Genomic DNA, 136,035 nt, shown 5'->3' with positions numbered 1-136,035 from the left:
GGAGGCAAAGGCTGAGGTCCTGAACACCTTCTGTGCCTCAATGTTTAACAGCAAGGCAGGAGGAGTTCAGGGCGAGTGGCCTCCGGAGCTGGGCGATGGGGTCAGGGAGCAGTGTCATGGAGACTCCAGGCCTGGCAGCCTGAGCTCAGTGCCAGGGAAAGTGATGGAGCAGATTGTCCTGGCGGCAATAACTGCGCACCTGAAGGACGGCCAAGGGCTCAGGTCCAGCCAGCATGGATTTAGGAGGGGCAGGTCCTGCCTCTCCAACCTGATCTCCTTCTATGACCAGGTGACTGCCTGGTGGGTGTGGGGCAGGCTGTGGATGTGCTCTGCCTGGACTTCAGCAAGGCCTTTGACACCGTCCCCCACAGCAAACTGCTGGCCAAGCTGTCAGCCCCTGGCTGGGACAGCAGCACTCTGAGCTGGGTTAGGAAGTGGCTGGAGGCTGAGCCCAGAGAGTGGTGGTGAATGGTGCCACAGCCAGCTGGCAGCCAGGCACCAGTGGTGCCCCACAGGGGTCAGTGCTGGGCCCCATCCTCTTTAACATCTTCATTGATGATCTGGATGAGGGCATTGAGTCAGGCATCAGCACATTTGCAGATGACACCAAGCTGGGGCAGATGTTGGTCAGTTAGAGGACAGAAGGGCTCTGCAGAGGGACCTCGACCGACTGGACAGATGGGCAGAGTCCAACAGGATGGCATTCAACAAGTCCAAGTGCCAGGGGCTGCACTTTGGCCACAGCAACCCCAGGCAGAGCTACAGGCTGGGGTCTGAGTGGCTGAGAGCTGCCAAAGAGAGAGGGAGCTGGGGGTGCTGATTGACAGCCGCCTGAACATGAGCCAGCAGTGTGCCCAGGTGGCCAAGAAGGCCAAGGGCATCCTGGCCTGCATCAGGAATAGTGTGGCCAGTGGGAGCAGGGAAGTCATTGTTCCCCTGGACTCTGCTTTGGTTAGGCCACACCTTGAGTCCTGTGTCCAGTTCTGGGCCCCTCAGTTTAGGAAGGAGGTTGACTTGCTGGAAGGGGTCCAGAGAAGGGCAACAAAGTTGGTGAGGGGCTTGGAACACAGCCCTGTGAGGAGAGACTGAGGGAGCTGGGGTTGCTTAGCCTGGAGAGGAGGAGGCTCAGGGGTGACCTTATTGCTCTCCACAAATACCTGAAGGGAGGTTGTGGACAGGCAGAGGCTGGTCTCTTCTCTCTAGCAACCAGCCCCAGAACAAGAGGGCACAGTCTCAGGCTGTGCCAGGGGAGGTTTAGGCTGGAGGTTAGGAGGAAGTTCTACACACAGAGAGTGATTGCCCATTGGTGTAGGAAAGCAGAAAGTATCTATGGAAGGTTTCAGGACGAGAAAGAACAACAGGCCACTGATACTGGAAGGATGGCTTGATGATAAAGAAGAGCTGACCGTGGTAAACAACCTGACGTGCCAGACAAGAGGATGCTTGCCTCCATACTGGAGAAGACCAACCTGATATGGGATGAAGATAACAATGGACAGCTGCATATCAAATGAGAAAACCCAATTAGCAGCAGTGGTGCAAGAATGTCAGGGAATTGCTTACCCTGCCCGATTTTTCCTATATAAGCTGCTTGTTCTGTACCAATAAACGATTCCTGCCTCACCAACATGGGAGTCCGTCCATGCTTTCCGAAAGAGAAGGACAGCTAGAACAGGGGGGAGATAAGGAAGCTGCCTGAGCAGCAAGAGTCCTGGTTAGGAAAGCCAAAGCAGAGTTTGAATTGAATCTAGCCAGGGAGGTTAAAGGGAACACTAAGAACTTCTACAGGCATATGAATGGGAAGAAGAAGCCTAGGGAAGGTGTGGGCCCCCTCAGAAAGGAAACTGGTGACATGGCCACAAGTGATGAGGAAAAGGCTGAGGTACTCAATAACTTCTTTACCTCAGTCTTCACTGCAAGGGCCTCTAGCCACACTCCTGATGTTATGGAAGACAATGCCAGGGACGGGGAGGAAGAACTGCCCATGGGAAGTGAAGATCAGGTTGGTGATCGCCTGAAGAACCTGGAAGTGTTCAAGTCCATGGGACCCCACGGGATACACCCACAGGTACCGAGAGAACTGGCAGAGGAGGTTGCTAAACCCCTCTCCATTCTATTTCAAAAGTGATGGCAGTCTGGGGCAGTCCCCACAGACTGGAAAAGGGGAAACATTGCTCCCATCTGCAAAAAGGGTAAGAAGGAGGAACCAGGGAACTCCAGGCCAGTCAGTCTCACCTCTGTGCCCGGAAAGATCATGGAGCAGATCCTCCTGGAGGCACTGCTGGCTCAGAAGAATAGTCCCTGACAAGTTGGCCTGAAGGTACCAACTGTGCTAAACCTCCAGAGGAGAAAGTAACTCGTGCTGAGGAAGCTCCTCCTTACAATGACCTTTCTGATGATGAAAAGAAAGATGCTTTGTTCACAGACGGTTCCTGTCGTCTTGTCGGGAACAAGCGAAGGTGGAAGTCTGCAGTGTGGAGTCCAACACGCCGAGTTGCAGAGGCGAAGGATGGAGAAGGAGAATGCAGTCAGTTCGCAGAGGTAAAAGCTGTCCAGCTAGCTCTCGACGTGGCTGAACGTGAGAGATGGCCAAAGCTTTATCTCTACACCGACTCATGGATGGTAGCCAATGCTCTATGGGGTTGGCTAAAGAACTGGAAGAAGAGTGGTTGGCAGAGGAAAGGAAAACCCATTTGGGCAGCCGACCTGTGGCAGGACATTGCTGATCGAATCGAGAGAATTCCAGTGAAGGTGAGACGCATCGATGCTCACATTCCTAAGAGCAAAGCTACTGAGGAACAGCAACACAACCATCAGGCAGATCTAGCTGCAAGAGTGTCTCAAGCAGCCATGGACTCTAATCTTGGTCTCGACTGGGCACACCGAGGTGAGATGTTCTTAGCTCGGTGGGCTCACGATTCGTCAGGACATGAAGGCAGAGATGCAACATACCAATGGGCTCGTGACAGATCCATAGACATTTCCATGGATGCTATCACAGCTGGGTTAGGAAGTGGCTGGAGGCTGAGCCCAGAGAGTGGTGGTGAATGGTGCCACAGCCAGCTGGCAGCCAGGCACCAGCGGTGTGCCCCAGGGATCAGTGCTGGGCCCCATCCTGTTCAATATCTTCACTGATGATCTGGATGAGGGCATTGAGTCCATCATCAGTAAATTTGCAGGTGACACCAAGCTGGGGGCAGGAGTTGATCTGCTGGAGGGTGGAGAGGCTCTGCAGAGGGGCCTCAACAGGCTGGACAGATGGGCAGAGTCCAAGGGCAGGAGATTGAACACATCCAAGTGCCAGGTGCTGCACATTGGCCACAACAACCCCAGGCAGTGCTACAGGCTGGGGTCAGAGTGGCTGAGAGCAGCCAGGCAGAGAGGGACCTGGGGTGCTGGTTGATGGCAGGCTGAACATGAGCCTGCAGTGTGCCCAGGCAGCCAGGAGGGCCAATGGCATCCTGGCCTGCATCAGGAAGAGTGTGGCCAGCAGGAGCAGGGAGGTCATTCTGCCCCTGTACACTGCACTGGTTAGGCCACACCTTGAGTCCTGTGTCCAGTTCTGGGCTCCTCAGTTTAGGAAGGAGGTTGACTTGCTGGAAGGTGTCCAGAGAAGGGCAACAAAGTTGGGGAGGGGTTTGGAGCACAGCCCTGTGAGGAGAGGCTGAGGGAGCTGGGGTTGCTTAGCCTGGAGAAGAGGAGGCTCAGGAGAGACCTCATTGCCCTCTCCAACTCCCTGAAGGGAGGTTGTAGACAGGCAGAGGTTGGTCTCTTCTCCCAGGCAGCCAGCACCAGAACAAGAGGACACAGTCTCAGGCTGTGCCAGGGGAGGTTTAGTTTGGAGGTTAGGAAGAAATTCTTCCCAACTAGAGTGATTGCCCATTGGGATGTGCTGCCCAGGGAGGTGGTGGAGTCACCATCACTGGAGGTGTTCAGGAGGAGACTTGATAGGGTGCTTGGTGTCATGGGTTACTTGATTAGGTGGTGTTGGATGATGGGTTGGACGTGATGATCATGAAGGTCTCTTCCAACCTGGTCTATTCTATTCTATTCTATTCTATTCTATTCTATTCTATTCTATTCTATTCTATTCTATTCTATTCTAATCTATTCTATTCTATTCTATTCTATTCCCCTTCACAAGGGGAGGATTAGGTTGGACTCTAGAAGAAATTGCTCCACCAAAATGGTTCTCAGCTCCTGGTACAGGCTGCTCATGGAGGTGCTTGAAGCCCCATCCCTGGAAGGGTTTTGAAGAGGCAGAGTTGTGGTGCTGAGGGTCAGGCTTTAACACCAGCCTTGGTAGAGTTAGACTCCATCATCTCAGAGGTCTTTTCCACCTGAGATGATTCTCCCTTGTCTCTGTCCAGTTGATCTCTGGTGTGTTCATATTACCAAAGGGCAGGAGCAATGTGCACAAACTCCCTCCTCCCAGAAAATCTTTGTCAGTTGTGCCTGATGCTGCCAAGAGTTTCAGCTTCTCTGTTGTTGGCATTGGTATTAGAAACAAAAGCATTCACAGAATCACAGAAAGCATCTGGTTGGAAGAGACCTCCAAGCTCCTCCACCCAGCACTGCAGGCTCAACACCAAACCCTGTCCCTAAGCTCCAGCTCCACAGCTGTTGGAACACCCCCAGGGATGGGGACTCCAGCACTGCCCTGGGCAGACCATTCCAATGGCTGAGAGCCCTCTCTGGCAAGAAATAGTTCCTAGCATCCAGCCTGAGCCTCCCCTGCTGCACCTTGGGACCATTGCCTCTGCTCCTTTCCCTTGCCACCAAGGAGCAGAGGCTGTCCCCTCCTGGCTCCAAACTCCCTTCATGGAGCTGCAGAGAGCAAAGAGGTCTCCCTCACCTTCCTCTTCTCCAGCCTGAACACCCCCAGCTCCCTCAGCCCCTCCTCTAGCCCAGGGGCTCCAGGCCCTTCCACACAGTGGAGCTGCAGCTCTTCCTTAAGAACTTCTGGTTCCTGCTTTAAGGATTGATTGAAATGTGTAGCTGTGGCACTCTGTGGCATGGTTGAATGGCCACAGTGGTGTTGGCTTGACAGCTTGAGCTGATGGCCTCAGAGGTCTTTCCTAACTGAAGAGATTCTCTGATGTTTATGATCCTAATGCAAAGGCTGGGGCACCTTCCCCTGGGGACAGGCTGAAGAGTTGGGGCTGTTCAGCCTGGAGAAGGGAAGGCTCCAAGGAGACCTTAGAGCAGCCTTCCAGTACCTGAAGGAGGCTACAGAAGAGCTGGGGAGGGACCTCTGACAAGGGCTGGGAGTGCCAGGATGAGAGACAATAGCTTTGAGCTGGGTGATGGAACAGCCACTGAACACTGGCAAGACACATACACAGTCAGAGGCAAGACACTGGAACAGGTTGCCCAGGGGGGCTGTGGATGTCTGCAGCCTGGAGGGGCTCAAGGTCAGTTGGATGAGGCTGTGAGCAACCTGGGCTAGCAACAGGTGTCCCTGCTCTGAAAGGTCCCTTTCAAGCCAAACCATTCTGTGGTTTGTGACATGAAACACCTCACTAAAAATCTGCAGGCTGCCAAATACTCTTCCTTCCTTTACAGGCTCACAGGATGTCAGGGGTTGGAAGGGACCTCTGGACATCTTCCAGTCCAAGCCAGAGCAGGAGCAGAGAATCCAGCACAGGTCACCCAGGAACACATCCAGACAGGGATGGAAAGGCTCCACAGAAGGAGACTCCACAACCTCTCTGGGCAGCCTGCTCCAGGCCTCTGAGATGCTTAGAGTATGGAAGTTCCTCCTCATGTTGAGGTGGAACCTCCTGTGCTGCAGTTTCCATCCATTGCCCCTTGGCCTATCCCAGGGCACAGTGAGCAGAGGCTGTCCCTGTCCCTTCCTTCCTGACCCCCTGCCCTCAGCTCTGGATAGACATTATTCCTTTACTTTGACTTAGCAGTGCCCAAGACCATTGGTTGCTCCTAGTGGGATGTGGGGTTTTTTAACCATGGGTTGTTACCTAATTAGCACTAATTAGACTTTGCAAACATACAAATGTTGTGCTGCAGAGGATGAGAGCTCAGTACTATTTTTACATCTTGACAAAAAAGCTTCCTAGTGACAAACAAAATCCAGAACAATTACATTGTTCATGTTCTTGCCTACAGCTAAGAGGCACTCAGCAGTGCCCCCCAGCACCCACCTCACTCCAGCCTCCCTTCAGGGACTTGTAGAGAGCAAGAAGGCCTCCCCTATGCCACCTCCTTTCCAGACTGAATACCCCCAGCTCCCTCAGCTGCTCCTCCCCAGACTGAATTCCCCCAGCTCCCTCAGCTGCTCCTCCCCAGCCCTCTTCTCCAGACTCTTCCCCAGCTTTGTTGCCCTCCTCTGGGCATGCTCCAGCCCTCAGTGTCCTTCTGGGAGTGAGGACTCCAAAAGCAACCCCAGTATTTAGGAGGTGGCCTCACCAGTGCTGGGCACAGGGCAGAATGACTTCCCTGCTCCTGCTGGCCACACTAGTGCTGACCCAGGCCAGGATGCACTTGGCCTTCTTGAGCCCCTGGGCACACTGCTGGCTCATGTTCAGGCAGCTGTCAATCAACACACCAGGTCCTGTTTCTGTTCCTGAGGCCTTATCTGCAGCCACTCTGCCTCAAGCCTGGAGTTTTGCAGGGGGTTGTTGTGACTCAAGTGCAGGACCTGGCACTTGGCCTTGTTGAACCTCAACCTGAGCTGCAGCAAGAGAAGTGTGGGCAGCAGGGCCAGGGAGGGGATTCTGCCCCTCTGCTCCACTCTGCTGAGACCACAGCTGCAGCTCTGGGGCCAGTGCTGGAGCCTCTGTGCCAGGAAGGCTCTGGAGGGGCTGGAAGGTGTCCAGAGAAGGGCCACGAGGAGGAGCAGAGGGCTGGAGCTGCTCTGCTGTGAGGACAGACTGAGAGAGTTGGGGTTGTGCAGGCTGGAGAGGAGAAGGCTCCCAGGAGACCTCATTGTGGCCTTGCAGGATCTGCAGGGGGCTCCAAGAAAGCTGGGGAGGGACTTGTGAGGGTGTCAGGGAGGGATAGGACTGGGGGGGATGGAGCAGAACTAGAAATGGGGAGATTGAGATTGGCTGTGAGGAAGAAGTTGTTGCCCATGAGAGTGGTGAGAGCCTGGCACAGGCTGCCCAGGGAGGTGGTGGAAGCCTCCTGCCTGGAGGTGTTTGCAGCCAGGCTGGAGGTGGCTGTGAGCAACCTGCTGTAGTGTGAGGTGTCCCTGGCCATGGCAGGGGGGTTGGCACTGGCTGAGCCTTGAGGTCCCTTCCAGCCCTGACAATTCTATGATGCTGTGATCCTGTTGGTCTCAGCTCAGTCTTTCCAGCTCCTTCTGTAGAGCCTCCCTCCCCTCAAAGAGGTCCACACCACCTCCTTCTGTATGGTTTGCAGTGATCATAGAGCAAAAGGCAGGCATGAATCTTCAGCAGCATTAATCACAGGAGCTGAAAGCCTTCCTCAAGAGGGACAGACCTCCTCTTCAGTCTACCCCTGTGCACCACTGAAAGGAGGTGCTGCCTAGCAACCCTGAGCATTAATATCCATGGTGTGCTCTTTGGGGATGTCATTTGTCCTAAACTTAGTGAGACTGTTGTGTTATGGTGGGCTGGGATCCATGCTGTTCCAGTTCAGAGCAGTTACATGACTTGCTAGCATAGCAGCAGGTAGAAGTGTAGGGGCTGCATGGGTGAGGCCTTTCTCCACATGGCTCTAAGAGAATCAAACATCTCTCTGCTGGCAATTCATTGGGAGAGGAAGAGAAGGGGAACAGAGGAAGTGAATTTACTTCCTCCACTACTGCTTCACAGAAGGCATACAAGTGAAATGGGAGCTCCTGTTGCACAAAGACATTCCAGGGCTACAGGCCAACTAACTTCAATGAGTTGATTACTCAAACCAAGTGGCCTGTTTGCAGCTGCTGGACCACATCACTTGAAGGCTCAGGCTGCCCAGAGGGGTTCCCAGCTCTTCCCAGGCAGAGTGGCTGCCCAAGGGGAGGTGCTGGGGTCATAATGCCTGGGGGTGCATAAGAAGGGAGTGGATGAGGGACTTGGTGCCATGGTCTGGTTGGTTAGTTAGGGTTGGGTGATTGGTTGGGTTTAATAATCTTGAAGTGCTCTTGTTTGGATTCTGGACAGAAGGGTGGAGTCCAACAGGATGGCATTTAACAGGTCTGAGTGCCAGGTTCTACACATTGGCTACAGCAACCCCAGGCAGTGCTGTAGGCTGGGGACAGAGTGGCTGAGAGGGACCTGGGGGTGCTGGTGGACAGCAGCTGAACATGAGCCAGCAGTGTGCCCAGGGGGCCAAGAAGGCCAATGGCATCCTGGCCTGAATCAGGAAGAGTGTGGCCAGCAGGAGCAGGGAGGTCATTGTGCCCTGTGCTCAGCACTGCTTAGGCCACACCTTGAGTCCTGTGTCCAGTTCTGGGCTCCTCAGTTTCAGAAGGACATTGAGAGACTTGAAGGTGTCCAGAGAAGGGCAACGATGCTGGGGAGGGGTCTGGAGCACAGCCCTGTGAGGAGAGGCTGAGGGAGCTGGGGTTGCTTAGCCTGGAGAAGAGGAGGCTCAGGGGAGACCTCATTGCCCTCTCCAGCTCCCTGAAGGGAGGTTGTAGCCAGGTGGGGGTTGGTCTCTTCTCCCAGGCAAGCAGCACCAGAAGAAGAGGACACAGTCTCAAGCTGTGCCAGGGGAAGTTTAGGCTGGAGGTGAGGAGAAAGTTCTTCATAGAAAGAGAGATTGGCCCCTGGGATGTGCTGCCCAGGGAGGTGGTGGAGTCCCCATCCCTGGAGGTGTTCAGGAGGGGATTGGATGTGGCACTTGGAGCCATGGTTTAGCAGTCAGGAGGTGTTGGGTGACAGGTTGGCCTTGATGATCTCTGAGGTCTTTTCCAACCTGATGGATTCTCTGATTCTCTGCCCACGTGAGCTAAATGCCTGATGCCTAGGAGAAGGCAGGAGTCTAGGTGTCGACAGCTCCTTTTGATCCCTGGCTCTCAACTGCTGTGTTTAGGGAGAAGCAGCCAGGTTGCTCCTGGGAGGGGGCACTCAATTTTGCAGCAGGCAAAGTGAGGCAGCAAATTAGCAGTGTTTCTAGAAATCCTTTGCCCCTGCTTGCTGGGTGGCATTGAATCTCACAGGTGGTGAGTGGATGAGGTAAAGAAAACCAACAAAACAACAAAGCCCCCAGGCTCTGGCTGAGTGAGGAGGTGTGAGTGCAATCAGGAATGCACAGCAACTTGAGAGGCTTGAAGCCTTTCACTACCTAAATGAAGGTTTCACCTGCAGGAGTGTCCCAGGTGAGGCAGACTCTCTAAGAGCTCTGCACACTGACATAACAAAATGATAACCTTTGGGTTTTAAGAGTGGTGGTGTTAAAGGTAAAAGCTTGGATGCAGAAGTTAACTGACAGGAATCTTTTCTGTCTCCTCCAAGAGCTTTTTCTCTTGTCTGAGACAGTTCACAGGCTCACAGGATGTCAGGGGTTGGAAGGGACCACTGCAGATCTTCCAGTCCAAACCCCCTGCCAGAGCAGGAGCATAGAACCCAGCACAGGTCACACAGGAACACATCCAGACAGGGATGGAAAGGCTCCACAGAAGGAGACTCCACAACCTCTCTGGGCAGCCTGCTCCAGGGCTCTGGGACCCTCACAGTCAAGAAGTTCCTCCTCATGTTGAGCTGGAACCTCCTGTGCTGCAATTTCCATCCACTGATATCCAGGATATGGATATCCAGATATGGATAAACATTTATTAAATCCTCTCTCAGCCTTCTTCTCTCCAGACTCAACAGCCCCAGGGCTCTCAGCCTCTCCTCCCCAGGCAGTGCTGCAGTCCCTTCAGCAGCCTTGCAGCCCTCCCTTGGACTCTCTCTAGCAGTCCCTGTCCCTCCTGAATTGGGGAGCCCAGAGCTGGATGCAATATTCCAGGTGAGGTCTCAGCAGGGCAGAGCAGAGGGGGAGGAGAACCTCCCTGGCTCTGCTGGACACACTCCCCTGAATGCCCCCCAGGACCCCCTTGGCCTTCTTGGCCCCCAGGGCACATTGCTGTGCCATGCAGAGCTTGCTGCCCACCAGCACTCCCAGGTCCTTCTCCCCAGGACTGCTCTCCAGCAGATCCCCTAATTAATCACCCAGTTAATTTTATACTGGAAGTCAATTTTGGTATAGGCAGCAACAAGAATTCTTTTTCATTATCTCAAAGCAGTTTGTTAGGGATCATGTCCATGACTGAGGCTTAACATAAAACAGAATCATAGAGTCACTCCAGCTGGAAAAGTTCTCTAAGATCATCAAGTTCAATCATGAACCTTACTGCACCCTGCCCAGGAAGCCACATCCCAAAGTGCCATATTCACTCCTTCCTGGAACACCTACAGGCATGGGGACTCCACCACCTCCCTGGGCAGCCTGTGCCAATCCCTGACCACTCTGGCAGGAAAGACTTTTCCTGATCTCCAGACTAAACCTCCCTTGGTGCAACTTGAGGTTGTTTTCTCTTGTCCTGTGACTTGCATCTAGGGAGAAGAGCCCAACCCCACTCCACTCCAATCTCCTTTCATGGAGACTCCCATGAGTCTCTTCCCCATGAGTCTCTCTTCTCCAGGCTGAACAGCCCTACTTTGCTCAGCTGCTCCTCTGCAGCCCTGTCCTCCAGACCCTTCCTCAGCTGTATTGCCCTTCCCTGTACCAGCTGCAGGACTCCAATGGCCTCCTTGTAGTGAGGAGCCCAAAATTCCTCAAGGTGTGGCCTCACCAGTGCCCAGCACAGGGGCACAATCATAGAATCAACAAGGTTGGGAAAGACCTCAGAGATCATCGAGTCCAACCTAGCACCCAACACCCCCAGACAACCAAACCATGGCTCCAAGTGCCTCATCCAATCCCCTTTTGAACACCTCCAGGGATGGTGGCTCCACCACCTCCCTGGGCAGCACATTCAAATGGCAAATTACTCTACCAGTGAAGAACTTTCTCCTCACCTCCAGCCTAAACTTCCCCTGGCACACCTTCAGACTGTGTCCTCTTGTTCTGGTGCTGGCTGCCTGGGAGAAAAGACCAACCCCCACCTCCCTTCAGGGAGTTGTAGAGAGCAATGAGGTCTCCCCTGAGCCTCCTCTTCTCCAGGCTAAGCAACCCCAGCTCCCTCAGCCTCTCCTCACAGGGCTGTGCTCCAGACCCCTCCCCAGCTTTCTTGCCCTTCTCTGGACACCTTCCAGCAGCTCAACATCTTTCCTAACCTGAGGGGCCCAGAACTGGACAGGAGGAGTTAGGTATTGGGTGAGAGGTTGGACTTGATGATCTCTGAGGTCTTTTCCAACCTGATTGATTCTGAGATTCTGTGATTCTATGACTCCAATCACTTCCAAACCCACCTGGGACAGTTTCTACCTCCTCAGAGGTCACAAGTTCAGGATAATGCTGGGAAGTGCTTCCCCAGGCTCTCATTTGGTTTCAGTGTCATTTTTATTCCAGGCCTTTTGTCTCCTTAGCACCAGAACAAGCTGAACACAAGCAAGTGATGCCAAACACTGCCCCACAGCCTCCTCAGTTAACAGCAGGAAGGACTTGTTGTGGTTTAGGGAGCTCAGTAAGCAGAATGTCCTCACCAACAAATCAATGATTTGGTTAATCAGTTCCTAGTTAGTCAGCAACACAGAGAGAATAAATGCTGCAGACCACCCAGACTGTGAGACAGCAAAACCTCTCATGAAAGCCACTGTTGTGCTCATAGTAAAGAACTTCTTCCTCATCCAATCCAAACCTACCCTGCTCCAGTTTCAAGCCACTGCCCCTGGTCCTCTGGCTGCATACCTTTGGAAACAGCTCCTCCTCAGCCCCCTTCAGCCACTGGAAGGCTACTGTAAGGTCTCCTTGGAGCCTTTGCTCCCCAAGCTGAACTCCTTCAACTCTCCCAGACTGTCTTTAGAGGAGAGATGCTCCACGCTGCTGCTCTCAGCTTTGTGGCCTTCCTTGGGGCCTCTTGGTAGAGAATCATTGAATCACTAAGGGTGGAAAAGACCTCAGAGATCATCAAGTCCAACCTGCCACCCAACAGCTCCTGACAACTAAACCATGGCTCCAAATGCCAAGGTTGAACACCTCCAGGGATGGGGACTCCACCACCTCCCTGGGCAGCACATCCCAATGGCCAATTCTCCTCAGCTCCAGCCTGAATCTCCCCTGGCACAGCTCCCCTGAGCCTCCTCTTCTCCAGGCTAAGCAACCCCAGCTCCCTCAGCCTCTCCTCACAGGGCTGTGCTCCAGACCCCTCCCTGGCTTCATTGCCCTTCTCTGGACACCTTCAAGTCTCTCAATGTCCTTCTGAAACTGAGGGGCCCAGAACTGGACACAGGACTCAAGGTGTGGCCTAAGCAGTGCTGAGCACAGGGCACAATGACTTCCCTGCTCCTCCTGGCCACACTGCTCCTGATGCAGGCCAGGATGCCCTTGGCCCTCTTGGCCCTGTGGGCACACTGCAGGCTCATGTTCAGCTGCTGTGCACCAGCACCCCCAGGTCCCTCTCTGCCTGGCTGCTCTCAGCCACTCTGACCCCAGCCTGTAGCACTGCCTGGGGTTGCTGTGTCCAAGGTGCAGAACCTGGCACTTGGATGTGGTCAATCTCCTGCAGGAATCCTCTAGCTACTAAATTCTTCAGGACATAGCTTCCTCCTCCTTGCTGCTGCAAGACTTATTGTTGGAAACCACCAGTAACTAATTACAGACCAGGTCCTTGTGTCAGGAGCTCCAAAAGAAAGGAAATATTCATTAGAGATGTCTGCTTCCCCTCCAAATGAAATAGCACCCACAAGCAACTCCTTATGGGCCATAACTGAGGGAGTGGAGCCTGCAATGAGCAAGGGCAGGTGTCATGCCAGGGCTGTGGTCACTGAAACTCCTCCTAAGATGTAATCTGGCAGAGAGAGTGCACAGCAAGCCCTTGAATCATAGAATCATAGGAAAGGCTGCCTGGGGAGGTGGTAGAGTCACATCCCTGGAAGTATCTCAGAGAGCTGTGGATGTGAGTCATGGTCCAGACAGGGGACTGGTGGTGCTTTGTGAGAGTGATCTCAAATGCAACAACTCAGGAGACTACACCAGGGGTTCACTTCCATCAACAGTGAACCTTCACTGTGTCATCACAGAATGCCAGGGGGGGAAGGGACCCCCAGAGCTCATCCAGGCCAACCCCCCTGCCAGAGCAGGAGCACCCAGAGCAGGTCACACAGCAACACAGCCAGGCAGGTCTTGAATAGCTCCACAGAGGGAGACTCCACAACCCCCCTGGGCAGCCTGCTCCAGGCTTCTCTCACCCTCACAGGGGAAAAATTCTTCCTCCTCTTTCCATGGCACTTCCTCTGCCTCAGCTTCCACCAATGCCCCTTGTGCTGCCATTGGGCATCCCCCAGCAGAGCCTGGCTCCAGCCTCTGGGCACTCCCCCTGCACAGCTTTAGCCACAGCAAGGAGCTCACCCTCAGGTTCCTCCTCTGCAAGCTCCAGAGCCCTCAGCTGCCTCAGGCTCTCCTCCTAAGGAAGATCTTCCACTGCCTGCAGCATCTTTGTGGCTCTGTGCTGGACTCTCTCAAGCAGCTCCCTGTCCCTCTTGACCTGAGGGGCCCAGAACTGGACACAAGATTCCAGATGTGGCCTCAGCAGGGCAGAGCAGAGGGGGAGGAGAACCTCTCTTGACCTACTCACCACAGCCCTTCTAACCCACCCCAGGATGCCCTTGGCCTTCTTGGCCACCAGAGCACATTGCTGGCTGATGCTCAACCTCCCATCCAGCAGCACCCCCAGGTCCCTTTCCCCTTCCCGGCTCTCCAGCAGCTCAGTCCCCAGCCTGTACTGCTGCATGGAGTTGTTCCTTCCCAGGTGCAAGACTCTCCCCTGGCTCTTGTTGAACTTCATCAAATTTCTCCCTGCCCAGCTCTCAGCCTGTCCAGGTCTTGCTGCATGGCAGCACAACCTTCTGGTGTGTCAGCCACTCCTCCCAGCTTGGTGCCAGCAGCAGACTTGCTGGCAGTGCCCTCTGGCACTGTTTGCCCATAAGCTGGTGTGCAATAGGTAGGGAAAAGTGAGAGGAGAAAGGTGGAAAGGTAAAGTGAAGAGAGGAAGAAGTTTATGGCTACCACCACTGTGAGGGTCCAAAGCTGTCTCTCTGGTGCAGTCCTGCTGCTCCTTCTGATCTTCTCTGGATCCTGGTGGGGAAAGCTTTCCTCCTGGGTATTCTTTGCCTTCTTGTGGCAGCCTCTTCTTCTTCTTCTTCTTCTTCTTGTAACCTGTCCCATTGAAAAGGAGACCTCTGTTATAACCAGCTTCACACCTGCCTGTGTCCAAACTCCTCCTCTTTCTGCCCCTCCTGCCCCCAAGAGTAAGGCTTCCACTCATGCCCAAGGAGGAGTGCCTGGTGGGGTCTGGGCCCAAGGCATGGTCTGCCTTGGAGCTGGGCAGCTGTGGGCCAGGAGCTGTGTTTGTGTATTCTAATGACATCAGAAGGAGCAGAGCTGCTTCCACCCTCAACAGACCTGGGATGCTGTGGTTCCACACTGCCAGTCACAGAGTCACAGAAACACTCAGGTTGCAAAAGAGCCTCAGGGTCACCAAGGCCAACCCAGAACCCTGCTCTGCAAGGGTCACCCCTCAACCATAGCCCCAAGCACCACAGCCAAACCACAGGAACACATCCAGACAGGGATGGAAAGGCTCCAGAGAAGGAGACTCCACACTTTCTGTGCTTGGATCCTGGCTGGGGAGGAGCTGGGCAAAGAGGAATCCCTGGGGAGCTGCTTGGCAGCTCAGGGGCAGCCCGAAGCCCCCACACTGTCCCCTACCCTGTGAGGGCTGTGCCCCCTGGGGGCCTTCAGGGAGTCTGTGGGGCTGGAGGTGCCCTGACCCCAGGGGCTGGCACAGCCACTGTCCCTGGGGCTGTCCCTGGGGGGCAGGGTGGGGATGCCAAGTGCCACTTGTGGGGTACCTCGGTGCCCCAGAGCAGGTGTCTGTGTGGGCAGAAGCCCTGCCTGGCACTGCTGCCAGCGGCCCAGGACAGCCCCCAGGGCACAGAGCTGGCTGGGCACGAAAGGCAATCCAGCAGCCTCAGTGCCACCAGCCCTCTGCTCCCCAGAGCCTCTGGGTCCCCAGAGCTGGCACCCAGGGGACATGGGGCTGCAGGGAGGCCTCTGCCCCGGGCCTGGCTGGGTGCCAATGGCCTCTTTGCCTTCCTCAGAGCCCTTTGCCCCCCGGGGGCGGGCAGCAGGCACAGAGCTGATGCAGGCAGCAGGGCAGGCAGAGCAATCTATGCCTCAGGCTGGGAGTGAGGATGGGGACCAGGTGCCTGCAGCAGAGCCAGGGCAGCAGGTCAGTGCCTGCAGGGCAGGATTCAAGAGCAGAACCTCTCAGCACTGCCCTGCAGCTCTCTGGTTCCCTACTGCAACTCCTGCCCCACGAGCAGCAGCTGGGCAAGGAGCTCGGTGCCAGCGTGGGGCTGGGTTAAGCAGCTGATTGCCAGCTGCCCTCTGAAGCAAAGCCTCTGCTCGGGACAGGGACTGCGGCAGCCGGCAGGAGCGGAGCTGCGTTTGCTGCTTGTGCCCAGCGCTGCCTCCTGCCCTTCTCTGCTCTCTCGGCAGCCCCGCAGCATCCTTCAGGCCCTCTGAGCGGCAGCGCAGCGACAGGAGCCCCAGAGTGCTCCGTGCCCCGGCTCGGAGAGCAGAGCCCTTGGCGATGTGTGGGCAGCGCTGGGGCTGGGGCCGGGGCCGGGGTGGGGGACCCCTTGCAGGCCCTGAGGGGTGCCCGGGGCTGGCTCCTCAGGGCAAAGATGGCGGCCAGGCCCCGGCGGCCTACAGCTCCCATGGTGCACTGCGCGGAGCGGCCGCGGCTCGCGGGCGGAGCGGCCGGCAGCGGGCGGGGCTCGTGGGCCGGAGCGGGCGGGGCTCGTGTTGCTGAAGAGCCAATGGGAGGCTCTGCTCGACGATTGACCAATGAGCGCAGGGGGCGTGGTCGGCGGGACTGTTTGAGCCCTCATCGGTGGAAGCAGCGGTAGGAGGAGCTCCGGGGCCCAAAGGGCTAAGGGAGAGGGATGGGGACGGCTGCGGGGGCCGGGGGCAGCCTGGAAAGGCAGGGGAGGACTGCGGGGCTGAGGCAGGATTGCGGGTTCCGCGGGGCTGAGGCGGGCTGCGGGGCTGAGGCAGGATTGCGGTATCCGGGACAGCCTGCAAGGTCAGGGGCAGCCTGTGGGGGCTGCGGCGGGCTGCGGGAGGCGGCGGTGGAAGCGCCCTGGGCAGTGCTGGGTGCGGGGGCCGGGGGAGCGTTGCGGGGCCGGGGCTGTGGAGCGTTGCGGGGCCGGGGCCGGGGGAGCGTTGCGTTGCAGGGCCGGGGCCGGGGGGAGCGTTGCGGGGGCCGGGGCCGGGGGAGCGTTGCGGGGCCGGGGCCGGGGGAGCGTTGCGTTGCGGGGCCGGGGCCGGGGGGAGCGTTGCGGGGCCGGGGCCGGGGGAGCGTGGCGGGGCCGGGGCCCGGGGGAGCGTTGCGGGGCCGGGGGCCGGGGGGAGCGTGGCGGGGCCGGGGCCGGTGGATCGCGGCCGAGGCTGTGGAGGGGCTCTGGGGACCCGCGGTGGGGTCGGAGCGTTGGGGCGGTTGTGAGGACCCGCAGGGGATGCAGGCTCCTTCCGGACGGGGAGAAGGCGCAGGGCTGGGGGGGTGTAACGGCAGCCCCGGCGGCAGCGGCGGCGGTTAGGGCAGGCAGGGCTCGGGAGCAGGCTCCGGGCTCGAGAGGTAAAGGCTTTCTCCAGCCTCAGGCTCCCCCTCCGCCGCTTCCCCTCCCCGCCTGACCCTTGTTGTCTCTTCTCAGAGTGCACTCTCAGGACTTTCGAGCCCAGAGCTGTGTTCTTCGGTGTTCTTCAGCCGGCGCTTTCCTTCGAGCGGTGCTTTTCTTGTGGCGGTGCTGTGCGAACCCTGAGGGGAGTGCCCTGAGCCTTGTGTCACCTTCGTCGCCGCCGCCGCCATGGCGGCGGCCCCTGCCCCCCAGGAGGGCACCGTGACCGTCATGGTGCGAGTGCGACCCCCGGCCAGGGAGCCGCGCAGCACCCGCTGCTGAGGGTGGTCGACCATCACACCCTCCTGTTCGACCCTGAGGGGACTGCTGGTGCCTCCGGCGGTGTGCTGCCTGCTGGCCGCGGCAAGAACCCAGGCAAACATCAGAAGTTCCTCTTCGACCGGGTTTTTGCTGAGCAGGCCACCCAGGAGGAGGTGTTCCAGCACACCACCCGCCAGATGGTCGATACTCTCCTCGACGGCTACAACTGCTCTGGTGAGCCCTAGCAGCCTGCTCTGGCCCTTGCAGGAGCTCCTGCCCATCTGCCCCTGCTCTGGGTGGGCTCAGCAGAGCTGGGGGTTGGTTCCAGAAGCCCTGAGCGGCTGTGGCAGCAGTGGGGACGCAGCGGCTCTGCAGAAAGAGAAAGCCTTGACCTTGTTGTTGGCACCAAGCTGGGGCCGTGACAAGTGTGGCCGGGACAGGGCCAGTGCTGGCCTGGAGATGTCATCCGAGGGCTCTGGGGGCAGGCAGGGCCCAGGCCAGCAAGAGGAGAGCAGAGACAAGCCCAGATGAGTGTGGAGTCCTGCCTGTGGGGTGGCATCAGCTGGGAGCCCTGTGCAGGCTGGGCAGCAGGCTGGTGCAGAGGGCCCCGGGGGCCCTGCTGGACAGGATGTGAGTGGGAGGCAGCAGTGCCCCACAGCAGGAGCTGGGTTTGGGGCTGTGTCCCCAGCTGAGGCAGAGCTGGCAGCATCCCCCCAGTGCTGCTGTCGATGGAGGCTGCTCTCAGGGCTCCTCCCTTTCTCCTCCCAGTGTTTGCCTACGGAGCAACCGGAGCAGGGAAAACCTACACCATGCTGGGCTCGGAGAACAGCCCTGGCATCATCTACCTCACCATGGAGGAGCTGTTCAGGAGGCTGGAGGCCAGGCAGGAGCAGAAGAGCTGCGAGGTCCTGGTCTCCTACCTGGAGGTAGGCTGTGCCCAGCTGTGCCCCTCCTGCTGCCAGGCCACCACCTCCAAGGTCTGGGCTTGTAGTGCCAGGGCTACCCCTGTGCTGCCAGCTGTGCCCAGGGCAGCCCCAGACTGGAAGCAGGCTGCCCCTGGCCAGGCTGCTGGGCTGGTGCTGCTGGCCTGCCCCCTCTGGAGCTGGGGGCCACAGGGCAATGAGGGCTTCCTGGCTGCAAGGCCTTTGGAGGAGCAGTGGCTCAGTGCCTGGCTGCTGAAGCCTCCTGAGCTGTCCCCTGCCTTAGGGCACCTTCAGCTGCTCCTGCTGGCGGCAGGTGCCAGAGGTGCTGTTGGGTGGGCAGCAGGCCCTGGGGTCCCAAGCTCCTCTGCCTGCTGCCCTCTGGGGCCCCAAGCCTCATCCTGAGCTGGAGCTGCCTGCTGCAGGTCTACAACGAGCAGATCCGTGACCTGCTGGAGCCCAAGGGCCCTCTGCCCATCCGGGAGGATCCTGAGAGAGGAGCTGTGGTTCAGGGCCTCTCCATCCAGCAGGTGGGGGTGGAAGCAGGCACAAGGTGTGGGCAGCGCTGTGCCCGCCCCAGGGGTGCCAGCTGGGACCGGGGGAGCTGGAGGGGGAGGGGAGGGCTGCGGGGCCCCGGGGCAGGGGCTGCGGGGCCCCGGGGGTGCCGGCTGGGTGGGTGCCGGCTGGCAGCAGCGCTGAGCCCGAGGCCAGAGGAGCCCTGCAGGGGCGCAGGAGGCCTCAGCCTGTGGGCGCTCGGTGCCCGTGCCGGGGCTGCGCTGATCCCTGCCCTCTGCCTGCTCCCCGCCAGCCCAGCTCGGCAGAGCAGCTCCTGCAGATGCTGCTCGGGGGCAGCAGGAACCGCACGCAGCATGCCACCGATGCCAACGCCTCCTCCTCCCGCTCCCACGCCGTGCTGCAGGTGAGGGGTGGTGCTTGGGGCAGCCCTTGGCACCGCTGCCCGGAGGGGGGCAGGCGGCGATGCTGTGCCAGGGCCGGCGTGCCAGGGCTGCTGCCGCGGCTGCGAGCGGCGAGCCCGAGCGCCCTGCGGAGCTGCAGCCTGCCCTCTGTGTGCCCTGCCAGGTCTACGTGAAGCAGCAGGACCGCGCCGAGGGCCTCGCTGGGGCCGTGCGGGTGGCCAAGATGAGCTTGGTCGACCTGGCCGGCTCGGAGCGAGCCGCGGTGGCCAAGACCAGCGGCGAGCGGCTGCGGGAGGGAGCCAGCATCAACCGCTCGCTGCTGGCCCTGCTCGGCGTCATCCAGGCGCTGGCTGGGGCCAAGGTGAGGCTGCCGCTGAGGGGCCCTGAGCGCCGTCCCCACGGCAGAGCTGCCGTGGGCTGGGCCTGGCCGGGGCTGGGAGCCGAGGGCCAGCCCCTGAGCGGAGCCTCGCTGTGCCGGGCAGGGCAAGCAGAGCCACGTCCCGTACCGGGACAGCAAGCTGACGCGGCTGCTGAAGGACTCCATCGGCGGCAACTGCCGCACCCTGATGCTGGCTGCCCTCAGCCCCTCGCCGCTCTGCTGCCAGGACACCCTCAACACCCTCAAGTATGCCAGCAGGGCCAAGGAGATCCAGGTCTCGGTGAGCACCTCGCCCCGCGGCCGGCAGCTGCTGGGGCTGGCTGGGAAGGAGCCTGGGGCAGGCTGCTGCGGGCTGCTGCCTCCCTGCCGCCTCCCTGCTGCAGCCGGGCTGCCTCTGGAGCCCCTCTCAGAGTCAGCTGCAGCCCCTCGGGCCCCACCAGCCCAGGGCAGGCTGAGGAGCTGCCCCGCTGCCGCCTCAGCGGAGGGGAAGGAGCTGTCCCGGTGCTGCTCTCAGCTCCGCTCCTCCCTCTCCCCGCAGCTCAAGAGCAACCTGCCGAGCCCGGACTCCCACGTCTGTCCGTACGTTGTGCTGTGTGCGCAGCTGAGAGCGGAGGTGAGCTGCCGGGGGCAGGGCTGGGCTCTGTCTGCGGCTCTGCTTTGCCTGGCACCCAGCCTGCTGAGCTGCTGGGGCTCAGGGCATGCTCTGAGCCAGGGCTGCCCCTTGCTCACAGGTGGCAGAGCTGCAGGCCAAGCTCCGTGCCTATGAGGATGCTGCCCGCGGGGCACAGAGCCAGGCGCCAGAGCCGCTGCCTGCCCTCGGCTCCAGCCCCTTGGAGCTGCCCAGGTGAGGCTGCTGGGCAGGAGGGAGGGAGCCTGGGCTGGCACCTTGGGGTCCCCCAGGGCCAGGCAGAGTTTGGCTGCTGGCTGCAGCCCAAGTGGCTGCCAGGATGCAGCTGAGCTGCTCTGCTGCTGTGCCACAGCCTCTCCGCTGCCCAGCTGGAGTGAGGAGCCTGGCAGCCCCCAGAGCTGGGGGACAAAGGCCAAAGCTGCCCTTGGCTCCATCCCAAACCTTGGTAGGCCAAGGGATGGCTTCCCCAGAGGCTCTTCCCTGGCTCAGGGGCTGCTGCTGTGACTTGTGTAGGGTGGAGGAGGCTGTGCCCGAGGCGTGCCTGGAGCTCCCTGGTGGGGAGAGTGCTGGAGAGCAGCAGGAGCTGGCAGCTGGGTGTCCTGCTGCCTTGCAGCTGGCCTTGGAGGAGGTGAGAGGAGGGCTTGGCCTGGTGATGGGACCCAGCTCAGGTACCTTGCTGAGCTGCACTGGGCAGGCTGGGAGAGGGCAGGAGCTGAGCTGCTCTGGGAGGTCTGGGCTCAGCAGGTGCTGGGCTGTGGAGTGCTGGAGAAAGCTCTGAGCCTGGCAGGGAAGGGGCAGCTGGGGGCCCAGGCTCAGATCAGCTCTGGCCTGATGCTGCTCTGGGGGCTTGCTGCAGGCTGCAGAGGAAAGGTCTGCCCCAGCCATCCAGCAGGCAGATGTGCAGCAGGAAGCAAAGGAAGCAGCCCCCCTCCTGCAGGGCTTGACTGCCAGCCAGCCAGAGGGGTGAGTGTCCTTGTGCCCCCTCCCTGTGCCACTTGCTCCTGGCTGCTCAGAGAGTTTCAACCTTCCTGTGGTGTGCAGCCCCCTGAGGGTGCTGGAGGTGGGGGAGGGCCCAGGCCTTGGCTTACAGAGCAGTGCCTGCCCTCTGAGGTGGGATTTGGCTCCTAGAGAGCCAGTCCCAGGGGAGAAGCTCCCCTGGAAGGGTCAGCAGGGAAGGTTTCCAGGCCCAGCAGCTGAGAGCCTTCAGTGCCTCTTGCCAGGCCTGGAGCTGCCTCCCCCAGGGCTCTGCTGCTGCCTCTGCTCCCCGAGGTGCTGCCCTGGCACCACCTGCTGCTGTCTGTGCCCCAATGTCCTGGCAGGGGGAAGGTCTCCCGAGGGAGGCTGCCTGTGCTGTGTGCCTGAGGCCCAGCACAGCTCTGGGGCTGCTGTTGGGTGCCCTGCAGCCCACAGGTGATCTCCCAGCTCAGGTCCTGCAGTGCCAGCCTGGGCACCCCTCAGTCTGAAAGCTTGCCTGGCCCAGAGCTCCCCCCAGGCTGTGCCCCAGCTGAGGAGGGGGCTCAGAGGTGCTGCTGGTGGTGCTGAGCCTGTCTTGGGTGCCAGGGGCTGAGGTTCAGCCCCTGACTGCTCCTTGGCTCTGTCTCTCTCTGCCCCAGGGCTGCAGCTGCTGCCAGGAGCTCCTCCCCAGAGCAGCAGTCCCTGCCCCAGGCTGGCAGCTTCCTTGCTGCTGCTGTGGCCTCTGAGGCACTGCAGCCCCTGGCCCCTCAGGAGGCTGCTGCCAGCCAGGAGCAGGCCTCCTCCCCAGGGAGGGCTGCAGAGGCCAGCAGGGCCAGCCCAGCCCAGAGGAGCCAGCAGGGCAGTGCTGCTGAGGATCCAGGTTGGTGCCCTCTCTCTCCTCTGTCCCAGGCTCTGCTGCAGGGCTGGGGGGTGGTGGGGGGCAGCTGCCAGCTGTGGGCACAGGGCAGGGGCAGAAGTTTCTCCTGCCCTGGCACCCAGTGGGGGCTGAGCCTGCCTTTATCTCCTGTGGGTGACCGCTCTGGGCTGCATCTGCCCCGCTCAGCCCAGCTGTGGCCTGGCTGCTGGCAGCCTGTGTCTGGGCAGGGCTGACCTCTTCCTCCTCATCCTCGGTGCCCATGCATGAGGCCAGCAGCAGAGCCTGGCTCTGCAGAGGCTGCTGCTGGGCACAGGCCAGGCCCTGCCACGGGGCACTTGCTCTGGGCCCAGGATGGTTGGTGCTGGCTCTTGGGCTTGGTGTGGTTTGGGGCAGTCCCAGCAAAGAGCTGAGGGGGGTGGGGGGCAGGGGGGGAGGGCCTGGGAGCTGCAGCCAGGGAGCTGACTCGGTCTCTGCTCTGCTCCTCCAGCCGAGAGCTGCGTGGCTGTGCCTGGCGCCCCCGTGACCAGCTCTCCCCTGCCAGGCTGGCAGCACCTGGCTGCGCTCAGCAGTGCCAGGCTGCTGGCCCTCAGCCCCATCGGGAAGAGGAGGAGGTCCCCTGAGATGCCAACTCCTGCCCAGCCGGCCTCTGCCTGCAGCCTCTCCCCGCGGCCCAAACGCCGGCGGCCGAGTGGGCAGCCGGCAGAGGCTGCCAGGGCGGCACAGAGCCCCCCCAGCCCCTGCCCCCCGGCTGCAGCCCCCCCAGCCCCTGTGGCGCTGCCAGCCTGGCCCTGCGGCTCCAGCCTGTGCCCGGAGAGGCTCTCCCGGAGCCGCCTGCCCCTGGCGCCGCTGGCAGCTCCCCAGGGCTGTGCCCTGCCCCCAGGCCCTGACCTGGATGGCACCTACCAGGTGTGCAGGCTGCCAGCCTCAGCCAGCCCTGGGCCCCCGGGCTGCAGGGGCCTGGAGCCCCCCAGCCAGGACCTCCTCCGGCAGCAGGATGCCCTCTCGGTGCCCAAGTGAGTGCCGCCCTGGGGCCCTCCCTGCGGGGTTGGGGACCCCCTGGGTGCCTCCTGGGGGGGTGGCTGCGGCTCTGTGGGGAGGGAGGGTGGGCAGGGGGCACAGGGCTGGGGGGTGGGCAGCAGTGGGCTGAGCTCACCTGGGCAGGGGTTGCTGAAGAGAAAAAGCCAAGCAGAAGGCCCCCCTGTGTGCCACTTGCCCTGGCACAGTGTGTGCCCCCTCCTCCTGCACGTAGCTGCCCCAGGGATGAGCTCTGCCTCAAAGCTTGCCTGGCCCAGAGCTCCCCCCAGGCTGTGCCCCAGCTGAGGAGGGGGCTCAGAGGTGCTGCTGGTGGTGCTGAGCCTGTCTTGGGTGCCAGGGGCTGAGGTTCAGCCCCTGACTGCTCCTTGGCTCTGTCTCTCTCTGCCCCAGGGCTGCAGCTGCTGCCAGGAGCCATGACCTCAATGTCACCTACCGGGTCTGCAGGCTGCCAGCCTCAGGCAGCAGCCCTGAGCCCTTGGGCTGCAGGGGCCTGGAGCCCCCAGGCTGGCAGCACAAGCAGGATGCCCTCTCGGTGCCCAAGTGAGTGCTGCCCTGGGGCCTTCCCTGTGGCTTTGGGGATCCTGCCCTCCATGGCTGGGTGCCTCCTGTGGGGATGGCTGCAGCTCTGTGGAGGGCAGAGGGTGGGCAGGAGGCACTTGGCCAGCAGGCACAGGCTGAGCTCACCTGGGCATGGCTGCACAGGGCAGAGAGCATTCCAAGGGAAGCTTTTCCTGCTCCTGCTCCTCCCTTTGGCCCTGGAGCATCCTCCAGATTGCTTCAGGAGTGCTGGCTGGGAGCAGGTTGGGCATCTGCTCTGCTGGCACTGGGGGTCAGGGCTGTGCCCTTGGGGGCCTGGGCATCTTTGGGGTGGCTTTTGGCTGGTGCAGCAAAGAGGCTCTGGCTCTTCTGGAGCCCTGTGGCTGTGCAGAGGCTGAGCCCCACCTGGCCCTGGTGGTGCAGGACACCCCCAGGGAGACCTCCTTGCTTCTGGGGCTCTGCAAATAGCTCAGAGTGAGGAGAGCTGGAAATGGGGACAGGGCAGGGCCCAGCCCCGTGCCAGGGGCAGTCAGGATCCCCCCTGGCACTAACCATCTCTGCCCTGCCTGCAGGCCCTGCAAGCTGGCCTGTGCCCCACGGACACCCTCTGTGCCCAGGCTGCCTGTGGGCTGCAGAGCCTCTGCCCTGAAGCAGAAGGCAGCTGAGAGGTGAGAGAGCTGCCAGCAGCTGCCTGTGCTCCCCAGTGTGGGCCCTGCCCCATGGCTGCAGCTGCACCTTGCCAGTGCCCTCTGCCCCGAGCCTGCCTGGGTGCCAATGGCCTCTTTGCCTCCCTCAGAGCCCTTTGCCCCCCCGGGGGTGGACAGCGGAGCCGCATCCCCCAGCTGCGCAGCAGGCAGCGAGCTGCCAAGGCCTCTGCAGCCCAGGTGAGGCTGCCCTGGGAGTGAGCCCTGCTGCTGTGCCAGCCCCGTGCCAGCTGGAGGCACAGCCCTGCCATGGGGATGGTTGGTGCTGGGGGGTGGCTGCAGCCTGCTGCTGTGCCAGCCCCGTGCCAGCTGGAGGCACAGCCCTGCCATGGGGATGGTTGGTGCTGGGGGGTGGCTGCAGCCTGCTGCTGTGCCAGCCCCGTGCCAGCTGGAGCAGAGCCCTGCCATGGGGATGGTTGGTGCTGGGGGGTGGCTGCAGCCTGCTGCTGTGCCAGCCCCGTGCCAGCTGGAGCAGAGCCCTGCCATGGGGATGGGTGGTGCTGGGGGGTGGCTGCAGCCTGCTGCTGTGCCAGCCCCGTGCCAGCTGGAGCAGAGCCCTGCCATGGGGATGGTTGGTGCTGGGGGAGGGCAATAGAGCAGGTATCTGCCAGGGCCTGGGTGTGCCCGGCGCTGCCTGCTGCCCTTCTCTCCTCTCTCTGCAGCCCCAGAGCATCCTTCAGGCCCTCTGAGCAGCAGCGCAGCAGGAGCAGCCCCAGAGTGCCTCCAGCCCCGGGTGAGAGAGCAGAGCCCCTGGGGAGGTGTGGACAGCCCTGGGCGTGCCCCGTGCGGGCCCTGGTGGGTGCCCGGTGCTGGCTTCTCAGCGCTGCTGAGGGGCAGGCGGCGCTGGGCTGGCCGCGGGGGCTGGTCGGGGCCGGAGCTGCCGGCAGGGAGCTGGGAGGAGAAGCTGCCAGGGCAGGGCTGGGGCTGAGGGCAAAGATGGCGGCCGGGCCCCGGCGGCCTACGGCTCCCATGGTGCTCTGCGCGGGCGGGAGGGGGCGGGGCTATCGGCGTTCGAGAGCCAATGGGGGGCTGCGTTCGGGCACCGGCCAGTGAGCGCAGGGGGCGTGTCCGGCGGCAGCGTTTGAAGCCCTGCGGCGCAGGCGGCGGTGAGTAGCGCTGGGGCCCCGGGAGCGGCGAGGCAGAGGGATGGGGACGGCTGCGGGGAGCGGGGGCTGGGGGAGGCAGGGAGTGCTGGAGGCGGCGGTGGCAGCGCTGGGGGGAAGCTGGGGAGGGCGCCGGGGAGGGCTAGAGGCCGGGGATGTGGGCGTGGGGAGGGGGTTGGGGATCAGGGATCAGGGCTCTGGATGTGGGGGCGTCCCGGGGCGGTTGTAGGAGCGTTAGGGTGGCTGTGGGGACCCCAGGGTGATGTAGGATCCTTGCAGACGCTGGGAACCTGTAGGGCTGGAGGGTATTGGAAGGGCAGCTCTCGGGGTACCGGTGGGAGTTACCACAGGGGGGGTGTGGGAGCAGGGTCCCGGGTGGGGGGCTGGGGGTGTCCAGGCTTTCTCCAGCCTGCGGCTCCCCCTCCGCCGCTTCCCCTCCCTGCCTGACCTTTTTTTCTCCCGAGAGTGCGCCCTCAGGACGTTGGAGCCCGGAGCTGTGTTCTTCAGCCAGTGCTGTCCTTGGAGCGGTGCTGTGCGGACCCCAGGGGCAGTGCCCTCAGCCCTGCGTCGTCGTCGCCGCCATGGTGCTGGTCCCTCCCCCCAGGAGGGCGCCGTGGCCGTCACGGTGCGAGTGCGACTCCTGGCCCCCAGGGAGGGAGCCACGCAGCACCCAGGTGCCTCCCAGCCCCGTGCCAGGGGCAGTCAGGATCCCCCCTGGCACTAACCATCTCTGCCCTGCCTTCAGGCCCTGCAAGCTGGCCTGTGCCCCACGGACACCCTCTGTGCCCAGGCTCCCTGTGGACTGCAGAGCCTCTGCCCTGAAGCAGGAGGCAGCTGAGAGGTGAGAGAGCTGCCAGCAGCTGCCTGTGCTCCCCAGTGTGGGCCCTGCCCCATGGCTGCAGCTGCACCTTGCCTGTGGCCTCTGCCCTGAGCCTGGCTGGGTGCCAATGGCCTCTTTGCCTTTCCCAGAGCCCTTTGCCCCCCGGAGAGTGGGCAGTGGAACTCCAGAGCAGGAACAGAGCTGCCCTGTCCTCTGCAGCCCAGGTGAGGCTGCCCTGGGAACCACTCAGCCAGGAGTGAGCCCTGCCCCGCGGCAGCCTGCAGCCTGCTGCTGTGCCAGCCCTGTGCCAGCTGCGAGGCAAAGCCCTGGCAGGGGCATGGTTGGTGCTGGGGGGAGGGCGGGAGAGCAGGGAGGTGCCAGTGCCTGGGTGTGCCTCAGGAGGGGAGCTGCGTTTGCTGCTTGTGCCCCAGAGCTGCCTGATGCCCTTCTCTCCTCTCTCTGCAGCCCCGGAGCATCCTTCAGGCCCTGTGAACGGCAGTGCAGCAAGAGGAGCCCCAGAGTGCTCCCAGGCTTCGGCAGCAACCTCTCTCCTTCCAGTCCCCATCCAGTGAAAACTCCCAAGCTCGAGGCCCCGTCGGCGGCGTCCCTGCCCCCGGTCCCGGTCCCCATCCCGTCCCTGTCCCTGGTCCCGTCGCGTCCGCGCCGTCCCTGCCCCGGTCCCTGGTCCCGTCGCGTCCGTCGTGTCCCTGCCCCGGTCCCTGGTCCCGTCGCGTCCGTCGTGTCCCTGCCCCGGTCCCTGGTCCCGTCGCGTCCGTCGTGTCCCTGCCCCGGTCCCTGGTCCCGTCCCGTCCGCCGTGTCCCTGCCCCGGTCCCTGGTCCCGTCCCGTCCGCCGTGTCCCTGCCCCGGTCCCTGGTCCCGTCCCGTCCGCGCCGCCCCTGCCCCGGTCCCTGGTCCCGTCCCGTCCGCGCCGCCCCTGCCCCGGTCCCTGGTCCCGTCCCGTCCGCGCCGCCCCTGCCCCGGTCCCTGGTCCCGTCCCGTCCGCGCCGCCCCTGCCCCGGTCCCTGGTCCCGTCCCGTCCGCGCCGCCCCTGCCCCGGTCCCTGGTCCCGTCCCGTCCGCGCCGCCCCTGCCCCGGTCCCTGGTCCCGTCCCGTCCGCGCCGCCCCTGCCCCGGTCCCTGGTCCCGTCCCGTCCGCGCCGCCCCTGCCCCGGTCCCTGGTCCCGTCCCGTCCGCGCCGCCCCTGCCCCGGTCCCTGGTCCCGTCCCGTCCGCGCCGCCCCTGCCCCGGTCCCTGGTCCCGTCCCGTCCGCGCCGCCCCTGCCCCGGTCCCTGGTCCCGTCCCGTCCGCGCCGCCCCTGCCCCGGTCCCTGGTCCCGTCCCGTCCGCGCCGCCCCTGCCCCGGTCCCTGGTCCCGTCCCGTCCGCGCCGCCCCTGCCCCCTGTTCCTGCCCCCGTCTCGTCCGCCGCGCCCCTGCCCCCGGTCCCCGTCCGCGCCGTCCCTGCCCCGGTCCCCGTCCGCGGCTTCCCTGGCCCCGGCCCCGTCCCGTCCGCAGCGTCCCGGCCCCGTCCCTTTTTGCAGCTCGGTTCCCCCTACCCCACTTCGCGGTTCCCGGCCCTGTCCCCTCCCCTCTGCGGCGCGGTTCCCCCCTCTGTTTGTGTTGTTCACTAAAGGTTTGGTTTTTGGTTCTTCAGACCTTTTCTGGCTGCTTTTTCCCTCCCCTTGGGGGACCCTGGGGCTGGGGCTTCCTCGGGGGTTGCCTGGGCCAGGCCATTCCTCCTGGCCTGGGCTCTAGTCTGGCTTCCCCCTCTCTACCATCATCGCAGGGGCTCTGGGGCTTTTCTTCTTAGCCTCTGTGGATCAGGCAGCCCCACTCATCTTCACAGGGGGAAGTTGAAACCAAAGGGCTCTCTTCTTTCATCCCCAACCTCCTGTGCTGCAGTTTCCATCCATTGCCCCTTGGCCTATCCCAGGGCACAGTGAGCAGAGGCTGTCCCTGTCCCTTCCTTCCTGACCCCCAGCCCTCAGCTCTTGATAGCCATTGATCAGATCCCTCTCAGCCTTCTCCTCTCCAGACTCAACAGCCCCAGGGCTCTCAGCCTCTCCTCCCCAGGCAGTGCTGCAGTCCCTTCAGCAGCCTTGCAGCCCTCCCTTGGACTCTCTCTAGCAGTCCCTGTCCCTCCTGACCTGGGGAGCCCAGAGCTGGATGCAATATTCCAGGTGGGGTCTCAGCAGGGGAGAGTAGAGGGGGAGGAGAACCTCCCTGGCTCTGCTGGACACACTCCCCTGAATGCCCCCCAGGACCCCCTTGGCCTTCTTGGCCCCCAGGGCACATTGCTGTCCCATGCAGAGCTTGCTGCCCCCCAGCACTCCCAGGTCCTGTTTCAACCTCTTCAAGGATGTGCTGCCTGTGGGAGCCTGGATGCTGCTCAGGACTCCTGTGAGGAGCTCCAGACAATGAAATACTCTCTTCACTTCTTTTGATCCCCTGTTCCAAACCATTTCCCCTTGTGCCTCACAGCCAGCAATTTGATAACCTCTCCCACTGCCAGCCACACAAGGTGAGTTTCTCACATCAATCTTCATGCTACCTGTGCTTGCAGACAGGGCAAGATCAGCTAGGAGTCCTCAGGGAAAGGGCAAAACAAACCAAGGTTCTTTTGAGACCTTCAGAATGCCAAATCATTTGTTGCTCAGGTGTCAACCACCTGAGTTTCACCAATCATCTTTAATTCTTGTGAGGTGCTGAAGTCAGAACTGGGGGGTGGGGGTGGCTGACACCCCTCAGGCTGTGCTGTCATCCAGGGAACTCTGGAAGAGCTGAGAGCTGGCTGCAGGCAAACCTCATGGAGGTCAGCCAGGACAAGAGCAGGGTCTTGCATCTGGGGAGGAGTAACAGCAGGCACCAGGACAGGTTAGGAGCTGTCCTGCTGGAGAGCAGCTCCATGGAGTCCTTGTGGACAAGTTCTGCATGGGACAGCAATGTGCCCTGGGGGCCAAGAGAGCAAATGGGGACCTGGGGTGCAGCAAGGAAAGTGTGGCCAGCAGGGCTGGGGAGGTTCTGCTCCCCCTCTGCTCTGCCCTGCTCAGACCACAGCTGCAATCCTGTGTCCAGCTCTGGGCTCCCCAGGTCAAGAGAGACAGAGACCTGCTGGAGAGAGTCCAAGGGAGAGCCAGGAGGATGCTTAGGGGACTTGAGGATCTCCCATGTGAAGAGAGACTGAGAGCCCTGGGGCTGTTTAGTCTGGAGAAGAGGAGGCTCAGGGGAGACCTTCTTGCTCTCTCCAACTCCCTGAAGGGTGGTTGTAGCCAGGTGGGGGTTGGTTTCTTCTCCCAGGCACCCAGCAGCAGAACAAGAGGCCACAGTCTCAAGCTGTGCCAGGGGAGATTCAGGCTGGAGCTGAGGAGAAATTGGCCATTGGGATGTGCTGCCCAGGGAGGTGGTGGAGTCACCATCCCTGGAGGTGTTCAACCTTGGCATTTGGAGCCATGGTTTAGTTGTCAGGAGCTGTTGGGTGGCAGGTTGGACTTGATGATCTCTGAGGTCTTTTCCACCCTTAGTGATTCAATGATTCTATACCAAGAGGCCCCAAGGAAGGCCACAAAGCTGAGAGCAGCAGCGTGGAGCATCTCTCCTCTAAAGACAGTCTGGGAGAGTTGAAGGAGTTCAGCTTGGGGAGCAAAGGCTCCAAGGAGACCTTACAGTAGCCTTCCAGTGGCTGAAGGGGGCTGAGGAGGAGCTGTTTCCAAAGGTATGCAGCCAGAGGACCAGGGGCAGTGGCTTGAAACTGGAGCAGGGTAGGTTTGGATTGGATGAGGAAGAAGTTCTTTACTATGAGCACAACAGTGGCTTTCATGAGAGGTTTTGCTGTCTCACAGTCTGGGTGGTCTGCAGCATTTATTCTCTCTGTGTTGCTGACTAACTAGGAACTGATTAATCAAATCATTGATTTGTTGGTGAGGACATTCTGCTTACTGAACTCCCTAAACCACAACAAGTCCTTCCTGCTGTTAACTGAGGAGGCTGTGGGGCAGTGTTTGGCATCACTTGCTTGTGTTCAGCTTGTTCTGGTGCTAAGGAGACAAAAGGCCTGGAATAAAAATGACACTGAAACCAAATGAGAGCCTGGGGAAGCACTTCCCAGCATTATCCTGAACTTGTGACCTCTGAGGAGGTAGAAACTGTCCCAGGTGGGTTTGGAAGTGATTGGAGTCATAGAATCACAGAATCTCAGAATCAATCAGGTTGGAAAAGACCTCAGAGATCATCAAGTCCAACCTCTCACCCAATACCTAACTCCTCCTGTCCAGTTCTGGGCCCCTCAGGTTAGGAAAGATGTTGAGCTGCTGGAAGGTGTCCAGAGAAGGGCAAGAAAGCTGGGGAGGGGTCTGGAGCACAGCCCTGTGAGGAGAGGCTGAGGGAGCTGGGGTTGCTTAGCCTGGAGAAGAGGAGGCTCAGGGGAGACCTCATTGCTCTCTACAACTCCCTGAAGGGAGGTGGGGGTTGGTCTTTTCTCCCAGGCAGCCAGCAGCAGAACAAGAGGACACAGTCTTAAGGTGTGCCAGGGGAAGTTTAGGCTGGAGGTGAGGAGAAAGTTCTTCACTGGTAGAGTAATTTGCCATTTGAATGTGCTGCCCAGGGAGGTGGTGGAGCCACCATCCCTGGAGGTGTTCAAAAGGGGATTGGATGAGGCACTTGGAGCCATGGTTTAGTTGTCTGGGGGTGTTGGGTGCTAGGTTGGACTCGATGATCTCTGAGGTCTTTCCCAACCTTGTTGATTCTATGATTGTGCCCCTGTGCTGGGCACTGGTGAGGCCACACCTTGAGGAATTTTGGGCTCCTCACTACAAGGAGGCCATTGGAGTCCTGCAGCTGGTACAGGGAAGGGCAATACAGCTGAGGAAGGGTCTGGAGGACAGGGCTGCAGAGGAGCAGCTGAGCAAAGTAGGGCTGTTCAGCCTGGAGAAGAGAGACTCATGGGGAAGAGACTCATGGGAGTCTCCATGAAAGGAGAGTGGAGTGGAGTGGGGTTGGGCTCTTCTCCCTAGATGCAAGTCACAGGACAAGAGAAAACAACCTCAAGTTGCACCAAGGGAGGTTTAGTCTGGAGATCAGGAAAAGTCTTTCCTGCCAGAGTGGTCAGGGATTGGCACAGGCTGCCCAGGGAGGTGGTGGAGTCCCCATGCCTGTAGGTGTTCCAGGAATGAGTGAATATGGCACTCTGGGATGTGGCTTCCTGGGCAGGGTGCAGTAAGGTTCATGATTGAACTTGATGATCTTAGAGAACTTTTCCAGCTGGAGTGACTCTCTGATTCTATTTTATGTTAAGCCTCAGTCATGGACATGATCCCTAACAAACTGCTTTGAGATAAGAAAAAAGAATTCCTGTTGCTGCCTATACCAAAATTGACTTCCAGTATAAAATTAACTGGGTGATTAATTAGGGGATCTGCTGGAGAGCAGTCCTGGGGAGAAGGACCTGGGAGTGCTGGGGGGCAGCAAGCTCTGCATGGGACAGCAATGTGCCCTGGGGGCCAAGAAGGCCAAGGGGGTCCTGGGGGGCATTCAGAGGAGGTGTCCAGCAGAGCCAGGGAGGTTCTCCTCCCCCTCTGCTCTGCCCTGCTGAGACCTCACCTGGAATATTGCATCCAGCTCTGGGCTCCCCAATTCAGGAGGGACAGGGACTGCTAGAGAGAGTCCAAGGGAGGGCTGCAAGGCTGCTGAAGGGACTGCAGCACTGCCTGGGGAGGAGAGGCTGAGAGCCCTGGGGCTGTTGAGTCTGGAGAGAAGAAGGCTGAGAGAGGATTTAATAAATGTTTATCCATATCTGGATATCCATATCCTGGATATCAGTGGATGGAAATTGCAGCACAGGAGGTTCCAGCTCAACATGAGGAGGAACTTCTTGACTGTGAGGGTCCCAGAGCCCTGGAGCAGGCTGCCCAGAGAGGTTGTGGAGTCTCCTTCTGTGGAGCCTTTCCATCCCTGTCTGGATGTGTTCCTGTGTGACCTGTGCTGGGTTCTATGCTCCTGCTCTGGCAGGGGGTTTGGACTGGAAGATCTGCAGTGGTCCCTTCCAACCCCTGACATCCTGTGAGCCTGTGAACTGTCTCAGACAAGAGAAAAAGCTCTTGGAGGAGACAGAAAAGATTCCTGTCAGTTAACTTCTGCATCCAAGCTTTTACCTTTAACACCACCACTCTTAAAACCCAAAGGTTATCATTTTGTTATGTCAGTGTGCAGAGCTCTTAGAGAGTCTGCCTCACCTGGGACACTCCTGCAGGTGAAACCTTCATTTAGGTAGTGAAAGGCTTCAAGCCTCTCAAGTTGCTGTGCATTCCTGATTGCACTCACACCTCCTCACTCAGCCAGAGCCTGGGGGCTTTGTTGTTTTGTTGGTTTTCTTTACCTCATCCACTCACCACCTGTGAGATTCAATGCCACCCAGCAAGCAGGGGCAAAGGATTTCTAGAAACACTGCTAATTTGCTGCCTCACTTTGCCTGCTGCAAAATTGAGTGCCCCCTCCCAGGAGCAACCTGGCTGCTTCTCCCTAAACACAGCAGTTGAGAGCCAGGGATCAAAAGGAGCTGTCGACACCTAGACTCCTGCCTTCTCCTAGGCATCAGGCATTTAGCTCACGTGGGCAGAGAATCAGAGAATCAATCAGGTTGGAAAAGACCTCAGAGATCATCAAGGCCAACCTGTCACCCAACACCTCCTGACTGCTAAACCATGGCTCCAAGTGCCACATCCAATCCCCTCCTGAACACCTCCAGGGATGGGGACTCCACCACCTCCCTGGGCAGCACATCCCAAGGGCCAATCTCTCTTTCTATGAAGAACTTCTTCCTAACCTCCAGCCTAAACTTCCCCTGGCACAGCTTGAGACTGTGTCCTCTTGTTCTGGTGCTGCTTGCCTGGGAGAAGAGACCAACCCCCACCTGGCTACAACCTCCCTTCAGGGAGCTGGAGAGGGCAATGAGGTCTCCCCTGAGCCTCCTCTTCTCCAGGCTAAGCAACCCCAGCTCCCTCAGCCTCTCCTCACAGGGCTGTGCTCCAGACCCCTCCCCAGCATCGTTGCCCTTCTCTGGACACCTTCAAGTCTCTCAATGTCCTTCTGAAACTGAGGAGCCCAGAACTGGACACAGGACTCAAGGTGTGGCCTAAGCAGTGCTGAGCACAGGGCACAATGACCTCCCTGCTCCTGCTGGCCACACTCTTCCTGATTCAGGCCAGGATGCCATTGGCCTTCTTGGCCCCCTGGGCACACTGCAGGCTCATGTTCAGCTGCTGTCCACCAGCACCCCCAGGTCCCTCTCAGCCACTCTGTCCCCAGCCTACAGCACTGCCTGGGGTTGCTGTGGCCAATGTGTAGAACCTGGCACTCAGACCTGTTAAATGCCATCCTGTTGGACTCCACCCTTCTGTCCAGAATCCAAACAAGAGCACTTCAAGATTATTAAACCCAACCAATCACCCAACCCTAACTAACTAACCAGACCATGGCACCAAGTCCCTCATCCACTCCCTTCTTATGCACCCCCAGGCATTATGACCCCAGCACCTCCCCTTGGGCAGCCACTCTGCCTGGGAAGAGCTGGGAACCCCTCTGGGCAGCCTGAGCCTTCAAGTGATGTGGTCCAGCAGCTGCAAACAGGCCACTTGGTTTGAGTAATCAACTCATTGAAGTTAATTGGCCTGTAGCCCTGGAATGTCTTTGTGCAACAGGAGCTCCCATTTCACTTGTATGCCTTCTGTGAAGCAGTAGTGGAGGAAGTAAATTCACTTCCTCTGTTCCCCTTCTCTTCCTCTCCCAATGAATTGCCAGCAGAGAGATGTTTGATTCTCTCAGAGCCATGTGGAGAAAGGCCTCACCCATGCAGCCCCTACACTTCTACCTGCTGCTATGCTAGCAAGTCATGTAACTGCTCTGAACTGGAACAGCATGGATCCCAGCCCACCATAACACAACAGTCTCACTAAGTTTAGGACAAATTACATCCCCAAAGAGCACACCATGGATATTAATGCTCAGGGTTGCTAGGCAGCACCTCCTTTCAGTGGTGCACAGGGGTAGACTGAAGAGGAGGTCTGTCCCTCTTGAGGAAGGCTTTCAGCTCCTGTGATTAATGCTGCTGAAGATTCATGCCTGCCTTTTGCTCTATGATCACTGCAAACCATACAGAAGGAGGTGGTGTGGACCTCTTTGAGGGGAGGGAGGCTCTACAGAAGGAGCTGGAAAGACTGAGCTGAGACCAACAGGATCACAGCATCATAGAATTGTCAGGGCTGGAAGGGACCTCAAGGCTCAGCCAGTGCCAACCCCCCTGCCATGGCCAGGGACACCTCACACTACAGCAGGTTGCTCACAGCCACCTCCAGCCTGGCTGCAAACACCTCCAGGCAGGAGGCTTCCACCACCTCCCTGGGCAGCCTGTGCCAGGCTCTCACCACTCTCATGGGCAACAACTTCTTCCTCACAGCCAATCTCAATCTCCCCATTTCTAGTTCTGCTCCATCCCCCCCAGTCCTATCCCTCCCTGACACCCTCAAAAGTCCCTCCCCAGCTTTCTTGGAGCCCCCTGCAGATCCTGCAAGGCCACAATGAGGTCTCCTGGGAGCCTTCTCCTCTCCAGCCTGCACAACCCCAACTCCCTCAGGCTGTGCTCACAGCAGAGCAGCTCCAGCCCTCTGCTCCTCCTCGTGGCCCTTCTCTGGACACCTTCCAGCACCTCCAGAGCCTTCCTGGCACAGAGGCTCCAGCACTGGCCCCAGAGCTGCAGCTGTGGTCTCAGCAGAGTGGAGCAGAGGGGCAGAATCCCCTCCCTGGCCCTGCTGCCCACACTTCTCTTGCTGCAGCTCAGGTTGAGGTTCAACAAGGCCAAGTGCCAGGTCCTGCACTTGAGTCACAACAACCCCCTGCAAAACTCCAGGCTTGAGGCAGAGTGGCTGCAGATAAGGCCTCAGGAACAGAAACAGGACCTGGTGTGTTGATTGACAGCTGCCTGAACATGAGCCAGCAGTGTGCCCAGGGGCTCAAGAAGGCCAAGTGCATCCTGGCCTGGGTCAGCACTAGTGTGGCCAGCAGGAGCAGGGAAGTCATTCTGCCCTGTGCCCAGCACTGGTGAGGCCACCTCCTAAATACTGGGGTTGCTTTTGGAGTCCTCACTCCCAGAAGGACACTGAGGGCTGGAGCATGCCCAGAGGAGGGCAACGAAGCTGGGGAAGAGTCTGGAGAAGAGGGCTGGGGAGGAGCAGCTGAGGGAGCTGGGGGAATTCAGTCTGGGGAGGAGCAGCTGAGGGAGCTGGGGGAATTCAGTCTGGGGAGGAGCAGCTGAGGGAGCTGGGGGAATTCAGTCTGGGGAGGAGCAGCTGAGGGAGCTGGGGGAATTCAGTCTGGGGAGGAGCAGCTGAGGGAGCTGGGGGAATTCAGTCTGGGGAGGAGCAGCTGAGGGAGCTGGGGGAATTCAGTCTGGGGAGGAGCAGCTGAGGGAGCTGGGGGAATTCAGTCTGGGGAGGAGCAGCTGAGGGAGCTGGGGGAATTCAGTCTGGGGAGGAGCAGCTGAGGGAGCTGGGGGTATTCAGTCTGGAAAGGAGGTGGCATAGGGGAGGCCTTCTTGCTCTCTACAAGTCCCTGAAGGGAGGCTGGAGTGAGGTGGGTGCTGGGGGGCACTGCTGAGTGCCTCTTAGCTGTAGGCAAGAACATGAACAATGTAATTGTTCTGGATTTTGTTTGTCACTAGGAAGCTTTTTTGTCAAGATGTAAAAATAGTACTGAGCTCTCATCCTCTGCAGCACAACATTTGTATGTTTGCAAAGTCTAATTAGTGCTAATTAGGTAACAACCCATGGTTAAAAAACCCCACATCCCACTAGGAGCAACCAATGGTCTTGGGCACTGCTAAGTCAAAGTAAAGGAATAATGTCTATCCAGAGCTGAGGGCAGGGGGTCAGGAAGGAAGGGACAGGGACAGCCTCTGCTCACTGTGCCCTGGGATAGGCCAAGGGGCAATGGATGGAAACTGCAGCACAGGAGGTTCCACCTCAACATGAGGAGGAACTTCCATACTCTAAGCATCTCAGAGGCCTGGAGCAGGCTGCCCAGAGAGGTTGTGGAGTCTCCTTCTGTGGAGCCTTTCCATCCCTGTCTGGATGTGTTCCTGGGTGACCTGTGCTGGATTCTCTGCTCCTGCTCTGGCTTGGACTGGAAGATGTCCAGAGGTCCCTTCCAACCCCTGACATCCTGTGAGCCTGTAAAGGAAGGAAGAGTATTTGGCAGCCTGCAGATTTTTAGTGAGGTGTTTCATGTCACAAACCACAGAATGGTTTGGCTTGAAAGGGACCTTTCAGAGCAGGGACACCTGTTGCTAGCCCAGGTTGCTCACAGCCTCATCCAACTGACCTTGAGCCCCTCCAGGCTGCAGACATCCACAGCCCCCCTGGGCAACCTGTTCCAGTGTCTTGCCTCTGACTGTGTATGTGTCTTGCCAGTGTTCAGTGGCTGTTCCATCACCCAGCTCAAAGCTATTGTCTCTCATCCTGGCACTCCCAGCCCTTGTCAGAGGTCCCTCCCCAGCTCTTCTGTAGCCTCCTTCAGGTACTGGAAGGCTGCTCTAAGGTCTCCTTGGAGCCTTCCCTTCTCCAGGCTGAACAGCCCCAACTCTTCAGCCTGTCCCCAGGGGAAGGTGCCCCAGCCTTTGCATTAGGATCATAAACATCAGAGAATCTCTTCAGTTAGGAAAGACCTCTGAGGCCATCAGCTCAAGCTGTCAAGCCAACACCACTGTGGCCATTCAACCATGCCACAGAGTGCCACAGCTACACATTTCAATCAATCCTTAAAGCAGGAACCAGAAGTTCTTAAGGAAGAGCTGCAGCTCCACTGTGTGGAAGGGCCTGGAGCCCCTGGGCTAGAGGAGGGGCTGAGGGAGCTGGGGGTGTTCAGGCTGGAGAAGAGGAAGGTGAGGGAGACCTCTTTGCTCTCTGCAGCTCCATGAAGGGAGTTTGGAGCCAGGAGGGGACAGCCTCTGCTCCTTGGTGGCAAGGGAAAGGAGCAGAGGCAATGGTCCCAAGGTGCAGCAGGGGAGGCTCAGGCTGGATGCTAGGAACTATTTCTTGCCAGAGAGGGCTCTCAGCCATTGGAATGGTCTGCCCAGGGCAGTGCTGGAGTCCCCATCCCTGGGGGTGTTCCAACAGCTGTGGAGCTGGAGCTTAGGGACAGGGTTTGGTGTTGAGCCTGCAGTGCTGGGTGGAGGAGCTTGGAGGTCTCTTCCAACCAGATGCTTTCTGTGATTCTGTGAATGCTTTTGTTTCTAATACCAATGCCAACAACAGAGAAGCTGAAACTCTTGGCAGCATCAGGCACAACTGACAAAGATTTTCTGGGAGGAGGGAGTTTGTGCACATTGCTCCTGCCCTTTGGTAATATGAACACACCAGAGATCAACTGGACAGAGACAAGGGAGAATCATCTCAGGTGGAAAAGACCTCTGAGATGATGGAGTCTAACTCTACCAAGGCTGGTGTTAAAGCCTGACCCTCAGCACCACAACTCTGCCTCTTCAAAACCCTTCCAGGGATGGGGCTTCAAGCACCTCCATGAGCAGCCTGTACCAGGAGCTGAGAACCATTTTGGTGGAGCAATTTCTTCTAGAGTCCAACCTAATCCTCCCCTTGTGAAGGGGAATAGAATAGAATAGAATAGAATAGAATAGAATAGAATAGAATAGAATAGAATAGATTAGAATAGAATAGAATAGACCAGGTTGGAAGAGACCTTCATGATCATCACGTCCAACCCATCATCCAACACCACCTAATCAAGTAACCCATGACACCAAGCACCCTATCAAGTCTCCTCCTGAACGCCTCCAGTGATGGTGACTCCACCACCTCCCTGGGCAGCACATCCCAATGGGCAATCACTCTAGTTGGGAAGAATTTCTTCCTAACCTCCAAACTAAACCTCCCCTGGCACAGCCTGAGACTGTGTCCTCTTGTTCTGGTGCTGGCTGCCTGGGAGAAGAGACCAACCTCTGCCTGGCTACAACCTCCCTTCAGGGAGTTGGAGAGGGCAATGAGGTCTCCCCTGAGCCTCCTCTTCTCCAGGCTAAGCAACCCCAGCTCCCTCAGCCTCTCCTCACAGGGCTGTGCTCCAGACCCCTCCCCAACTTTGTTGCCCTTCTCTGGACACCTTCCAGCAACTCAACCTCCTTCCTAAACTGAGGAGCCCAGAACTGGACACAGGACTCAAGGTGTGGCCTAACCAGTGCAGTGTCCAGGGGCACAATGACCTCCCTGCTCCTGCTGGCCACACTCTTCCTGATGCAGGCCAGGATGCCATTGGCCCTCCTGGCTGCCTGGGCACACTGCAGGCTCATGTTCAGCCTGCCATCAACCAGCACCCCAGGTCCCTCTCTGCCTGGCTGCTCTCAGCCACTCTGACCCCAGCCTCTAGCACTGCCTGGGGTTGCTGTGGCCAATGTGCAGCACCTGGCACTTGGATGTGTTCAATCTCCTGCCCTTGGACTCTGCCCATCTGTCCAGCCTGTTGAGGCCCCTCTGCAGAGCCTCTCTGCCCTCCAGCAGATCAACTCCTGCCCCCAGCTTGGTGTCACCTGCAAATTTACTGATGATGGACTCAATGCCCTCATCCAGATCATCAGTGAAGATATTGAACAGGATGGGGCCCAGCACTGATCCCTGGGGCACACCGCTGGTGCCTGGCTGCCAGCTGGCTGTGGCACCATTCACCACCACTCTCTGGGCTCAGCCTCCAGCCACTTCCTAACCCAGCTGTGATAGCATCCATGGAAATGTCTATGGATCTGTCACGAGCCCATTGGTATGTTGCATCTCTGCCTTCATGTCCTGACGAATCGTGAGCCCACCGAGCTAAGAACATCTCACCTCGGTGTGTCCAGTCGAGACCAAGATTAGAGTCCATGGCTGCTTGAGACACTCTTGCAGCCAGATCTGCCTGATGGTTGTGTTGCTGTTCCTCAGTAGCTTTGCTCTTAGGAATGTGAGCATCGATGTGTCTCACCTTCACTGGAATTCTCTCGATTCGATCAGCAATGTCCTGCCACAGGTCGGCTGCCCAAATGGGTTTTCCTTTCCTCTGCCAACCACTCTTCTTCCAGTTCTTTAGCCAACCCCATAGAGCATTGGCTACCATCCATGAGTCGGTGTAGAGATAAAGTTTTGGCCATCTCTCACGTTCAGCCACGTCGAGAGCTAGCTGGACAGCTTTTACCTCTGCGAACTGACTGCATTCTCCTTCTCCATCCTTCGCCTCTGCAACTCGGCGTGTTGGACTCCACACTGCAGACTTCCACCTTCGCTTGTTCCCGACAAGGCGACAGGAACCGTCTGTGAACAAAGCATCTTTCTTTTCATCATCAGAAAGGTCATTGTAAGGAGGAGCTTCCTCAGCACGAGTTACTTTCTCCTCTGGAGGTTTAGCGCAGTTGATACCTTCAGGCCAACTTGTCAGGGACTATTCTTCTGAGCCAGTAGTGCCTCCAGGAGGATCTGCTCCATGATCTTTCCAGGCACAGAGGTGAGACTGACTGGCCTGGAGTTCCCTGGTTCCTCCTTCTTACCCTTTTTGCAGATGGGGGCAATGTTTCCCCTTTTCCAGTCTGTGGGGACTGCCCCAGACTGCCATGACTTTTGAAATAGAATAGAGAGGGGTTTAGCAACCTCCTCTGCCAGTTCTCTCGGTACCTGTGGGTGTATCCCGTGGGGTCCCATGGACTTGAACACTTCCAGGTTCTTCAGGCGATCACCAACCTGATCTTCACTTCCCATGGGCAGTTCTTCCTCCCCGTCCCTGGCATTGTCTTCCATAACATCAGGAGTGTGGCTGGAGGCCCTTGCAGTGAAGACTGAGGTAAAGAAGTTATTAAGTACCTCAGCCTTTTCCTCATCACTTGTGACCATGTCACCAGTTTCCTTTCTGAGGGGGCCCACACCTTCCCTAGGCTTCTTCTTCCCATTCATATGCCTGTAGAAGTTCTTAGTGTTCCCTTTAACCTCCCTGGCTAGATTCAATTCAAACTCTGCTTTGGCTTTCCTAACCAGGACTCTTGCTGCTGGGGCAGCTTCCTTATCTCCCCCCTGTTCTAGCTGTCCTTCTCTTTCGGAAAGCATGGACGGACTCCCATGTTGGTGAGGCAGGAATCGTTTATTGGCACAGAACAAGCAGCTTATATAGGAAAAATCGGGCAGGGTAAGCAATTCCCTGACATTCTTGCACCACTGCTGCTAATTGGGTTTTCTCATTTGATATGCAGCTGTCCATTGTTATCTTCATCCCATATCAGGTTGGTCTTCTCCAGTATGGAGGCAAGCATCCTCTTGTCTGGCACGTCAGGTTGTTTACCACGGTCAGCTCTTCTTTATCATCAAGCCATCCTTCCAGTATCAGTGGCCTGTTGTTCTTTCTCGTCCTGAAACCTTCCATAGATACTTTCTGCTTTCCTACACCAATGGGCAATCACTCTCTGTGTGTAGAACTTCCTCCTAACCTCCAGCCTAAACCTCCCCTGGCACAGCCTGAGACTGTGTCCTCTTGTTCTGGGGCTGGTTGCTAGAGAGAAGAGACCAGCCTCTGCCTGTCCACAACCTCCCTTCAGGTATTTGTGGAGAGCAATAAGGTCACCCCTGAGCCTCCTCCTCTCCAGGCTAATCAACCCCAGCTCCCTCAGTCTCTCCTCATAGGGCTGTGTTCCAAGCCCCTCACCAACTTTGTTGCCCTTCTCTGGACCCCTTCCAGCAAGTCAACCTCCTTCCTAAACTGAGGGGCCCAGAACTGGACACAGGACTCAAGGTGTGGCCTAACTAATGCAGAGTCCAGGGGAACAATGACTTCCCTGCTCCCACTGGCCACACTATTCCTGATGCAGGCCAGGATGCCCTTGGCCTTCTTGGCCACCTGGGCACACTGCTGGCTCATGTTCAGGCAGCCGTCAATCAGCACCCCCAGGTCCCTCTCTGTTTGGCAGCTCTCAGCCACTCAGACCCCAGCCTGTAGCTCTGCCTGGGGTTGCTGTGGCCAAAGTGCAGCCCCTGGCACTTGGACTTGTTGAATGCCATCCTGTTGGACTCTGCCCATCTGTCCAGTCGGTCGAGGTCCCTCTGCAGAGCCCTTCTGTCCTCTAACTGACCAACAGCTGCTCCCAGCTTGGTGTCATCTGCAAATGTGCTGATGCCTGACTCAATGCCCTCATCCAGATCATCAATGAAGATGTTAAAGAGGATGGGGCCCAGCACTGACCCCTGGGGGGCACCACTGGTGCCTGGCTGCCAGCTGGCTGTGGCACCATTCACCACCACTCTCTGGGCTCAGCCTCCAGCCACTTCCTAACCCAGCTCAGAGTGCTGCTGTCCCAGCCAGGGGCTGACAGCTTGGCCAGCAGTTTGCTGTGGGGGACGGTGTCAAAGGCCTTGCTGAAGTCCAGGCAGAGCACATCCACAGCCTGCCCCACACCCACCAGGCAGTCACCTGGTCATAGAAGGAGATCAGGTTGGAGAGGCAGGACCTGCCCCTCCTAAATCCATGCTGGCTGGACCTGAGCCCTTGGCCGTCCTTCAGGTGCGCAGTTATTGCCGCCAGGACAATCTGCTCCATCACTTTCCCTGGCACTGAGCTCAGGCTGCCAGGCCTGGAGTCTCCATGACACTGCTCCCTGACCCCATCGCCCAGCTCCGGAGGCCACTCGCCCTGAACTCCTCCTGCCTTGCTGTTAAACATTGAGGCACAGAAGGTGTTCAGGACCTGAGGCTTTGCCTCCTCTTCAGTCACAGTGTTCCCCTCCAGGTCCCAGAAGGAGTGCAGGTTCTTCTTGCCCTCTTTTTACCATTCATGTATTTAGAAAGCTGCTTTTTGTTCTCCTTCCCAGCAGAGTTCAGCTTGAGTAACAGCTGGGCCTTTGCCTCTCTCATTTGTCTCCTGCACGTTCCAGCAACATCCTTAAATGTATCTCCAGTTGCCTCCCCCCTTCCCAAAGGGGATACAGCCTCTTGTTTCCCTTCATGCCTTCAGGAGCTGCTTGCCCACCCAGGCCCAGAGCCTTCCCCTCGGCTCATCTTTCAGCCCATGGGAACTGCCAGTTCCTGTGCCTTCAAGAGCTCCTGTTTGAAGTAGGGCCAACCAGCCTGGACCCCTTGGTTCTTGAGGGCTGCTGCCCAGGGAACTTTCCGAGTCAGCTGCTTGAACAAGCTGAAGTTTGCCCTCCGGCAGTCCAGAGAGAGGCTTCTGTTCCTGCTCCTCCCTATCTCCCTGCATATTGAAACCTTCCCTCTCTCATGATCACTGCACCCTAGGCAGCCTCCCACCATCACATCTCACACCAGCCCTTCTCTGTTGGAGACCAGCAGGTCGAGCAGAGCCTGACCCCTGCTAGGCTCACTTAACAGCTGCCTCAGGAAGCTGTCCTCCATGCGCTCCAGGAACCTTCTGCACTGCCTCCTCTCTGCTGAGTTAAGTTCCCAGCAGATAGCTGGCAGGTTAAAGGCACCCACAAGGACAAGAGCTGATGATCTTGAGACAGCCTCCAGTTGCTTAGAGAGTATTTCATCAGCCTCCTCATCCTGGCTGGGTGGTCTGCAACAGACTCCAACCAGGATGTCAGATTTGTTAGGCCTCCCTCTGATCTTAACCCACAGGCACTCAACCCTTTCATCCTCCTCCTCAAGCTCTGCGACATCGAGCCATTCCCTAACGCACAGAGCCACCCCTCCTCCTCTTCTCCCTCCCCTGTCTCTCCTGAAGAGCCTGGAACCCCCCAGTGCAGTGCCCCACTTGTGTGAATCATCCCACCATGCTTCTGTACTAGCAGCTATATCCTAGTCCTCCTGGTGGACCAGGATTCCCAGCTCCTCTTGCTTGTTGCCCATGCTGGGTGCATTGGTGGAGCTGCACTGCAGCTGGGCTCTCAACTTCTCAATCCACCCTCATTTGTGTCCCACTCTCTCCTCTCCAGAGAGACTGCTTTCCTCACCCACCCCCTTCAGACCTAGTTTAAAGCCCTCCCAATGAGCCCTGCCAGCTCCAGTGCTAGTACCCTCCTGCCCTTTCTGGATACCTGCACCCCATCAGGACCCAGCAGGTTGGGTGCAGGAGAAGTTGCCCCATGATCAAAGAACCCAAAATTCCACTGCTGGCACCATCCCCTGAGCCAATTGTTGATGGTGTGGGCTCTCCTGTTCCTCTCAGTGTACTCCCCTGCCACTGAGGGGACTGAGCAGAGCACCACTTGAGCTCCTGCCCCATCAATCAATTGTGCCAGGGCCTTGAGTTCCTTTTTGATTGTCCTGCTGCCCTTCTTATCAATCTCATCACTTCCAGCTTGGATTCCCAGCAATGGGTAACAGTCAGAGGGCTGGATCAGCTTAGGGAGTCTCCTGCTGATGTCCCTTCTCTGGGCCCCAGGCAGGCAGCACACTTCCCTATGGGATGGCTCAGGATGACACAGGGCTCCCTCAGTCCCCCTCAGGAGAGAGTCCCCAACAACTATAACCCTTCTCTTTGTCTGGACAGTGCTGGTCCTTACACTTGGTGGGGACTGCTTGGCCTTAGGCATCTCCTTCAATGGTTCCCCTTCAGCCCTCTCCTCCCCGTTGCCCTCGGCCTGCAGGGCCTCATACTGATTGTGCAAGGGCAACTGGGGGGGGAGAGGGCCGGGATGGATTCCCCTTGCTTCCCCTGACAGGGACCTGTACCCATCCCTCCCTGTCTCCAGGGATGCCTCCCGCAACAGGGGAGGGCTGCAGAGCCTGCTCCCACATCTCTAACTGCCTTTGACATTCCCCTGCAGTCCTGAGCCTAGATCCTTCATCCTGCAGCTTGGCCACTTCATCCTTAAGCTCAGCCACCAGGTTGAGGAGAAAGTTCACCTGGTCACACCTGACAGAGGTGTTGTCTCCTTCCCCCTCCATTCCAAGTGCCAGGCTCCAGCACTCTCTGCAGCCAGCAGCCTGGACTCCTGTGTGTTTGTGCACCAGCTCTGTCTGGGCACCAAGTGATTTTCTGATCGCCTTTGGCTGAGTTGTTGCCATGGCTCAGGGCTCTGTTGTTAGCTGTTAAAACAAACTAATCAATACATAGATCTGTTCCACCTCGATACTATCATGTATTTATTTCAGTGCTATAGTTATAAATACAATCAATTGTATTTCCCCTAAATACTATAAACCAACAGAGGAAGCTCTCAGCTCAAGCACGCCGGTGCCGGTGCCGGTGCCGGTGCCGGTGCCGGTGCCGGTCAGCTCTGGAGCCACAATGGCTGCAGAGTGCAATGGCTGCAGGGTGGCAACTTTGCCTGAGCAGGGGCTCTTGGAGTCTCTGGCTGTGGTCAATGTCTGCTCTCCCTCAGCTGCTGTTGCTGCTGGGAGATGCTCTGCAGGCATCCCCAGGGCCTTGTCCCCCAGGGCTGCACCAGGGACCCTGATGGCTTCTCCAATCTGTCCCTCCTCCAGCTGGACCCAGAAGCCAGAGAGAGCCTCAAGGGCCTGCAGGTGAAACTCAACCATGTCCTGGAGGAGCTGAGCAGAATCTTTGCCAGCAGGTACACCTGGCTGAGAGGAGGTGGGTTTGGGGGTCAAGGAACTGCAGCTGGGGCCTGGCTGGGGCCTCTGCTTGGCCAAGCAGGTCCTGGGCATGGCTGTGGGAGATGCTGAGCTGACTGAGCACTGTGCTCCCCGGTCTCCAGCCACGCCTGGAGGAGTGCTGAAGCAGCTGGGTGACATCCTGGGCCAGCTGAAGGAAGGGCACTGGCAGTGTCCCTGCCAGCACCTGCAGCAGTGCTGCACAGCATGCTGACCGTGTCCTGCAGCCCACCATGGGCCTCCTGGGCAGCAAGGGAGTGTGGGGCCAAGAGGAACACAGACATCTCTCAGCGACCCTGACCCCCCCTGGGAGTGTGGGGGACCTGCAGGCTCTGTAGTTCCTTTGAGCAGTTTGACAGAGTCAGGTTGCTGCTGAAACCAAGCAGACCTTTAGCTGCCAGGGGCAATGCTGCCTGAGCAGGGGCTCTGGGAGCCACTCTGGGCTGTGCATCCTGCAGTGCTCTTCCCTCTCTGAGGTGAGTGAAAAGCAAGACTGCTTCGTAGGGTGAGTTGTGTTTGAAAGAGCACAGAAGGGCTGAGGTTGGAAGGGGCCTCAGAGATCAACCTTCCCAGCCTGGGCAGGGACAGCTCTCAACTGGACTCAGCTGCTGGAGGCCTCATCCCAGCTGGCCTTGGACACCCCCAGGGAAGAGGCAGCCACAGCCTCCCTGGGAAGCCTGGGAGCAGCCTGCAGCCTCGGGGTGCCGGTGGGTGAGAGACTGGAGGGGAGGCAGCAAGGGGCACTTGCAGCACAGGAGGCCAGTGGCAGCCTGGGCTCAGCCAGGGCAGCAGGGCCAGAGGGGCAGGCAGCCGGTTTGTGTCTCCTGGGGCAGCAGGAGCTGTGTGGGGGCTCCCCGCAGGAGCAGCTTGGCAGCCCTGGGGCCCGAGAGGCTTTCTGGGCCTGCCCTGGGGGAGCTGGAGCAGGGCTCCACAGGCAGCTCCCCTGTGGGCTCTGGGCAGCCCTGTGCCCGCTGGCTGCCGTCTGGTCCCAGCGCTGGGCACTCCTCTCTTTGTGCCGCGGTTGCCAGGGGGCCGCTGGGTGGCCTCAGGCTCTGTCGCTGTGGCAACCAGGCACAGCCCGGCCGCGACTGTGTGGCAGTGGGATCGCTGCTGGGTGCTGGTGGGTCCTGGTGGGTGCTGCTGGGTCCCGTTGGAGACTGGTGCCGGCCCCGGGCCGAGGTGACGATGGCTGTGTCCCCTCCCCAGCCCCAGCCCGGGGGGACTTTGGCTGCTGAGCTCAGGAGGGAGGGCTGGGAGCAGGGCCGGGCAGGGAGGGTGGAAGCCTGAGCGCCGCTGTCCCGCACAGCAGTGCTGAGGCCATTGCCGGCACCCAGCTGCTGCTCGGGGCAGGATGGGAGGCAGGAGGTTGCCCCTTAGCCAAGGGGAGGTTCTTGTGCTGGGGGAGAGCCCCCTGGAGCTGCAGCACTTGCCATGCTGGGCACCCCCGGAGGAGCTGGAGCCCCTTCTCCCTGCCCCCACAGCTGGACAAACTGCTCCCTGAAACACAAAATCCCTCTGGGTCTTCTTTGTTGCCATGGGATGCTGCTGTGTCTGCCTCCAGGCTGGGACTAAACGCGGAGGGGAGAGAGGCTGCCTGTCTCCCTGCTGCCAGTCTGATCCTCCTTCCCTTGCACCTGGGCTTTGGGATGTTTTTGCCTTCAGTTTTCACCTGTGCTGCCCCATCTGCAAGTGAGGGGTGAGAGGATTTCTCCTCTGCCTAGCAAACGCTGTGCAGGCTGAGGATGAAAGATGCAGCAGCTGCCTAGGTAGCAGAGACTGCAAAGCTCCCCCAGCCCAACTCTCCTTTCCTTGCATTTTAAAACCCTAGGGGATTTCCTGAGAAGCAGCAATTCCTGCATCTCTCTCTTGAAAATCCAGAGGCTGGACGGCTTCAGGAGGCTGCAGGTAACTCAGGACAGGTTGTCCAGCCTTGCCTCTGAACTGAGGGATGGGAAACAACTCCGTGAAGTCCAAGCTTCACCAGCACGGGGTCCCAGGCAGTGCTGCAGCAGGGCAGCCGCTGGTAATGTTCCCTGTCCTGGCAGCCAGCAGTGTGTGTGCGTGCTGGGGAGCCGGCACCAGGCTGAGCCTGCCAAGGTCAGGCTGGAGGCTGCATTCCTCCTTCTGCTTTTGGTCACTTCCCCTTCTGCAGCTGGATGTCTCTGAGCTGAGTGTTTCTGTTCTTCCAGAGACTGGGCCCCAGTGTGGGGGTGGGGCAGGCACACTGAGAATTATTTGCCCAAGAAGGTTTGGAGGATTGAGATGAGAGCAGCTTGGTTGGGACTGAGGTTTCCTGAGCGTTTCAGACCTCTCAGGGAGGCTCCAGGAAGGCAGCTGCTCAGGATGTGACCATGAACAGCCTGTGCTGGACACTGGGAAGTGCTGCTGCAGAATCTGCAGCTGGCTCAGCAAGGGGGAGAGGATGTTGCTTAGGGCTGCTGGCAGTGCCTCTTGTGCCAGCTTGGCTGTGGATCACTGGTGCCCCTCAGCAGAGTGGAGCTCACTGTTGATAGCTTTGTGTCGATGAAGAGAGGTGGTGGCCATGCTGCTGAGTGGAAGAAGTTAACCTGGACCTGCTTCACTCAGGGGGACCTGTTAAGCCATGCTACTTGTAGGCTAAGGAGGCTGGAGAGCCTCTGCTGCTGTTAGGATGAAGCCTTAAGTGGCCCTGCTCTCACCCCTGCAGCATTCCTTGCTGAGCTGCTTCCTCGAGTGGTTTCCTGCTTTTCTTTCTGCTGCTACAGCCTCTGGAGTGCCTGTAGGGAGCCTGGAGTTTGGGTGTCAGGGAGTGAAGAGCAGGGCCCCCATTCTCCATGGAGAAATGCTCCTGGGCACTGTGGTAGTTGTGTGTCTGGAAGGAGTCATCTTTGCTGGCTCATTTCTGTCCCTGAAGCCAAGCAGAGCAGCCCTGAGCAACTCTGCTGAGCAGCTCTGCTTCTTGCCCAGGGAATGGAGCTCTGTGCTCCCCGAGTCAGAAACAGCAGCAGGGCAGCCCAGGTGCTCTCCCCTGGGGAAGGATGCCCCAGCCTGGAGACACTGTGGAGCCTTTGGCTTTGCTGGGAGTGGGGTTCTGGCTTTTCAAAGGTCTGCTGCTGCTCCTTGCAGGTGAGCTGAGCCATGGCCACTGAGCAGAACCAGCGCTCCAGGAGGCCCTCCAAAATGCCTGAGGGGCTCCAGGGCACAGTGGCAGCACCTGGCCACCTGAAGCCAGCCAGAGAGGCAAAGCAGCCTGGAACTGTAAGTAGCTGCTGTGGTCAAGAAGGAGCCCTGGGGCAGGCTGGCCAGAGAGGTTGTGGAGTCTCCTTCTCTGGAGAGATTCCAAACCCACCTAGATGTGATCCTGGGCAAGCTGCTCTGGGTTTCTGCAAGAGGGTTGGACTGGCTGATCCCCAGAGGTGCCTTCCAACCCCCACCCTGCTGGGATAGCCTACATGGAGCACAGAGCCACCCCTCTGGAGCCAGGGCAATTCTTCCTTCCTCTCCATAACTGTCCCCTTTGCTGACTGGAGCTCACCTGACTGGAGATGCCCTGGTGCTGATGGTCTCTCAAGGAGATGTCTCTGTAGGCTTCTGAGGAGGGCTCTGTGAGGCCAGGACAGAGAGAAAAGTGCTAATGAAGGAGAACTCAGACTTGGAGACACTCCTCTGCACCTCAGCCCTGGCACAGGGCTGCTTTTCTGCTCTCCTCTGCCTCCCCCAGCAGTGCCATCTCCCCAGGGCAGGCTGGGGAGCCTGGGGCAAGGGCAGAGCTGGGGCAGTTCTGAGCACTCTTGCCCTGCTCTCTTCAGAGCTCCCTGGCTCTATCCAGCAGCACTACAGAGGGAACAAGTGCCCAGAGAGCAGCAAGCCCCAGGCATGCCCCAGCAAATCAGGCAGCAGCTCATGGGACAGAGCCCCTTGGTTAGAGCTTGTCCCTTCTGCTCTGGCTCAGGAATGCTCTGATCTGAAACACTGCAGCAGGTCCCTCAGGAGGCTCCCAGGACTGGCCTGGTAGCTCTGACCACAAATTACTCCTCAGTGGCACTCGGACAAGAGGAGCAGAGGGGTTGCTGTGGCTTGTGCTGGTGGTGTGTGTTTCAGCTGACTCCCTCCTCCTTCCTGCAGGAGATGCCTGAGCTCATGGAGCAGAGCCTGGGTGGCACTCAGGAGGGGAGCCTGCCCCAGATCATCCAGAGGGGTGGCAAGGCTGAGGAGAGGAGGCTGCCCCAGCTCAAGCAGAGGCTGGGCAGCATTCAGGAGATGTGGCTGCCCCCAGTCTCCACCCAGAGGGGCAGCAGCCTGGAGGGGAAGCTGCCCCCAATCTGCACCCAGAGGGGCAGCAGCCTGGAGGGGAAGCTGCCCCCAATCTGCACCCAGAGGGGCAGCAGCCTGGAGGGGAAGCTGCCCCCAGTCTCCACCCAGAGGGGCAGCAGCCAGGTGGGGAAGCTGCCCCCTGTTCCCAGGAGGGGCAAGCCTGAGGCCAGGACCCTGCCCCTGATTGCCCAGCCTGCAGACTCCAGTGAGGCCTCCTGTCCAAAGGTAAACTTTTCCTGCCCTGTTCCTTGCTGTTTGGGGAGGCATTTGGAGAGGAGCCTGCTGGTGGCAGGCCTGCCTCCAGCTTCTCTCTAGAGCTGGCTGGCCAGGGCCTGCTGTGCTGTGCAGCTGCTGGCAGTGCTGAGTTCCTCCTGCCAGGAGAAAGCTCAGCCCTTGCTCCCTGCTGAGCTGTTCAAGTCCTGAGCTGTGCTGCAGAAGCTCTGCTGCAGCTGGGGGGGGTTCCTGGAGCTGAGCCCCTGGCACTCAAGCCCCATGCAGGGGGCAGGCTGGGGCAGGACACAAGGGCAGGAGCTTGCCATTTGCCATCCTCCTGCTGCCACAGGCAGCTGCTGCTTGGGGTGGTCGCTGCCAAGGGCCTGGGGCTGGGACTCCTTCGCTGCTGCCAGCCTTGGCCTTGGGGGGCTGAAGGCCTGCAGGAGTTGCTCAGCACTGAGCACACTCAGCTGCAGTGGTGCTTTGGGGTGGAGCAGCAGGTTGGGGCCCTCCCAGGGGGCTGGGTTTGCAGGCTGCAGGCTCCTGCCAGCTGCAGAGGGGCCTCAGCCCCTGGCTGTGCCTTGTCTGGCTCAGTGTTTGCTGCAGCTGTGCCTCAAGCTGCTTTGCTGCAGAGCTGCTGGCCAGAGCACACAGCCCCGAGGGCAGAGCAGGGAGGGAGGCTGCGGAGCAGCAATGGCCAGCAGCACACCTGTGACATACTGCTTGAGGGTTGCCCTGGCCAGCCCAGGAGGTTGGGAAGCCCTCAGCTGGGCACACAGAGAACTGGCAGCATGCTGCAGCTGCTGGCTTCAGCCTGGCCATGGCTTGTGTGGAGCAGCAGGAGAGCTGCCTGGGGCTGTGGAGTGGCAGCAGCACAGCTGGGAGAGGGCAGGCAAAGCAGGGAGGAACTTTCTCCTAGCAGTGCCTCTGCTCTGCCAGCATTTGCTGCTTGTGTGCATTACCAGGCTGCTGCTGCAGTGGAGTGGAACAAAAGCAGCAGCACCAGAGCAGGACCAAAGAGCCACTGAAAGCTCCTGGCAGAAGGAGCTGCCAAGTCCAGTCCTCCTCCAGCTGCCCAGTGCTGCAGAGAAGGGAGCTGAACCTCGCCAGCACTCAGCTCTCCTTGTCCTGCCTTCCCTCCTCTGCTGCTGTTCTCTCCTTAGCAGCTCCCAGGTTTAGATTGGCAAAGCTCTTTGGGGCTGTGTGGGCCTCGGCCTCCCTGCCTCAGAGCAAAGATCATCCCCAGAGTGTTTCCCCTGCAGCCTCCTGTCCATTGCTGGCCCTCAGCTGCTCCATGAGTGCTGCCAGCACTGTCAGGGAGTGCTCTGGTGCTGTGTGACCACAGCAGCACAGGGCTGTGCCCCGTGTTTGGGAGAGGGAACCTGGAGAGGCAGCCCAGGAGCTGCTTAGCCTGAGCCTGCTCAGCACAGCCCAGCTCCTCTTGAGCCACCCAGGAGCCAGGTGGGAGAGCTTCTGCTTGCCCAGGCTGAGCTGGGCAGAGGGACTCGCCAAGAGGCTGGGCTGGGCTGGAGAGCAGTGTAGGCTTCTTGCTCAGGAGTCCTGCTGCCAGCAGCTGAACCTCTGCCTGCTCTCTGTGCACCCCCAGCTGCCAGCTGCCCTGCAGCAGAGCTGCTTTGAGCCTCTCCCAGCAGAGGTGCTCTTCCAGAACTACCTCCCCCACCAGGTCTACGAAGAGACACTGGTGCTGCGCAACAAGGGCAGGGTAAGTGCTGGGGGGTGGGAGGAACCTGCCCTCTCTGGGCATGCTGTCTCTGACACTGCCATGTGCTGCTGGGATCTAGCCCAGAGGAGCTTGCCTAGAGAGCAGCCTTGCCTCTGAAAGCCCTGGCTTGCTGAGAATGTGGGGGGCTCTCCAGTTGTTCTCTCTTCTCGTGCTGCAGCTCAAGTGTGCACCGCAGCCTGAGGGCTCCTTGGTTAGTCTTGGCTTTGGGGAGGGCATCTCCACCTCTCACAGCCTGCTTAGCTGCTTCTGCAATTCACTGGCAGAGCTCAGGGGCTGTCTTCTCCACTTGATGCTGGGATAAGGCCTAGGGAGGGGCTCCAGGAGAGGTGTTTGGAAAGAGCAGTGGAACAGGCTGATGGAGCAGCAGCAAGGGGAGGCCTTGAGCTGCCACTTGGGGTCCTGCTGAGCTTCATTCAGCCCTGCTGGGGCTTTTCTGGAGCTCTGCTTTCCCTTTGGAACACCACAGCACATCCAGAGCCATCTCCTCCTGAAGGTCTCCACCTGTGCTTGGAAAGAATTGGTGGTGCTGAGGAGATTCCCCAGAGAAGTGGAGCAGGGAAATGCTGCCAAATGCCAGCAGTTTTGTTCCTGTGGCAAGGGGAACGTTTGAGACTCTCTGGATTTCAGCTGGGGAAACATTTGCTGGAGTGGGGCAGGTGCCCAGGGCAAGCTGGTGGGAAGAGGCAGGAGGGAGGAGAGGAGCTGGGTGCAAAAGGGCTCCAGGAGAGAAGCCTGTGCACACAGGGGGTTCTCTTGCCAGGCAGCAGGCAGGGTGCTGGAGGCAGAGAGGGCTCAGCAACAGCAAAGCCTCCTGGAAGCTGCTGCTCTGCAATGGAGAGCAAGATGGGAAGGGGAGAGGAGGGCAGCTGGGAAGGCAGAAGCAGCCTGCATGAGAGCAGGGGAAGGAGCTCCTCCCCACACCTGCCTCTTGGGGGAAACAAAGGGAGAACAAAAGCTGTGGGGGAAGAGCAAGAGCAGGCCAAGTGTGTCCTGAGAGAAGAGGCTTTGCCAGGGCTGTGGCTGGAAAGAGAAGGCCCTTTGGCAAGGAAGGCTGCAAAGTGTGGTCCCTCTCAGTTACTGCTGGGGAGAACAGAGCCATTCCTGCTCTGGTGCCTGGCTTGGGAGTGTTGGCAAGAGGCCCCTGGGACACTGGTGTGCTCCACACTGACCCCAGACACTGTGCTGCTCTTTCCCCTTTCCTCATTAAAATGGGCCTCAGTTTCTCCTTTCCTCTGGCTCTGCTTCACAGCAGGGCTTGGGCCTGCAGCCCTTGTCCCAGAGCTCCTTTGCCCAGGCAGCAGGCACTTGGCTCCAGCCTGGTGCTCTGTGCTGGAAGTGCCTTGGGAAGGAAGGATGCAGCTGGCCATGGCCAGGTTTCTCCTCACAGTGCCACAGGTGGCAAAATCCCAGTTGTGTCTTCCCTGCAGGTTCCTCAGTGGGTGAAGGTCATCATGGAGACCTCTCCTTACTTCAAGTTGCTTGGCCCCATGGGTGTGAGGCAGAAGGTAGCACCTGGCATGGCTTCTACTTACCGCATCCTTTTCACCCCCGAGGAGCACAAGGTGAGGCTGCAGGTCTCAAGAGGTTGCTGCCTTCAGTGGAAGGTGCAGCTGCAGGGCTGGCTGCAGAGCAGGGCAGCTGGGCTGGCCTTTGAGGAGCTCTCCTGCTTTCAGGAGGCTTGCACCGGCTCTCAGACCGGGAGAAAGCCTTTGCCATGCTGGAGATGCTGCTCTCCTGGGCAGGAGGCACTTGGGTGCTGCAGGGCTCTTTCTCCTTGCTGGGGCTCCTCGGGTGACCTTCCTTGGCTTCAGGGTGAGGCTTGGGTGCAGCCTCTCAAGGTGCTGCTTTCTAGGCTGTGTCCACTGCTGCCTCCTCATGGCTTTACTGCCTGGCTGAATACAAAAGTCTGTTCAAGAGTGACCTGTGGCTTGGAGGAAGCAAAGTGGGCCTGAGCAGAGTGTGGAGCAGCACCTTGGCAAACTGCTTTCACCTCCTGGCTGTCCTGCTGGCCACAGCAGGCAGACAACAGAAGCTGAGCTCTGGAGCCAGCATTTTTCATGCCTGCTGCTTCTCAGAGTCATGGAATGGTGGGGGCTGGGAGGCAGCTCTGCAGCTCACCCAGCCCAACCCCCCTGCTGGAGCAGGGACACCCACAGCAGCTTGCCCAGGATGGCAATGTCCAGGAGGGTTAGGAAGCTCTCCAGAGGAGGAGACTCCACAACAGAGGCACAGCCTCATTAGCAGGGGGGGTGGACTGGATGCTCTCCAGAGGAGCCTTCCAAGCCCCACTGGTCTGTGGCTCTGGGCAGCTCTCTGGGCAGCTTGGCCCAGTGCTCCAGCACCCTCCCAGCCATGCTGTGGGTGCTGGGCACACAGAGCTCCTTGTTTCTGTAGCTGCTCCAAGCCATGCCCGTGTTCCCCTGCAAAATGGGGGCAGGGGGTGCTCCCACAAGGCTCAGCACAGAGCATGGGGTGCTTCTAGAAGCATGGAATTGCTTTGGTTTGGTTGGCAGAGTTCTTGAAGATGCCACAGCTGGCAGGCAGCCAGAGCCCAGCAGCTTCCCTTCTGCCCCGGGGCCGGCACTGCCTGCAGCCTGCTGAGGCTCTTCCTTTCCCTGCAGGACTACTGCCACCAGCTGCTGTGTGTCACCCAGAGGGAGGAGTTCCCTGTGCCCATCCGGGCTGTAGGTGCCCAGGCTGTGCTGGACTTCCCCCAGCAGCTGCACTTCTCCCTCTGCCCGGTCAGGCACAGCACCCAGAGGACTCTGCTGCTGCGCAACCTGGGCCAGCGGGAGGCTCACTACAGCCTCAGCACTCAGAGGTGAGGAGCTCAGCATCCTGCTCTGCTCTGCAGGCCAGGCTTGGCCCGGCCCTGGCTGCTTCCTAGGCTGGGATCTCCTGGGCCAGGAGCTGCCTTGCCCTTTGCAGCTCTGCAGGCCAGGTTTCTGGCTGGCAGGAAGCCAGGGGGAAGCTCTGAGTGCCAGCAGCTCTTCCAGCCCTGTGCTCTCCAGCAGCCCTGCTCTGGTGGCATTGCCAGCAGCTGGGCTCTGCAGCCTCACTGCAGGGAGCTGAGTGCAGTGTGGTGTGGGGGGGACCTGATGTCATTTTCTCCTCTAGGCCCTTCTGAGGGCTGAATCTCCTCAGCACTGAGCCAGGAGCTCTCTTTCTGATCCCGGGGGGTTGCTTTTCCTTCTGCTGTCTGCAGTGAAGGGAGCTAACTCCACTGGGTGTCTGGTCCCCAGTGGTGTTCCCCAAGGCTCAGTGCTGGGGCCAGTTCTCCTGGACATTCTCTCAATGCCCTGGGTGAGGACATTGAGGCTGCCTCAGTCAGTTTGCAGACAGGCCCAAGCTGGGCAGCAGTGCTCAGCTGCTTGTTAACCTACAGAGGCACCTGGCCAGGCTGGGTCAAAGGCCAAGCCAATGGCATGAGGTTCATCAAGGCCAAGTGGCAGGTCCCGTACCTGGCTCACAGCAACCCCCTGCCACACTCCAGTCTGGGGGAAGAGTGGCTGGAAAGATGCCCAGCAAAGACCTGGGGTGCTGCTCAACAGAGGCTGCAGCTGAGCCAGCCTGTGCCCAGGTGGCTGAGCAGGCCAACAGCATCCTGGCCTGGGTCAGCCGTGGTGTGGCCAACAGGAGCAGGGCAGTGTACCCCTGCACTGGGTACTGGATGCACAGCCTGAGTACTGCAAGGACTTTTGGCCCCCTCACTACAGGGAGGACATTGAGGTGCTGGGCTGGCTCCAGGAAGGACAACAGAGCTGGGGAAGGCTCTAGAGCAAAAGTCTTGTGAGGAGCAGCTGAGGGATCTGGGGTTGATTTAGCCTGGAGCAGGCTGAGGGCAGATCTTCTGGGATCCTTCAGCTCCCTGACAGGAGGCTGGAGCCAGGCAGGCCTTGGGCTCTGCTCCCAAGGAACAAGTGATAGGCCACGAGGAAATGACCTCAGTTGTGCCAGGGCAGGTTTGGGCTGGGCCATGAGGAACCATTTCTGCCCCTTGGGGGTTGTCAAGGCCTGGCCCAGGCTGCCCAGGGCAGTGGTGGAGTCCCCATCCCTGGGGGGTTGGTGCGGTGCTGAGGGCCAGGGTTTGGTGGTGACCTAGCAATGGGAGCATGGTTGGACTGGAGCTGAAAGGTCTCTTGCAGGCTCCCTGCAGCAGCCCTGCTGTCTCTCTCTTGCAGCCCATTCTCTGCTGAGCCCTGTGTGGGAGCTCTGGGGGTCGGGGACGCCGTGCAGGTGGCTGTGGAGTTCCTGCCGCTGCGGAGCGGGGAGCACCGCGGGGTCCTGAGCCTGCACTGTGACTCAGGTCAGTGCTGGGCACTGCCTGCCTGCACTCTGTGTCCTTGGCTGCCCCCTGCAGAGGCTCAGCTTTGGTTCCCAGCCAGTGCTGGGCCTGAGGGGTGACAGGAGGAGGGCAGGGCTCAGCCAGACTCTGTGGTGCCCAGGGCCTCTGGCACTCCTCTGTCCCCTGCTCTGCTTCTCCCTGGGCTGGCCTCAGACCCTTTTGCTGCCCTCTCCTCTCCCCATCTCCATCCCACACCTCACAGCTCCAGGACTAAAAGGCTCTTGGGCTTGGGCAGGAAGTGCTCCCTGCCTCCTTGGAGAGCTGTCAGATTTATCCTGGGGCAGGAGAAGCCCAGCTCAGGCCCCAGGAGAAGTGTCAGCCTCCCCAGGCCCTTGAGGAGTAAGTGGGGAGCCAAGGTGTGACCTCCACAGCCTTGGCTCAGCAGAGCTGATGCAGAAGCAGAGCCTTGCTCACAGATGCCCTGGGGGTGTGTTTCCTCTGCCTGCAGCAGAGCTTTGCTTTGTGCCTGTTGCTGCCCTTGGCTCCTGGGCAGCCTGCTGTGCTCCCTGGGTGCTGCTGTGGTGCTGCAGCCCTGCAGCGAGCACTGGAGCTGTCTGGGGCTGGTAGGAAGGATCCAAATGCTCCTGTAGCTTGCAAGTGAGACGAGCAGAGACTCCCCTCTGCTTTCTTCCAGGAGAAGACATTCACAGCAGCCTCAGTGGCACAGCTGTGGATGTGAACATCAGGCTGGACAGGAGCTCCTTGGCCATGCAGAAGACCTACCTGTCGCTGAGCAGCCGCAGCACCCTGCTCATCCACAATGGCAGTGATGTGAGAGCTCACTTCCAGTGGAAGGCTGCTGCTAGTCAGGAGGAGGAGGAGCAGCAGCAGCAGAGGTGGGTTGGAAAGCTGCACTGCAGGCAGATCCCTCTCCAAGGGTGACACTCAAGGCTGGCCTCCAGGGCTCTGGGTGCTTTGCAGTGGTGGAGGCCAGGAAAGCCCCCACAGCACCAAGGCCTGGACCCCTGGGCTTTGGGGTACTGGAGCTCAGCACTTCCCTTCCCAGCTGCATCCACACTCCAGCTGAGGATGGTGTCTTGGGGAGGAACTGCAGGGCCTGGATTTCCCCAGAGAGCAAATTGCCTTTGTGGGGGCACAAAGCACTGAGGTGCAGAGATCTCTGGGCTCCAGAGGGTCCACGAGGCTGAGGCAAGGCTCAGTGCTGGGCTGCACTGAGTAGCAGCACTGAGCACAGCTGCAGGCAGCACAACTCTGCTGCTACTCACTGCAGCTTCTCCTGCTGCAGCTGGCACAAGCTGGCAGGCTCCTTTCCCAGCCCTGTGCAGGGCAGAGTCCTTCAGGGGCCCGGAAGGTTGAGGCCATCCTGCTGCAGGCTGTTAACTGCCTCCTGCTGTCCCAGTTTCCAGCACCAGGAGCTATTTCCAGCCTTCCTTAGAGGCTGAGCAGAGTTGGGAGGTGGAGGGCTCTGCAGGGAGGGTGGAGCAAGGCAGCCCTTGGAAGCCCCCTTGGCTTCCAGCACCTGTGTCTTTGTGGTGGTGGGAGATGGGGCAGGCTCTCCAAAGGCTCCTGTGGGGAAGCTGGGAAATTGCCACATCAGGCAGCAGAGGAACAGCTGGAGCCCAGGGGCTGAGCTGGAAAGCACACTGCAAAGCCTGGGGGAGCTGGGGAAGCCTTGGGTGTCCTTCCAGCCCCGGGGGCATGGAGGGAGCTGCAGTTAGTCTGAAGCCACAGCTGGGGAGGAAAGTGCCTTCAGCTGGAGGGCTCTTCAGGGGCTTCTGAGCAAGGCAGCTTCAGTGGGGCTGGGCCAGCCCCGGGTTGCTCTCTGGTTTGCCTTGCCCAGTGTGTGGCTGCTGTGCAAGCTCAGGCTGTGCCAAGAGCAGCCCTGGGCAGCTCTAGGGGAGGAAAAGCCACTGGAGGCTGCTGCTGCTGGAGCCTCCATCAGCTGTGGCAGTGGCTGTGAGGCAGGAAGGCTCTGGGGGGGCTGCTGGCTTGCACAGAGCTCTTCAGAGCTTGCAAGCATGGAGTGCAAGTGGGCTGGGAAGAGGCAGGGGTGCTGGGCTGGGGCTGGGAGCCGGGGGCTCGGGGGCAGCCCCTTGCTGTGCCGCTGCTGTGCCTCCCCGAGGCCTTCTGGCAGAGCCTCTGCAGGGCTGCTGCCGCTGCCCTTGCCTGATGGGCTGCTGGGCTTTGGCTCTGGGCTGCAGGCTGCAGGGGCAGTTCAAGCCACATCCCCCCGAGGAGCCCAGGAAGCAGCCTGCTCTCCAAGGACGCCGTTCCCGGCTCTCCCACATCTGCCAGCAGCAGAGGGCGAAGGCGCAAGCAGAGGCCCTGCTGCGCTCCCAGATCTTCAGCATCGAGCCGCTGGTAAGCCCCAGCCCAGAGCCCCCATTCCTCCTCCTGCCTGGGGGAGGTCCCTTGGCAGAGCCTGCCCCCGGCTCGCTGTGCCCAGAGAGAAGAGCTCAGGGCTGGAGCCCCGGGGGCGCAGCGCGGTGCCCAAAGCCTTGGGGAGCTGCAGGCTGCCGGCAGAGGGCGAGAGCCTGCTGGCAGCTGAGCTCTGCTGCCAGGGCTCCAACAGAAGGGCACTGCCTCAGCGTCCTGCCAGCCTTCAGAGGGCTCTGCAGGCTCAGCTGCAAGGCCATCCCCTCCCTGGGGGCTCTGGGGCTTCCCAGAGGCTGTCACAGCACTGCCAGGTCCCAACCCAGCTGAAGAAGGGAAGGAGAGGAGGCAAAGTTCAGCTGAGTCGTGGCAGGAGCAATCCCCTCCTGGAACCTGGGATGGCACCGGCTGGGAACCTCCCTCCCAGGGTCACCTCTGAGCCTGGGCCCAAGGCTGGCAGCTTGCAAGGGGCTTTGGGAGCTGAGGTGCCCCTGGGGCCAGAGAGCAGTTTGCTGCTCTGTCTCTGGCAGCCAAAGCCCAAGATCCTTGCCCCAAGCCCAGCCCTGCTGGCAGCCTTTGTGTGCTCTGAGGTGGAGAATGCTGCTGCCTGAGCAGGGCAAGATCCCTTCTCCTCGGGCAGGAAACCCTGCAGCCATCCCAACCTCTTCCTTCCTTTCTTTCTTCCCAAAGAGCTGAAATGAGTTTGCTGGGAAGGAAGGGCTCAGCTGCTCTTGCTGGTTCCTCCTGGAGCCCAGGGAAGGCTGAGAGCCAGCAGCAGCAGCACCACTGCACTGTCCCAGCACAGCAGCTGGCAGCAGCAGGATGGGAGCAGGAGGTTGTGGCAGAGCAGTAGGGCTGCTGGAGAGAGTGGGAGCTGAGCAGCACTGGGAGCATCCTGTGGTGTGTCAGAGCTGCTTTGGGAGTGTGTGCCAGGGCTCCTGCTTGGTGGCAGCTGCACTGCCTCTCCACAACCAGCTGAACCTGCTCTTGAGCTGGTGAGGGGCAGGCAGGTGAGGGGCAGGAGTCTGGCTGCCCCCAGTGCAGGCTCCTGGGGCTCCAGGTAAGGATGGAGGGACACCAAGTGTAGCCTGGCCTCAAGCCCCGGGAGTGGAAATCTTTCCTCACTGGCTCTGGGGATGTTCCACACTGGGCTCTGGGGCTGGCTAGAAGTGGGCTGCTCCATGGCTCTCTCCCCTTCTGCCTTGCCCAGCCTTCTCAGGCTCCTGCTTTCCCAGGCTTCCCTCCCTTCTGGAGCAGGTTCCCATGCAGAGCTGTGCCTGTGTCTGCCTCTCCTCCCCCAGCCCAGCACATGTGGTGTTTGCTCCTCGCTCTGCCTTGCTGCTCTGAAGGGAGGCTGCAGGGCTGTGGCTGCAAACCTGAGCTGGAAGCTTTGGAGATCAATGGTTTGCTGCCATCTTCTCTTCCAGGAGGGAGAGGTGTGGCCAAACTCCTCAGCTGAGATCCAGGTGACCTTCAGGCCCCAGGCAGCCAGAGTCTATGAAGCAAGGCTCTACTGTGCCATCTCAGGTACAGCTTCTTCCTGCTGCTCTCTGCCCCAGGCTGCAGGCCAGGCCCCAGCAACCTTCCAGCCCCCTGGCTCCTGCTCTAGCTGCTGGGAAGGGTCAGTGGCCAACAGGACCCGTGCCTGCTGTCCCTGTGGCTCCCAGCTGCTCTCCTGGCCAAGGCCAGGGCTCAGGACACTGCCTCTGGATCCCAGATCCCACGGGAGGCAGGGAAGGGCTCAGGGTTCCTGCCCTGGCTTTGCCCTGCTGGGAGGAGGCTGTGAAGGCTGAGGAGCTACAGACCTCAGCAGCTTCAGTGGCCCCTAAGCCCCTCCAGCCCCTTTCCCTCCCAGAGGAGTCCTCCTTGCCTGCAGGCATCCTGGGGCTCCTGAGGTGGTAGGAGCTGAGTTCCAGAGTGCTCCCAGCCCCTGGATCTCCTCCCCCTGAGTGCGGGGTGCCCTCCCCAGGAGCATCTCTGGCCAGCAGCTGCTTCTCCCTGCCTGGGCATCGTCCTCTGGCAGCTCTGAGGCTGTGCTTCCCCTGGGTGGCATTGCTCAGGGCTGGCTCTGCTCAGCAGGAGAAGGCTCTCCCTGGCAAGCTGAGCCCCAGCAGCCTGCTGGCTGAGCTCTGTGCTGCTGCTGTCTCCCTGCAGTGTGCTCAGGCTGTGGGTGGCAGCAGCCATCCCTGCCCCCAGCTCTGCCCTTCCAGAGGTGGTGGCTTTGCTGTGCTGGCCCAGGGCAGGGAGTGCTTGCAGCCAGGTTCAGGCTTCCTTGTCCTTCCTCTCCACCTCTGCAGGGTGCTGCTCAGGCTGTGTCTCAAGGGTGGGAGCTTGCTGCAGGCTTCCTCCAGGGAGCCTGATGCTTTGCCTCAGCTCCAGAGCCCGTGGAGGTCCAGCAGCCCAGCTCCCATTCCTGGAGGGTGCTGAAAGCACCAACCCTGCTCTGCTGCTTTGTTGCTCTCCTTCCTGCCCCAAGCCAACAGACACCCATGCCAGGGATCAGCTTTTGACTTGCCCAGCAATTGGGCCTGCTTCCCTTGGCCAGTGCCACCTCCAGTGCCAGCCCAGGGCTTGTGTTCCCCAAATGGCTTCCTGCCCCAGCTGCACTTGTCAGAGCTGGGCAAGGGAAGGCTTGCTTGCAAACCTTGCCAGGGCTGAGCTGCTGCCTCTGGGCCTTCTGCTCTGCTGAGGGAGATGTCCATCCCTGGCAGCAGGGCTGGATCTCCAGGAGAGGTTTGGCATTGCAGAGCAGTAGGAGAGCTGCTTGCACACAGCCCTTGAGCTGCTCTGGGGCTCTGGGAGGCAGAGCTGGGCAAATGCTCTGTGTTGGCAGAGGGGAGCCTGCTCCTGCCAGGCCCTGCTGGCCCTTCCTCTCCTGGGGCTGTGCAAGAGGAGCATTGCAAAGCAGCTGCTCCCCTGTGCTCTCAGGCTGGAGTCTGTCCCAGAGGCAAGGTGCCTGAAAGAGGAGCCCCAGGAGGTTTCAGTGGGGAGTCAGTTCCTGTTGCTCCTTGATTCCTCCAAGCCCCTTGGCTGCCCTCCTCATCCCCCTAGAATGTTTGACCCTGAGGGTGCTGAGAGCCTGGCCCAAAGTGCCCCGGGAGGGGGCAGGTTTCCCCTGCCTGGAACCACTGCAGCTCAGGTTGTTTGGGGCTCAGAGCCACCTGCTCTGCTTGCAGCTGCTCCTGCTGAGGGCAGGGGGCTTGGGCTGGCTGCCCTTGGAAGGTCCCTGCCCCCCTCAAGGCCTCATCCAATGGAACTCTCTCCCCAGGCCGGGAGGCCAGGCTGCCTCTGCACATCCAAGGGGAAGGCCGAGGGCCCTGGCTCTGCTTCAGCCTGGAGCAGCTGGACCTTGGGCAGGTGTTGCTTGGCTCCACCAACAGCTATGTGGTGAGCAGCAGGGGCTGGCAGGGCTTGGGGGGAAGTCCCACTGTGGGCACAGGCTGGGAGAGTTGGGGCTCTTCAGCCTGGAGAAGAGAAGGCTCCAGGGAGACCTTAGAGCAGCTGCCAGCAGCTGGGGAGGGACTTTGGAGAAGGGCTGGGAGTGCCAGGGTGAGAGGGAATGGGGTGAAGCTGGAGGAGGGCAGCCTGGCCCTGGAGAGAAGGAAGAAATCCTTTGCAGTGTGTTGGGGGGGAGGCACTGGCACAGGTTGCCCAGGGAGGTCATGGGTGCCCCCTCCCTGGAGGTGTTCAAGGCCAGGCTGGATGAGGCCTTGAGCAGCCTGGGCTGGTGGGAGGGGTCCCTGCCCATGGCAGGGGGCTGGAACTGGATGAGCTTGAAGGTTCCTTCCAGCCCAACCCCTTCTAGGATTCATTCTCTCCAGTTCTGGCTGCTTTGCATGAACCCCCCACAGGCAGAACTGTCCTTTGGTTTCTGCCAAGCAGCAGCAGGCAGCAGCTTCTGCCTCTTCCAGCTGTGAGGTGTTTGACCAGGACACACATCAGCCTGCTGGGAGGGAGAGAGGGAAGGAGGGAGAGAGGGAAGGGAGGGAGGGAGGGAGGAAGGCTCCTCAGGTGTTCCCATTGGATGTCTTGCAGGTGACTCTGCACAACAAAGGAGCCATCGATGCCTCCTTCAGCTTGGTCCCTCCAAGTACAGCTCTGGGCTCCTGCTTCAGCTTCTCCCCCTGTCAGGGCCTGGTTTTGCCAGGTGGGTCCCAGGGTGTCCAGGTCTGCTTCTGTCCCAGCAGCCTGGGGCACTTCAGAGAAGAGTTCAGCTTCCGTGTGGAAGGATCCCCTGAGCCTGTGACCCTGACTGTCAGGTGAGAGGCTGCTTGAAGCCCCCTGTGCTGTGAGAGCAGCTTTGCTGCATGCCAGCAGCAGTGCAAGCTGCAGGCTCTGCAGTGCTCTGCAGCCAAGCCAAGGCCTCCTCTGCTGTGTCCCCACAGGGGCTGTGTCTCTGCACCTTCTCTGCACTTCGATGTCCCTTGCCTGCGCTTCGGGGACGTCTCCTATGGTGAGTGTGGCCTGGCCTTGGAGCACAGCCTGAGGGCTCTGCAGCCCCAGAGTGCAGCCTCAGAGCCTCCAGCACCTGTGGCCCTCCGGAGCAGCCTTCAGGATGTTGAAGCAGGGCTGCAGGTTGCTCAGGCAGTGTTTTGCCATCATGAGATCCAAGAGGCCCCAGGGACTAGCAGCCGGTGTCTTGTGGTGTCCCTCATCAGCCCCAGGCTGCCAGTCCTTGGCAGCAGGATGGCTGTGACAGTCCCAGGAGGGCCCAGGGGCTGGGATTGCAGGAGAAGGGAGCTGAAGCTGTGGACTAGCCTGTGCCTGCTGTGGCTCAATGTTGTTGTCAGGCCTGGACACCATTTCCACCCCCACCCCCCCGAGCTGTAGTGTCAGATGTTCATTGGGGCTGGGAGGGCCACTGGGTTTCCCCTGCCAGGCAATGTGGCCAAGGAATAGCTCTGCCTCAGGCCCTGGTGTGCTCAGAGCCCTGGGCTCCTTCTCCTTGCCCAGCAGAAGCCCAGCTCTGCTGCCTGAGATGCAGATTCTGGTGCTGCAGTTCAGTCTGACAGAAGGCTTTGTCCTGAGGGGGTCTCAGGTGTGCATGGGAAGCCAGTTCTGGGCTGCTTGAAGAGCCAGGAGCAGCCTGGCCAGGATCCCTCTCTGTTTTCCTCCTGCTGCTGGACTTGTGAGAGAACTGCTGGCCTTTGCTGAGCTGCATCCTCCCCTCCCTCCATCCCTGCTCTGCCTCTTGGTTTCCTTGTGAAGAGCCAAAGCAAGAGGAATGCCAGCAGGCAGAACCAGGGGATCCAAGAGGAGAAGTGTCCTCATTAGCTGCTGGCATGGCTGAGGCCTTGGCAGCTGAAGGCTTCCCCCATGCCCTGCTGGCCACACTCTCCTGAATGCAGCCCAGGAGAGCCTTGGCCTTCCTGGCCAGGAGGGCAGCTGGCTGCCTGATGGGGAATGAGTTGTCCCCCAGCAGTGCCAGCACAGAGCTGCTTGGCTTCCCCAGCAGCTGTAGCTCCGAGTGAGGAGAGCCCAAGCCCCAGTGCAGTCTGAGCATGCCAGGCTCTGGGCAGCAGGAGGCAGAGGAGCTGTGTGCAGAGGTGCAGAGCTGTGTCCTCTCCCCTAGGCTTCCCTCACAGCCTGTCCTGTCGCCTCACCAACGCCTCCCCGCTGCCCCTGGCCTTCGCCCTCCGCCTGCCCGGGGATGGCACAGCAGAGCCCAGCGTGCCCAGCGCTGCCCAGCTGCTGGACAACTCTCTCCCCTCCTGGAGGAGGGCAGCCACGGGGCTCCTCAGGCCCTGTGAGTTCACCATCAGCCCTTGCAGAGGCACCATCTGTGCCAAGAGCTTCGTGGACATCCAGGTAGGGAGCGGTGGGGCCAGAGGGGCTTCGGCAGCTGGGGCTGAGGCTTCCCTGCTCTGGGAGAGGGCTTCAGTGCTGCTGGCTGGGAGGGTGAGGCCAGGCAGAGCCCTGCAGCAGGGCTGGCCTCTGGGACCTTCCTGAAGGAGCAGCCTTTGGATTCTGCAGGCAGAAGCTGCAGCTCCTGCCCCACACTTGGATTCCCTGCAGTCATCTCAGTGGCACTGCAAAAGCTCTGGCAGCTGAGCAGCTTCTGCTGGGCCAAGCTTCTGCAGCAGCTTCCCACTGCACAGCTGGAGTGCTTCTGCTGGAGTCAGCAGCTCTGCCCTGCACTTCTGCTGCTCAGTGAAGAGCAGAGCCTGGGCCCTTAGCTGCCAGGCAGTGCTGAGCACAAGATGGCTCTGCTGGTGCCTGCATTCCTCTCACACAGGGCCTGGCAGCTGCCAAGGACATTTCTCCAAGCAGCTCTTGCCAGCAGCCTTGTGGTGCTGCCAGAGCCTGTGCTCTGCACATGGAGCAGCAGACCTAGGGCAAAGCCCTCCCTTTGCTTCCCAGGGCATGGCAATGGCAGGAGAGCAGCTGTGGGAAGTGTTTGGTGCTTTGCTCTCCCCCCAGGTCACCCTGTGCTCCAACACCCTGGGCACCTACAAGCTGGCACTGGTGGTGGATGTGGATGGTGTGGGCCAGGAGCTGCTCTCACTGCCCCTCACAGCCAGGTACCAGCACTTTCCTTGCAGCCCTTTGGCTCTCCTGGTGCACCCAGCCCCTGCCATGGGGTCTGCAGGCTCCAGCTGCACAGGAGAAGGCTGGCTCCAGGAGCTGCTTCTGGGCAGCCAGAGATGGGAAGAGCAGGCTTTGACAGCAGCCACCTTGAGGAGCATCTGCCCAGAATGGACAGGCCTGGCCCTGAGCCCTTGCCTAAAGGGCACAGCAATCCTGTGAATGATTGGCACTGCCCCTCCCTGGCACAGCTTGGAGCCATTTCTCTTGTCCTCTCCCTTCTTCCTTGGGAGCAGAGCCCAAGCCCCAGCTGGCTCCAGCCTCCTTTCAGGGACTTGTGGAGAGCCAGGAGGGCTCTGCTCTGCCTCCTCCTCTCTGGGCCAAACCCCCCCAGCTCCCTCAGCTGCTCCTCCCCAGCCCTGTCCTCCAGCCCCTTCCCCAGCTCTGTTGCCCTTCTCTGGCCCCACTGCAGCCCCTCAGTGCCCTTCTTGGGGTGAGGAGCCCAGAGCTGCTGCCAGGATGTGAGGTGTGGCCTCAGCAGTGCTGAGCCCAGGGGGCCAATCCCTGCCCCGCTCCTGCTGGCCACAGCACCGCAGGTCCAGGCCAGGCTGCTGGGGGCACTTTGCAGCCTCTCTGCCCCAGGCAGCTGTGTTCTGCTCCCTGCCAGGCCGTCTCAGGAGTCAGGAAGCCTCTCCTCTGCCAGTGTCTCCATTGCCTTTGGCCCTCTCTCTGCCCAGGTGTGTGGCTCCTGCTCTGCGAGTGCCCAAGCCCGTGGTGACCTTCGGCCGCTGCTACCTGCAGCTCCCTGCCCAGCAGCTGCTGACCCTGGTGAACGACAGCGACCTGCCAGGCTGCTATGCACTGCTGCCTCAGGTTGGCATCACCCCCACCTCCTGCCCCCAGGGCTCAGCCAGGCTGTGCTGGGGAGAAAAGGCCTTTGGGAGAGAGAGACCTTGATGCTTTCCAGTGCGCTGAGAACAGGACCCAACCCGAATGGGACCTTAGGGAGCAGGGCAATGGGAACCCTCCTGCAGAGCAACCTTGGGCAGCCCTTTGGGAAGCACTTTGTGCTCTGGGCTCTGGGCTGCTGTCATGCAGGAGAGCTCAGAGGGTGGGAAAAAGCTGCTCTGCCAGCCCAAACGTGGCTGCTGGGGAGTACAGCAGCTTTGGGAGCCCCTGAGGATGCTGAGACTGTCCAAGGCTCCCTGCTTGTTTTGTGCCTTCCTGCCAGGCCGGGCTGTGGGGGGCTCTGAGCTGCCTGGGGCCCTGCCAGGCCGGGCTGTGGGGGGCTCTGAGCTGCCTGGGGCCCTGCCAGGCCGGGCTGTGGGGGGCTCTGAGCTGCCTGCTCTAGGTGCAGATGTCCCTGCTCAGTGCAGGGGCTTGGAGTGGAGGAGCTTGAAAGGTGCCTTCCAGCCCATGCCATGCTGTGCTCCTCCCCCTTCCAGGAGCAGCAGGAGGAGGCTGCTGTGCTGTACTCCAGCCCTGTGCCCTGTGGCATCATTCAGCCTCACAGCTCCGTGGAGATGCCCCTGACCCTGGTGGCCCAGGCACTAGGGAGCCAGGACACTCCTGCCTCTGTGGCTGTCTTGGGCTGTGCAGGACACCCCCTGGTGAGTCTGCTCTGTGCCCCAGGGCTTGCTGGGGCCTGAAGGGTAGAGGGCTGCTGGCAGGGCCGAGGGAACTTGTGCCAGAGGGATCCCTGGCAGCGGGTGGCGGCGAGAGGAGAGGCAGGGTGGTGCCCTCTGGGCTGGTGACCAGCGTGTGCCACAGCAGGGCACTGGGGACAGGGCAGGTGGGCTCATGAGCCAGCAGCCTCCCTGGCTCTCCTCCTCTGCTGTGAGGAGAGCAGCAGCAGCTGCTGCTCCCGTGGGGCTCCTGGGGAGGAGCACCCAGGGACAGCCCAGAGTGCTGCTGAGGCAAAGGCTGCCTTGGGAATGAGCTGAGAAGGCTCTGCAGCAAAGGGATGGCTTGGGGCAAGCCTGAGCAGCAGCAGGGCTGGAAGCAGGCACAGGGCACAGGCAGGAGAGCTGCTGCTGGCACAGCAGGCTGGGCAGGCTGGTTTCTTTCCCCCTGACAACAGCAGCTTGTGGCTTTCAGCTGGGGTCCCTCCAGAGCCCACCCTTGCTGCAGGCCTCCTGGGTCAGGCTTCCAACACTGCTAACTGCCAGCAGGCAGAGCTCTCTCCTGTCCAGGAGCAGCCTCAGAGCTGTCTAACCCTTGCCAGCTTTCCCTAGAGTGTGGTTTTTTTCTCTCTCTCCCCGCTCCCTGCTTGCTGGAGCAGGAAATCCACCTGGTGAGCATTGGGCAGGGCCCAGTTGTCTCTGTGCAGCCCCAAGAGATCAACTTTGGCAGCATCCCAGTTCTGCAGGACGTCTCCCGCAGTCTGCAGCTCTGCAATCAGAGCCCCATCCCTGCAGCCTTCCAGGCAGAGGTGGTGAGTATCTGGAGAGGCTTCCAAGGGAAATGGCTGCTCTGTGGCCACCTGGGGCTTGGTTTGCATCTGCAGCTTTCCCAGCTGGCTGCCTGAGAGAGCAAGCAAGAGGTTCCACCCCCAGGTGGCCAGAGGAGCCTGGCTCTGGGGGCAGGTTCAGCTGGGGCAGCCCTCAGGAGAACAGAGCTTGAGGAGATCTTGGAGCAGCAGTGAGCCTGGAGCCTGTTTCCAAGCTCTCCCTTTCCTTTGTGGAAGCTCCCTGGCTGTGGGAGTCATGGTTTTGGAGCTCTGGGATCACAGAATGCCTTGGGTTGGAAAAGACCTTTCAGATCCTGCAGGCCAAGCCTGAACCCAGCACTGCCAGCTCAGCACTGAACCGTGGCCCTCAGCACCACAGCTCCAAGGCTTTGAAATGCCTCCAGGGATGGGGACTCCACCCCTGCCTTGGGCAGCCTGGGCCAGGCCTTGAGAGCCCTCCAGAGGAAGAACTTGTTCCTCATGCCCAACCTAAAGCTCCTCTGATGCAACTTGAGGCCATTTCCTCTTGTCCTATTGCCTGGGAGGAGATGCTGAACCCCCCCTGGCTCCAGCCTCCTCTCAGGGAGGTGCAGGGAGCCAGAAGGTCTCCCCTCAGCCTCCTTCTCTCCAGGCTGAACAAGCCTGGGTCTCAGCTTTGAACTGAGGATGGGGTTTTGAGCAACCTGCTCGACTTGGAGATGTCCCTGCCCAGGGCAGGGGCTTGGAACTAGAAGATCCTGCAGGTGCCTTCCACCCCAAACCATTCTGTGATTCTCTGATCTTCTCCCTGGGACTGGCTGGAGAAAAGTCAACTTCTTGCAGCCCCTCAGTACTTCAAGAGGCCTCTGAGCAAAAGGCCTCCAAGGAGACTGGAGGAGGAACCAACCTTCTCTTGAGGCCGGGTGTCCTTTGGGCTGGGGAAGTTTAGACTCGAGGTGAGGAGAAAGCTTCACTGAGAGAGTCATTGCTCATGGGAATGTGCTGCCCAGGGAGGTGGTGGAGTCCCCATGCCTGGAGGTGTTCAGGAGGGGATTGGAGGTGGCACTTGGTGCCATGCTCTAGTCATGAGGTCTGTGGTGACAGGTTGGACTGGATGATCCCTGAGGTCTCTTCCAGCCTTGGTGATACTGTGCCATGGGGGGCACTGAGGAGAGTCTGTGAGAGGAGGGTGGCACAGGGGGGTGTAAGCTCCTGCAGAGGTGCTGTTTGCAGCCCCCCTGGCTCAGCTGCAGGCAGGTGAAGCCTTTCTGCTCTGTTCCCCTCACCTCCTCGCCCCGAGGGCCCCGGTTTCCAGCCTCAGCTGGGCTCTGCCTTGTCTTGCAGGCTGGCAGAGGCTGCTGCTGGAGGGTCGAGCCCAGCCGAGGAGTGATCCCCGCCGAGGGCCAGGTGTCTGTGTCTGTCACAGCCCAGCTGGACGACACAGGGCAGTTCCAGGCCGAGGTGCAGCTGCTGGTGGAGCACAGCCGTGGCTACGGCATCCCCGTGCGGGCCCTCGGCGTCGGCAGCACCATCGTCCTGGACAGGCCCTTGGCTCCGCAGCTCAGCCTGGGCACTCGCTTCAGGTAGGTGTCCCTCAGCTCCTGCTGCTGCCAGGGGCTCAGCCAGGGCAGCTCTCTGCAGTGCCCAAGGGATGCTGCCCTGCCCGCAGCAGCTGAGAGGATGTGCTGGGGAGGGTTGGGAGCCTTCCTCAGGGGCAGGACCGTGAAGAATGCTATTGATGACTTGGCTCAGCCAAAAGGCCCCCAGGGAAGGCCAGCACAACTTTGGTACAGCTTGTCCAGGCTCCTGGGCCCGGCTGGGAAGGATCCCCATCCCAGGCACCTTCAGCAGCAGCTGAACGATTTGGGCAGAGGAAGGGAAAAGACAACTCTAAACCTGAGCTCCCCTCCAGAGCCAGAGCCCAGGAGCTGCAGTTTCTGCTTCGGGCACAAGATGGACTGCCTTGAGCTGCTGCCTGCAGCAAAGGCAGAGCAAAGGGGGGGCGGGGGGGAACCCCAAACTCCGGAGGCTTTGCCTGAGCTCCAGAGGCAGGTTCCTCACACAGCAGTGTTCAGGTGGGGAACTTCTGCTCAGGGCAAGAGGCTGTGCCGGGAGCTGCAGGCAGGCAATGTCCTGAGCCCCAGCCGCGCTCTGGGTGCAATGGCAGAGGCAAAGCGAAAGCAGGAGCTAAGCTTCCCCCTTGTCCGCAGCGAGAGGGAAAGTGGAGCCGCTGGGCAGCGGCGGAGGGGAGGCTCCAGCAGCACTCCCCCAGCCGGCCGGCACCGGGCAGAAGCAAGGGGGGAAAGGGAAGGGTTTCCCACCCCCCCCCTCTGGAACTGCCGCTGGAAACAAAGCGGAGCAGCGGCAGAGCAGCGAGCTGAGACGGAGCCGAGGAGCTCCTGAGCAGCAGCAGCAGCAGCAGCAGCACAGCGGGGAGCGGCCAGGGCCCTGCCCAGCAGCTCTGCTGCTGCCTTGGTGCCGCCGGCGAGGCCGGAGCCAGCTCCGTGCGGAGCCTCTGTCCTCTCCCTGCCGCTGCCGCTCCGGGCCTGCGGCAAGGAGGAAGGGCTCTGGGGCAGCCGGGGCTGGGCTCGGCTGTGCCCCGTCGGGACAGCTCTGCAGGAAGCTCTTCCTGGCTGGCTGCAAACAGGGCAGCTGCTGGGAGGGGAGAAGCTCGGGGCCAGGCAAGGGCTGGCTCCTGCTGAAGCTTTGAGCCGGCTCAGCCTTTTCGAGGGGGTTGCACTGCCAGCTGTGTGGTCAGACGGCAGCGGCACCAGCCGGGGGAGCGCTGGGCAGCAGCAGCTCTGCTCACCTTGTCCATCTCTGCTCCTCTTGCAGCCTGGCTCCCTGCTGCTACAGCTTCCAGGTCACCAACCGAGGCCGCCGCTCCCAGCGCCTCTACTGGAGCCTAGGAGGCTGCTCCCTGCCTGCCCAGCGCGGACAGCTCCCTGCCCTCAGCAGCACCGAGGCCAGAGCTCCCCCCCAGAGCCTCGCAGCTGCCTGCCCTGTGTTTCAGCTCCGGCCCGAGGTTATGGAGCTGAGGCCAGGCCAGACGATGGAGGTGATGCTGGAAGCCTTCTCCAGCACTCCCCAGGTGAGGTTCCTCCCGAGGGCTGAGCCTTCCCCATCAGATCACCTCCCCTGGGACTTGTCCTGCAGTCACAGCATCAACCAGCCTGGCAGAGACCCCCAGGATCACCCAGTCCAACCTATCACCCAGCCCTGTCCAATCCACCAGAGCCTGGCACTGAGTGCCTCCTCCAGGCTTTCCCTGGAGATCTCCAGGGGCGGTGACTCCACCACCTCCCCGGGCAGCACATTCCAGAGGCCAATTCTCTCTCTGGGAAGAACTTCTTCCTACCAGCCAGCCTGACCCTCCCCTGGCACAGCTTGAGACTAGCTCCAGTTCCATCCCAGCAGCTCCTCCAGCTTTCTGCAGCGCTGTGCACAGCCAGGGCAGAATCCTTTGGGGCAGGGCTTGTCCCAGGCAGCACAGACCTGCCCAGAGCTTTGTGTGGCTGTTGGCTGCAGCAGGATGGCCTCTGGAGCTCAGCAGAGCTGCAGCAGAGGCTGTGGAGGGCAGGGGCAAAGAGGGAGCAGGGAGTGTCACTTGAGGGCAGTGGCAGGGCCGTGGCTGGCAGCTGCAGGCTGTCTCCTGGCCCCCTGCTGGCAGCCCCCCTGTGCCCTGTGGCTTCTCCCTGCAGGCGGTGAGGGAGCAGCTGCTGTGCCAGGCCGCGGTGGGCGGCGAGGCCAGGAGGAGACAGATCCTGCAGGTGGAGCTCAGCTGCCAGTTCGTTGCTCCTGCCCTGCAGATGTCCTCCACAGCAATCTCTTTCCACGTGGAGAAGGTGAGCCTCTGGCTGGCATCCTGGCACTGAAGCCCTGGCTGCTGGCTGGAAGCTGTGGGCTGCCTGTGCTGGGCTTGCAAGCAGGAGGGGACAGAGCTGCTCCCAGTCCCCAGGGCTTTGGCTGAAGACTGCAGCAGGACCAAGCTTTGGCCATTAGCACTGAGGTCCTTCCTGGCTCCCCTGGGGCTGGGAACAGCCTCAGCAGCTCGACTCTGCCCTCCTTGGTGTAGCACCACTGAGAAGAGTCTGGCCCCACCCCCTGCTCCCTTTGGCTCCTGCTGAGCATTGCTCAGATGCCCTCTGGGGCTGCTCTTCTCCAGGCTCAGCAGCCCCAGGCCTCTCAGCCTTTGCTCCTCAGGCAGATGCCCCTCAGCATCTTGTAGCAGGGGCAGCAGGTGCCTGGAGGCTGCTGGCTGGCTGTGCCTGGTCAAAGCCAACCTTAGGCTGCTGCAGGCCCTCCCCTGCCTCCTGCCCTGCAGCCCTGCTTTGAGGAGGCTCCTGGAGCTGGAAAGGTTGCAAGGGGTGCAAGCTAGGTGACTGGAACTCCTCTTGTGCTGCTGTCCCCAAGAGAGGACACACCACTGGAGTCAGATGCTCTGGGCTCACACTCTGGGCTTGATCTTTTGGCAGCAGCTGCCTCCTCTCGGGGTCCCCTTCCCTGCCTGGCCCATGAGGCTGTGCCCCTGGCCCCTGGGCAGTGCTGTGGTTTGCAGCCAGCAGCAGCTGTGCTGTGCTTAGAGAAAGCCCTTCCAGAAGGGCAGAAACAAACCCAAAGAGTCCAGAGGAGCTGTGCTGAGCTGTGGGGGCTGAAGGCTTGGAAAGGCATCAGAAGGGGAAGGAGGTGCCTGGGCACTTGAGGTTGGTTGATGCTTCTCTCCTGTGGCTGCAGCAAGCAGGGGATGTCCTAACTCCCCTGGCCCAGCCTCTTGCTCTGAAGAACATCTGCCCCCTGCCACTCAGCATGGTCCTGGCCTTAGGGCAGCCCTTCTCCATCTGCGACGTGGAGCAGCAGCCCCTGCCTGCAGATGCTCAGGTGAGCAGCCCTGGGCCTTGCTGCTGCTGGAGTGGGAAGAGGGAGGGCTGTGCTGCTGTGCTGCTCTTGGGAGGGCCTCCAGGAGAGACTTGGCTGCTGTGGAGTCAGCAGAGGGCTGGCCTGAGCTAAATCAGGTTGGAAATGAGCTGCTGGAGGGAAGAAGATACCCTCTGAATGGGGAAGAGAGCCATGGGATGCTTTGGGTGGGAAGAGACCTTTCAGCTCAAGAAGGCCAACTGGGAACTCCTCACTGCCAGCTCACCACTAAAGCATGGCCCTCAGCACCAGATCCCCAGGACTCTGCCATGGGATGGGGACTCCACCACTGCCCTGGGCAGCCTGGGCCGGGCCTTGACAGCCTTTGAGGAAGAACTTGTTCCTCATGGCCGAACTGAAGCTCCCCTGGTGCGACTTGAGGCCCTTTCCTCTTGCCCTGTGGCTTGCTTGGCTCCTTGCTGCAGCTTCCTTTCAGAGTCCTGGCTCTAAGAGATGCAGGGAAGGGCTCCAGCCCCTTCTGGGCAAGCCAGCGAGTCAAGCTGCCTCCTGGCAGCCATCCCAGCAGCCAGCCTCAGCTGTCTGCCTGCTCCTCAGGAGCAGCTTGCTCCCTTCAAGGGCAGCCCTGCCTCTGAGAGGGCTGAGGATGCTCCTCCAGCCCCTGCCTGCCCTCTGTGTCAGTGGCAGGGGTTGGGCACAGGCCCTGCCAGACAGGTGGTGATGTGGGCATGGGCACCACTCCTGTGCCCTGCCGGTGCCAGCCCTGCCAGGGCCAGGCTGCAGTGCTGGGAGGAGCAGGGCAAACAGCCTTGGTGCCAGGGTGCTGCTCTGGGGGGGGCTTTGGTGCCTCTGCTGCAGCCTGAGGGGGGCTGGGCCAGCAGTGGCGTGGGGCTGGCACAGGCAGGCCCTGCTGGAGCCACACTTGGGCACTGCCATGGTTCATGCCCTGAGCCCTGGGGACGGCATCCCACGGCTGCTGGATGCTCTTCCTCTCCTTGCAGCCCATGAAGCTGGAGGCAGGGCAGGAGCTTCAGCTCTGCATCAGCTTTAACCCTGCTCATGAAGAGGGTTTGCACTCCTGGCAAGTGGAGCAGGCTCTGAGGATCCAGTTCCTGGAGCACCCTCACCAGGAGCAGGTCCTGCTGCGGGGAGAAGTCTGCTGCCCCAACCTGCACTTCCAGAGCATGGCTGTGGACTTTGGCTGCATCCTCAATGGCACTGGAGCTGTGCAGAGCCTGGAGATGAGCAACTGCAGCCAGCTGCCTGTCTCCTACTGCTGGCAGCTGCTGCCAGACAGCCAGGGCAGCCAGCTGAGGTATGGCCACCTCTGCCCTCTCCTTGCAGCTCTTCTCCTTCCTGCTGTCCTGCTTGTGCTTTGCAGAGACCAAGGTGCTTTCCCTGGGCTCTGACCAATTGCTTTCCCCTTGCCCTGGTGGGAACAGGACCAAGCCCTCCAGCTGAGCTCAGGCTGGCTGCTCAGGGCACAGGAGTCCTGCAGCACTGTGATGCTGGGCAGGAGACACTGTTCTGCAAGCCAGCCTCTGAGACGCTGGCAGCACTTCTCCTGGAGCCCATGCCCCCCAGTCCTGCTTTGTCTCTGGAGCTCCAAAGCCCTGCTTGGGCCCTGGGACAAGCAGATACAAACTGGGAGCTCTCTGCCTTCCCTGCCAGCCCCACCTCTTCTCATTCCAGTCCTAAGAACCGACACAGGAACTGCCCCCAGGACGCTGTCCAGTGCTGGCTCCCCAGCTCGGGAGAGCCAGGGACCTCCTGGAGAGAGTCCCAGGGAGGCTGCAAAGCTGCTGAGGGGCCTGGAGCAGCTCTGGGAGGAGCACAGGCTGAGAGCCCTGGGGCTGAGAGCCTGGAGAAGAGCAGCCCCAGAGGGCAGCTGAGCAATGCTCAGCAGGAGCTGAAGGATGGGGGCAGGAGGCTGGGGCCAGTGCCTGGTGCCCAGTGCCAGGGCACGGAGCCTGCTGCCCCCTGGGGCTTCCATCTGAGCAGGAGGAGAAACTTTGGCTGTGTGGGGGCTGGATTGGCTGCTCAGAGGTGAAGCCTGCCTGGCACCCAGCCCCTGCTCCAAGAGCCTCCACCTTCAGGCAAGCAGAGGCCACTCCTCTGTCCCCCCAAGCACAGCTGCTCTGCTGCTGCCAAACCACAGGCATCCTCTTGCCCCCTGCCCTTGAGCTCTTGCCCAGCACTCAGAAGATCCCTTCTGGGCTTGCTATTCTGCAGGCTGCACAGCCCCAGGGCCCTCAGCCCCTGCTCTCACCTTGTCTCTTTAGAGACAAAGCCTCAGCTCCTGGGGCTGCTGCAGGGACAGGACAGAGGCTGAGGGCTCCATCGCTTCCTGGCTGCAACCTGGCTGGTAGCTTCTTTTCCTTCCACCTTCACCTGCCCTGGAATGGTGCCAGGGATGGGGCATCTCCCCCCTCCTCAGGCACCCTGGGCCAGTGTCTCCCTCTCCTCAGCATCCCAAATGTCTGCCTTGTGTCTGCTCTGAATCTCTGAGCTCAAGCCTCCCCCCACCCTGGGCCTGGCACACCAAGCCCTGCTCCCAAGGCTGTCCCCAGCTTCCTTGTAGGGCACTGGGAGTGCTGCAAGGCCACCAGAAGGTCTCTGCTGGGCTCTGCCCCTTTGCTTCTCAGTCTCCCTTTTTGCACAGTGTGTGTCTGGTTGCCCTTCCTGGTGCCCTTCCTGGCCCCCAGCCCTGGCCTCTGCCCTGTCTGCCAGCAGCCAGGTGCCTGCACTGCCCCTGTGCCAAGCTGGGCAGCCCAGAGCCTGGCCCTGCTCCATCCTGGGCTGGAGCTGCTGGGCCAGAGCCAGTGCTGAGCTCAGAGCAGCAGTGGCCAGCGAGGAGCTGCTGGGGCAGTCTCCCCTGCCTGCCCCTGCAGTCCCTGCTCACAGGGAGCTTCTGTTCCAGGTGCAGCCTCCCGGCCCCAGCAGCGCAGGAGGAGAGAGCCTGCGGGCAGCGCTCAGCCTCTGCAGGGAGCAGCTCCGGGCATGGGGGTGTGGAGGAGCCAGCCCAAGCCCTGGGGGCAGTGGGGGACCCTGCCCAGGAGCCAGCAGATGCCCAGGACTGCCTGGAAGCAGAGGTAGCTTTCCTGGGACACCTCCCAGTTTGCCCCCAGAGCCCTGCTGCTGCCAACCTCCCTTCTCATGGCCCCGCGGCCACCTGAGAGCAGGAAGGGCAGCAGGGCCAGCAGCTGGACACAGGGCTGCTGGGGAGGGACAAACAGGACAGTCTGGCTGGGGGAGGCCTCCCTCAGCTCCTCCTGGCCTCTGGAGAGTTTGGGCTGGGTTGTTTCCCAGTGTCAAATGAGGCTTTTACCTGCATGCTGCTGGGAAGGCTTTGAGCTTCCTTCTGTGCCAAGCCCAGCACCGATCCCCAGGGGCCACCTGCTCAGCCCCAGCCATTGGCACATCCTGGCCTTAGCCAAGGGCTGGGGCCACCTGCTCAGCCCCAGCCATTGGCACATCCTGGCCTTAGCCAAGGGCTGGGATGGCAGAGACAGCCCCAGAGCTGTCAGGGCTCAGGAAGGGACCTGACCCAAGGGGAGACTCAGCCCTGCCCAGGGCTTTGTCTGCCAGGGAGATGTAGCTCTGCTTAGGCCCAAGGATGCCCCAGCAGCGTTCCTGCAGAGCCTGCTGGTGGCCAGGCCCCAGCACAAAGCACTTCTCAGCTTCCTGAAGCAGCAGAGCCTCTGGAGCTGGAGGAGCAAGCCCAGAAGCCTCTCTCAGAAACAGGGCTCAGAAGGCCAGAGCCAAGGCTCCCTTTGCAAGCTGGCACCTCTGAGGTTAAAGACAAGCTGCCAGCTGCTGCAGGGCAGGAAAACATCTCAGCTGCCTTCTTCAGGAGGGTGTCTGGAGAATAATGACCTGGTGGAGCTCCTCAGCTCTCCAGCAGCCATCAGGGCATGGAATGAAACCAAAGCACATCTGAAACTGGAGAGCTGGGCCAAGCCCTCCCTCAGTCCTCCTTTGCCTGTGCTGGGGAGTCTCAGGGGCAGCTGTGTCCCTGCTTTGGTCCTGGAGAACCTAAGCTGTCCAGGCAGGAGCTTCTCAACATGTTCTTTGGGCAGGAGGGAGCAGAGCTGGACTGGCACCAGGGTGCCAGCTGCCCCCTTGGGCTCTCTGCCAGGCTCCTGCAAGCTTGTGTGTAGGAGGTGAGGATGGAGCCCAGGCCTGACCTGGGGCTGGCCTTGGAGCCACACTCAGCAGATGCCATGGCCATAGCCAGACTTGATTTGCTCCCAGCACCCATCTCAGCTGCCCCTGGCTTGATGAGGTGCTGGAGCCTGCAGCAGAGTGCTCTCACCCAGAGCAGCCACTTGCTCACTGCAGCCCTTGGTGCTTGCTTTGCAGCTGCTGTCCGGTGCCACGGAGCAGGAGGGGGCCCTGGAAGGTGCCCTGGAAGGTGCTGTGCAGCAGGAGGGGGCCCTGGAAGGTGCTGTGCAGCAGGAGGGGGCCCTGGAAGGTGCTGTGGAAGCTCCCAGCCCAGCTGGGATGAGGCAGCTGATGAAGCTGAAGGAGACAGAGCCCCACAGGCTGGGATTGGAGGAGGCAAGTGGGAAGCTGCCTGGCTTCCAGCTTTGCAGTGGGAGAAGCAGTTCCACAGCTGGGACTGCCACTGCTGGCCCTCAGCACTGCTCACAGAGTGGCCTCACATCCCTCCAGGCAGCTGGGCATGGAGAGGCCATGCAGGACATGGTGTAGGGCTGAGCCAAAACACTCCTTGTGCAGCAGCTCTGGGGGCATTCACAGCACCCCAGCATGGAGGGGTTGGAAGGGACCTCTGGGCATCATCAGTCCAAGCCCCTGCTCCAGCAGGGCACCCACAGCAGCTTGCCCAGCAGCACAGTGCCCAGGGGGGGTTGGAAGCTCTCCACATCAGGAGACTCCACAACCTCTCTGGGCAGCCTGCTCCAGGCCTCCAGCACCCTCACACCAAACAACTTTCTCCTCCTCTTCACATGCAACCTCCTGGCACTTTGTGCCCACTGCCCCTTGTCCTGTCCCAGGGCACCACTGAGCAGAGCCTGGCCCCAGCCTCTTGCCCCCCACAGCTCCTTTGTCTCTTGCTGAGCATTGCTCAGCTCCCCTCTGGGGCTGCTCTTCTCCAGGCTCAACAGCCCCAGGGCTCCTCCCAGAGCTGCTCCAGGCCCCTCAGCAGCTCTGCAGCCTCCACTGGACCCTCTCCAGCAGTTCCCTGTCTCTCTGGAAGTGGGGAGCCCAGCACTGGAGCCAGGACTCCAGAGGTAGCCTCCCCAGGACAGGGGAGAGGGGCAGGAGAATGTCCCCTGGCCTGCTGGCCACAAGCTGCACATCTTCACCTTGTCACTAAGCAAGTGCTGGAGAGGACATTTGCCAGTGGCTTCTGCTGTAGCATCTGGAGAGACAGCAGAGTGCAGATCAGAGAGTGAGGAGCAGCAGGAGTCAGGGGAGCTGGGCTGGAGGCCCCCCTGGCTGCAAGGCCTCTCAGCTTAGCACCTGGTGTGATCCTCCAGCCAGTGAGGAAGGTTGGAAAGCCAAGTTGTGCAGCAGAGAGAATTTCTTGCTGCCAGGATCCCTCCCAGATGACTTTAGAGTGGTGCATTGATTAAGTTCTTCCCAATCCAAGTGCTCAGCCTCTCCCCTGCTCAGCCTCTGCCCCCACTCAGCCCCTCCCCTGCTCAGCCTCTGCCCCCACTCAGCCCCTCCCCTGCTCAGCCTCTGCCCCCACTCAGCCCCTCCCCTGCTCAGCCTCTGCCCCCACTCAGCCCCTCCCCTGCTCAGCCTCTGCCCCCACTCAGCCCCTCCCCTGCTCAGCCTCTGCCCCCACTCAGCCCCTCCCCTGCTCAGCCTCTGCCCCCACTCAGCCCCTCCCCTGCTCAGCCTCTCCCCCTCTCCTCCCCAGGTGTTCGATGTGCTGCCACTCTACGGGCTGCTGCAGCCAGGCCAGAGCCAGCAGGTCACCTTCAGCTTCTTTGGCCACCCCAACGTTGTGGCCTGTGCCAGGGCCCTCTGCAGGGTGCAGGGAGGCCCCAGCTACGAGCTCAGGCTGCGTGGGGAGGCCTCGCTCCTCAGCTACCACCTGGACACCACGGAGCTGGACTTTGGGCTGCAGGTAGCGCAGGCTTCTCCTTGTCTGGAGCCCTCTCTGCTGGGGGCTGCCCACTGAGCCCTAGGGCTAGCTGCTGTGCTGGCTCCAGGCCTTGGAAGCACCACCTTGGAGTGATGCATTCTGCTTCCAAGCTGCTCTGGAATGGCCATCCCCACCCCACCCGAGCTGGGAAGTCTGAGCGGGGAGGTCCCCGGGCGCGGCCGCCCTGGCAGGGGAGGTCCCTGCTGCCTGGGGGCAGGATGGACTGGCTGAGCTCTGGAGCTCCCTGCTGCCTGGGGGCAGGATGGACTGGCTGAGCTCTGGAGCTCCCTGCTGCCTGGGGGCAGGATGGACTGGCTGAGCTCTGGAGCTCCCTGCTGCCTGGGGGCAGGATGGACTGGCTGAGCTCTGGAGCTCCCTGCTGCCTGGGGGCAGGATGGACTGGCTGAGCTCTGGAGCTCCCTGCTGCCTGGGGGAAGGATGGACTGGCTGAGCTCTGGAGCTCCCTGCTGCCTGGGGGCAGGATGGACTGGCTGAGCTCTGGAGCTCCCTGCTGCCTGGGGGCAGGATGGACTGGCTGAGCTCTGGAGCTCCCTGCTGCCTGGGGGCAGGATGGACTGGCTGAGCTCTGCAGCTCCCTGCTGCCTGGGGGCAGGATGGACTGGCTGAGCTCTGCAGCTCCCTGCTGCCTGGGGGCAGGATGGACTGGCTGAGCTCTGGAGCTCCCTGCTGCCTGGGGGCAGGATGGACTGGCTGAGCTCTGGAGCTCCCTGCTGCCTGGGGGAAGGATGGACTGGCTGAGCTCTGGAGCTCCCTGCTGCCTGGGGGCAGGATGGACTGGCTGAGCTCTGGAGCTCCCTGCTGCCTGGGGGCAGGATGGACTGGCTGAGCTCTGGAGCTCCCTGCTGCCTGGGGGCAGGATGGACTGGCTGAGCTCTGCAGCTCCCTGCTGCCTGGGGGCAGGATGGACTGGCTGAGCTCTGCAGCTCCCTGCTGCCTGGGGGCAGGATGGACTGGCTGAGCTCTGGAGCTCCCTGCTGCCTGGGGGCAGGATGGACTGGCTGAGCTCTGCAGGTCCCTGCCAGCCTGGGGGCAGGATGGACTGGCTGAGCTCTGGAGCTCCCTGCTGCCTGGGGGCAGGATGGACTGGCTGAGCTCTGCAGCTCCCTGCCAGCCTGAACCCTTCTATGCTAAGTCCTCCTCAAGGCACTTGGCTGCTCTCTGCTCTCATGCTCGGTGCTGTCCCTCTGCAGGGTGCCCCAAAGCTCAGCTCCTGTGCAGGGCCCAGAGCTCCCTTGTGGCTGGGGGTCCCCAGGTGAAGCTGGCAGAGCCAAGTGCCCTCCTCTCCTGCTGCTCTGCTGTGCTGCCTGCCTTGGCTCTTGTGCCAGTGCCAGCTGCAGGAGATGCCCAGTGCCAGGCCTGTCTCTAACTGCCCGCTCCTCTCTCCTCTCTGCAGCTGTGGGACTCGCTCCTGGAGGCAGAGGTGACCCTGCAGAACAGTGGGAAGCTGCCCTTCACCTTCGTGGTGCTGAGCCCTGGCACGGCCACTGCCCGCAGCCCCCTGCCCGGCGTGCCCCTGGTGGTGCCCAGCACGGTGAGGATGGGGGCAGCACAAGGGACTGTGCCTGTGCCTGTGCCAGCCTGCACTGCCCTGGCTGGGCTTGGAGGGAACAAATGGGGAGCAGGAGAAGAGCAGAGGAAGATCCCCCAGCAGCAGCCAGGGCTGGGAGCTGCCTCTGCTGAGGGGGATGGAATCACAGGATCCTTGGGCTTGGAAGAGGCCTTTCAGACCCTCCAGGCCAGCTGTGCCTCAACTCCAGCCAAGCCTTTCTGCTGCATTCCCTCCCTCCTCTCCCTGCAGGGCTGCCTTGAAGCCGGCCAGCAGCAGGTGCTGAAAGTCTCTTACCTGCCAGAAGTGCCTGGGCTCTTCTGCAAGGCTTTCCAGCTCCAAGTGGGTCACCTGCAACCAGAGGAGATCTGCCTGAGAGGAGAGGGAAGCTTTCCCAGGATCTGCCTGCACCTGCCCAGGAACATCCAAGGCAAGCACTGCCTGGCTGCTCCTCAGGATGCTCCCCTGCCTCTTCCCCCATCTCCCACAGCCAAGCCTGGAGGCTGCAGGGCTCTCAGAGCAGCACTGGTTGCTTCCTGAGTCTCTGGCAGTCCCTGGGGGCTGTGTCCCGGCAGACTCCCTGCTGCAGCCCTGCCGAGCTGCCGGGCGAGACGCAGGCAGGGCTTTGGGCAGGCTTGGATGGGCATCAGCTGGCAGGGGCTGAGCTGCTGCTCTGGGGGAGGAAGCTGGGCAGGGCTGAAGCTCAGGCTGCAGGCAGGAGGAGCAGCTCCCACTGCCCAGAGCTGCTGGAGGAGCGTTGCTGGGAGAGGCGCTGTGGGGAGGGGGCTGCCCAGCCGAGATGCCCACGCTGCCACCTGAGGGGGGGTTTCTGCCCTCAGGAAACAAGAGATGGGAGCAGATTCTCAGGGAGCTGAGAGGGGAGCTGGCCCAGGACAAGGAGAGAGAGAGAGCAGATGTCCTGGGGGAGGCTGCAGCCACAGAACCCCCCCCAGCTGACTCGGACGCCACGGTGAGAACAGCTGCTGCCCCGTGTGGCACCTGCCAGCCTCTCCCCCTTGTGCCATGGATCCCCTTGGAGCCCACAGCAGGCTTCTGGGTGCCCTGCTAACAGGTGGGCCCTCCCTGCCACACTTAGCTGGGACATCATCAGCTCAGCTCTCCAGCTCTGCTACTTGTCCCTGCTGGAGCTGGAGGAGCTTCCTGGCAGCCTGGGGGGAATCCTGCAGGCCCTGCTCCTGGGGATGAATTGCTGGGGCCCCATCTCTAGGCTGCTTCTTGCCCCCCAGCCAAGCTCTGCCAGGTGTGCCAGGTGCCTGAGCCAGCCCTGGGACTGTGATCTCGCTGCTCATCTCCAAGAGGCAGCAGCAGCAGCTTCCTCCTGGCCTCCTTGGCAAGAGGGCTTTGCTCCAGGCTGCTCTGGCACTGCCTGGGGGCAGGCCAATGCCTGGAGCTCTGGCAGGTCCCTGGCTTGTCCCTCTGTGTCTGGCCAGATCAGCTTGGATTGCAGTGCCTGGGCAGCTGAAGGGGCTGGAGTTGGTAGCTCTGGAGACAAGGTCCTGCCAAAGAGAGCTGGAGGTGTCCCAGGCAGTGGGGCAGGAGGACTCCCTCAGCCCTCCCAACAAGAGCAGGCTGGGAGCCTCCTGGGGAGCTGAGCCCATGCCCTGGGAAGGCCCTTGGCTAAGCAGTCCCTGTCTTTCCTTGCCTCAGCTGGACACTGGGCTGCAGGTGCAGCTGGAGGACATCCTGCTCAAGGAGCACATCCTGGAGCAGCAGGCAGCTGTGGCCTGCAGCGCCCCAGAGGAAGCTGCCTTGAGGCTGCCTGCTCGCCGCAGGCTTCTCGAGTGAGTAAGGACATCCCTGGCCGTCTGCAGGTGCTCTGGGGGTGACAGCCAGCAGTGCAGCCCTGCTGCTGAGAGCTGCTGGGCTCTGCAGAGCCTGGAGCAGCTGTGGCCAGCAGCAAGGCTTTGCTCCTGAGAGCTGTGCCGTGCTGCCTGGGAGCAGCTGAGTGTCCTCGCTTCCCTGAGCTGTGGAGCTGCTCTCAGCTCCCCACAGATGCTGGGCTCTGTGCCTAGAGCTGAGGGGACCCAGTGCAGACCATGAGGCCCCTCCAGCCAGCCCAGACACCATCCCAGCTGGGCAGCCCTGAAAGAGGCAGCTCAGAGCTGGCTTCCTGGTGCCACCAGACCACATCTGACCCGAAGAGCAGGTTGGCAAAGTCTCCCTCAGGGACCTTGGCTGCTGGGGGGACTGCAGGGCTCCCCTAGGTCGCTTGGTCCTTCCCTCTGCTCCTTGATGCTGAGCAGTGGGAGCAGCAGGCTCCAGCTCAGGCAGAAGATGCTGTGCAGAACAGATCCTGGCTGTGTTTTCCCAGTGGGATGGCTCTGGACAGGACCTTCCTGTGGCTCTCACAGGGGTTGCTGGCTGCGGCCCCTGGGGCTCTGGGGACAGAGCTGGGTGCAGAGTGGTGAAGATTTCCTGGGGGGGGAGGGGGAGGGAGAACTCTTCTGACAAGGTCCTGAAGCAGTTTCAGGGGTGGGCTGTGGGCCAGGCTCAGCAGCTGCACTGAGAGCAGTGGAGGTGCAGTGGACTTGTGTGCAGTGGCCCAGGAGCTGTGGGCAGTGCCCACTGGCAGCCAGCTGTGCTTGAAGGTGCCCCTGGGAGCTGCTAGAAGCTGGGCCCTGCCTTCCCTGGCACCAGCCAGAGTCTTGGCAGCAGCTGCTCAGGTGTTGGGCTCCAGGGGCTTGAGCTGAGTCGTTGCCCTGGAGTTGCACCTCCCATGCCATGGCAACGTGGCCAGGCTGTGGGCTCAGGAGTGCCCTCCCTCCTCCTTGCAGAGCTGAGCTGCCTGAGTACATCCTGGACTTTGGCTGCGTGGGGCTGGGTAGCATCCACAGGCGCAGCGTGAAGGTCACCAGCCTGGGGCACTTCCCTGTGTCCTTCCAAGTGCCTGGGCAGCTCCTGTGTGGCACAGGTAGGCAGTGCTGGGGACCCTTCCTGTGGCCTTGCAAGAGCTGCCTGTGGCAGCTCAGCCTGAGCCACTGCCACGGAGAGCTCTTGGGGAGCTTTGTCCTGCTGGGGACCTGCTGCTTTGGAGCCTGAGTTCTGCTGGCCAGCAGTGCCCAGGGGCCTGGCCTGCCTGTGGCTGCCCTAACTCTGCCCTGCAGGGGCTGGGTGGGCTGCTCACCTTGCTCCCCTCTCAGCACCTTCTGCTCTTGGCTGCCAGCAGCAGCAGCTGAGCTTCTCTGGGTGCTCTCTGGCCTTGTGTTGCAAGGAGCTGGAGCCTGGGTGCTGCTGAGCTGCTTGGTGTGAAGTTCCTGAGGTCGTGGCACTTGTGCTCAGCCCTGGCTGAGGAGACAGCCTGGCAGGGGCTGTGCTGTATCCAGACAGGCCTCTGAAGCGGCCCTTGAGGCAAGGCTGCAGCAGCACCAAGCGCTGCCCTGCTGTCTCTGCAGGGTGCCCAGAGGCCTCCCTCAGTTGTTTCTAGGCAGCAGCAGGGCATGGGCAAATCTTAGCTGGGAATTCTCCTTTGAAGAGGTCTGAGTGTCCTTCCCTGGCCTTGCTGCAGCTCCTCAGCTGAAACCTTTTCCTTTCCCCCCTTGGGGCCTGGGCTCTGGCTGTGCCAAGCTTTGGGCCTGCAGCGGTGCCGGGGGAGAAGGAGCAGCAGCAGCTGCTCTGGAGAGGCAGAGTCCTTGCCAGGGCTGCCAGCCAGGACACTCAGGTGGCCCTAGGCTGCTGGTGCCCCAGCTGCTGTCCCCTGTGCCTCAGCTGCTTCCTGTCCATCTCTTGAAGGCTTCAGCGTGGAGCTGGAGCGCGTGGAGCAGCTGCCCTGCTCCCAGAGCAGGAGCTTCACCGTGTGCCTGGAGCCCCAGAGTGCCAGGCTGCCGCTGGGCCAGGCGGCCCTGCTGCTGCCCATCCAGGTGCCCTGTGCCTCCTCCCCTCCCTCTGCCCTCACCCCCTGCGGGGGCAGGCTGGGGCCAGCAGCAGAGGCCAGCTGGAGCTCACCTGGCTGCTCTGTGCCTCACCAGGTGACAGGAGGCCCCACGGTTCGTCTGCTCCTGCGTGCCAGGGGGGTTGTGCCCTCCCTCTGCCTCTCCAGGGCCAGGCTGGACTTCTCCCCTCTCCAGTGTGGGCAGTGCCAGGAGGAGACCACTCGGCTCTACAACCAGCTGCCAGTGCCCTGTCAGTGGTTCCTCAGCAGGGAGGAGCCTGCTCAGAAGGTAAAGCACAGACACTCTGCCACTTGCATCTTCTGGGCTGCCTTTCCTGCTTCTCTCTTGCCTCCTCTGCTCCTCTGGCTGCTTCAGCACTTGGGCTCCAGCTGGGCTGAGGAGGCTTTGGAGGGTGCCCTGGGCCTGTTGAGCAGCTGCTGCTTCCCTCCTCTGCCACCTTCAGCCCTTGCTCCTCTCGTCAGGAGCAGCCTCCCCTGCTGCCTGTCCTGCCTCTGCCTTTGGCCACCAGTTCTAGGCCAGGGCTGGCCCCACCTGATTGGGATGGGTGCTCTGAGGCCAGGAGTGCCAGCACTGCAGGAAGCCAGCTGTGTCCTGCCAGAGCAAGGAGACCTCAGCCCCTGGTTTCTGTGCTCAGGTGGACAAGCCTTTGGCAGCCAGCAGGCGTGGGAAGCTGCTGCAGGAGCCGAAGGCCAAGGCCGGCGTCTTTGAGGTGCTTCCCTCAGCTGGAGTCCTGGCCCCTGGGCAGTGGTGCAACCTGCGAGTCAGGTTTTGCCCCGTGGAAGAGGTGAGCTGGGCTGGGGTCCCCCCCAGGAGGTCTGGCAGGGCAGTGTGGGCAGGAGAGCCCAGGCTGGGAGCAGGAGCTGAGCCCTGCCCCCACGGGCAGCTTGCTGCAAGCTCAGCTTCCCCTGCTGCAGCCTCTGCAGAGGGGGCTTGGGGAGCCAAGCCCTGAGCAGAGGACTCCCCTCCTGTCTGGCCAGGGAGAGCTCCTCTGCCCCTCTTGTTCAGCTGCTCCTTGCCCGCCACAGCGGTGCCAGGGCTGTGTCTGGGCACCACAAGCCTGCAGACCTTTCTGCTGAGCACTGCACTGCCCCAGGAGTGGTGCCAGGGATGGGGCACCTCCCACCTCTGGGCACTCCTGCTGCCCACAAGAGGCAGATTGCCAGCAGCCTGCAGAGGGCAAAGGTTACAGCTCCGTGCTCCAGCACTGCCCCTGCCCTTGCTCCACAGAGCCAGCAGCCTTTTGTGGAGCTGCTGGGAGAGGGAGTGCTGAAAGACCTCCTCTGATGGGGCAGGCTCCAAGGAGCTCTGCTCCAGGGCAGCTGAGGAGAGCTGGAGGTGCACAGAGAGCAGGGAGAGGTTCAGCTGCTGGCAGCAGCACTCCTGAGCCAGCAGCCTGCTCTGCTCTCCTGGCAGGGCCAGTCCTTTGGGGAGTCCCTCTGCCCAGCCCAGCCTGGGCTAGCAGCAGCTCTCCCACCTGGCTCCTGGGGGATCAGAGGGCCCTGGGCTATGCTGAGCAGGCTCAGGCTGAGCAGCTCTTTGCTCCAGGTTCCCTCTCCAAAATGCAAGGCAAAGCCCTGTGCTGCTGGGGGGCATCTCCCCCGTGGGGCAACCTGGGCCAGGGGCTCAGCACTCTCAGCATGCCAAGTGTCCCCCTTCCCTGAGCCTGACTCTGCCTTTTCCAGTTTCCAAGCAGCCCTCCTTGTCCTGCTTTCTGTTCTCCATTCAGCTCAGAGGTGCTACTGCCAGCCCTGGCCTCGGGGCACAGGGTGGGTTTGAGGCCCTGGCACTTCATGGAGGAGCTTTCTGCCCTTCTCTCTTTTCAGAAGCTCTACAGGAGCACTCTGAAGATCCACATCTGCCACAGCAGCCAGCACCTCCAGCTGCTGGTCTCAGGCAGTGGGCTGGAGCCACGGCTGGAGTTCCAGCCTGAAGTGCTGGAGCTGGGGCCAGTGCTGCCATCCAGCCCTGGGGCACAGGGCACAGTGGTGGTGAAGAACCCTTGCAGCTTCCCCATCGAGTTCTACTCCTTGGAGTATGACCTGCAGTACCTTGCTGAGGAGCAGGTAAAGAGAGGAGCTCTGCTCCCCACATCCACCTTGTGCAGCTTCAGGGCACTGCAGTGTTCCCAGCCTTGTGCCAGGGAGATGGAGACAGGAAGCAGGGCACAGCCTGGGGGGGTGGTGGTTCAGAGTTAGCCTCTTCTGCTGGCAGGCTGTGGAGGGGCTTGGCTGGTGCTGCAGTTGTGAGGAAGGCAAGAGGGGGAAGCTGGCCGGGGCCGGGGGGGTGGCTGGGGCTGGGGCTGGGGCTGTGGCTGGGGCCAGGGCCGGTCTGGGGGGGTGGCTGTGGCTGGGGCCGGGCTGGGGCCGGGCTGGGGCCGGGCTGGGGCCGGGCTGGGGCCGGGCTGGGGCCGGGCTGGGGCCGGGCTGGGTGGCTGTGGCCGTGGCCGGGGCCGGGGCCGGGGGCGGGCTGGGGGTGGCTGGGGCTGTGGGCGGGGCTGTGGGCGGGGCTGGGGCCGGGGCTGTGGGCGGGGCTGTGGGCGGGGCTGGGGCTGGGGCTGGGGCTGTGGCCGGGGCCGGGGGCGGGCTGGGGCTGGGGCCGGGGCTGGGGCCGGGGCTGTGGGCGGGGCTGTGGCTGTGGCTGGGGCCGGGGCCGGGCTGGGGGTGGCTGTGGGCGGGGCTGTGGCTGGGGCTGTGGGCGGGGCTGTGGCTGTGGGCGGGGCTGTGGCTGTGGGCGGGGCTGTGGGCGGGGCTGGGGCTGTGGGCGGGGCTGGGGCTGTGGGCGGGGCCGGGCCGGGCTGGAGCTCCAGCAGTGCCTCCCAGGGGTGGTTTCTCCTCCCCATGCACAGATCCTGAGGGCGCTGGAAGGCTTCGACTGCCGCAGCACCTTGCTGCTGCCTCCTCGTGCCCCGGGGGAGCAGCTGCCTCCAGAGCTGCTGCAGCTGTCTGGGGGCCAGAAAAGGCTGCAGGATCAGCAGGCCAAGGCCAAGCCTGAGCAGCCCACAGCCCAGGACGAAGGTGAGGCTTTGCTCTCGGCTGTCCTGAGTGGGGGCTCAGCAGGGAGCCCAGCCCCCAGCTCTCCAGGGCCTCATTCTCTGGGGCTCCAGCAGTCCTCATGCCCCAGCTGGGTGGAGCAAGGCCCTGGTGAAACTGTGGCTTGGGACAGCCAGGAGTGCAACCAAAGCCAGCTCCTATCTGCCCTGCCTGGGGAAGCAATGAGGATGGCTCCTGGCAGGGGGGAGCAGGGCCAAGGGAAAGGCCTGGGCAATTTGCCTCAGCTTTGCCAAATGAGCCTCAGCTTTGCCCCAGCAGCTGCTGGGATCAGGGTGATGGTGAAGCTGTGCTAGGCAGGGCAGCACCGCTGCTGTCCTCTCTGGCACTGCAAGCTGAGGAGGCTCTGGGTGACCTCCTGAGGGCTGTTCTGGGCAATTCAGAGCCCAGCCACATCTGCTGCAGTGCCATTCCTCAAGCACCCAGCTCCTGCATGAGCCCCAGATGGAGCCTCTGCCTTGGGACTGTCTCAGATGCTCCTTTCTGGCTTTGCCCTTCTTGCTCAGCAAGCTTGGCACCACGCTCCCATGAGGGCCATGTGGGCAGCTCATGGCAGGAGACCGGGCTTCAGTCCTGTTGGGTGTTGCTGCATGCTCTGCTCTCCTCTTTCTGCCAGCCCATCCACTTGTGGGCACCTGGAGCAGCATCCAGGGCAGAGCCTGATCTGCACAGGCTTGAGAGGAAGGGCAGGGCGAGCCCATGGGTGTGCCATTGGCTTGAGCAGAGTCTCCTCTGCCGGGAGCCGAGGGGCTGGTGAGGATGAGGAGGATGACAGGAGGGCAGGAGGCTGACTCTTGTACCTGTGTGTGCACAGCAGAGCATCAGCAAAGCACCACTGGCACCAGGGAGGCCTCAGAAGAGCCGCAGGCCAGCCCAGTCCATAGGGTCCTGGCCCTGGGCAGCGCTGCGTCTGCCGAAGGAGCTGCAGCCCCACAGGGCAGGGGCATCGTGGTCATCGTCCATGGGGCACCCCTGGCAGGTAGCTGAGCTGCAGCCTGGGCTGTGAGGAGGGGGGAAGCAGGGGAGATGTGTCCTGGCGGCCCATGGCGCTGGCTTGAGCGGCTGAGGTGCCGGGAGGTGAGGCACGGCTCTGCCGGGCTGGCCCCAGGCCCTCAGCAGCTGCTGCCAGGGCTGTGGCTCCTCCTGTGCCCAGGCAGCTGGGCTCTCGTTCCCCCCAGGAGGGTGAGCCTGTCCCCGTGGCCGCATGGCACCACGGTGGCTGCCGTGCTCCACGTTGCCTTGCGGAGCGCTCCCCAGCCCCGAGCTGTGCCCAGCTGCTGCCCGAGGCAAGGGCAAGCAGCCCAGGGCAGGGCAGGGTCCGAGCGGTGGTGGCACAGGGCTGGAAGCGGCAGCCTGGGCGCAGGCTTGAGGTGGGCTGCAGCCCTCAGCTGCGTGGGGGCCTGGCAGAGCCTGTCCCCGGCAAGCCCTGCGGCCGCAGGGGTCCCCAAGCAGCCTCCCTCTCTCTGCAGGCAAGACGTCGGCAGCGGCCGCCCTGGCCAAGCACTACGGCGCCGCCTGCCTGTCCCTGGACGCTGTGGTGAGCGAGGCCTTGGCGGCCGGGAGCAGCGCGGCAGGGCGGCGAGCCCGGGAGCTGTGCAGCGCCGGCAGCCAGCAGAGCCCGCAGCAGCCACAGGATGGCCGTAAGGAGCCAGGCTGGGCCCGGAGCGGCGCTGCGGGAGCCCCCGGGGCTGCGCCTCTGCCGGCTCCAGAGCAGTGGCACGGCCCCGGGGGGCTTGGGGAGCAGGGCTGCGGCGCGGAGCAGGGCAGAGCCCTTCCGAGAGCCTCTCTGGGCACTCAGGCTGCAGCCCGAGGGCTCGGGCAGGGGCACTCTGCCTCCTCTACACACCTTCCTTTGCTGGGGCTGGGGGAGCAATCTTCCAGCATCTTCCTGGGAGCTTTTCTCTTGCCTGCTAGCTCCAGCCTGGCCCTTGTGGCCATCAGCTGGGCTCTGCTTGGGCTGCTTTTGCAGTGCTCAGCTGGGAAGCTGCCTGGCCTGAAAGCTGCTGGCAGGAAGAAGGCTCTGGCTCCCTGCTGGGGTTGTCTCCCGTGGAGCTCTTAGCTCCATGGAGATGGGCAGCAGAGGTTGGGCAGTGCATCCAGAGCTCTGTGCCTTGCAAATGCACTGTCCCTGCCAGGGTGCCCACTGCTCTGGAAGGTGCCTGGCTGCTCCCCACAGCAGCCCCCTGAGTCCTCTGTGCCCTCTGCAGGCTCCCCGGGGTGGCGACGCTACTCCAAGGCCAGGCTCAGCCGCAGCCTGAGCCAGCCCAGCTCTGGGGACAGAGGCAGCCAGCACTCCCTCAGCTCACCAGGCCAGGCCAGAGCTGGGGCAGGCCAGAGGAAGATGTCTGTGGTGAGACAGCTTGCAGCAGAGTCCTCAGGCTCCCAGGTGAGGCCTGGCCTGCGCTGGCTGATGCCAGGGCCCTTTCCCTTCCCTTTGGGAGCTGTGTTGCCTGGGGCAGGGCTGAAGGAGGATCAAATGCAGCTGCTGAGCCAGCACTGCCAGCTCAGCACTGCACCCTGTCCCGCAGCACCCCATCTCTGTGGCTTTCCAGTGCCTCAGGGGTGGGGACTGCAGCACTGCCCTGGGCAGCTGAAGGTCAGGCTGGCCCAGCAGGACCCTTCCTGGCCCCACGCTGCCTGGGCCTGAGCTCCTGCTTGTCCTTCCTGTGCTGTGGGCTGCTGCCAGCGCTGGGGGCTGCTGCTCAAGGGCTGTGCTCTGCAGGCTTGTCCCCTGCAGCCTCTGGCCCACGCTTGCCTTTGAGTTTCTTGCTAGTGAGAGCTCCCAGGCCAGCAGCTGGGATTGCTCAGGGGGTTCCCAGGGGGCTTTCTGCTCTGGGGATGTTCAGTGTGCTGCTGTTCAACCCCCAGGGCTCCTCTGGCTCTCCTCTGGTCTCGGCGCCTCCGGCACAGCTGCGGCTCAGCCCCAGGGGCAGCGGCGTGGCAGAGCTGGGCCTGGGGAGCTGTGTGCTGCCCCAGGAGCTGCTGGTGGCCATCCTCTCCGAGAGGCTGCAGGTGCGTGGCCAGGGGGGGAAGGAGAGCTTCCTGCTGGAGAGGGCTGGGAGAGGAGGAGGAGTCCTGCTGTTGGAGGGCTCCTGGGCTCAGTACATTTGGGGATGACACCCAGCTGGGGGCAGGAGTTGATCTGCTGGAGGGCAGAGAGGCTCTGCAGAGGGACCTGGACAGGCTGGACAGCTGGGCAGAGTCCAAGGGCAGGAGATTGAACACATCCAAGTGCCAGGTGCTGCACAGTGGCCACAGCAACCCCAGGCAGTGCTACAGGCTGGGGTCAGAGTGGCTGAGAGCAGCCAGGCAGAGAGGGACCTGGGGGTAGTGGCTGATGGTAGGCTGAACATGAGCCTGCAGTGTGCCCAGGGGGCCAAGAGGGCCAATGGCATCCTGGCCTGCATCAGGAAGAGTGTGGCCAGCAGGAGCAGGGAGGTCATTGTGCCCCTGTACACTGCACTGCTGAGGCCACACCTTGAGTCCTGTGTCCAGTTCTGGGCTCCTCAGGTTAGGAAGGAGGTTGAGTTGCTGGAAGGTGTCCAGAGAAGGGCAAGAAAGCTGGGGAGGGGTCTGGAGCACAGCCCTGTGAGGAGAGGCTGAGGGAGCTGGGGTTGCTTAGCCTGGAGAAGAGGAGGCTCAGGGCAGACCTTCTTGCTCTCTGCAACTCCCTGAAGGGAGGTTGGAGCCAGGTGGGGGTTGGTCTCTTCTCCCTGGCACCCAGCAGCAGAACAAGAGGACACAGTCTCAGGCTGTGCCAGGGGAGGTTCAGGCTGGAGGTTCTACACAGAGAGAGTGATTGCCCATTGGAATGGGCTGCCCAGGGAGGTGGTGGAGTCCCCATCCCTGGAGCTGTTCAGGAGGAGACTTGATAGGGTGCTGGGTGCCATGGGTTGGTTGATTAGGTGGTGTTGGGTGAGGGGCTGGACGTGATGACCTTGAAGGTCTCTTCCAGCCTGGTCTGTTCTATTCTGCTCTCTTCTCCTTGGGGGAAGCTGCAGATGCCAGCAGCTGGCAGGGCCCTGGGGACAGCTCAGAGCTGGGGACAGCTGCTTGCTGCCCTCTGCCAAGGGGCTTCACCCAGTGGCCCAGAGCTGCAGGCAGGGCACAGCTGATTTTGTCTTGGCCTTTCTCCACAGCTGAGGGACTGCTGCCAGGGAGTGGTGTTTGATGGCCTGCAGAGCCTCTGTGCAGGCAGCACGCTCTCTGCTCTCCTCTGCCTGCTCCAGGCTGTGGGAAACCGACCCCACATCTACTTTGTCAACCTGCTGCAGGACTATGGCTCTTGGCAAGCCAGGCAGGCAGCTGCAGAGGAGCGGGCAGGTGAGGCTCCTCATCTCCCTGCCTCCCAAGGCTTCTCCCCTCAGCCCTCAGCCCTGCCCAGGTGGAGCTGGCTCAGCAGCACAGCTGGGGAGAGGTGTTTGTAGGAAGCCTTCAGCCTCCTTCCTGCTGCCAGCACAGCAGGGCTGAGGCTGGGAGACTTCTCTCAGGCTGCAGCACTGAAGCTGGGGCCCAAGTGCAGGCTGCTGGGGCTCAGTGTCTGAGCAGCAGCCAGCTGTGCCCCACGCTGGGGCCTGAGCCCAGCAAGGCAGAGGAGCTGCCAGCCTGGCGCTAGCTTGGGGCTCTGGAGCTGGGAGCAGGGCTGGGAGCTCCCTGCTAGCTGCCGGCAGGGGGCTGGGCTGGGGCTCCTCTCGGCTCCCCCAGCACAGCTCTGCTGATGCTCTCTCCTCTGACCCCTGCTGCAGGCCGGGAGCAGGAAGCTGCAGCCAGGAGGGAGGAAGCCCTGCTCTGGGAGCTGGGGGAGGAGGAGTTTGCTGCCCTCCCGCAGCAGCAGCAAGCTCAGCTGGAGAGCAGGATCCGGCAGCTCCAGCGGCAGAGGAAGCAGAGGTCTGTAAGCCTTCTGTGGGGAGCTGCCCAGCACAGGCTCCCGGAGAGGTGTCCCTGCTCTGGGGAGCTGGGCTGAGCTCGGGGGGGGTCCGGAGGAGAGCCCCAAAGTGGCGATGCCGAGCGGCACAGGGGTGGTGCCTTCCCCCTGCCTGGCTGCCGGCGGAGGAGAGAGCTTCCTGCTGGGGGCTGAGAACATCTCCTGCTCCTGCTGGTGCCGAGGCCTCGGGCTCAGAGCCTGCTGCAGGCAGCTGGGCTCTGTGCTTGCCTTGCCCTCGCCCTTCGGAGGCTCTCTGAGTTCGTGGCCTCGGTTCCATCCCCTTCAGCCCTCCCTCCCCCAAGCAGGGGGGGTGTGCTGTGGGGCTGTGTGAGGCACAGCTGTGTGAGGCCAGAGAGCAGAGGTTTGCCTGGGTCACAGCTGGGCTCCAGCAGGACTCCTGTTTTGCAGGAGGGGAGCTCCTGCAGCCCCTGGGTGCTGTGACTGTGCTCTGGAAGGAGCAGGCTGTGCCCAGGGAGAAGGGCTGAGGAAGCCCAGGGCTGTGGGGGTGACTCTCAAGAGCTCTTTTCCCTTTGCCTCGCTGCAGGCTGCAGCTGGCTAGAGAGCAGCAGGAGCAGCAGCAGCGCTGCAAGGAGGCAGAGGAGCTGGAGCAGCAGGGCAAAGGCAAAGGGAAGAGAAGCCTGGTCAGGCAGGTGGGTGGCTGTGTGAGCAAGAGCCCTGGGCACCTTGCTGCTGAGCTGCAGCACTGCTGAGAGCCCAGCAGCCCCAGGCCCTGCTGGGCAGCCTGCTCCTGCTTGGGGCTGTGCTGGGAGACAGCAGCTGCTGCCTGCTGCTGCTGCTTCCCTGGGGGCTTTGCCACGGCCCTGTGGCTGAGCTGCTCTTCTGGGATCAGGCTGCCTCTGAGTCCTGGCTCCACACAACTCCAGGCATGCCCTGGGAAGGCCTGGATGGCTTTGCTCCAGCGTTTCTCCCTGCCCTGCCTGTGCCCTGCAGCCCTGAGCCAGGTCCCCTCTGGGAAGTGAGGTCTGCTCCTGCCTGTCTGGCAGGAGAGAGCAGCAGGGCCAGCAGCAGGGCCCAGGTGTCTCTTGCCAAAGAGCCAGGGGTGCTGAGCAGCCCAGAAAGGAGCCCCAGGGCCTGCCCAGGAGGAAGGAGGCCTCTGGAGTTCCCTGCTGGGCTTGGAGCAGCTCCTCAGTTGCTGCCTCCTCGTGGGTCTGGCGCCGAGGCCTTGGGTTTCAGTGGAGCTCCAGTGGGTGCCAGCTGCCTTCTGGCCTGGGATTTGTAGAGCACCTAGCACAGGTCTGGGGTGAGGCTTGGGCTGCTCTTGCCAAGATCTTCAGTGTCCTGCAGCTTGGAAATGCTGATGGCTTTCTCCTGCTCCTCCTGCCCAGAGCACAAAGACATCGAGCGGCAGCAGCAAGGAGGCCCCCGGCAGGCAGCAGAGCATCCCCAAGAGGAGGACCGAGAAGGGCTCTGCCCAGGAGTGCTCAGCCTCTGCTGCACCTGGCAGGGAAGAAGAAGAGCAGCAGAGCAAGCTGGGCCTGGCAGACAGCTGCTCAGGGGAGCAGAGCGAGCAGAGCTTGGCCCTGCGGTTCCAGAGCTACGAGGCGTCACGGCAGCATGTGGCTCATCTCTTGTCCTGCTGGGACAGGGTGCAGGGTGTCCCTGCAGAGCCGGGGGTGCTGCAGCCAGCAGGCCAGCAGCAGCCTTCCCCCCGCCTCAGGAGGCAGAAGTCTAGAAAGGAGCTCCAGAAGAGGCTGGGGGAGCGCAAGCTGGCCCAGCTGGAAGGGGAAGGTGCAGCAGGGGCAGGCGGCGGCCAGGCAGTCGGGGTGCCCTGCCTAGACATCGAGGTGCTGAGCTGTGCAGATGTGCTGAGCACCATCCTGGAGAGCAGGAGGCTGCCAAGGCCGGAGCAGGTAGAGCCCCGCGAGGCTCAGCGCCGGAGCCTGCCCCGGGGGGGCCCTGGGGCCTTGTGTCCCAGCGGGTGCCAAGGGCACAGAGCCTTGCCCAGGCTGCTGCTGCTGCCCCACAGCAGCCTTGTGGCTTGGCTGGGGGCAGCCAGGGAGTGCTCTCTGTGCAGGCCTCCTGCCTGCCAGCTGCTCTCCCGCTCTGGAGAGAAAGGTGGTGCCAGGCCAGCTCCAGGGCACTGCTTCCTTCAGCTGAGCCACTCGGAGCAGAGATTCCTCTGCAGGTGCCCCCTGTGGGCCCTGGCCCTGCTCTGGAGCCTGCCCAGCAGCCTGGGCTGGGGGTGGGGCTGTGCTCCACCTCCCTCCATCAGAGCTGACCAACAGCTGAGTGTCTTTCAGGAGGGGTGAGGATGGAGGTGCCGGGAGCATGACCGAGGTTTGCTCTTCTGCCCTAGGTCCTGGATGAGCTGGGCCTGGGTCCCTCAGGGCCCCCCCTGCCCCCCACTGCTTTCTACTCTGTGGCTCACTACCCAGCCAAGAGAGAGCTGCCTGTGGCAGAGGCCGACCAGCACTTTGTCCTCCTGCCACAAGGTGCCCCAGGGCCAGAAGAGGAGGCTGCTTCTGTGCGCACAGTGAAGGTGCCAGGGCTGGATGGGGGCGGGGGGGGTGGCAAAGGCTCAGAGTGGAAGGGCAGTGAAGAGGTGCCAGGGCCCCAGGCCTGCAGCCATCCCTTCTGGCTGTCCAGAAGAGACAGAGCTCTGCTCTCTGCCCTGAGCACAGGGGAAGTCTGGGAGGGAGAGAGCCTCCCCTGAGGGGGTGCTGCCCCTGTGCTCTGCTGAGCCCCCCCTGCAGGGCTGGCTCTCAGGGCACATTTCCCTTTGCTCTCTCCCTTTGGGGTGAAGTTCTCAGAGGAGCAGGGAGCCCCAGGCAGAGGCCACTGGAGGGGGGCAAAAGCCTCCAGCAGCCAGGAAGCTGTGAGGAGGAAGCGGAGCTCTGGGGATGGCAGGAGAGCTCTGCGCAGGTCAGCCACGGTAGCCTCCATCCATCCCTCTGAGGAGGGCCGAAGGCCCACGGGCACTGTGCCAGCCCCAGAGAGCTGTGCCAGGTGAGCCGTGGGGGAGGAGGGATCCCTCTGCTTCAGGGCCAGCTTGCCAAGGAGGCTGCTGAGCCCAGCTCCCCCCCAGCAAGTGCCCAGCTCCTCCTGCTCTCCTTTGCTCCTCAGCAGTGCCTGAAGGTTCCTCTTTCCCTGCCAGGAGCAGCAGCTACCGCTGGGTAGTGCCTGCCCAGGGCCAGGTGGTGCTGCAGGTCCACTTCAGCTCGGCGCTGCTGGGCAGCTTTGAGCAGAGGCTGCACTTTGAGCTGCTGGGCACCAAGCGCCCCTACCAGCTGCACTGCAGGGGCACCTGCCTGTACCCCACCATCAGCCAGGAGCCACGGTAAGGCTGGCCCCTGGGGCCATCCCGCTCTGCTGCCCCTGAGCTCAGAGCTGAGACTCTGCCCCTCAGCCCCTCAGCCCCCCAGCATCTCTTGCTGTGCTTGGAGCTGGGCAGCGCTGCTGCTGCCTCGGCCAGCGCTCAGAGTGGGGGCTCTGGGAGCAGGTGTTGTGCTCAGAGCATCTCACAGCTCCTCACTCCCTGTGCCCAGGGAGGTGTTTCCTCGCTGCAGGCAGAGCAAGGCAGCTGAGGCCATCCTCTCCAAGGAGTATGTGCTGGGCACCAGGGTGTTCCACTTCGGGCCGCTGCTGTGTGGCAAGGCCAGGGAGCGGTAGGTGCTGCCCAGCCCAGCCGTGCTGCTTGCATGCAGGGGGGGTTGAGAAGGGATCTGCAGCACCTTGTGCTCTCAGGAACCTGCTCCCAGGGGCACGATTCAGGGCAGGCCCAGGCAGAGAGCTGGGGCTTTGGTGGCTTTGGAGGAGCACAGCTCTGGCCGCTTGAGCACCTAGCAGGCACAGGAGGCTTGGAGGAGCTGGGGAGGGATGGAGCTGCTCTTCCTGCCTGGGGGCTGCCTTGGTGGCCAGAGCCACGTGCTGCCTGCAGCCTGAAGGCAGCTGGGGGTCACTTGTCAGCCCCCATCTCAGCTTCAGCAGCTTTGTGGTGGTATTTCAAGTGCTGGGAGCTCTGTGGGCAGCCTGAAGGGAAGGCTTTCTCTGCTGATGGTTTGTGGAGCCTCCATGACTCTGCAGTGTCAGCAAGCCAGGATGGTTGGAGCTGTCAGCAGGGGACACAGACACCTGCAGAGCAGGAGAAATGGGCTTTCCACTTCCCTGATCCTCACTGCTGGATCAAGTCTGGCCTCAGAGTCTTGTCCCTGGAGCTGCTGCCATCTTCCTGCTCTTCACTTCCCTCTTTCCCTGCTTTCAGGGTTAGGAATGAAGTTTTGTCTGCAGGGGGGCTCTGGAGAGCTGGTGGCATTTGGACCCCCCAGGGAAGTGCAGTTCCAAGTGTTTAAAAGCCAGGAGAGGATTTGGCCAGGCTGAGGAATTGCCCTTTTTGCCCTTTTCTCTCCACACTCTGTCCCAGCCCCGAGCCAAGAGGCATTTGTTAACGCTGGGACTCCTCTTGGGAATGCCCCCCTCAGCCTCAGGCTCAGCCAGGAGCTGGGCCGAGGCAGTCTCCTGGCTGCTGTGGAAGAGAGGAGCTGAGCTCTTTCAAACCTCCTGTCCCAGCCTTTCTGGGAAGCCTGCAGGGAAGGCAAGCCAGCAGAGGAGGGGAGGAATCCAGGTGCCTGCTGTGCTGCTCTTTGTGCAGGCACCTTTGGGGTCCTGGTGTGCAGAAGGCCTCTGGAGGTGGCCTGTGCACAGCTCTGGGATGGAGGCAGCAAGTGTGGGCTGGGCACTGAGGGAAGCTGGGAATGAAGGCAGGCAGCATGCAAAGTGCCCCTGGAGGTGAGGCTTTCTCTGAGGCTGCTTGTTGGAGCTGCCCTGCAGCCTTTGCCCCTTCTGTGGCCAGGTCCAAGGCTGTGCTGCAGGCTGGCAACCGCGAGCAGCTCTCCATCCGCAACGTCAGCCCCTGGGAGGCAGAGGTGCACTTCTCCTGGGAGCGGGGGTGGCAGCAGGGGCACCTTCCTCTTGGAGCCTGCCAGCATGAAGCTGCAGCCTCATGAGAAGCAGGTAGGGGCCAGGCTGGTGGGAGCAGCAGCAGCAGCAGCAGCAGAGGCCAGGAGCCATTGCTCCTGCTCACTGGAGGCTCTTCTGTGTTTCTCTTTGCGGGGCTGGGGCCAGGAGCTGAGCGTCTGGGCCTACCCCACTGCAGTTGGCCTGGTGGAGGACAGCCTCATCTGCCGCATCAAGGACAACCCAGAGCCAGTGGTCTTCCAGCTGTGCTGCCAGGGGGTGCAGGTGAAGCTGGAGGTCAGCCCCAGGCAGCTGCATTTCGCCAGGGTGCTTCTGCACAGGTCAGTCAGGCCAGGGGCACTGTGCCGGGGGTGGCTCTGCTGCAACTTGCCTTCCCCTCCCCTTGCCGTGTGGCTGCTGAGATGGGAGCCTGGCCAGCAGCCCTCTGGCTGCCAGCACTTGCCAGCCTCTTGCTCAGCCTTCCTTGCTGCCTTGGAGGTGCCAGGGCAGCCCCCAGCGCTGCTGCCCCGCTGCATTTGCATCTCCCCTGCTGGTGCAGAGGGAGCGGAGGAGCTGCTCTGGCTCTGCCTCCTGTGGCATCCCCTTCTGCCAGCCGGCTCTGCCCCAGGGCCTGGCCTCTGGGGCTTGTGGCAAAGAGCCGAGCCCGAAGGCTGGTTTCAGCGCCGTGGGGAGGGCTGCTGCCGGCGGCAGGGCTGCCGCTGTGCCCCCAGCAGCTGGCACGGAGCCTTGGTGTCTCTGCAGGGAGCAGAGCAGGATGCTGCTGCTGCGGAACAGCTGCCCCCTGCCGGTGGCCTGGAGGCTCAGCGGGCTGGAGAGCCTCGGCCAGAGCTTCTGGGTGTCGCAGAGCCAGGGCACGGTCGGGCCCCGCTCGGAGCTGGCCGTGCAGCTGTGCTTCAGGGCCAGCAAGCCTCTGAGCGTGGAGAAGAAGATCCGCTTGGAGGTGAGGGCGCAGGGCCCTGCCTGGCAGCGCTGGGCAGAGTGCTCTGGGCCCTGCAGCCTGTGCCTGAAGGCCCAAGGAGGAGCCCTCAGCAGATGCCTTTGTCCCCACCTTGCCTGGGCCCTTAGCAGCAAGAGCCCCTGGCTGGAGGATGCTGCTTGGCAAGCTCTCAGTGCTGAGCAAGGGCTGAAGGGTGGGGGGCAAGAGGCTGGGGCCAGGCTTTGGCAGCAGTGCCCAGCAACAGGCCGAGGGGCAATGGGCAGAAAGCAGAAGCCAGGAGGTTCCAGCATCTGTCTGGTGAGGCTGCTGGAGCCCTGCAGCTGGCTGCCCAGAGAGCTTGTGGAGTCTCCTGCTCAGGCTCTTAAGGCAGAGCAAAGAAATCTCTGCCTGGGTTTTGCTGCCTGTGGTTGAGAGGCTGCCTTGCAGGGAGGCTGCTGTGTGCTGAGAGAGAGAGTTGGGTGTCATTGCCACCTGCTCTGGGACACCTTGTGGGTGCCTCCCAGGGGCTTTACACACAGCTGCTGGAGACAAGAGCTCCTCAGGTGGTGCCTGCCAGAAACACTGAGGAGAAGGACTCCAGCAGGGTTTGTTTCTTGGTGCCTCAGGTTTCAGATGCAGAAAATGTCCAGGGTGTGGTGCAGGTGGAGAACATCCAGGTCCTGGCCGAGGCCTACGAAGTTGCTCTGAACATCACCCTGCCTGAAGGTCAGTGGCTGGCCCCAGAGCAGAGGAGTTCAGATGGATTGCATGGCCTTGGCAAGGGGGGAGGGGAGGGGAGGGGAGGGGATGGGAGGGGAGGGGATGGGAGTGGGGATGGGAGGGGAGCGGATGGGAGGGGAGGGGATGGGATGGGAGGGGATGGGATGGAAGGGGAGGGGAGGGGAGGGGATGGGAGTGGGGATGGGAGTGGGGATGGGATGGGGAGGGGATGGGAGGGGAGGGGATGGGAGGGGACAGCAGTGCAGTCTGGCACGGATCCATGACACAGGCCTCTTGCCAGCTGTGTGGAGTAAAGCCCTGTCAGGCCAGACAGAGCTTTGCCTCTCTCATCTCTGGCCCTTGAAGTGTGCCCCTTCCTGTTGGTTTGATGTGGGGGCTTTGGAACAGCAGGGGTGTGCAGAAGCAGCTGGCAGCTGCTGAGGGCTCAGCACAGCACATCAAGTGGTTGGAGCTGTGCTTGGAAGCAGGGAGGTGGAGGCTGAGCTCCTTGGCTGCCAAGCCCTGCAGCTCCTCTCTCAAGAAGAAGAGAAAGGGCAGCAAAGGAGCCAGGGCAAAGTTGCAAGGCTGGCAAGTTGCTGAGCAGGGCTTGGTCCCAGCTGAGATCTCCAAATGTTTGTCTCCTCCCCATTCCCTCCCTCGCTCTGGGGGTGTCCTGCAGGTGCAGAGGGCTGCCTGGACTTTGGAGTCCTGAACGTCCTGGGGAGTGCCAAGCAAGTGCTGACCCTGAGGAACCAAGGGCAGTGCAAGCTTGCATACAGGTTGGTCCAGCTGCCTGCTCTGGGAGTGCCTGGGGCCACCACCTGCCCAGGCCTGCAGTCTGCTGCTCTGCATGGCTGGAGGCTGTTGCCCTGCTGGGGGTGGGCACTGGCACTGTCCTGAGCTCCAGGCTCCAGCCACAGCCCAGTTGCTCACAGCTCAGCAGGCAGCAGAAGGAGAGACCCAGCCCCTGGGCTCTGTGGTGCAGGAAGAAGAGTGTGGCCAGCAGGTCAGGGGACATTCTCCTCTGCCTTTCCTCTGCCCTAGGGAGAGCACATCTGGAGTCCTGGCTCCAGGTCTGGGCTCCCCAGTTCAGGAGAGACTGGGAACTGCTGGGGAGAGTCCAGCAGAGACTAGAGAGATGCTGAGGGGCCTGGAGCAGCTCTGTGAGGAGCAAAGGCTGAGAGCCCTGGGGCTGAGAGCCTGGAGAAGAGCAGCCCCAGAGGGGAGCTGAGCAATGCTCAGCAAGAGACAAAGGAGCTGTGGGGGGCAAGAGGCTGGGGCCAGGCTCTGCTCAGTGGTGCCCTGGGACAGGACAAGGGGCAGTGGGCACAAAGTGGAGCCCAGGAGGTTGCATGTGAAGAGGAGGAGAAAGTTGTTTGGTGTGAGGGTGCTGGAGGCCTGGAGCAGGCTGCCCAGAGAGGTTGTGGAGTCTCCTGGTGTGGAGAGCTTCCAACCCCCCTGGGCACTGTGCTGCTGGGCAAGCTGCTGTGGGTGCCCTGCTGGAGCAGGGGCTTGGACTGATGATGCCCAGAGGTCCCTTCCAACCCCTCCATGCTGGGGTTCCAGGGTTCTGTGCCCCTGAAGTCGAGGCCAGTCCCTGCTGAGCTCTGTTGCCCTCCTTCCAGGGCCAAGTCCTTTCTCTTCAGGAGACTCTTTAGAGCAGGATGAAAAGCCTGGGGGGGGAGGGCAGCTGGCAGCACTCAGCACTGCCTGGCTCTGCCAGGAGCTGGGGCTGGCCTCTTGCCTTTTGTTGCTTGTCACTGGTGCCATGCCCAGTGCTGGCTGTGCTGCTGGCCCCTGGGCTGCTCACTGCAGAGATCTTCTCCTCCCTTCCTCCTTCCTTCCCTGCCCAGGTTCAGGCTGCGTCCCGCAGGCCCCAGCACCCAGGACCTGGCCTCCCACTTCACTGTGCAGCCCCAGCAGGGCCTGCTGCCTCTCTCTGAGCGCCCTGTCGCTGTCCAGCTGCTCTTCCACCCTCAGAGGGAGCTCAGCATTGAGGACAAAGCCGTGCTGCTGTGCCAGGTGAGCTGCCTGGGGCGGGCAGGGTGAGCACAGCCGGGCTGAGGGGGGCAGGAGGACATGGCTCTGCTGGAAGGAGAGCTTCAGCTGGGGACTCTTCTCTCCTCTGTGCACAGCAAAGGCTTTCAGACAGCAGCTGTGCTCCTTCCTGCCTGCCAGGGCCTGGAGGGGCCAGGAAGAAAGCTGGGGCCAGACTTTTGCCCAGGGCTGATGGTTTGGAAGTAGAAGAGGGAGACTGAGCCTGGAGAGGAGGAGCAGGAGGAAATGTTTGACACTGAGGGGGAAGAGAGCCTGGCCCAGGCTGGGCAGAGAGGGGGGAGCTGCCCCATCCCTGGGAGCGTTGCAGGGCAGGCTGTCTGGGGCTCTGGAGCACCTGCTGTGGTGCTGCTCAGCTGAGCAGCTGCTGAGGGCCTGCAGGGAGGTTGAGCAATGACTCTTCCAAGGCCTTCCAGGCTGGGCAGAGAGGCTGGAAATGCAGCTCTGGAGGAGGCCTCCCAAGCAGGGCAGGAGTTGCTGGGCGGCTGGGCTGTGCTGCCAGGACAGAGGCCGCTCTCTGCTTGCAGGTGCTGGAGCCCAGCCTGCGTGCAGGAGGGGAGCCCATGGCCAGCATCCCAGTGAGGCTCTCAGCCAGAGCTGTGCTCAGCCAGTACAGCATCAGCCCTGCGGCGCTGCTCGACTGCGGGGCCATGGCCAGCGGCACCAGGAGAGCCTGCAGCTTCCTGCTGCACAACACAGGCCTCCTGCCCTTCCAGTTCCTCATCTGCAGAGCAGACCAGGGGGCAGCTGAGCCCACAGAGCAAGGGTGAGAGAAGGCCTGCAGCAGCCTTCCTGCTGGAGGGGGCCCCACAGCAGGGCTGGGCTGTGGCAGGCAGGACACACAACCAGGCTGCGCTGTGCCTCCTGGCCTCGGCTTTGGCTTCCTGGCTCCCAGGCCATTGAGGGGCTGGAGTGTGGCCAGAGCAGGGCAAGAGGGCTGCTGAGGGGCCTGGAGCACATGGGCTGTGAGGAGCAGCTGAGGGAGCTGGGGGAGGGCTTCAGCCTGGAGAAGAGGAGGCTCAGGGGAGCCCTTCTGGCTCTCTCCAACTCCCTGCAGGGAGCTGCTTGGAGCCAGGTGGGGCTTGGTCATTTCTCCCAAGTGACAGGAGAAGAGGAAAAGGCCTCAGGTTGTGCCAGGGGAGGGTTAGGGTGGCCATGAGGAAGAACTTCTTCCCCTGGAAGGTTGTCAAGGCCTGGCCCAGGCTGCCCAGGCCAGTGGTGGAGTCCCTGTCCCTGTCCCTGGAGGGCTTTCAAAGCTGCTGCTGAGGGCCATGGAACAGTGGTGCCCTGGTAGTGCTGGGCTCAGGGCTGGACTGGATGATCTGCAAGGTCCCTTCCAGCCAAGCAAGTCCATCTCCTGTGAGCCCTGGCTTATTGCCTGCCTGTGCAGCTGGCTTGTGAGCAGGGTGTAGAAAGAGGCCCCAGGATCCTCCTGGGGATCCTCCTGGCCCTGGGGCTGGAGCCCATCTGTCCATCAGCTGCAGGCACAGGTGGTGCAGGGGGCATGAAGAGCAGGAGGACTTTCCTGCAGGGGGAGGAAGCTTTGGCTTTGCAGGGGGGCAGGAGGAGCTCAGCCTGAGGGATGTTCTCTGCTCTCCCCTCTGGTGCACCCCAAAGGAAGTCCTCCCAGGCCCAGCGGAGGCAGAGCTTGGAGGGAACCTCTGCTGCAGCCAGGCTGAGCTGCAGGCAGGTGAGTGGCTGCTGCTGCCCAGCACAGGCTCCTCCACACTGTGCCCAGGCTGGGGGCTTGTCCCCATGGCGTGGGACACGCTCTGCATGCTGGGCCTGCACCTCTGCTTGGCTTCTTTCTCCCCTCCTGGGCTGTGCTCTGGGCCACGGAGTCCTCCCTGCCTGCCCTGGGCCCAGCTGCAGGCCGAGGCCTGGAGTCCTCCTTGCTGGGAGGCTGAGGGGGAGGCTGTTGGCCATCAGCCTCTGCTGGCTCTCTCTCTGCAGGCTGGCCTCACCCTGGGCATGTTCACTGTGTCCCCTGCCTTTGGCTGCATCCTTGCTGGGGAGCAGCAGCTGGTGAGAGTGGATTGCGCCGCGGGGCCGCCAGGGCCGTGCCAGGAGCAGCTGCTCATCGACATCAGCCACAGGGACCCCAGGGACAACCCTCTTGGCATCCCCTACACCCTGCTGGCCGAGTCCTGCCTTCCAGGTAGGTGCTGCCCACAGCTCCCTGGGGCCAGGCTGCTGCTGCTCAGCACCCAGCCTCAGTCCTGGCAGAGAGCAGCCAGCCTGAGCCCGAGCTCCCCTCTCAGCCTCCTCGCAGGTTCTTGTCAGCTCCAGCAGTGGGAGAGGCTGGGAGGGCTGCCTGGAAGGAGCAGAAGAAAGCCTTTGGTGCTCAGGGTGCCTGAGCTCCCTCCTCACAGGCAGCTCCCCTAGCCAGGGCTGGCTTTGGCAGCTGCCTGGGCAGAAAGGGCTTCTCCAAGGGCGGGAGAGGCCCCCAGGGGGCCCCAGGGGCAGCTCAGCAGGAAGCTTCTCCTTGCTCAGCCCTCCCTCTGCTCTGCTCCGCTCGCAGCCTTCGTGGTCGATGACATCGAGGCCATCTTTGAGGGGCACCAGATCTGCAGCAGCAGCAACCTCTGCCCAGGCCTGCAGAGAGGGCAGGAGCAGCAGGGAGTGTTCCTCACCGACCAGAGGAAGTTCCTCTTCCCTGACGTGCTGGTGGGGCAGCGGGCCACGGCGCGCTTCAGCATCTGCAACAGGAACAGAGTCCCCTGTGATGTGCTGCTCTCCATCAAAGCCAGCCCCAGGAAGGTAGGGACAGGAGGCCTTGGGCACTCTGCAGCCTGCCTGACAGCTGCCCTCTTCCCCAGCCTCGTGGCTTCCTCTTGCCCAGGCTAGGCCAGCTCAGCTGACAGCTGGGCTGCATTCAGCGTGTCCCAGGCAAGGCTTTAGCTCAAGGCCCCTGGGTGCTTGGGGGGAGAGCTGGGGCCTTGTGAGCCTCTCCTGGAAGCACAGAGAGAGGAGGAGCTTGCCCTCAACTTTGAGCCAGGGCTCCCAGCAGAGCCTTTTCACAGTATCACAGTATCACAGTATCACCCAGGTTGGAAAGGACCTCGAGGATCATCGAGTCCAACCTGACACCGCAGACCCCATGACTAGACCATGGCACCAAGTGCCACGTCCAATCTCCCCTTGAACGCCTCCAGGGTCGATGACTCAACCACCTCCCTGGGCAACCCATTCCAATGACGAATGACTCGCTCGGTGAAGAACTTCCTCCTCACCTCGAGTCTGAACCTCCCCTGGCGCAGCTCGAGACTGTGGGGGGGGCTCAGCCTCTTCTCCCAGGGAGCAAGTGCTGGGACAAGAGGCCATGGCCTCAGGTTGTGCCAGGGGAGGGTTAGGTTGGACACGAGGAGCAATTTCCTCCCCTGGAGGCTTGTCAAGGCCTGGCCCAGGCTGCCCAAGGCATCTGCAGGGGGGTTTCAAAGCTGTGGAGCTGTGGTGCTGAGGGCCATGGTTTGGGCTTGCTGGCAGCCCCCTGGCTCAGCCCTGCTTGGGGTTACCCCCTGAGATGGAAGGAGCCTGTCCAAGGAAACAGGCAGGGGGCCAGGCTGCCTGGGGCTGCTCCTCCTCATCCATGCATGGCTGAGGCAGCAGCACCTGGGGAGGAGCTTCCTCCTAAGCCTCCTCTCTTGGCTCCCCCAAGCTGAAGAGCCGCCCTGGCCAGGTGTTCCAGGTGGATCCTGCCCAGCTGTGTGTGCCCAGCTGCTCCCAGGCCTTTGCCACTGTCACCTTCAGCCCACAGAAGGTGCAGAGGTACCAGTGCACCTTTGAGGCCTGCCTTGATGCTCAGAGAAGGTAAGTCACCTCAGGAGAGCTTGGGAGGGAGCTTCCTGACGGCTTCTGGCTCCTGGAGTGGCCTTGGGCAGAGTGCTTAGCACCCCAGCAGGGAGGGGTTTGGAAGGGACCTCTGGGGCTCAGCCAGCCCAACCCCCCTGCCTGAGCAGGGCACCCACAGCAGCTTGCCCAGGACCCCAGGGTGCAGGGGGGGTTGGACTCTCTGCAGAGGAGACTCCCCAAGCTCTCTGGGCAGCCTGCTGCAGGGCTCCAGCAGCCTCCCACTCAAGATCCCCTCTGGGGCTGCTCTTCTCCAGGCTCAGCAGCCCCAGGGCTCTCAGCCTCTGCTGCCCACAGGGATGCTGCAGGGAAATCAGCAGCTGTGGCTCTGAGCTCCAGCAGAGCAGGGAAGGCAATGTCCTGCTGCAGCCTGCAGCAGGGACTGTGAGGGCAGTGGGACATTGACCCAGGCTGCCCGGAGAGGTGGGAGCTGCCCCCTGCTCAGCACCACTGCAGCTCAGGTTGGTTGTGGCTCTCAGCAAGCTGCTGGAGCTGCAGCTGTCCCTGCTGCCTGCAGGGGCTTGGGCTGGATGAGCTTCCAAGGTCCCTTCCAAGGCAAAGCATTGCAGGCTTCTGTGAGCCCGAGGAGCCAGCAGGGGGTGGGGGACTCGGGCAGCAGTGGAGCTGTGCAGCTCCAGCTGAGCTGGAGCTTGCCAAGGACAAAGGATTGGCTGCAGTGGCTCTGTGCCCCGAGGCAGCTGCCCTTGCTGCCTCCTTGCTGCTGTGCTGAGGAGGTGATCTGCTGGATCTCCTGGGGGGCACGAAGAGCTCTGGTGCTGAAGGAGCCATTGGCTCCCCTCTAAAAGAGCTCAGCTCCTCTGCCCTGGGCCCCCTGTGTGGCCTGGGCCTGCCCTGCCCTGGCCCAGCCCTTGAGTGGCTGAGCTGGGGCCAGGTCCAGCAGCTTGCTGCCCTGAGGAGCAGCTCCTTGGAGATCAGCTCCCTGCTGGGGTCACTGAGTTGTGCCTCTGGCTTGGCCACTTCCTGCCGCTCCGCTCCTGCTGCGGGAGGAGAGGAGCCAGGGGGAGCTGTGTCCTGGGGGCCAGGAGCCCCAGGCAGGGCAAGGGCAGCAGCTGGCCCTGGCCTCCCTGCTTGCCAAGTGAGCAATGGCTCTGCTGCCCCTCTCCTGCAGCCCTGCAGCAGGCAGAGCACAGAGCCTGAGCTTCGAGGTCAGCGGCGAGGGGAAGGTGCCGGAGGTGAGGGTCCTGCGCCCGGCGCGGAGGGACAGGAGAGGGAACCCCCTGCTGCTCTTCAGGAAGCTGCCCCTGGGGGCCTGGGAGAAGCTGCCCCTGGTCCTGCAGAACTCTGGCCCTGTCCCTGCCCAGGTGAGCAGCTGCTGAGGGAACTCTGCTCGGGGAACAAGGCTGCTGCTGGGGAGGAGAGGGCCCAGCGCAGCCGGGGGGGTGGGCAGGTGCCCCACGGCTCTGCAGGTGCCCTTGGAGCCCAAAGGAAAGCCTTGGCTTGTGCTCAGAGCCCCTCTGTGGCAGGAGGACGACCTCCTGAGCCTCTGCTGTGGCAAAGCAGTGGGCAGAGGCCTGTTGCCAGCAGCTGCCTCCAGGAAGGTGCCCTCAGCCCTTCCCTTGTGTCCTCCTCTCCTTGGCCTCGGCTGCTGCTGGCCTTGCCGCTCCTGAGCCAGCCCTGGGGCTTGTGCTGCTTCCTTGCTCCCTGCCTCAGGGAACAGCCTGGGAAGGGGCCTCAGAAAGTCTGCTGGAAGCCCCTGGCTGCCTTCTGCTTGCCAGGAAGGGAGTTCCTCTGAGAGAGGCTTTGGAGGGGCAGGGCTTCCCCAGGCTCCCTTCTCCCCTTTTGGCTGGGCTGGAGGTCATCCTCCTGTCCTGCTGGCACTGGCTTGGCTCTGCTCCTGCTTTACCAGGCTCTGCTGAGCCTCACTTGTGGCTTAGTCCCCTTGTGCTCCTCACTTTGGGCCCTCCTGTCCTGCCTGCTGCTGTTTCCATCAGCTCCCAGGGGCTGTGGAGCCTTGGCTTTGGTCTGGTTTCACTCCAGCCTTGTGCTCAGAGCTGTGTTGGAAGGGGGGCAGCACCCTGGGCTCCCTGTGGTGGGACAGCAGCAGCGTGGGCTCAGGCCCTGGGCCATGCTGTGCCCACCCCAGTGTGCTCCTGCTCTTTTCCCAGGTGCTGCTGGACCTGCTGGATGAGGAGGGAGCTTTCTTCTTGAAAGCCAGGCCCAGCACCAAGTGCCTCTACCAGGCTGTGGGCATGGAGGACTCTGCTGGAGAAGGTGAAGTCCTGGAGCATGAGATGTGCTCACCCCCCAGGGAGAATTCCTCTCCTGCTGCTGGCCCTGGGCTGTGTCCTGGGGCTCTCTGGGCTCTTGCAGAGGGACTCTCTGCAGGGTTGCTTTCCTTCTGGCAAGCTCTGGGAAGTGTTTCTCTTCCTCTGGACATGGGGGCTTGAGTCCTGGGGGGCTGTCAGCACCTCAGTGGAGCATCTGAGCTCTCTGCTGCTGCAGGTGGGGAGTCCCCAGCCTGGCAGGAGGCAGCCCCTGAGCCCACAGCCAGCCAGCCAAAGCCCAAGGCACTCTCTGGGTCAGCTCTGCTGAAGGCAGGAGCTGGCTGGCTGCAGCTTGAGCCAGAGCTGAGTGCTGAGCTCAGCTGAGAGCAAGCAGCAGGGAGATTGCTGCTGGGGTCCCAGCCTTGTGAGCCTGGGAGGAAGGTCTGGGAGCATTGGTGAGGCAGGCTGTGCCTAGAGGCAGCTGGGCTTGAAGCTGGGCTCCCTCTTGTGCAGCATGGCAATGTTTGCAGTGCCTCACCTGTCCCTGCTGTCCATCTCTGTGCAGAGAGGAAGCTCCACACTGCTTCCCTGCTCCTGCAGTGTGGGCAGGCAGCAGAACTGGAGGTGCTCTTCAGAGCCAGCCTGCCCCAACGCCTGGAAGGGAAGCTGCAGCTGGCAGTGCTGGACAACCCTGCTGGGGCCAGCACCATCAGGCTGCTGGGGGCAGGCTGCCAGGAGGACTTCAGCCTGGACAACATCCAGGGGCTGGTGGCAGACAGGGAGGAGGAGAACCTCCCTGAGAGCAGCCTGGAGGAGGACAGCCTGGAGGGTAAGAGGAGAGGCTGCCAGGCCGGAGCAGGGCACAGGAATCTCCAGGGCTGGGCTCAGGCTGTGCCGGCGCAGGGCTGGCCCAGATTTAGCAGCCAGCTGCTGTCCCCTGCTGGAGCCTGCAGAGCAGCCTTGCTTGGCAGCCCCAGGGAAGCTGGCCTGCCCAGGCAGGAGCTTGCAGGCCAGCAGGGAGGGCTCCCAGAGAGCAGCTTTGGGCTGAGGACCTCTGCAAGGAGGCCTGCCAGCCCCCGGGGTGCTGTGCAGAGCACAGCTGATCCTCTGTGTCCTCTGGGGGTGGACTGCTGCTGGCTAAGGAATTGCTCACAGCCAGAGGGCAGTGATCAGCAATGTCCAGATGGAGACTGGGGACGAGGGGTGTCCCTCAGGGCTCCATGCTGGGCCCAGAGCAGCCCTGCAGAGAAGGCCTTGGGGGTGCAGAGGGTGAAAGTCTGCCCAGGAGCTGCCCCCTGAGCTCACAGCCCAGGCCCAGCCACGTCCTGGGCTGCAGGTGCCAGAGGAAGGAAGGCTTGGAGAAGGCAGAGCCCTGAGTGTCTGTGGGGTAAGGGGGCAGCTGGGTCTGCCTGCACACTGAGACCTTTCTCTCTCCCTGCCAACAGCTGCCCCAGGGCACCACATCCAGTTTGGGGCCTGTGCCCTGGGCACCCCCTGCTCTGTGACCTTCAGCCTCACCAACCGCAGCAGGGAGCAGGCCCTGCGCTTCCAGTGGCTGCCTGAGGCCCCCTTCCACTTCTGCCCCCAGGTGAGCCTGGCTGTCTCTGCCCCCCTGCTGCCCAGCCCCTGCCTGGCTGTCTCTGCCCCCCTGCTGCCCAGCCCCTGCCTGGCTGTCTCTGCCCCCCTGCTGCCCAGCCCCTGCCTGGCTGTCTCTGTCCCCCTGCTGCCCACCCCCTGCCTGGCTGTCTCTGCCCCCCTGCTGCCCAGCCCCTGCCTGGCTGTCTCTGTCCCCTGCTGCTCACCCCCTGCCTGGCTGTCTCTGTCCCCTGCTGCCCAGCCCCTGCCTGGCTGTCTCTGCCCCCCTGCTGCCCACCCCCTGCCTGGCTGTCTCTGCCCCCCTGCTGCCCAGCCCCTGCCTGGCTGTCTCTGCCCCCCTGCTGCCCACCCCCTGCCTGGCTGTCTCTGCCCCCCTGCTGCCCACCCCCTGCCTGGCTGTCTCTGCCCCCCTGCTGCCCAGCCCCTGCCTGGCTGTCTCTGCCCCCCTGCTGCCCACCCCCTGCCTGGCTGTCTCTGCCCCCCTGCTGCCCACCCCCTGCCTGGCTGTCTCTGCCCCCCTGCTGCTCACCCCCTGCCTGGCTGTCTCTGTCCCCCTGCTGCCCAGCCCCTGCCTGGCTGTCTCTGCCCCCCTGCTGCCCACCCCCTGCCTGGCTGTCTCTGTCCCCCTGCTGCCCAGCCCCTGCCTGGCTGTCTCTGCCCCCCTGCTGCCCAGCCCCTGCCTGGCTGTCTCTGCCCCCCTGCTGCCCAGCCCCTGCCTGGCTGTCTCTGCCCCCCTGCTGCCCACCCCCTGCCTGGCTGTCTCTGCCCCCCTGCTGCTCACCCCCCTGCCTGGCTGTCTCTGCCCCCCTGCTGCTCACCCCCTGCCTGGCTGTCTCTGCCCCCCTGCTGCTCACCCCCTGCCTGGCTGTCTCTGTCCCCCTGCTGCCCAGCCCCTGCCTGGCTGTCTCTGCCCCCCTGCTGCCCACCCCCTGCCTGGCTGTCTCTGTCCCCCTGCTGCCCACCCCCTGCCTGGCTGTCTCTGTCCCCCTGCTGCCTAGCCCCTCCCTGGCTGTCTCTGCCCCCCTGCTGCTCACCCCCTGCCTGGCTGTCTCTGCCCCCCTGCTGCCCACCCCCTGCCTGGCAGCTTCCCAGGAGCTACTGGGGAGCCACCAGGGAGCAGTGAGAGCTCCTTTCAGTGCCACCCAGGAGCTGCCCTCCCTGGTTTGCTGGGGCCAGAAGAGGCTCCATGCTGTGGGAGGTGGCATCCTGTGGTGCTGTTCCTCTCTAGCAAAGCCCAGATGAATACTCAGTCAGATGCAGTTTCACACAGTCCCAGCATGGAGGGGTTGGAAGGGACCTCTGGGCATCATCAGTCCAAGCCCCTGCTCCAGCAGGGCACCCACAGCAGCTTGCCCAGCAGCACAGTGCCCAGGGGGGGTTGGAAGCTCTCCACACCAGCAGACTCCACAACCTCTCTGGGCAGCCTGCTCCAGGCCTCCAGCACCCTCACACCAAACAACTTTCTCCTCCTCTTCCCATGGAACCTCCTGGGGTCCAGTCTGTGCCCACTGCCCCTTGTCCTGTCCCTGGGCACCACTGAGCAGAGCCTGGCCCCAGCCTCTTGTGCCCTCCCCTTTAGCTCTTGCTAAGCTTTGAGAGAACCTCTCTGGGGCTGCTCTTCTCCAGGCTCAACAGCCCCAGGGCTTTCAGCCTCTCCTCACAGAGCTGCTCCTGGCACTGCTGCTCCCCACACCCACAGCCTGCCTGGCCTTGGCAGTGATCCCAGGTTGGTCTTGGCTCTCTGCTTCTCCCTAGGTGGGGCACCTGCATGCTGGCTGTGCCAAAGATGTTACAGTCACCTTGCAGTCAGCAGTGGAGGTCACCTTCCAGAGGCACCCTGTGAGGTGTCTCCTGTCCAGGATCTGCTTCCAGCTGCCCCCAGAGGAGGTCCCTGACTGGGACGACCGCCTGGGCACCCTCAAGTGGGTGGATACCACCAGGGCCCCAGGTGCCAGCTGGCCTCTCAAGAAGAAGGTGAGAAGCACAGCAGCCAAAGCTCCCTGAGCTGCCCCAAGAGGAGCTGCTGCTGGCAGCAGATCTCCCTCTCTGCTGGCCAAGAGCTGCTCTTCCTCCTGGCAGTGACTCCATCCCTGAGGGGAAGCAGCAGAGTGTGTGAGAGGGGAGGAGGCTGCTGGGGGCTCTGAGGGCTCAGCCAAGGTGGGGAAGTCTCTGACAAGAGAGGCTTTGGCCACAGGCAAAGCCTAAGCCAAGAGCTGAAGTGTTGCAGCCTGTCTTGGGTGGGAGCTCACAGTTTTGAACACATTTGCCCAGCCTGCTGCAGCTTGGAAGGGCCCTCTGGAGCTCAGCCAGTCCAAGCCCCTGCTCAAGCAGGGCACCCCCAGCAGCTTGCCCAGCAGCACAGGGGCCAGGGGGGGTGGGGAGCTGTGCAGAGAAGGAGATTGCACAACCCCTCTGGGCAGCCTGCTCCAGGCCTCCAGCACCCTCACCCCAAAGCCTCTTCTCCTCCTGGGTGCCAGTTTGTGCCCATTGCCCCTTGTCTGTCCCTGGGCACCACTGAGCAGAGTCTGGCCCCAGCCTCTTGCCTCCCACCCCCCTGCCCTCCACTTGAGCTGTTGGTCAGCACTGAGCAGATCTCCATTCCCTGGAGGGCAGATCTCTCTCTCTGGTTCAGTGCCTTTGCACTCCCAAGGAGTTCAAGCCCCTGCTGCTTGCTTTGGGGTGCAGAGCAGCAGCAGCAGCACTCTGCTGTGTGTGCTGAGCAGCTCCCTGGCCCCTTGGGGCTGAGCTCTGAGCCTTGTCTGCACCAAGCAGGGCAGCAGAGCTGGCCAGGCCTCTGGAGAAGAGGGCTGATGCTTGGCCTCCACAGGCATCCAGGTCTTTCCCAACCCAACCCTCCTCTGCTGTTGGCTGTGGGCTCTCTGCTGGGGGGATCTCAGCAGCAGCTCCTGCTCTGCCTTTCCTGCTTGTCCAACACACTGCTCTTGGCTGCTGCCTCTGCCCCAGCTGCTGAGCCATTGTCAGACCTGGGCCCCAAAGCTTCTTGCCCAGCAGAGGGACAGCACTCAGAGGCTTCCCAAAGGAGTTGGTTCCCAGCCCCCAGTGCCCTTTCCCAGCCCCCAGCAGCGTGGCTGATGCCCCACAGGAGACTTCTCTCTGGGAAATCCTTGCTGCTAGGACAGGAAGGAAAAGGAGCTGCTGGAGCTGCTCCTTCTTGGGCTGCTCCAGCCCCAGAGCTCCAGGAGGGAAACTGACTCCTGCAGGAGAGGCTGCTGGGTTTCTAGGGGCCAGGAAAAGCAAGGTCAGGCCCTGGGAGCCAGGGGCAGTCCCCAGGGCTGTGTTTGCAGCGCTGGTGGCTTTGGCCAGCAGGTGACCCCCAGCCTCCAGCAGTAGGCTCTCCTGCTGCCCTCTCTGGGGGCTGAGGCCTGGGGATGGCCTTGGTGGCCCCTGGGTGTGGCTGCTGCTGGAGGCTCCCTGCTCAGCCTGGCTCTCTGGGCTCTGCTCAGTGACTCTTCCCTCTTCTCTTGGCAGGTGCTGGAGCCAGAGGCAGAGCCAGCTCACACTGTGCTGGAGGGCAGCAGCCGCGAGGTGCAGCTTCTCCTCAGCGCTGTTGTCACCGGCGCTGAGCTCCAGCTGCCCCCAGAGGAGCTGGGGAAGCCTTCCTCTGCCTCCAATTCAGAAGATAAGGCTCCTCAGGGTTGAGAGGCAGGATGATAGAAGGAATTAATTCATTTCATTCATCATAATTTCCCTGCCCCAAAGGTTAATAAACTTCGTTCTCATTTGTTTGGGCTCGGGGATCCGGTGGGGAATCCCTTCCCCAACACCTTGGTAACGCTAACGATGTGAACACTGTAGAGAGAGGAAGGATTCCCTCTAGAGTGACTGCCCTCCTGGTAGCCAACTCAAAGCTGAAGGGAGAGAGGGTGGTGGTGAATGGTGCCACAGCAGCTGGCAGCCAGGCACCAGTGGTGTGCCCCAGGGATCAGTGCTGGGCCCCATCCTCTTTAACATCTTCATTGATGATCTGGAGGAGGGGATTGAGTCAGGCATCATCACATTTGCAGCTGATACCAAGCTGGGAGCAGATGTTGGTCAGTTAGAGGACAGAAGGGCTCTGCAGAGGGACCTTGCCAGGCTGGACAGATGGGCAGAGGCCAACAGGATGGCATTCAACAAGTCCAAGTGCCAGGGGCTGCACTTTGGCCACAGCAACCCCAGGCAGAGCTACAGGCTGGGGTCAGAGTGGCTGAGAGCTGCCAAACAGAGAGGGACCTGGGGGTGCTGATTGACAGCTGCCTGAACATGAGCCAGCAGTGTGCCCAGGGGGCCAAGAAGGCCAAGGGGATCCTGGCCTGCATCAGGAAGAGTGTGGCCAGCAGGAGCAGGGAAGTCATTGTGCCCTGGGCTCAGCACTGCTGAGGCCACACCTTGAGTCCTGTGTCCAGTTCTGGGCTCCTCAGGTTAGAAAGGACATTGAGAGACTTGAAGGTGTCCAGAGAAGGGCAACAAGGCTGGGGAGAGGCCTTGAGCACAGCCCTGTGAGGAGAGGCTGAGGGAGCTGGGGTTGCTTAGCCTGGAGAAGAGGAGGCTCAGGGGAGACCTTCTTGCTCTCTCCAACTCCCTGAAGGGAGGTTGTAGCCAGGTGGGGGTTGGTCTCTTCTCCCAGGCACCCAGCAGCAGAACAAGAGGACACAGTCTGAAGCTGTGCCAGGGGAGGTTTAGGCTGGAGGTGAGGAGAAAGTTCTTCCCAGAAAGAATAATTTGCCACTGGGCTGTGCTGCCCATGGAGGTGGTGGTGTCCCCATCCCTGGAGGTGTTCAAGCGGGGATTGGATGTGGCACTTGGAGCCATGGTTTAGTTGTCAGGAGGTGTTGGGTGCCAGGTTGGACTTGATGATCTCAAAGGTATTTTCCAACCTCACTGATTGTATGATTCTATGATTTCCTCAGCAGGGCTGCATGTGGCAGGGCTTGGCACTGCCTTTGGGTGCAGCCCAGGCTCTGTCACCTTGCACAGAGAAATCCTTCCCCCTTTCAAGGCCTGCAGTGAGAGATGGAAAGGAAGGAAATTACTCTGCTCCTGCCCTAGTCAGGAGCTCTAATGTCTGCACTCTTTTATAATTCAAAGTGGTGCTGGGGATTATCTTATATTCCCTTTCTCTGGGAGATACATTCCCTGCCTCTGCTGCTGGGTGAGGGGCCAAGGATCACAAGCTCACAGGATGCTAGGGGTTGGAAGGGACCTCTGGAGATCTGCCAGTCCAAGCCCCCTGCCAGAGCAGGAGCAGAGAATCCAGCACAGGTCACACAGGAACACATCCAGACAGGGCTGGGAAGGCTCCAGAGAAGGAGACTCCACAATCTCTCTGGGCAGCCTGCTCCAGGCCTCTGGGACCCTCACAGTGAGGAAGTTCCTACTCATGTTGAGGTGGAACCTCCTGTGCTGCAGTTTCCATCCATTGCCTCTTGTCCTATCCCAGGGCACAACTGAGCAGAGCCTGTCCCTGTCCCTTCCTTCCTGACCCTCAGCTATTGATAGACATTGATCAGATCCCTCTCAGCCTTCTCCTCTGCAGACTAACCACCCCCAGGGCTCTCAGCCTCTCCTCCCCAGGCAGTGCTGCAGTCCCTTCAGCATCCTTGCAGCCCTCCCTCAGACTCTCTCCAGCAGATCCCTGTCCCTCCTGAGCTGGGCAGCCCAGAGCTGGATGCAATATTGCAGGTGAGGTCTCAGCAGGGCAGAGCAGAGGGGGAGGAGAACCTCCCTGGCTGTGCTGGCCACACTCCTCTGGATGCAGCCCAGGGCCCCCTTGGCCTTCTTGGCCCCCAGGGCACATTGCTGTGCCATGCAGAGCTTGCTGCCCACCAGCACTCCCAGCTCCTTCTCCTTGGGGCTGCTCTCCAGCAGATCCCCTCCCAACCTGTGCTGCTGCAGTTGATTCTTCCTGCCCAGCTGCAGGACTCTGCTCTCATCCTTCTTGACCCTCCTTAGGTTCCTCTGTGCCCAGCTCTCAGCCTGCCCAAGTCTCTGCACACCACTGTGATCCATGCTGGAACCTGCCAAGCAGATATTTGCCAGAGCAAAGAGGAAGTTGGGTGAAAGGGAAGTTGAGTTTTCCACTTCCTGATGCGCAGAGGGTGCTGCAGCACTCCCTGATGTAAGATGACCTGCAAAGACTCCGTGTCACTGTGTGTCTGCAGGAAAGGAGGCTGGAGCCGGGGGGAGGTTGGTTTCTTCTCTCTACTATCAGGTGATAAGACAAGAGGAAATGGCCTGGAACTGTGCCAGGGGAGGCTTAGGTTGGGGATGAGGAACAATGTCTTTGCTGCAAGAGTGGTCAGGGACTGGCACAGGCTGCCCAGGGTGGTGGTGGAGTCCCCAGCCCTGGAGGTGTTCAAGGAAGCTGTGTGGCCATGGCACTTGGGGACAGGGTTTGGTGGCCATGGTGGGGTTGGGTTGCTGACTGGACTGGGTGATCTTAGAGGCCTTTTCCAACCCAAACAGCTCTGTGGTTGTGTGACATTGTGGCCCAGGGGAGCAGGACAAAACTGCTGCAGGAAATTTGCTGCTGTGGGGCTCTCTCAGCCTTTTATCTCAGGAGATGCTTCTTGACTTGGGTAGTTTCAGCTGAGTGGATTGCACAGGATGGAAACAGAGCCTGCCTGCAGTGTTCAGGATGGGTTAATAAGCTTTAGACACAGGCTTTCCCTCATGCAAAGCTCTTTGCCTTGCAGAGGCTGTGTCTGACAGTGAGACATTGCCATCTCTTGGGCAGGTGCAGCTTCAGCACAGCCTCTGCTGAATTCCTACACTAATCCAGATCTCTGAAGTGGAGCTGAGGAGTAGGGAAGGGTTGAGTCTGTCACTGTGTCCTGCTGCTGCTGCTGTGGCTTGGGGGGCTTCTGCAGCTCCCTAAGCAGCGTTCCACTGGGAGGGAGCCACCCTGTAGGGCAGCAGGGCCACAAGGTTGCTGCATCCCCTGACCCTAGGCAGGGTCAGCATGTCCTGAGCCTACCTCTGAGGACTTCTGTAGGGCCCAGAGGCGGTCATGGGCAGGCACAGAGGTTCCCTTGCATGTGTGTGTGTGTGTGCAGACACACAACAGAGCTGCTGCACAAGTCAGGCTGGAAGTTGGCAGGCTGGAAGTTGTGAGGCTGGAGGTTGTCAGGCTGAGGGTTGTCAGATTGGAGGTTGGCAGGCTGGGGGCTGTCAGATTGGAGGTTGGCAGGCTGGGGGCTGTCAGATTGGAGGTTGGCAGGCTGGAGGTTGATCTTCCACCTCAACATGAAGAGAAACTTCTTTGGTGTGAGGGTGCTGGAGCTGGCTGCCCAGAGAGGTTGAGAAGTTTCCTCTGGAGACTTTCAAGCCTCACCTGGATGTATTTGTGAATGACCTGCCCTGGGTGCCCCTGCTCTGGCAAGGAGCTTGGAGTGGATGATCTCTGGTGGTCCCTTCCAACCACTACCACTCTGTGATGCCAGGATCCTCCTGGTTTCATTGATGCAGTTGGTACACACAGCATTAATCCTTGCAAGGGCAAAGTCTGACCCAGGCAGCCAGCACCAGAACAAGAGGACACAGTCTCAAGCTGTGCCAGGGGAGGTTAGGCTGAAGATGAGGAGAAAGTTCTTGCCAGAAAGAGGAATTGGCCACTGGGATGTGCTGCCCAGGGAGGTGGTGGAGTCCCCATCCCTGGAGGTGTTCAGAAAAGGCTTGGATGTGGCACTTGGAGCCATGGTTCAGTTGTCAGGAGGTGTTGGGTGATAGGTTGGACTTGGTGACCTCTGAGGTCTTTTCCAACCTTATTGATTCTGTGATTTAATTACATTTGGGACTATTGTCCTTTACCTCCTAGAACTGAGGCTTTTGAACACAAGGCTCAGAACTGACTTCCTTTTTTTATGACATCTTTTAAATGATATCTGCAACTTTCTGCAATCAGAAGGGTTCAGGGGATGAAGCTTAAGGAGTTCTAAATCCACTGAGTCTCATGCAAAGCTGCAAGGGTTGGCAGTTCTGGTGTCTGAAGTGCTTCTTGCTGCTACAGCTGCCTCTGACAAAGGAGGTGCCCAGCCACAAGGTCCTGGTTTGAATTAAGTTTTGTCTTTCAGAAGGGAAGGTGCCAGGAGGATGAAGCCACAGAGGTCCTCTGTGAAGTTATTAGATGGAAACTGATAACATTTGGCTTAATCCACAGCATTGGCTCAGAGGGTCCTAGAAAATGTCACCTGCCCTTTGGTGATTAGGCTGCTGTGGGGTTAGTGATCCCAAACTGAGGGGCAGGGCAGGGCTGGGCACCAGAGGAGTGCCAGAGGCTCTCCATGAACCCCTCTGCCTTTCTTAAGGGAAGAGAAAGGGAAGAAGGGAGAGAGGCTGATGGGCTGGGGAAGAAACTAACCCAGCTGGGATGGGAAGAAGAACAATGCCATGGGATAGAGACACAGAGACACAAACCAAGATGGAAGCCAAGCCCTGAGGGCAAGGATGGCACCACTGGCACCACTGATGCTTCCCAGCACACTTAGTATGATTATCCTCAGGCTCATTTTTCTTCCCACAGTCTGCATATGATTCACATGAAGTATGCAGAATAAATGGGATCTCTTTATATGCACCTAAAGACCCTCTAATGATTTACTGCAGCACTGGCTGTGGAAGGTTGCTGCAGTCTGTAGCTGCAGTCTAAGCAAAGCAGTGTCACTTATCAAAAGGAACTAAGAAGTGCTCCTCTTTAACCCAGCAGTGTGCACCAGGAATGAAGAAGGAAGGGAAAAACAGAAAGAGAAACAATAATGAAAATAAAGAACTAAACCCAAACAAGCCCACAACAAACCAAACACCCAACCAGCACTTTCAAACATGGCTACTCAGCTTTTGGCTCCCAGTCTGCAGTTCCAAAGCTGCAGCAGTGGGCTGCGTGTTACAGCTGCTGAGCCCACACAAGTCTCAGTGCAGCCAATGGAAATCAGGAGCTTTGAAACTCAGGGCCCTGAATCATGGGATCTAGTTTTAAACGTTCATTTCTATCATCCATGAGTCTCTCACTTGTCAGGTGCCTGCAGTAACAGACATGCCATTTCATAAGTGTCCTTTGTTTCAACTAAGCCAATGGAAAACAGGAAACAAGTAGGAGAAAAGGTCCCAAGGATCCCAGTGCTGCTCTGTCACCAGCAGCAATGCTCTGTAGAGGCATCAAACACACTGCTGCTGGAAAAAATAAACGAGCCTAAAAGGACCCTTAGGTCTGCAGGAAGTACGAAAAAGTTGGTTTGGGCATTGATGGTTTCAGACCTCAATTATCTCTGTGAATTTACCAGCACTGCCTGAGCCCACTAAGGCTATGGAGAAATGGAAATATTGCCACTGTGGATGCCTGTGCTGGAAAGAAATATTTCCTACAACAATTCATGCTGGGGAGGGGAAAAAATCATCCTCTTCATTTCAAATGTACAGAACACCTAATCACATTCCCTTTGATATTGATAACTGCCATAAGATATGTTTCCATTGTATGCTGGTGGCTTTTTAATATCACAGTTGTTAGAGCTGAGATAAACTGGCCTTCCAGCAAGCAAAACCAGCGTCAAACTCAAATGGGATTCCTTACAAAGGTCAGCACATTTACAGGACAAAAGAGCTTGCCCAGATTGTGTCCCCTGAAGCAGCAGGAACGCAGCCCTTTGATCAAGCTCTTCCTTCTTGTATTGAAACAATTATGTTAACGTCATTGCTGTAGAGCCATATGGATCCTTAAAACGAGCCCAGGTAATATCCTTTCCTCTGATTCCAAGGTAACTTTCTGGCTTTAATTATAAGTCAATTAATATTAAGTAATTTGACTGATTAATTTTAATTAAACCTGTTGAAAATTCCTTCAGCAAGTGAAGATGAGGCTCGAGTGCGATCGTCAGGAAGAGAGGAACGGGGAGGGGAGAGACAAACCCGGACTTTACAGCCAGGCGAGAAGATGTCTGAAGAAGGGAAAGGGGAAAGGCATGGCAGCCTCAGAGAGCCTCGGCACTGCGCGGAGGAGGCGGCATCGACCGCGCAGCTCCGTGCCCGGGCCGAAGGCGAGAGCTGGGCCCGGCCTGCCCGGGGGCACCGGGGCAGGAAAAGTTCGCTCGGGCGGCGGCGGCGGGGGCAGGAGCCAGCGGGCGGACCGCGCTTGTGGGGATGTGGGGTGTGCGTGTGCGGGGCTGTGTGTGTGTGTGTGCGCGAATCTCCTCCCAACACCCTGCTCCCCCCACCCACCCCCCACCCCTCCCCGCAGCGATTCCTGCCTCCCGCAGGTCCCCCGAGGCACAGCTCGGGCTCGCCGCCGCAGCCGCGCAGCCCCCGCGCAGCCCCGCACCCCGGGCCAGTTGCAGCAGCTTCAGTGGCATCTCCCTGCCCGCGGACACGCACGCACATTCACACACGGATCCCAAACCGGAACCGCAAAGCGTCCCCGGGCTCAGCCCCGAGCCCCGGCCCCGCAGCCGCCCTGCCCTGTTCGGGGCTGGAGGGGGGTGGGGGGTGGCTCAGCACCCCGGGCTGCCCCCTTCCATCCCGACCGCCTCCCTCCATCCCGGCTCGGGCTCGCCCCGCACGCCGAGAGCATCAAAGGATTTACCAGTTCACGGCCGCTGTTCTGCAGCCGCAGCTGAAACTGGAATTCCCTGGATTCGCCTTCTCCGGCTCGCTCCCAGCCGCTGCGAGCTGGAGGTTTCCCAATCGTGCCCCGGACACTTCCCAATTATATCGATTTTTCCCTATTTTTCTCCCCTTTCCTCGGATCGGGGCGAGGGGAGCGGGGAGCTGGAAATCCCCATCCGGAATTCAGCCTCATCCGTGCCGAGCCACCTCCATTTAAATCCGACCACCAGGCAAGCAATAGAAATGATCAAACGCTCCTTCTCTCCGTCCGCAAGCAGATGATCCTACTAATCCAATAGATCTCTCCCGAGCCGAAATTGCCCTCCAGACGAATCCCTTTCGCTTGATGTCCGGCGGGTGATCTCGGCGCCGCGACGGTGCCCCGGGGGGTGCGTGTGTGTGTGCGTGAGTGTGTGTGGGGAGGGGGGGATGGAGGGTGGTCATCTGTTTTGGCTCCTGGATGCACGGCTCGCTCAAACCGCCGAGAACCCTGCTGCTGGATGAAGAATGGTACAAAGATAGCCCCAGTGGCAGCGCGGCGAACAGCGCGGCCAGCCCCGGCCCAGCTCCGCACCGCCCCGGTCCCCGCTCCGTACCGCCCCGGTCCCCGCTCCGCACCGCCCCGGTCCCCACCAGACCCTGCCTCCGGGGAGAAAGCCACGGCAGAAAAGTAGGTTTGGGGGTGCCCCTGGGGTGGTTCCTTACAGCCGCAGGAAGCCCATGCACCCTTGTGTAGAGAGTGGGGGTGTAAAGTGTTGCCAATGGGGGATCAAAAGGCTGCAGACACACCTGCATGCTTATTAAATGATACCTGTGTGCAACACTCGATTCTTTCACACAGGTACAATTAAGAAAGAAACCATGATCTTACTTACTAGACTGTCACTGTCTGCACACAAGATATGTGACTCTTACTTTTTTTCCCCCATGCAGCTTCTTGAAATCTTCAGATTATTTTCACTTGCCTGCTTTCTGGTTTTAATTGAGGAAAAAAACCTATTCTCAGATCCTGGCCTTCATGTTTTCCAGGAGCACAGCAGAGAATGAAAGTTGATGGCTCAGGGTATGTGGGGAGAAAGAAGGCCACATCAGAAAGGAAAGGAAAATAGTCCTTTGAATTCTGAAAGGTCTATGAATTTAAGAAGAGCCACAACCAGACACTAAAAGATGACAAGCATCCTAAGTTAAAGCCCTTGCAGAGGGCTCATGAACATCTCCTGTCACTTTAGGAGACACTTCCCTTCACACTGTGTTCAAATCTGTATTTTGTTGTGTTAATATTTTAAAGGGAGGTGGATATTGACACTAACCAAGCAGAGAACACCCACTCCTGTTTCCAGGCCCAGAGCCTCAGGCAAGGTCTGAAGGTTCCCAGTAATTTGCTAAGCTTTTACACCCCTCACCTGACAGCACATCCCAGTGGAGCCAAGGCTAGTCCCAGCCACACCGGGCAGGATATTTACACGTCCCGCAGTCCCACTGAGGATCTCTATCTACATGTCCATGGCAGGAGTGACAGGGCACAGCAGCAGTTTATCCTGTGACATTTATGTCTGCTGCAATAACAGTGGCCTGGGCAGATTTTTCACCTGCTAAATATCAATAATTATGAGAGCCTATGGTCAATTTTCCAAGTCCAGCATCCTTCAGTACTGTGAAATTTAACTCTCCCACTGCTACTGAAAGCATATGGCTCTCAGGGAGATGGGAAGCAAAGTCAGAACACACTCTGCTGACAGAGCAATCCTGTGCATATGGCTCTCAGGGAGATGGGAAGCAAAGTCAGAACACACTCTGCTGACAGAGCAATCCTCTGCATATGGCTCTCAAGGAGATGGGAAGCAAAGTCAGAACACACTCTGCTGACAGAGCAATCCTGTGCATATGGCTCTCAGGGAGATGGGAAGCAAAGTCAGAACACACTCTGCTGACAGAGCAATCCTGTGCATGTTGTTATGTTATTCTCAGGGGAACACTAGAGGGGAAAAAAGGGTTTCAGAACTAGAAAGAAATATCAATCACTTGTGACCAGCCACAGATCAACCAACAGCCTCAAAACTATCACCAAAGAGGGTGGTACCAGCTGAGCTGTTCTGCCATTCTCCATCCACATAACACCCTGGAGTAGTTTCACCTTTGGGCTGGTTTTTACCCTGAAAAGACATAATCACAGGATCACAGGATGTTAGGGGCTGGAATGGACCTCCAAAGATCATCAACACCCCCCCCCCCCCGCCAGAGCAGGACACAGAATCTAACACAGGTTGCACAGGAACACATCCAGAGGGGTTTTGAAAGTCTCCAGAGCAGGAGACTCCACAACCTCTCCAGTGCTCTGTGCCCCAGTGGTGACAGCTAATAACTTACTATCACTAGGTGAGCCATGGAAATCCTGGTGTGTACAGTTTTCTTCTCACTCCTTCAAGGATACATGCACCTCACCCAGGTTCCCAAGGCACCATGCCAAAACCCCTTTGGAGTGCTCCAAGAATCATTTCAACAGATTGCTTCCTGCTAACTAGGTGAAAAAAACATCTACCCATTTAGTCCTTCACCTTTTGGGGTTTTTTTGGGGGGTGGGGAGGGGATTTGGAGGGGGCAGGGCTGGGTGGGAGCTGATAATTTCCATCCAATTTGCTCCAATCCCACCTTTGGCCACCAAGCCTCCACCTGATGGTAACCCATCTTCACTTGTGCAGAAATGGCACAAAGCTGTGGTTGGAGCACATGAAGTTTTTCCTTACCTCTCTCTCACAGCAGTGATCTGTGAAATCAGTTCATACACAACATCATTTTTGTTCTGGCCTGTCCCCAAGGCTGAGATCCCTTCCCCTAACTTTCCTATTATCTTTCACTCTCCTGCCTTCCCTTATGCTTCAACATTTCTCCTCACTTCTTCCGTCCAGGGACCTCAGAGGAACATCTATTCATCCAAACTGTTGCTGGGGAAAGAACAGTACTGGCTTGTGGGTTGGGCAACAAGATTTGTCTTCAGCACCAGAAAGGATTGTGCAGGTTTAGAAAGGCAGGTAGAGTTGGGAGAACAAAGTACAAGACTTCTCTCTCTCTACTGAGATGTGATAGTAACAGCTGGGCCTGAACATAAATGTGGTAGCAATGCTGCCCAAGGCCTGCTACTACTGTATCACTAGTAGAGTTTCTGACACTGATGCAGCCTGCATCCAGCATGGCCTAGCTTTGAAGACCTCAGTGGCCTATACACACATTTATTTGTGCATAAACACACACACATATATAGCTACAAAGTGTTTGGACTCATTTGAATGAAGAGGAAAACAGTTTCAGATTATTAGGATGTCACTCAATATGTTTTGGCATGCTGCAGATCAAGAAGTTACACTTGTATTGAAATCTAAGACATGCAAAACTGGTTTAAAGGATGCCATTAGTTACTGTTTAGTTTGGCTGAGTCTTGAGAGGGATGTGCTATCTGCATTTATTAAAGTAATGCAAAGAAAGATCAATTTCCATGGACAGAAAAGCCATGGAAATGTCAAAGGCCAGCAGTTGGCAATACCATGACATTGAACTCTGCTCCATTTGCTCTGGTTTAGGAATATAAAACCCTACCTATAATCCTTACCTAAGCACTTAACTTCTAAAAAGAGCAAAACATACAATCAAAAGCTAGAAGGAAAGAGGCTACCAATCAGCAATCCAAGCTAAACACTCAGCTGAGGTATAGAAACTATGTACCTGAATCATTAAAGAAAGGTTTCTATGTGACACAAGTTTCATGAGCTATTGAAAGATATGACTTAAGATAGCAAAATGCTTTCCTTTGGAGTATAGATTTACCTGACCAGCAGATCCAAGCAGATGAGGCCCTCCACAGGCAAACAGAAGCGGCTTCCAGGTCACAAGCCCTGGTCCTCATGGGGGATTTCAACCACCCGGACATCCGCTGGAGGGACAGCACAGCAAGGCACCAGCAATCCAGGATGTTCCTGGACTGCATAGAAGACAACTTCCTCCTCCAAATGGTAGAGGAACCAACAAGAAATGGTGCTATGCTGGCCCTTGCTCTCACCAACAGGGAAGGGCTGGTAAGCAACGTGAGGCTCAGAGACAGCCTTGGCTGCAGTGACCATGAAGCAGTTGAATTGAATCTCCTCAGGGCAATCAGGAGGAAGTATTCCAAGCTTAGACCCTAGGCTTTAGGCGTGCAGATTTTGATGGCTTCAGGGATCTGCTAGCCAAAGTGTCCTGGGACAAAGCCCTGGAGGGAAGAGGGACCCAGGACAGCTGGTCAGTATTCAAGGACCACCTCCTCTGTGTCCAGGAGCTCTGTATACCAACAAAGAGAAAAGCAGGTAAGAATGCTAGGAGGCCTGCCTGGATGGGCAAGGAGCTACTGGACACACTATTACTTAAAAGGAAACTCTACAGGCAGTGGAGAGAAGGACAGCTAGAACAGGGGGGAGATAAGGAAGCTGCCCCAGCAGCAAGAGTCCTGGTTAGGAAAGCCAAAGCAGAGTTTGAGTTGAATCTAGCCAGGGAGGTTAAAGGGAACACTAAGAACTTCTACAGGCATATGAATGGGAAGAAGAAGCCTAGGGAAGGTGTGGGCCCCCTCAGAAAGGAAACTGGTGACATGGCCACAAGTGATGAGGAAAAGGCTGAGGTACTTAATAACTTCTTTACCTCAGTCTTCACTGCAAGGGCCTCCAGCCACACTCCTGATGTTATGGAAGTCAAAGCCAGGGACTGGGAGGAAGAACTGCCCATGGGAAGTGAAGATCAGGTTGGTGATCACCTGAAGAACCTGAAAGTGTTCAAGTCCATGGGACCCGATGGGATACACCCACGGGTGCTGAGAGAACTGGCAGAGGAGGTTGCTAAACCCCTCTCTGTTCTGTTCCAAAAGTCATGGCAGTCTGGGGCAGTCCCCACAGACTGGAAAAGGGGAAACATTGCTCCCATCTTCAAAAGGGGTAAGAAGGAGGAACCAGGGAACTCCAGGCCAGTCAGTCTCACCTCTGTGCCCGGAAAGATCATGGAGCAGATCCTCCTGGAGGCACTGCTGGCTCAGAAGAATAGTGAAGAGGTGATTTGGAACAGTCAGCAGGGCTTCACCAAGGGCAAATCCTGTCTGACCAACTTGGTGGCCTTCTGTGAGCAGGTGACAACATCAATAGCTGAGGGGAGAGCAACTGATGTAATTTACCTGGAGCTGAGCAAAGCCTTCGACACTGTCCCGCACCACATCCTGGGCTCCAGGCTGGTGACACATGGGTGTGAGGGGTGACCACTAGATGGATAAGGAACTGGCTTGAGGCCTGCACCCTAAGGGTGGCTGTCAATGGCTCCATGTCCCAGTGGAGGCCAGGGACAAGCAGAGTCCCTCAGGGGTCAGTCCTGGGACCAGGCTTGTTCAGCATCTCTGCTGATGCCATGGACAGTGGCACTGAGTGCACCCTCAGCAAGTTTGCTGATGACACCAAGCTGTGTGATGCAGCAGACAGGTGGAGGGAAGGGATCCATCCAGAGGGACCTGGACAGGCTGGAGAGGTGGGCACAAGCCAACCTCAGGAGGTTCAACAAGACCAAGGGCAGGGTCCTGCAGCTGGGTGGAGGCAATCCCAGGCACAAATCCAGGCTGGGCAGGGACTGGCTGGAAAGCAGCCCTGAGGAGAGAGCCTTGGGGGTGCTGGGGGAGGAGAAGCTCAACAGGAGCTCTCAGTGTGCACTTTCAGTCCAGAAAGCCAATCAGATCCTGGGCTGCATCAGGAGAAGTGTGGCCAGCAGGTCAAGGGAGGTGATTCTCCCCCTCTACTCAGCTCTGCTGAGACCCCACCTGAAGTACTGCCTCCAGTTCTGGAGCCCCTATGACAAGAGGGATATGGAGGTGCTGGAAGGTGTCCAGAGATGGGCCAGGAGGATGATCAGAGGGCTGGAGCACCTCTCCTGTGAGGACAGACTGAAGGAGTTGGGGCTGTTCAGTCTGGAGAAGAGAAGGCTCCCAGGTGACCTCATTGTGGCCTTCCAGGATCTGAAGGGGGCCTACAGGAAGGCTGGGGAGGGACTGCTCAGGATCTCAGGTAGTGATAGGACTAGGGGGAATGGAATGAAGCTGGAGGTGGGGAGATTGAGGCTGGAGGTGAGGAGGAAGTTCTTCCCCATGAGAGTGGTGAAGCCCTGGAATGGGTTGTCCAGGGAGGTGGTTGGGGCCCTGTCCCTGGAGGTGTTTAAGCCCAGGCTGGATGAGGCTCTGGGCAGCCTGATTTAGTGTGGGGTGTCCCTGCCCATGGCAGGGGGGTTGGAACTAGATGATCCTTGTGGTCCCTTCCAACCCTGACTGACACTATGATACTATGATAGGAGGAGGCTGAGGGGAGAGCTGGCTCTCTACAGCTCCCTGAAAGGAGGTTGGAGCCAGGTGGGGGTTGGTCTTTCTGCAACACATAAGGTGAAGCAACCCCAGCTCCCTCAGCCTGTCCCTATGGCAGAGCTGCTCCAGCCCCCCCATCATCTTTAGGGTCTCCTCTAGACCCTCTCCCTCAGGTCTGTGTCCTTGTGTTGGGGCCCCAGAGCTGGACACAGCACAGCAGGTGAGGTCTCCCCAGAGCAGAGGGGCAGGATCCCTCTCTCCATCTCTGGCCACACAGTTTGGATGCAGCCCAGGCTGCCATTGGCCTTCTGAGCTGCCAGTGCCCATTGCTTCAGTCTTACCAACCACCCCCTTCAGCTTGGCCTCACTGCAGGTTTGCTGAAGTACTTAAGCTACTCCAGCCCCACTTTTTTCACCACTCAGTGAAGAAGAAAAGAGACAGAACATGCAGGACTAAATCCAGCTTCTGCCAGTTTGAAGCCATCACCTCTCCTGTCACTCCATGCCTTGGACACAAGTCCCTCCCCAGCTCTCCTACAGCCCCCTTCAAACCCTGGGAGGCTGCTCTAGGGTCTCCCTGGAGCCTTCTCCAGGCTGGACAACCCCAGCTCTCAGTGTGCTTTCCCAGCAGAGGTGCTCCAGCCTCTGCTCACCTGGCGGAGCCCTGCTGTGTGCTGTCCCAGGGATTAGTGTGGTGTAGGCCACCTGATGTCACTGTTGCCTCATCTTGCTGGCCCCAAAGCACAGCTGCTCTAAGGAGAAGGGGTTGTGAGCTCTGAGAAACTCTTGCACCAATCCCATTTTCACCTCAGTGCAGCCTAGCATCAACCTAAGGAACACTCGAGACAAAACCCACAGGCATGGTGATGGTGAAGGACTCATTCCCAGCAATCTGCTCCTCCTGCCTGCAGAGTCTCTGCTGAGGCCTTGCCAAGGCCACTTCTTTTGGCTGCTTACTCCAGAAGAGTTCAAGGGAGGGGTGAGACTCAGGTGGTGGCTTCCAGAGGGGTTTTGGCAATCTTTGCTCTAGGATGTCGTTGTATAAGAGAGAGAATTACCTGCTGCCTCCAGAACTCACAAGCTCTTTTTGTGCCTCCTCATAAGCTTAGGATGGAACCTGGTTCAGACACAAGGAACAGAAGGTGAATCATACAATCACAGAACTGTCAGGGTTGGGAGGGGCCTCAAGGCTCAGCCAGTTCCAAGCCCCCTGCCATGGCCAAGGACACCTCACACCACAGCAGGTTGCTCACAGCCACAGCCAGCCTGGCTGCAAACACCTCCAGGCAGGAGGCTTCCACCACCTCCCTGGGCAACCTGTGCCAGGCTCTCACCACCCTCATGGGCACCAACTTCTTCCTCACATCCAAGCTGAATCTCCCCACTTCTAGTTTTGCTCCATCCCCCCAGTCCTGGGGGACCCTGTCAGGATCTCAGCTGTGTGAAGAAAACCAAAGGAGAATGGGAAAGAAAGAGAAGTGTTTGGGGATAACTTGAAGCTGCAGCTTCAGAAGTGAAGCAATTCTGCTTGAGCTGTCAGTGGTTTGGCCAGGCTATGTATGAGAGCATGCTGAGCCTGCTGCCTGCCTTGGCTGTAGCCCCTCTGGTCAGCCCCTTTGTTAGTAATGTGGCTCTTTCTTCATCCCTGCCTCTCTGTAGTGCACGGCTGAGACTGCAAGGGACTGAATTTTTACCTCAGAACTCCACTGAAAGGAGTTAATGTTTGAATCCTAGAATCCCAGCATGGTGAGGGCTGGAGAGGACCTCTGGAGCTCACCCAGTCCAACCCCCTGCTCCAGCAGGGCACCCACAGCAGCTTGCCCAGCAGCACAATGCCCAGGGGGGGTTGGAAGCTCTCCACACAAGGAGACTCCACAACCTCTCTGGGCAGCCTGCTCCAGGCCTCCAGCACCCTCACCACAAAGAAGCTTCTCCAGATGTTGAGGTGGAACTTCCTGGGTTCCAGTTTGTATCCATTGTCCCTTGTCTAATACAGAAAACTACTAAAGAGAGCCTGGCCCCAGCCTCTTGCCCCCCACAGCTCCTTTGTCTCTCGCTGAGCATTGCTCAGCTGCCCTCTGGGGCTGCTCCTCTCCAGGCTCAACAGCCCCAGGGCTCTCAGCCTTTCCTCACCAGACAGATGAGGAAAAGTTTCTCCTCCTGCTCAGGTGCAACCTCCTGGGTTCCACTTTGTGCCCACTGCCCCTTGGCCTGTCCCTGGGCACCAGCCTCTTGCTCCCCACAGCTCCTTTAGCTCTTGTTGAGCATTGCTCTGGTTCCTCCTGGGGCTGCTCTTCTCCAGGCTCAAGGTCCCTCAGCATCTCCTCCAAAGAGAGTCACTGACACATTTAAGCCAGTAAGAGTGAATGCAACCCTCGAAGTCATTGCTTGAAGCTCTTTGTTCCTTCCAAATGGGATTCATTGCACTGAACATAACTCAGAATTGGCTCCTTTAGGCACCCTGAGCGCCCCAGGAGCAGAGGTGTTCAGGCACTTGGTGCTGAGCTGTCCAGATCTGAGGTTCCCTGATGGAAGCCTCGGTCAGAGGTGGTTGTGCAGGATCCCATCACAGAAGAGACAGAGTTCTCCCCAGAGCAGAGGGCTGCAGGTGCTGGCACACAGAACAGGACACTGCTGGAGGTGCTGGTGGGAGCACTCCTGCTGGGGCAGCTCTTCCAGCGGGCTGTGAGAGGCACTCCTCCTGCAGGCTGTGCTGGGGGCAGGGATATCCAGCTGAGCCCCCCTGCCTGCCCAGGGAGGTGCTGCAGATGGCACACCTTCCCCACCAGCAGTGCCTGAGCCTGGCCTCCCACTGCCTGCCTGCTGCCCAAAGGGCAGGGAGCTGGTGCCTGCTGCCTGCAGGGCCTGCCAGGATGGCTTCCCACAGGACCAACTCCCTGAAGGGAGGGTGTAGCAAGGTGGAGGTTGGTCTCTTCTCCCAGGCACCCAGCACCAGAACAAGAGAACACAGTCTCAAGCTGTGCCAGGGGAGGTTTAAGCTGGAGGTGAGGAGAAAGTTCTTCCCAGAGAGAGTAATTGGCCACTGGGATGTGCTGCCCAGGGAGGTGGTGGAGTCACCGTCCCTGGAGGTGTTCAAGAGGGGATTGGATGTGGCACTTGGTGTCATGGTTTAGTTGTCAGGAGGTCATGGGTGACAGGTTGGACTGGATGATCTTTGAGGTCTTTTCCAACCTTGGTGATTCTGTGACCATCCCTCCCCTGGGCATCACAGCAGGGGAGGGGAACTCAGCCCTTTGCTGGGAAGCCTCCTGCCTGGCTGCAGGGAAGGGAGCAGGCTTGGGGCAACCATGCAGGGACATGCCCAGCACCTCACCCCCCCTGCCTGAAAGCATGGCAGCCTTACTGGGCAACCTGTGCCAGTCTCTCACCACTCTCATGGCGACCAACTTCTTCCTCACATCCAATCTCAATCTCCCCACTTCCAGTTTTGCTCAATACCCCCCAGGCCTATGGCTCCCTGGCACCCTCAAAAGTTCCTCCCCAGCTTTCTTGGAGCTCCCTGCAGATCCTGGAAGGCCACCAGAAGGCCTCCTGGGAGCCTTCTCCTCTTCCTTTCAGGGAAGAAGTTTCTTCTCATCTCCAACCTAAACCTCCCGTGGGACAATCTGAAGCTTTTTCCTCTCCTCCTATCAGTTGTGCTTGTGAGAAGAGCCCAACCACCCCCGGCTCCAAGGAGGTCTCTCTCAGCCTCCTCAGCTCCACACTCAACACCCCCAGGCTCCCTCACCTGCTCCTGCCCAGCCCTCTTCTCCAGACCCTTCCCCACCTTCCTTGCCCTCTCTGGCACTGCTCCAGCTCCTCAATGTCCTCCTAGTAGTCAGCAGCCCAAAACGGAGTCCAAGCCGGCACTCCCCGAGCCCAGCCGAGCCCAAGTCAGCGCTCCCGCGCCTGGACGAACCCAAGTCAGCGCTCCCCGAACCTAGCCGAACCCAAGCCGGCGCTCCCGATCCTGGACGAACCCAAGCCGGAGCTCCCCGAGCCCAGACGAACCCAAGCCGGCGCTCCCGATCCTGGACGAACCCAAGCCGGAGCTCCCCGAGCCCAGACGAACCCAAGCCGGAGCTCCCCGAGCCCAGCCGAGCCCAAGCCGGCGCTCCCCGAGCCCAGACGAACCCAAGCCGGCGCTCCCCGAGCCCGGACGAACCCAAGCCGGAGCTCACCGAGCCCAGACGAGCCCAAGCCGGCGCTCCCCGAGCCCGGACGAACCCAAGCCGGCGCTCCCCGAGCCCAGACGAGCCCAAGCCGGCGCTCCCCGAGCCCAGACGAACCCAAGCCGGAGCTCCCCGAGCCCAGACGAGCCCAAGCCGGCGCTCCCCGAGCCCGGACGAACCCAAGCCGGAGCTCCCCGAGCCCAGACGAGCCCAAGCCGGCGCTCCCCGAGCCCAGCCGAACCCAAGCCGGAGCTCCCCGAGCCCAGACGAGCCCAAGCCGGCGCTCCCCGAGCCCAGACGAGCCCAAGCCGGCGCTCCCCGAGCCCGGACGAACCCAAGCCGGAGCTCCCCGAGCCCAGACAAGCCCAAGCCGGCGCTCCCCGAGCCCAGTACTCCTGCACTGCTCCCGGGGCAGGCTGGCTGCTTCCCAGGGCCGATTTCAAGAGGAGCCTTGGGCTGCCAGGGAAGAGGCTGTGGAGCTGCCCTTGCAGAGCAGTTTCTTGCCTGTCAGCTCCTAGGCAGCTGTGTTCTCTTTCTGTGCAGGCTCCCCTGCAGTGCCTGTGTGGGCTGCAGTGCCCATGGTGCCAGGGCTGTGTGCAGATGCTTGCCCCCGGATGCCTGGGGACTTGGCCGGAGGGCAGCAGGCGTGCAGCGGGTTGGGGCCACGCTGAGAGCCGGGAGAAAACAGCCTTGAGGGCCACGCTGGCACTGCAGGGGCTTGTGGGGAGGCATGGGAGGAGGCACACAGGGGGGTGGTGGATCAGCTGTGCTGCCTTTGCCAGTGCCCAGCTCAGGCTCTGCTCACCGAGGCACTTCCTGCAGCTCAGGGCAGGCTGGCACAGCCAGGGGCTGCTGCTGGCACTCAGAACCTGCTGGCAGAGCTCCTGCCAAGGGCTGGCCTGCAGACCAAGGGCACGGCTCCACCTTGGGTGCCACCTGGGGCTGCAGGAAGGCAGAGGTGGCACCTGTGGGGAGCAGCAGACAGCTCAGGGGACCCCAAACTGCCCAAGAAGGGATTGCAGCCCACAGATGGCATCTCCAGGAGCAAGCTGATGGGATGAAAAGTAGCTGGTGTCTTTACAAAGGAAGAAGTGTCTGAAGGGGGCTAGAAGGAGAAGGGAGGGGAACCAGACAGTTTCCCTTCTCTAGGTGGATAAAGCAGGAAGCAGCAGCTGCCAAAGACCTTTCTCTTCAATCCAAAGTAAATCAGTGGGAGTCTGTCAGAGGATGAGCACACACTGAACACAGCCTCAACTCTTGAACTCTCAGGCCAGAGCCCAGGCTTCACAGACTTCTAAACATGAACTTCTCCGCCCAAAGTCCTGAGGAACCTAATTTAAATGCACACACAAAGGGTGTAGCAGGGGGGCTGCATGTGAAGGGGGACGTGTGGCAGGCGTCTGGGGACAGACTGTCAATCCTGAGTCCCTGGCCTGTAGGGAAAGGGAGAGGGAAAGTAGGACAAAAGGGAGCTGTGTCTGCCAGCAATTGGAGAGATCCCACCAGGAATTGTCCTGGGGGCTCTCCCTTTATTCCAAGAAAGCCTTACCAAGCTCCTCTGGCTCCCTTGGGGACAGGAACTTCTAAGCAGAGAGAGAATTTTTCCTTACAAAGCTGAGGGATCACCAGGGCCAAGCCTCTTCTTCCCTGACCGCTGTCAGAGGAGCACTCTGTCCCCTCTGCCTCTCATCTGCCTCCTTCAGATCCTGAATGGAGGCGCAGAATCCAGCTCCTGAGCCCAGTTCCCATCTGATGCTGAGCCCAGCCTGGGACTTGTGCCCAGCTACAGTGGTACCAGAGTTGATTCCAGGTGCTCGAGCCCAGCCCAGCCCAATCCGGCGCACCCCGACCCCAGCCGAGCCCAAGCCGGAGCTCCCCGAGCCCAGACGAACCCAAGCCGGCGCCCCCCGAGCCCAGCCGAACCCAAGCCGGAGCTCCCCGAGCCCGGACGAACCCAAGCCGGCGCTCCCCGAGCCCAGCCGAACCCAAGCCGGCGCTCCCCGAGCCCAGCCGAGCTCAAGCCGGCGCTCCCCGAGCCCAGCCGAACCCAAGCCGGAGCTCCCCGAGCCCGGACGAACCCAAGCCGGCGCTCCCCGAGCCCGGACGAACCCAAGCCGGCGCTCCCCGAGCCCGGACGAACCCAAGCCGGCGCTCCCCGAGCCCGGACGAACCCAAGCCGGCGCTCCCCGAGCCCGGACGAACCCAAGCCGGCGCTCCCCGAGCCCGGACGAACCCAAGCCGGCGCTCCCCGAGCCCGGACGAACCCAAGCCGGCGCTCCCCGAGCCCAGCCGAGCCCAAGCCGGCGCTCCCCGAGCCTGGACGAACCCAAGCCGGCGCTCCCCGAGCCCAGCCGAGCCCAAGCCGGAGCTCCCCGAGCCTCGCCGCCAGCCCTCGGGGCAGCTGCCGCCCCGCCCCTGGCCCCGTCCCGCCACAATCCTGCTCCTCAGCCTCGTTCCCCCCTGCTGCTGAGCCCAGCCTGGCGATGCTGCCCAGCCTCAGTGCTGACTCCTTGCCATCAGGGATCCATTGTGCGCCGGGGGCCGTGTCCACGCTGCAGCACATCGGCAGTGCTGGGCTCGGCCTCCTGGCTGCTTGTGGCCCCGGGGAAGAGGGAAGCAGATGGCCCTCAGCTCCTCGAGCTGCTCCTACCCCCCCAGCCCTTCTGCAGCTCGCTCCTGCTTGCTGCGTCTGCAGCGCCGTGGTGCTGAGCTTGCGAGGAGTGGCTGTGCTGCTGACAGATCCTCTCTGCCCAGTCTGCTCTCTGGCCTACACCTGCCCTCTGCCCTGCCTAGCTGGAGGGGGGCCTGAAACTCTCCCACCTGGGCTGCAGGGCTGCCTGCTGGGCTCAGGCTGGGAGCTGCTTGCTCGCTCTCCCCAGCAGCCTCTTGCAGTGCCACGAGGAGGAGAAAAGACCCCAAGAGGCTGGAGACAAAGGGCAGGGAGAGCTCCCTCCCCACATCTGCTGCTGGGGAAAAGACAGTCTCGATCTGGGGAAACCAAATCAACTCAACTTAGACCAAAGCACCCCCGATTTCCCAGCCGAATCGCAGCAGGAGCTGGAGGGCTGGAATACAACCTGGCCTCCCAGCCCCTGCCTGCTTCCTGGGGCCAGCTCCGCTCTCTCCTTGCCACCCGTGGAACAGAGAGGCAGGCAAGGGAGGTCGTGCTCAGTGCCAAGCCACTCCATGTTGTTTCCTCCTCAGGAGGAAAGCTCCTCAGGGTGCTGGCCTGCAGCAAGGGCTGCGTCCCTGGCACAGCAGGCCCTGGGCTGCAGTGCTCTCAGCCCCGCAGCGCTGCAGCGGGGCTGTCCTCTCCGAGGTGCTGACTGGCTCGGCCTTGGCCACAGGCAGCTGCAGTCTGGAGGGCAGGAAGGAAGCTGCTGGCAGCTTCTGGCGTGAGCTCTGCCCCAGTCCCTGCCCTGCTGCCAGAGCCCTGCCAGACACAAGCCCGGCACATCCGTGCAAGCCCACAAGTCTGCTGCATCCCTCTGCAGGGGCAGGGAAGAGTTCCCCGAGCGAGCTGCAAGTGCCTCAGGTGCTGTGCCCGTGCCCATCCCCATCGGGCAGCCAGTAACGGCCCCCGGGCAGCTGCACCTGCCGGCGCCTGGCAACGGGCACAACACAGCCCCTCTGCCCTGTTCCCGCTGCAGCCCTTCAGCCCTGCTCCTGGCCCAGCCCTCTGCTCCCAGCGCCTCCAAGCCCCCCCCAGCCCTTCTCACCTGTCCCAGCCCCTTCCCCACTGCCTGCCCACATCCCAGCCCGCGATGCAGAAAGGGAGGAAGAGGAAACTTGCACTGCGAGAGGTGGGCACCCCGGGATGCAGCTGGCTGGGCAGGCCTGAGCGTGCCCCGTGGGGGTGGCATGGGCTGGGGACCCTCCGCTGGGGACACGGTGGGGGCGGGAGCCCTGAGTGTGCCGGGCTGCTGGCACAGGGCTGCTGGCTGGCAGCAGCTGCCTCCTGCCCGCAGCCTGAGCTGCTGCCTTTGCTGCCCCTTGCCAGGCTGGCCCCTCGGCATCCCGGGCCTCCCCGCAGTGCAAGAAAGAGTGCAGGAGCCACCAGCACAGGGTAAGGAGCTTCTGGGTGCCGAGGCAGGCGCGGGGCCAGGCTCTGTGCCCAGGGCCCCCCAGGGGCGGTCAGCAGGAGCACTCAGCCCTGCCCTCTCTGCTCTGGCAGATCCAGAGGAGCTGGAAGGCATCCAAGGAGAGGAGGAAGGAGATGAAGAGGAGAAGGTGGCTGCAGAAACGCACCGGTCACTGCCGGTGGGTGCTGCTGGGCAAGGAGCCGCCCAAGCCGCAGCCAGCTGCTGCTGGGGGCGTGCCCAGGGGCCCCGGGGCCCGACGGCTCCGGCCAGGCACCAAAAGGGGGCAGGGGTGCCCAGAGCCCCGTGCCACAGGTCTGCTTGGCTGCCAGGCCAGGGCCAATGACCTTCCCTGCTTGACTTTCGGCTTAGGCTGTGCCTAAGAAGTGTGGAGGAGAAGGACATAGAGATGAAAGAGGTGACGGAGGAAGAGGAGATGGAGGTGGATGGCTGCTGGCAGGAGGCAATCAAAGTAGAGCAGGATGGAGAGGTGCCAATGGAGGTAGACCAGAGCTCCCCCCCCAAACAGGCAAGTATTGCCCACCCTGTGCCCACAGCTGGGCTGGGTCACCCCCTGCCAGGCTGGGAGTGTGGCAGGGGTGGGTAGTCCCCACTGCAGGACACAGCAGCCTGTCCCCTTGTCCTGCTGGCACCACTGCCACCGTTGCCCTGCCCTGGGCACCTGTCCTGTCCCCCTGTCCTGCCCCACTGTCCTGCTGGCACCACTGCCACCGTTGCCCTGCCCTGGGCACCTGTCCTGTCCCCCTGTCCTGCTCCCCTGTCCTGCTGGCACCACTGCCACCGTTGCCCTGCCCTGGGCACCTGTCCTGTCCCCCTGTCCTGCCCCACTGTCCTGCTGGCACCACTGCCACCATTGCCCTGCCCTGGGCACCTGTCCTGTCCCCCTGTCCTGCCCCACTGTCCTGCTGGCACCACTGCCACCGTTGCCCTGCCCTGGGCACCCACCCGCCTTGGGCAGCCACCCATTCCTTGGGGCTCAGCAACCCAAGTGTAAGCCAAGGCCAGCGGCTCAGTGCCAGCAGCAGAGTGCCGCTCTGCCCAGCGTGTGCCAGGGCTGTGGCACCTCCAGTGCCTGTCAGGACAGAGCCCAGCCTGCAGCTGAGCCATTCAGGAGCCCCCAGCTCTGCTGGGCAGGGGCTGCTCCTTGGCCTAACAGCTCTCCTCCTGCCTTTGCTTCCAGGGTCAGTGGAGAGTTGGAAGCCACTGCCGAAGGAGGTTGTTTTAGGCAGAGCTGCTGTTGGCTTCTGTCTGCTGGCTTGGTGCAGACATTGACTGAGCACTGCTGTAAATATGTTTGCTTAGATCTGCCTTCAGAGTGTTGGCTTAGAGCTCCTGTAGATATGTTTGGTGAAGTCTCTCATAGGTTCATAGGTTTCATAGCCCATAGGTTCATAGATTTCATAGTTCATAGGTTCATAGATTTCATAGGTCATAGATTTCATAGTTCATAGGTTCAGAGATTGCATAGTTCATAGGTTCATAGGTTTCATAGTTCATAGGTTCATAGATTTCATAGGTCATAGGCTCATAGATTCCATAGTTCATAGGTTTATAGATTCCATAGTTCATAGGTTTATAGATTTCATAGTTCATAGGCTCATAGATTTCATAGGTCATAGGTTCATAGATTCTATAGGTCATAGGTTTATAGATTTCATAGTGCATAGATTCCATAGTTCATAGGTTCATAGATTGCATAGGTCATAGGCTCATAGATTTTATACTTCATAGGTTCATAGATTTCATAGTTTTAATAGAATAGATTAGAGTAGAGTAGAGTAGAGTAGAATTAACCAGGTTGGAAAAGACCAAAGCAAAAAAGCAAGAAGGTCTCCCCTGAGCCTCCTCTTCTGCAGGCTAAGCAGCCCCAGCTCCCACAGCCTCTCCTCACAGGGCTGTGCTCCAGAGCCCTCCCCAGCCTTGTGCACCAGACCCCTCCCCAGCCTTGTTGCCCTTTTCTGGACACCTTCCTAACCTGAAGGGCCCAGAACAGGACGCAGGACTCAAGGTGTCCCCTAAGCAGTGCTCAGCACAGGGCACAAGGACTTCCCTGCTCCTGCTGGCCAGGGTCACAGATTCTTAGGCTTTATCCATTCACAGATTCATGGATTCATAGAACAGTTAGGGTTGGAAGGGAGCTCAAAGCTCCTCCAGTGCCAAGCCCCTGCCATGGGCAGGGACACCTCCCACCAGCCCAGGCTGCCCAAGGCCTGCTCCAGCCTGGCCTTCAACCCCTCCGGGAGGAGGCTTCCGTCAGCTCCCTGGGCAACCTGTGCCAGCGCCTGCCCAGCCTGACTGTAAAGAACTTCCTCCTCCTCTCCAGCCTCAAGCTGCCCTCCTCAAGCTTCAGTTGGTTGCCTCTCGTCCTGTCCCTCCCAGCCCTTGTCCAAAGCCCCTTCCTGGCTTCCCTGCAGGCCCTTTCAGGCCCTGGGAGGCTGCTGGGAGCTCTCCCCGCAGCCTTCTTTTCTCCAGGCTGAGCAGCAATCTGTTTCTGTGTTTCTCTCCATCCCTTTGCTTCTCTTTTGCCAGCAAGAGATTTGTTTCTGTGTCACAACCTCAGGCTCTGTCTCATCCTTGCCTTTCCTTTGGGCCCTGGCGGGGGGGGTTGCCCGCTGGTGGTTGCCACTTGCTGTGGGGTGCTGGGCTGGGGGTGCTGGGCTGGGGGTGCTGGCAGGGCCACCCAGAGGGTAGGGGGAGGTGAGCAGAGCAGGGAGGGTCTCAGGGTGCTGAGCAGGGGCTGCTTGTCCTGTGGGCTCTCCCTTCATTCCAATAACGCCTCACTCAACTCCTCTGTCTCCCTTGGGAACAGGAACTTCTAAGTAGAGAGAGACTTTTTCCTTCCAGCTGGGGGCTTCGGCCGGGGTCTGCCCCAGCGCTCAGGGGCGGCAGCTGGGGAAGGGAATTGCCGGCAGCCTCACCGCATTTGGGTGATCGATTCCCTGCTGTGGCTGCCGGCACTGAGGGCTGCGTTGGAGAGCCGAGACAGGAGACAGAGGAGCAAGGGAGCAGGGGGTTCCACGGGGCGGCTGCAGGACCGACCAAGGGGGTCTGTTAAAAAGGTCCAGAGCAAAGGACCACAGGAAGGTCTCCCCGGGGAGTGCTAAGGGAATCTGGGGGAGTCAAAAGGGAAAGACCCCCAGGGAGGGAGGTACAAATGGAAACGATGCCCAGGGAGGGCAGAAGCCAGGCCACAATGAGGATCTTGGGATACTCCCCCAAAAGCCTCTAGGGAAAATGTTAAGATTGAGGCACAATCTGCACATGCTCCCAGGAATAACTAAGGGAATAGTGGTTGGCAGAGCTCTGGGCCTGCAGCCTCCTTGCTGGTGGCAGGGAGGGGGAGCCCCGGCAGCAGGGGGGAGCCTCCAGGTGCAGGGAAACGAAAGAGCTCATCAAATGTCTTCACACAGGGTTGTGGGGGCAGGGTTGTAGGAAGGGGGGGAAGAACTGCCCATGGTAAGTGAAGAGCAGGTTGGTGATCACCTGAAGAACCTGAAAGTGTTCAAGTCCATGGGACCCAACGGGATACACCCACGGGTGCTGAGAGAACTGGCAGAGGAGGTTGCTAAACCCCTCTCTATTCTATTTCAAAAGTCATGGCAGTCTGGGGCAGTCCCCACAGACTGGAAAAGGGGAAACATTGCTCCCATCTTCAAAAGGGGTAAGAAGGAGGAACCAGGGAACTCCAGGCCAGT

The 136,035-nt window shown here is 60.8% G+C and overlaps 2 long non-coding RNA genes and 2 pseudogenes across 2 annotated transcripts; all 4 read left to right on the top strand.

The window, feature by feature from the left end:
- Positions 1 to 16,583: 16,583 nt before the first annotated feature.
- Positions 16,584 to 23,308, top strand: LOC137457791 (kinesin-like protein KIF18B; annotated as a pseudogene).
- Positions 23,309 to 23,885: 577 nt separating this feature from the next.
- LOC137457793 (uncharacterized) lies at positions 23,886 to 24,988 on the top strand. Its single transcript, XR_010991432.1, has 3 exons — positions 23,886 to 23,969; positions 24,098 to 24,185; positions 24,668 to 24,988. It is a non-coding gene; the product is annotated as an uncharacterized lncRNA (long non-coding RNA).
- Positions 24,989 to 25,271: 283 nt separating this feature from the next.
- On the top strand, positions 25,272 to 26,501 carry LOC137457792 (uncharacterized). Its single transcript, XR_010991431.1, has 4 exons — positions 25,272 to 25,733; positions 25,854 to 25,949; positions 26,078 to 26,152; positions 26,394 to 26,501. It is a non-coding gene; the product is annotated as an uncharacterized lncRNA (long non-coding RNA).
- Positions 26,502 to 47,617: 21,116 nt separating this feature from the next.
- LOC137457790 (hydrocephalus-inducing protein homolog) lies at positions 47,618 to 110,937 on the top strand (annotated as a pseudogene).
- Positions 110,938 to 136,035: the final 25,098 nt, after the last annotated feature.

The sequence above is a fragment of the Melanerpes formicivorus genome, unplaced genomic scaffold (assembly GCF_026170545.1).
Source record: "Melanerpes formicivorus ecotype bairdi unplaced genomic scaffold, bMelFor1.0.p_v2 SCAF_200, whole genome shotgun sequence".
Taxonomy (NCBI): domain Eukaryota; kingdom Metazoa; phylum Chordata; class Aves; order Piciformes; family Picidae; genus Melanerpes; species Melanerpes formicivorus.
The sequence above is the reverse complement of the archived record's forward strand: the minus strand, read 5'-3'. Positions and strand labels throughout refer to the sequence as shown.